At 41.8% G+C, this 144179-nt stretch overlaps 5 protein-coding genes and 1 long non-coding RNA gene across 13 annotated transcripts in view; all 6 read right to left on the bottom strand.

The window, feature by feature from the left end:
• Positions 1-9773, bottom strand: part of LOC139387501 (3',5'-cyclic-AMP phosphodiesterase 4C-like) — a 57321-nt gene extending 47548 nt beyond the window's left edge. For 2 of the 6 annotated variants that reach the window (XM_071133753.1, XM_071133756.1), the window contains exon 1: positions 9006-9386. In XM_071133753.1, coding sequence (XP_070989854.1) covers positions 9006-9247 — 242 coding nt within the window. In that variant the 5' untranslated portion in view covers positions 9248-9386. Of the gene's footprint in view, positions 1-1758; positions 2789-9005 lie in introns of those variants that run through there. The other 4 variants (XM_071133755.1, XM_071133757.1, XM_071133762.1 and 1 more) reach the window with 4 other exon arrangements.
• Positions 9774-19520: 9747 nt separating this feature from the next.
• On the bottom strand, positions 19521-22720 carry LOC139387452 (mpv17-like protein 2). The gene is made up of 5 exons (XM_071133634.1): positions 22332-22720; positions 21851-22012; positions 21609-21685; positions 21350-21476; positions 19521-21246 (listed from the first exon to the last, which is right to left on the bottom strand). Exons 1-5 carry the CDS (start codon positions 22519-22521, stop codon positions 21146-21148), a joined length of 657 nt encoding a protein of 218 aa, XP_070989735.1. The 5' UTR covers positions 22522-22720; the 3' UTR covers positions 19521-21145.
• A 1866-nt stretch (positions 22721-24586) lies between these two features.
• LOC139387465 (gamma-interferon-inducible lysosomal thiol reductase-like) lies at positions 24587-27505 on the bottom strand. The gene is made up of 7 exons (XM_071133656.1): positions 27260-27505; positions 26671-26859; positions 26445-26519; positions 26022-26111; positions 25549-25701; positions 25345-25413; positions 24587-24935 (listed from the first exon to the last, which is right to left on the bottom strand). The coding sequence occupies exons 1-7, from the start codon at positions 27374-27376 to the stop codon at positions 24867-24869; spliced, it is 762 nt and encodes a 253-aa protein (XP_070989757.1). The 5' UTR covers positions 27377-27505; the 3' UTR covers positions 24587-24866.
• A 10830-nt stretch (positions 27506-38335) lies between these two features.
• LOC139387463 (phosphatidylinositol 3-kinase regulatory subunit gamma-like) lies at positions 38336-85659 on the bottom strand. The gene is made up of 16 exons (XM_071133655.1): positions 85433-85659; positions 76985-77743; positions 52215-52307; positions 50209-50286; positions 49695-49826; positions 49132-49339; positions 48266-48351; positions 47839-47938; positions 45263-45361; positions 44783-44963; positions 44277-44402; positions 43681-43823; positions 43287-43463; positions 42892-42963; positions 39050-39223; positions 38336-38666 (listed from the first exon to the last, which is right to left on the bottom strand). Exons 2-16 carry the CDS (start codon positions 77289-77291, stop codon positions 38465-38467), a joined length of 2178 nt encoding a protein of 725 aa, XP_070989756.1. The 5' UTR covers positions 77292-77743; positions 85433-85659; the 3' UTR covers positions 38336-38464.
• Positions 85660-90022: 4363 nt separating this feature from the next.
• On the bottom strand, positions 90023-140363 carry LOC139386812 (microtubule-associated serine/threonine-protein kinase 3-like). 3 transcript variants are annotated; one of them, XM_071132623.1, is made up of 28 exons: positions 140224-140363; positions 139093-139124; positions 129437-129522; positions 128557-128629; positions 126092-126112; positions 125856-125934; positions 123188-123345; positions 116266-116341; positions 115829-116038; positions 110939-111040; positions 110483-110615; positions 110069-110139; positions 109715-109800; positions 108131-108339; positions 107560-107698; positions 107206-107338; positions 106857-107022; positions 106340-106441; positions 105930-106052; positions 105586-105698; positions 105101-105282; positions 104657-104802; positions 104253-104444; positions 103671-103885; positions 99901-100023; positions 95420-95553; positions 93740-93927; positions 90023-93444 (listed from the first exon to the last, which is right to left on the bottom strand). In XM_071132623.1, the coding sequence occupies exons 1-28, from the start codon at positions 140260-140262 to the stop codon at positions 92642-92644; spliced, it is 4134 nt and encodes a 1377-aa protein (XP_070988724.1). In that variant the 5' UTR covers positions 140263-140363; the 3' UTR covers positions 90023-92641. The 3 variants fall into 3 exon arrangements, with proteins under 3 accessions (XP_070988724.1, XP_070988723.1, XP_070988725.1); XM_071132622.1 differs by lacking the exons at positions 139093-139124; positions 140224-140363 and adding an exon at positions 133179-133390; XM_071132624.1 differs by lacking the exons at positions 139093-139124; positions 140224-140363 and adding an exon at positions 133179-133390 and having other exon boundaries at positions 104657-104778.
• A 1483-nt stretch (positions 140364-141846) lies between these two features.
• Positions 141847-143682, bottom strand: LOC139387313 (uncharacterized). Its single transcript, XR_011629151.1, has 3 exons — positions 143091-143682; positions 142848-142955; positions 141847-142489 (listed from the first exon to the last, which is right to left on the bottom strand). It is a non-coding gene; the product is annotated as an uncharacterized lncRNA (long non-coding RNA).
• Between the last annotated feature and the right edge of the window lie 497 nt (positions 143683-144179).

Here is a 144179-nt window from a genome sequence, read left to right as displayed (position 1 = left end):
TCCTCATATGGGATCATGGCGTGTCTGATCATCGTGACTCTGCTTGGCTGCGGCCCATTGCCCCCCCAAGGAAAGACATCAATGGACACTGGCTGTGCCATCGATACCCCGGTCCCAGCGCCCTCAGGGTGGGACACCCAGAACAACAAAACGCACCACAGCCAAACTACAAAACGCGCCATAGTGAAACTATAAAACGCACCATAGCAAAAACGCACCAAAGCCAAACTACAAAACGCACCATAGTGAAACTACAAAACTGACCATAGCGAAAACGCACCACAGCCAGACTACAGTGCCATCACAAAATGCTCTAGAACATAACAAAATGCTCAACACTCCAAAACGCTCCATAAAAACATTGAAAACACACCACAGAAAACTGCTGAAACTAAACAACGAATAGCAACACCACCAAATTACAGATCTTTGGCTTCAACATTGGCTTCTCTTGCCACCCACTTGAGGGTGTTTTAGCACCAACTAAAATGCTGAGTATGTTACTATAAATAACAATCCCGTGGCATATCACAACTTCCCTGAAAGGCATAGAGCACAAAGTGAGCACAAAGTGATACAACTGAAACCAAATGCAGACAAGTGCAATATGTTAGAACTGTTAGGGAGAGCACTTCTTTCTGTACAGCAGTGGAACTTTGTTAACAGATACAATGATTTGGAGGGGAGTCTACTTCTCCATAATATTCCTTGATGAGAACCTTATGAAGGTTTACGATCCACTACATAAGAAACCCTTTTGTATCACCAACCAACAGGTGAAAAAAAAGAGGCAACGCATAACAAATCATTATTAAGGATTAATTCATGATCATTATCCTTATTTAATGGGGATTAATTATGTCTTACTGGTTACAGGGAGAAAGAAAACTGTAATCATTTGTCATGCGTAAGGAATGTGAAAAACAACTTATGATAGAGAACATACAGTCCAGTATTTGTTAGTGATGGGGGGGTGATACAGTTATATACTGCGCTATAATATTTATACCATATTATATCGATACTTTGACTCCAAATATCGATTTGTAAAATGTTGTTTTGTTGGTAGGTAGCGTTAACTAGCGCTACAATATTAGAAAAGAGGGTTCCATAATAGTTATTTGGCTGTCCCCATGGGATAAGTCTTTTTGGTTCCATGTAGAAGCCTATTGGGTTCCATTCAGAACCCTCTGTGGAAAGGGTCCTAAATGGAACCAAAAAGTGTTCTACCTGGACCCGAATAGGGTTCGTCAAAGGGTTCTCCTATGGGGACAGCCAAAAAAACATTTTAGGTTCTAGATAGCACCCTTTTTTCTAAGAGCGCAATTGGCGGTACCTGCGCCAAAACTCCAGTATTTTTCATCCTACAGCTTGTTCTCCATCTTCATCTTAAATAGTGAGCCAACATGTTTTCAGGACTTTTATTTCCATGACTGATCAAAACTTATTTTCTCATGCTCTCTCTTGTCTCTCTGCAGCAGACATACAGTGAGCCAAATGTTTGGAGCATCAAATCGTGGTATCGAATTGCAATACATAATAGAATCGCAAGAATTGTGAGAATCGCAATACATATTGTATCGGCACCTAAGTATTGTGATATATCGTATCTTGAGGTAATATCGTATCTTGAGGTCCCTGGCAATTTCCAGCCCTAGTATTTGTACAGTACACACACACACACACACACACACAGTACAGTTGTGTCAGCAAGTAACTCATCACAACAAACAGCTTACACCACAGGACTGTACCTACCCAATGCATGAGTGCCTTCGAGAGGAGGTGTTGCTATGCACAGCTTTCCTGGGGAAGCGAGAGTCTTTGTTCATCATTGTGCCGGCTACTTCAAAGAGCCAAAGGTATCGGTGGAATTCAGAGATGCAACAGCCTTCAGATGACAGGGGATGAACAGAATGGACCGCAACATTTATGTGGCCTGTCCTGGTTGAATGTGAATGTCCAATGTCTATTGGTACTGTTCAGTTACAAACTAAACATGGTACACCTTGTGAGAACAATCGGTCCACAAAAGCAGAACCAAGTTACACCTACTGCATCTAGCAGAGACACAAGAGGGATTAATTCAAGTTCTGCACGGTCAATAACAGGTTTTCACGCAAATGTTAGGGCTGGTTTGTGTCCATGCAATTCCTGAGAAGAAGAACATGTTATGATAAAGTAGTGCCTTCATTGAAAAGCAGAAAGCTCAACTGAGCTACCAAAGTTCTACAGGATCTGGTCCCTGCAGTGGGGATATGTCCTTTTTTTTTTACTGATAAAGTTCACCTAACTCTGTGTTAACACACCTAAAAAGGCAGAATGATGCCTGTTAGGAGCCCATCTCAGAAAGCATATGAGTTTACCAACGGGCCAAATAAAATCAATTTAAATTGTGGCTCATATCAGCTGTCAGCACAGGTCTGGAGCTAATTCCCTGCTTGTTTTCCGTTCTGCTCACCAGCAAGAAGCTGAGATAAACTTTTCACTTTTACTCCTCGCATTCCTAAATAGGTTAACAGCAAACTCAATCTTCCCAATAGCCAGAGGACTGACAGGGGAGGGGTGCGAGAGTCCTCCAAATAGGGTCCAAAAGTCGCCTTAAAACAAATACTGCGCTGTTCTAGAGCCCAGAAGCTGCTTCTTTCTTTGTTCAAATACAACCTTGAAGAAATTTATAAAAATCGAGTCAGAGAGAAAATAATCCCAAAAATGCTCCCAGGAGTGTGTGGCCCCTCAACCGTTTATATCAGACTCTCCTCTCTTCTCTTCTGAAACTACTGGGACTAAACTCTGGCCTGAAACAAGAAACAACAACACTTACTCCGCCTTGGAATAACAGACAACAACACTAACTCTGCCGAGAGAGAGAGAGAGAGAGAGAGAGAGAGAGAGAGAGAGAGAGAGAGAGAGAGAGAGAGAGAGAGAGGAAAGAAAAGATAGAGAGAGGGTCATAAGATGAGAAGTTGGAGCAGTCTGAATGGTGCTAGGGGCCAGTTTGTACTGCTGAAGCCTACCAGGACTCTGCTAGTGAAGGGGGGAGGCAGGAGGAGAGAGGTATTTTCTAAACCCAGATGCAAGGTTCCATTGCGGTCCTCTACGGATGCCTCGTCCAGTTCCCTACAGCTCCGCTACAAGCCGCACTCATAGGACTGACCTGCTTCCAAATGAGGCAGCAGCAACTCACCCCAGTAGCTCAATAAAACTGTGTTTTTTAAAAATCCAATAGATAATGGGAGGGGGAGGTGTCATGGACATGGAGTTCTGTCTGAGTGCTTAAACTATGGAGCGGCTGCGGATCAGACTTTTTTTACGTGCACTAGTCCAGAAGCTTCTGCGCATGTGTTTATTCTATATGTATAGTCTGAGCACAGGCTACTCTGGCAAATGCTGCTTGTTTAACCCTTTACACTCATGGGAATTGGCCTATATGGATAGGGTTTAAAATACATGTTTCTTACAGAAGAAATATGAAACGCATGTGCATAACCATGGTAGCAATTGAAAGGGAGCAGGTTGTCATGCTGAAACAGCAAAGGGCCTTCCCCAAATTGTTGCCACAAAGTTGGAAGCACAGAATCGTTTAGAATGTCAATGTATGCTGTAGCATTACAATTTCCATTCACTGGAACTAAGGGGCCTAGTCCGAACCATGAAAAACAGCCCTAGACCATTATTCCTCCTCCACCAAACTTTACAGTTAGCACTATGCATTCGGGCAGGAAGTGTTCTCCTGGCATCCGCCAAACTCAGATTTGTCATGCCAGATGGTGAAGCTTGATTTATCACTCCAGAGAACGCGTTTCCACTGCTCCAGACTCCAATGGCAGTGAGTTTTACATCACTCTAGACGCTTGGCATCTTAGGCTTGTGTGCAGCTGCTCGGCCATGGAAACCTATTTCATGAAGCTCCTGACAAACAGTTCTTGTGCTTACATTTCTTCCAGAGGCAGTTTGGAACTCAGTAGTGAGTGTTGCAACTGAGGACAGAAGATTTTTACATTCTACACGCTACAGCTCCTAGACATTTCCACTTCACAATAACAGCACCTACAGCACGAGCAGGGCAGAAATTTGACAAACTGACTTGTTGGAAAGGTGGCATCCTATGACGGTGCCACGTTGAAAGTCACTGAGCTCTTCAGTAAGGCCATTCTACTGCCAATGTTTGTCTATGGAGATTGCATGGCCGTGTGCTCACTATTATACACCTGTCAGCAACGGGTGTGGCAGAAATTGCCAAATCCACTAATCTGAAGGGGTGTCCACATACTTTTGTATATATAGTGGATGTCACCTGTTAAATCCACTTCAATCAGTGTAGATGAAATGGAGGAGACAGGTGAAATAATCATTTTTAAGCCGCGAGACAATTGAGACATGGATTGTGTATGTGTGCCATTCAGAGGGTGAATGGGCAAGACAAAAGATTAAGTTGGGGGGGGTGCAACTCAATTTTAGGAAGGTCTGTTTAGTAAACTCAGCGTAAATGCATAATCATCTTTCCCCTCTTCATATGTCCTTGAATGTGCCCTTGGTTATGAGTCCTCAAGTTATTCACATGAAAACAGACTCATATTGTTTATGGTCATGCTTCCTCTGCAGCAGTAAGATCATTTTTACATGAAACAAATATCTCCTGCTGCTGGTTTGCATCAAAGGAGGGCAGGCATGTTGTACGGTATGTTGCATGAGGCTCCAGAGTGACTACGACATGGGTGGGCAACATACGGGATTACTGTCAAGGAAACACATCAATCCAACAGTCTGAGCATAAACCCAGAGGCAAAAATATGTATCTACAATACATAATATAGCAGCCTCTGGTGGAAATTAGAGGCATTACATTGTTTAATTGTTTGTCCAATTTCAAAAAGCGAGGGACAATTTGGATCCATAACATGATTCAAACATTGGCCCTGATGTCGTTTTTAGCGGAACACTGTGCAACGCCTTGTAAAACCAGACCCAGAGCCTTGTAAAACCAGACCCAGAGCCTTGTAAAACCAGACCCAGAGCCTTGTAAAACCAGACCCAGAGCCTTGTAAAACCACACCCAGAGCCTTGTAAAACCACACCCAGAGCCTTGCTTTACTATAAACAGGCTACTGTTGTGTTCAAGACAACTGTCTGGTGACCTAGACAGAGAACGAAAAACCGTACCCCAAAACAAAAGGATTAACCTGAGCACAATCAGTGTAAAAGGACAAGGATGTGGGTTTTTGCACTATGTCATGTCATACAGAGGGTAAAGCAACTGCAAGGAGAGTTGAACCACCTGGAGGCACTTGAAAGTGAATGCCGTTGGGGTCAGGCCTTGATACTTTACGCCTGCTAACGCCGGGCAGCACTTAACAATCCTCAAGACCAGACAAAACAACAGGACTGAACAACATACAGTAAGTAGCATATGATTGAATTGTGTTGCTAATGAAACAAGCATCAATACTATGAAAAAAAAAGAATGCCTCACCTGACTTTGACCCAGTCAAAGGTATTTTTCTAACAATCAACTAAAAACCAGTTTGAGGTGCAGTACTTTCATTCATCGCTCAGAAATTACTTTTTTTTAAAACATTTTTTATACTGTGACTCACTTTTATTAGGGAAGTGCCTGTCAGTCCAGCCGTTTTTCTAAGGCAATCAACAAAAAGCACAATGCTTGACAACAAAACATCACATTACACCGGAAGGAACTACTGTGGTTTCCTCCAACATGGTCTCCAACATTTCCCTCAAACTTAAACATTTATCGTCTCCTGCCCTGATAAACTTAAGCTGCCTGTCTGTACGTTTTTCCAAAAGACTGCTAGTTTGTTTAATTTGTCCCCTTATCCAGCCATCCTGCTATAACTCATCTCCAACAGCTTGTTTCGTTCTCATTGTTAGGGGCACTGTACATTCTCAGGGGCTCAAGTCCTTTATAAAGCTCTGTCCCTACAGGATGGTCCCTCGTTCTAATTATAGTTTTAAAAAGTCAAAATTTCCATGAGATGGACAGATCTGAGATAAACCATAAAGATGGAGTGCCTTTCTTGGTTATTATCACACGCTCACAGGCAGGACCATTAGGAGTAATGCTTAAATGCCCGAGCAAAATGATCCCACCAATAAAATGTAATAAAGATGTATGAACCCGTAAAAAAAAACATATGTTTATTTATATGCGAATTAGAGGCTAACCTCCACATAGGTGACAAGGTTTTGTACCATGTCAACAGTCTCAGGGTTTTTACGTTTTTCATGGTTGCTGAAATACGTTACCTTGCTTACAACAATTCAGAGACACCTCTTTAACAGTCCTGTGTGCTTACTTCTTACTTCTTGTGAAGATGTGTGATGTTGATGAGTGCAATTTTCTCCATTCTCCTAAACTGCACTTTGCACAAGCAACACATGGTGTATAAACTGGAAACACCCATCCCTCTGAGGCAGACACTGTCACAAACATATGAGAAAAAAACCTGGTGAGTGTTTTGCTGTTTGAAAAAATATGTCCTACCCAACAAAATGTTTATTTCGCTCCTAAGCAAATAAGGTCAAGTGCTCTTTAATCGGCCCGGCTGCTTCGTCTCTTCAACACAAACACAGTAAATATTTGATTTGCATCAATATCATGGGTTATGACTTGTGGGAATGGCGTAACAGGTTCATTAAACGAATCCTACCAATAGGCTTAGTGTAACAGTATAAATTTAAACCGTCCCCTCGCCCATACCCGGGCGCGAACCAGGGACTTTCTGCACACATCAACAGTCACCCTCGAAGCATCGTTACCCATCGCTCCACAAAAGCCGCGGCCCTTGCAGAGCAAGGGGAACTACTACTTCAAGGTCTCAGAGCAAGTGACGTCACTGATTGAAACGCTATTTAGCGCCCACGCTAGCCGTTACACTCACCCCCCTTTTGACATTCCTCCTTTTTCTTCCGCAGCAACCAGTAATCCGGGTCAACAGCATCAATGTAACAGTATAAGTTTAAACCGTCCCCTCGCCCATACCCGGGCGCGAACCAGGGACTTTCTGCACACATCAACAGTCACCCTCGAAGCATCGTTACCCATCGCTCCACAAAAGCCGTGGCCCTTGCAGAGCAAGGGGAACTACTACTTCAAGGTCTCAGAGCAAGTGACGTCACTGATTGAAACGCTATTTAGCGCCCACGCTAACTAAGCTAGCCGTTTCACATCCGTTACACTAGTCAGAAAAGGGCTTGAAAAGCGTCCCTATCAGGCAGCTGTCCTCATTAAGTCCTACTAGAATGAGCGTGGCTCTGCCTTTTCAGGGGACGTCACGCATCACGTTGCTTTCTAGTTTCCGAGCAGAAAAGTTGACGAATCGCTGCGTATGACAAAAAGCCACCTAGTCAAGAAACACATCTGTACTTGACAACGCAGAAGAACTTGAGTATACTGTATGACTCCACTTCAAAGAGAGTCTTAAACTTAGGCCTGACCACGTTATTGGAGGGGAGATTGACTTCATCACTACTTGTTTTTGTAAGAAGTGTTGACATGCTGAATGTACCGAGATGTCCGTTTAAACTACTAGCACACAGCTCAGATACCCATGCATACCCCGCAAGACATGCCACCAGAGGTCTCTTCACAGTCCCCAAGTCAAGAACAGACGATGGGAGGCGAACAGTACTACATAGAGCCATAACTACATAGAACTCTGTTCCTCATCAGGTAACTGATGCAAGCAGTAGAATCAGATTGAAAAAACGGATGAAAATACACCTTATGGAACAGCTGGGACTGTGAAGAGACACACACAGGTATAGACACACATACGCACTCTACACACATGTACACATGGATTTGTATTGTAGGTATGTGTTATTAGAGTAGTGGACTGAAGGAACACAATGTGTTTGGTAAAGTGTTGTGAAATGTAATGTCATGTAATATTTGAAATTGTATATAACTGCCTTAATAACTGCCAAATACAAATAAAAATGAAATATGGCAAGTTTGTCATTAGTGAGCCCATGTTCAAGGACTGTATATTGAACTACAAATAAAACTCAGGTCACACAATTGTAACACTTCTTCAGTAAATGTATATAGTATGTTGTAGGCTTAATGCAAATGTACATAATTGTCCTATATTTTTTCCACCTCAGCAGAGCACCCAACGAATAAGTATTTGGCAGACCAACCAAAAACGGACTAAATGCAAATTTACATGGGAGTTGTTTTTTTTAAAACCTTTATTTAACTAGGCAAGTCAGTTAAGAACACATTCTTATTTACAATGACAGCGTAACCCGGCCAAACCCTAACCCGGACGACGCTGGGCCAATTGTGCACCGCCCTTTTGGTCTACCAATCACTGCCGGTTGTGACACCAGGGTCTGTCATGACGTCTCTAGCACTGAGATGCAGTACCTTCGACTGATGCGCCACTCAGGAGTCCTACTTGAAGAATATCGTGGTCACCTAATCTAATTTGTTTTGTCAGTCCACAAGAAAAACAAAGACACGTGTGCAGATTAAAGAGGGGATGAGATTTTTTTTTAAATTAAACAAGCAAAATCCAGAGAACAAATATTTTATACTCCATAATATTGAGTGTAAATCTGTTTATTACAACAACTCTAGTGTATGAAGAGGACCTTGTAAAACCATTTCATAAAAGCTCCTAACTTTAAAGAATCCATAATATTTTTTCAAATCAACAGTTACTATGTGCAAAACACAACAAAGAAACAAGGCTCCGACTAATTTAGACCACCTCGGGCCAGAGGAAATTCTGCTCATACACAACAAAGGCATCTATTCAAGCACAGCACAAGTCAGTACTTTCAAAAGTAATTGTTAGCTGCAGTATAAAAAACCCTCACTGCTGACTTAAACTTCATATCACCTTTAGAAAGGGTCTCGAAGATTTTTCTTCTACCACCTTTGAAAGTTTGCTCTCGAAACACAACAGGGTAGTCACACAACCCTGAGGGACCCCAAGCTCAGATAAAACAGGCATGGAACACAAGGAGGTCTCTACCTGGGAGTGTGGGCCAGAGTGAAGCGTCTCTGTAGACTAATGCTCCGGTTCATCAGCAGCTTCCTGAAGAGCAGCGGGGAGTTTCGGGGTGACCCACGCGGGGAGTCACGGGGGGACATCTTGGGGGATGTGCCTGGCGATCTGGGCTTGAGTTGGATGACCGGAAGCCTGCTGACCGACACCTCCTCAGACTGTTCTTCGGACCGCTCCTCCTCAGAGCTCTCAGAGCATGCTTCACTCATGGCGTCAGCCGTTTTCACTCAGTTGTTTGATCCTGGTTCCCCCTGTCCCTTCGTCCTGGGGGTGGCAGGTAGCCTAGAGATTAAGCGTTGGGCCAAAAGGTTACTGGTTCAAATCCCTGAGCTGACTCAGTGAAAAATCTGTCAATGTGCCCTTGAGCAAGGTACTTAACACAAATTGCTCCTGTAAATTGTTCTGGATAAAAATGTCTGCTAAATTACTAAAAAGCAAAAAATGTAAATGTCCTGGCTTGGTTGTGCTGTCCTGGTGAATCTGATCAACCTTGAAGCTTGGCTGTTCTAATCCTCCTCTCACAAAACTGACTGGTCAGCGCAGAGGCCAGTAAAACCTGGATTTATCGCTCCATTAGTCAGGGATACAACTAAAACTGACTCTAGAAAGTGCTCTGATAAGAGCACCTGAAAAAGCTAGACAGCGCTCTATCTGACCCTGTCCTTTATTTGAAAACAGCCCTGTCTCTCTCCAAAGATCATAGTCGTGGTTAATGGACTCAAACATTAGCGCAGTGCAATCCCTCCCCTGCCTGCCCAGGCTTTTGTTTACATAACTGCTAGGCCTTCCCTCCCTCCCTCCCTCCCTCCCGACTAAATATGGACGTCTGATTTACAGTGAACGAGAGGCATGACAGATCACCCCCTCCCCCTCCCCTTGCCAGAGCATAGCACTGGTCCACTTCAAACTATGCTCCATAATAACTTCCTCTCTCAATTTCTCTGAGTATAAACATTAACCCTGCTCAACTTAACATTACTCTGGTCTAAGTCCTAGCGCTATTGCTATCCATTTTGCCTTTCACATGCTCACAAGTCTACCAGGAAAAGTCACATGAAGGGCCCGCGACTATAAAAAAGTCAGGGTAGATAGAATTATAAAGAGCATGGGCCCTGTCACGATGGCTCTCTCTATCTGTGACTAGGGTACTCGCTTCCCTGGGGGCTTTGTTTATCAGGAGGAAAAGAGAAAAGGTTTTCCTGCGATCTTACGACTTGCAGCTGAGCACCGCGCTCCCCAGAATAACCTAGGAGTCAGAACATCTGACGCAGGAGGAACCTATGACAGCCAGCCGGGTAGAGGCTAAGACAGTGTTGCCTTTTAAAAACAGGCTCTTTTGGTTTTCTCGCAACTGTCAATGAGTGTCCTTATTAAAGAACACCAATCTTTAACAATGGGACAGTGGTGAAAAGAGCTAATTGACCCCTTTAGGAGAGACCGACACACCACTTTCTAACAGCCACAGACAACCATCTCAGGGTAAATGATTAAATGTCTGAACCAACCTGCTGTTCTAAAGTTAATTCGTAAACAAGAGTAACGCTTCAAATTAGCCTTCAATAGATCACCAAGGTTTGTTTTAAGAAAGTATTGAATACAGCTCAATTGAAATACTTTTGTTGCGTGAAAATAATTTTTACATTTTTTTAGCTGAAGTTGATTTTGGCTTGCAATTCAGACAATGCTAAAGTGGGCACAAATTACCCCAATTTTTGGGGAGGATAATCAACGCTAATATTAGCCAGTGAAAGCATCATTTTGGGTTGCAGTCACCCCTGGCCCCTGGACTACTTCCAAGAAAATATAATAACAATGTTATATTTGGGCAAACTATCCCTTTAAACACAGCTGGTTTTCAGTGTTAACCAGACCAAAATGACCTGACCATATACAGGGATATTAGCAGGACACGCATGATGGCATATTTTTGCTTTCGATAGAATGCTAATGCTTCCCATGAGAACAAGCATGAGGACGATGACTGGAGATCTCAGCAGTTAGGTCAACATAAAGGCTATACATAGCCACAATCCATACAGTTAAGAGAAATGCACAGTGCCAACTGTTAAGAGTACTACACTCTTAACGCCCAGTTCTAAAGGTTTGACGTTAACAGGATTGATCAAGTTTTGTTTAGATTCCATTGAACTACATACTAGTTTGAGAGTGTATCGTAGCTTCCAACCCAGTCACTTCAATTCCCCTGGCACTGCATCAAAACTGCACTCGCAACTTAACATGCAAGCACATGGCCGTCTCACCAGACAATATGGTCACAGTGAGAAGCATATAAAGACTGTGAGGCATTGTTGTCAATGCTGAGTGTTTTTAATGTTTTGTATACTCAGTGTATATTATTTTTTTTATTTTTTGGGGGGGGCTTTGGTGGCCTCCTAGTGGCCTGGGGCCCTAAGTGACCACCTATGTAGCCTATACCTGGAGCTGGCCCTGTAATTTACATTTAATTTCTGTAGTTGCAGTTGCAGAGTTGTCATAGATCATTATTGGGAAAATGGCGTTCCATTGAATGAGGAAGTCATGTCAAGAATGAAGTTGATATTTCTATAGCTTGTTCATACCAGACCTTCAACAGAGCCAAGCAATGTCCTTAATTATTCAGTAGGGCTCTTTCCTGTGCATATTGCATCCAATAATATGCTATCGGGAGTCAGCAAGGACTTGTATTAGGACCATTTTACTATTTCAAAGTATCAAAATATTGTAATTAATTTTTTAGGTTGAGGCAAGCATAGCACGAAAGATATAGAAAGCACTACTCCAACTAAGAGGAACTAAACATCTAAATATAGCCCCCCCCCCTTCATCTGCTACCTTTCCCACTCACTCTGCACCACACCACAGGGAGAAGAGGGTTGGAAAGCCCCAGCATTCCAAACAAATAACCAGACTACGAAAGACCTATGAGGAAAGAGGTATAAATTGGTTTGGAATTGGGCCCAAGAGCAAAAAAACCCAACAACATTTCACTTACTGAGAGCCCTGGAAAAGCTGCCGGTGATGGTTTCCAGGCTCCTAGTGAACTGGAGGCCGAGCGAGGAGGACTTGGAGACGGGCTGTGCTTGTTCTGCCCTCTTTCTGACGTCCTGGGGGGAGTGTCAGCGGGACAGAAGGGGGAGTTGCAGTCTCCCAGAGAAGAGGCTTTTGACAGTACAGGGGAGGTCAGGCTTGAGTATGGGTTCCATGGAGTCCTCCTCTGAATGTTCTTCATGCAGGTAAAGCATTTTCCCACTGGCCCTGGATGAGAGTGAAAAACACATTAGAACACTAGCAGTGGCCACCTAAGGCCTGAGATTGCAACTCTGTGGACAAAACTTATATCTGACTGTTTGTTAACATTTTTGGGGTTGTTTGGTGTTTGTCCACCCGTCAAGCTCAATATGCCTACATCACAATGCCAACATTTAATATACGTTTCCTCAATGTAAAATATGACCGTCTCAGAAACTCAAATGAAATCTCTTAATTAAACGGTTTTCCATTTTCAAACGGTGCCACAACATAACAATAACAAAAAATATAAAATGTTTTATATACCAAAATACCTTAAAACCAAATGTATTCCTTTACTCCGCTATTTGGAAATAAACCTAACAAATCTATAGAATCAAACACAAGACATTAAATGTCTGTATGTTGTACTTAATTTGAAGACTGGGAGAACGATGACAATAGTAGATAAAAAAAACTCTAAATTGGTCTACAAAGACTTTGGTGTTTTCATGAGACTGTTGGAAATGTGATGAAATCTTCAAATCTTCAAAGCCATCTAAGCTCTGTTTCTTGGAAATAGGCTCTGTTCCTTTGCCTGGCTACCTGCCAACCTGCCAACCTGGTCTCAGAGCATTTAGTATAATTCTGTATGTAAATTCGCAGTCCCTCCATTGCGTGTGATATGTTACAAATTACAATTCTTATGATATGTTACGAATTTGCAAAACCAAATATGTTACGAATTTGCGAAAATCATGATATGTTACAAATTCCAATTTGTTGTGGCTAACAATAACTAGGTGACTATTTGGCTAATGCTAACGTTAGCTAGCTGGCTAGCGTTAGCTAGGCTAGGAGTTAGGGGTTAGGACCCCAAGGGGTGCATGTTTTGTTTTTTGCCCTAATACTACACAGCTGATTCAAATGATCAAAGCTTGATGATTAATTGATTATTTTAATCAGCTGTGCAAAAAAACTAAAACGTGCACCCCTTGGGGTCCCGAGGACTGTTTGGGAAACCCTGGGTTATGGTTAAGGTTAGGGTTAATGTTAGGAGTTAGGTTACATGGTTAAATGGTTAAGGTTAGGGTTAGGGTTAACTGAAAGGGTTACAGTTTGGGTTAGGGTTAGGTTTAGGAGAAGGGTTAGCTTACATGCTAAGTAGTTGCAAAGTTGCTGATCAGCTAAAATGCTCAAGTTGTCCGACCAACCACTTTCGTTTTTGTCTTAAGTAAGCTACTGTCTTATGTAACCATACCAAACGTGACATATCATACTAATTAGAAAGTACCGAATGTACATGTATTATGTTACGTCTTGTCTGTGAGACCAGGCTGCAAACACCCAGACTCCTTGTTATGGCACGACCACTGACAGCAATGGAAGAATACATGCCGCGTTCAAAACAATTGGATACTCGGAACTCGGAACTGGGAAATCTCCTACTTCCGACTTCAGTGAGTTCACGTCAACTGGGAACTCTGAAAAAACGAGCTCTGACTAAAAAAAAATGTTTTGAACAGTAATCCAACTGAAGCACCGACTTTTCAACCTGACGATCACTGACGTCATGATTTGATCTCAGGTTTTTTTTCAGAGTTCCCAGTTGTCTTGAAAGCACCATTAGTGTGAGTCATCTGGCTGTTCCTGGGACTGTATCACCTTTAGCACAATTTTCCAGGTCACTGTTTTGAAACTAGGTCTGTCTTTCAGACCATCTCTTAATAAAGCTTCAGAGGGTTGAAGCAAACAAAACCCCTTCAATCCCATGACTTCATTTTCCATCTATAACAGAATGTTACCTTGCCATAAACAATAACAACAATAGCAGGAAAGCTATCTATGCTAATACACTCACTATTGTCATATTTATAAGACCACTGAATACATTGCCATAAAATACCTGAAATGTTGTACTCTTGTACAAGATAAATTGTATTAAAGTGAATATACACTGAGTGTACAAAACATTACAAAACACCTGCTCTTTCCATGACATAGGCTGACCAGGAGAATCCAGGGGAAAGCTATGATCCCTTAATGATGTCACTTGTTAAGTCCACTTAAATCAGTGTAGATGAAGGGGAGGAGACAGGTTAAAGAAGGATTTTTAAGTCTTAAGACAATTAAGATATGGATTGTGTATGTGTGCCATTCAGAGAGTGAATGGGCAAGACAAAAGATTTAAGTGCCTTTGAACAGTGTATGGTAGTAGATGCCAAGTGCACCGGTTTGAGTCAAGAACTGCAACACTGCTGAGTTTTTCATGCTCGACAGTTTCCTGTGCGTTTGAAAAATAGTCCACCACCCAAAGGGCATCCAGCAAACTTGACACAACTGTGGGAAGCATTGGAGTCAACATGGGCCCGCATCCCTATGGAAAGCTTACGACCTAGTAGAGTTCATGCCTCGACGAATTGAGGCTGTTCTGAGGGCAAAATCAGGTGTGCCTCAATATTGGGTCGGCAGGGTAGCCTAGTGGTTAGAGCATTGGGCTAGTAACCGAAAGGTTGCAAGTTAAAATCCCTGAGCTGACAAGGCAGTTAACCCACTGTTCCTAGGCTGTCATTGAAAATAAGAATTTGTTCTTAACTGACTTGCCTAGTAAAATGTAAAATATTAGGAAGGTGTTTCTAATGTTTTATACACTCAGTGAACTGTATATTATTTCACTACAGAGTTTAACATAAACACATTTCCATCCTCAATTAAGTATTGATCTTAGTACAGTATGCACATTTTATTTGAACCCGTCTATAGCACTCAGTATGACATCATTTCCTCCTACCCACCTAACACAACGTTGTGGAAAAAAATGACTGTGCCCTCCGTCCAATCTAAGTTCGGTTTTGGTTGAAAGTTGAAAAGACAACTTTTTCAGGTCATTGAAAATACATATTTCTCAGGTCGTGGAAAATATGTATATTTCATATCGCTGAAAAGACGACTTTACAAGGATGTCCGTTTACATTCGGTTTTGGTTGAAAATGAAAGTTGAAAATACGTATTTTTTTGGCCATTTTTTCAACGACTTGAAAACAACTTCATTTCAATGAACTTACTTCCTATACACATGGACGCAGTATACAGAATTTGTCTATGAACAATTTTATTAGCAATCATACATCACTCCAGTATTTACACACAGTATTTCTTTACAACAAGTGCTTATTGTCTTTATTCCACAGTAATTGGACAATGCAGTCTTGTAATAACCCACTGGGCAAAAACTGATTGAATGAACATTGTTTTCACGAAATTTCAACAAAATAAATCTATGTGATGAAGTTGAATCAACGTGGAACACTGACTGGATTTGCAAAAAGTCATCAAAGTAAGGGAATTCCGTATTTATTTCACTCAACTTTTCACCTAAATCCTATATCATGGTGAAATGTTTTGTTGAATTCACCGTTAGTTGACAAACTCAACCAAATATAAATCAAAACGTGACGTTGAACTGTCGTCTGTGCCCAGTGGGAACTGACTCAGTAGATGTCATTTAAAGGTATAACAATCCAATGGGAATCTCTGTTGTTAAACTGAAAAACCTTGATGAAGAGTCTTTCTTCATGCTTACCACAGGTCCTACACGATGAGCCAAGCTGTGAAACAGTCCCACAGAAATGATTTGAGTACCATGATGTCATAGATCTTTTATAATATCCATAAAGACATTGGCCTGAACTGGCCTTTTGCACTCCATTGCAACCGGTCTGTGTTCGTTCACTCTCCTTCACAAAAAGATGATTCAGAGCTCGAAATATGCATGTCAACCTGTGATGTGGCCAATAATCGGATTTGAAGTGTACAAAGGGAAGAGTTCAGAGAGCATTCCAGTTCAACTGCAGAGCAAGAGATCAGAATAGAGATGCTGGTTTGAAATAGATACTTGTCTATCTCCACAATCCCCAGCTAGACCTACTAGTTTGGCAGGCCTGGGAGGGTTAGAATTCATACGTCACATGATATTATCCACTGATTATCCACTGAGCAGATGAACTGATGAAATGTTGATGAACTGTTGACCGCATCTGAATTTGACTTTGAAAGGCTTCCAATACTGTAATAAGAAGCAGTTTGTTCCGAAAAAGCTAAGAAATGACCCTCGCCAATGTTAAAAATCACCAGGTCTGCCTGCAGGATAGGCTATCCTTATGCCTATGCCAGTAGGTAGCTCAGGTTACATGTGCTACACTTTGAGGCCTTCTAAAAAAGGCTGGAAAATAATGGCATCTTGAGGATAGAACATTTTCTTCATGCAGGTTAAACATTTGCAATACTCGGTGTGCACAGTAACTGTCCAGCCTTTCCAGTTTTCTGTGAAATATACTTAATTGCAATATGAGTGGAATAGTTTTCCTTCCAAAAAATGGTAATTAGGGTGCAACTCCACCCTTAAGGAAAACATATTTTTTTCTGAGAACAAAAAAAAGCTACGTTTGGTAAGATTTAGATGTGTGCATACTGGCTATCCTTAGGAAGAAAAAAGTTCAGTGACTAAGAGGGCAGAATGAATCGTTTTTTGTTGTTCAATAAAAACTGAAACCGCTATTGGGACAAACCCCCCCCCCCCCCCCCCCCCCCCATGGGGCAAAATTAAGAATAGTGATTTTTTTTTGTGATTTTTTGGAGTAATTGACATAAAAGCTAAAGTCCGGGTACCTTATTTTAATTAAATAAATCAAATAACGAAATAAAATCACATGCACAATTAAAATAAAATAAAAATTGTCTTTCAATTATGACTGAGCACATCTCACTCGGTCCCTCTTCATTTTTACGCTTCCTGTTCAAACCATCCTAAAGTATCTCAACAGTGATAATGTAACTCAAGGAAGTTACTTGTAGATTATTCGGACATGATTTGGAAAATGTTTATATAGGTACCATTGACTTGGATTGGATTGCCCTGGGGCATTTAGCTTTTTGCCCCAAATTTACTCAAAAGAACATACTCAATCCACCTTTAAATTGTTTTGTTGGACTGACTTAAAAAGTTGAGATGAGACAGATTACATTTTTAGTTGAGCAAGAGAAGTGGCAGCCAGGGAAAGTGTTGAAAAAAATGTGGTGTCAGAGTGGTTTCTGTGCGAATTACAGGCAGGAGTTGTGTTTAACCCAGGGAGGCAGGGGGCGTTTAAACCCAAGCCACCCTACAAATTGATTACTTCTTGAAAAGTGTCTGTGCAAAGCATGTGCTATAGAAATACAAAATGTTTGTGGAATCATTTTGACTCACCTGTATGCCTAGTTGCGTGTCTTCTCTTCGTCATCCATAGTTCTCACACATATGAGAATTTTACCACAAACTAAATTAATTGGACCATATTTAGGCAGGCATTCTACTGTAGTCTCTTCCCGAAAATAGTCTCAGAATGCCTAACTCTCCCACTGAATGAAGTGCTTGCAGATGACAGGAGAACTGGAGAAGTGAAAATGCTATGGACAAATCCACATCAAATGTATGTCGTAGCGGTGTCATGCCCATAGGGGGTACATTGACATGTGCCCCCTCAGATTTGTCCTGTTTTCATTTTTTTTGCTAAACTATTATTTCTTCACATTTTAAGTGCAGTAATGTGCACACGGCGGTAGGTGTAATAATACACTGCTCAAAAAAATAAAGGGAACACTTAAACAACACAATGTAACTCCAAGTCAATCACACTTCTGTGAAATCAAACTGTCCACTTAGGAAGCAACACTGATTTGACAATAAATTTCACATGCTGTTGTGCAAATGGAATAGACAACAGTTGGAAATTATAGGCAATTAGCAAGACACCCACAATAAAGGAGTGGTTCTGCAGGGGGTGACCACAGACAGCTTCTCAGTTTCTATGCTTCCTGGCTGATGTTTTGGTCACTTTTGAATGCTGGCGGTGCTTTCACTCTAGTGGTAGCATGAGACGGAGTCTACTACCCACACAAGTGGCTCAGGTAGTGCAGCTCATCCAGGATGGCACATCAATGCGAGCTGTGGCAAGAAGGTTTGCTGTGTCTGTCAGCGTAGTGTCCAGAGCATGGAGGCGCTACCAGGAGACAGGCCAGTACATCAGGAGACGTGGAGGAGGCTGTAGGAGGGCAACAACCCAGCAGCAGGACCGCTACCTCCGCTTTTGTGCAAGGAGGAGCAGGAGGAGCACTGCCAGAGCCCTGCAAAATGACCTCCAGCAGGCCACAAATGTGCATGTGTCTGCTCAAACGGTCAGATACAGACTCCATGAGGGTGGTATGAGGGCCCGACGTCCACAGGTGGGGGTTGTGCTTACAGCCCAACACCGTGCAGGACGTTTGGCATTTGCCAGAGAACACCAAGATTGGCAAATTCGCCACTGTGCTCTTTACAGATGAAAGCAGGTTCACACTGAGCACGTGACAGACGTGACAGAGTCTGAAGACGCCGTGGAGAACGTTCTGCTGCCTGCAACATCCTCCAGCATGACCGGTTTGGCGGTGGGTCAGTCATGGTGTGGGGTGGCATTTCTTTGGGGGGGCCGCACAGCCCTCCATGTGCTCGCCAGAGGTAGCCTGACTGCCATTAGGTACTGAGATGAGATCCTCAGACCCCTTGTGAGACCATATGCTGGTGCGGTTGGCCCTGGATTCCTCCTAATGCAAGACAATGCTAGACCTCATGTGGCTGGAGTGTGTCAGCAGTTCCTGCAAAAGGAAGGCATTGATGCTATGGACTGGCCCGCCCGTTCCCCAGACCTGAATCCAATTGAGCACATCTGGGACATCATGTCTCGCTCCATCCACCAACGCCACACCACAGACTGTCCAGGAGTTGGCGGATGCTTTAATCCAGGTCTGGGAGGAGATCCCTCAGGAGACCATCTGCCACCTCATCAGGAGCATGCCCAGGCGTTGTAGGGATGTCATACAGGCACGTGGAGGCCACACGCACTACTGAGCCTCATTTTGACTTGTTTTAAGGACATTACATCAAAGTTGTATTAGCCTGTAGTGTGGTTTTCCACTTTAATTTTGAGTGCGACTCCAAATCCAGACCTCCATGGGTTGATAAATTTGATTTCCATTGGTAATTTTTGTGTGATTTTGTTGTCAGCACATTCAACTATGTAAAGAAAAAAGTATTTAATAAAAATATTTTGTTCATTCAGATCTAGGATGTGTTATTTTAATGTTCCCTTTATTTTTTTGAGCAGTGTATATATATATATTTTTTTAAATATATAGATATACTGTCTATATACAGTACCAGTCAAAAGTTTGGACACCTACTCTTTCCAGGGTTTTTCTTTATTTTTACAATTTTCTACATTATAGAATAATAGTGAAGACATCAAAACTATGAAATAACACATATGGAATCATGTAGTAACCAAAAAAGTGTTAAACAACAAAATATATGTTATATTTGAGATACTTCAAAGTAGCAACCCTTTGCCTTTATGACAGCTTTGCACATTCTTTAGCATTGGGTTAAATCTGGGTCACACAGAGTGTTTCTTGGTAGTCTTAAACAAATCTACTTTGAAACAAAAGTATACACCTCACACACATGGTTATGAGCTTAAACAAAAGACGACACCTGTACCATGTCAGATATAGAGTTCAAATGTATTTCATTTGGAGTTTGCATCCCAATATTAAACTTAATATACATGACAGATAACTGAAATGGAACAAATCCGTTTGACATAGAAACACAATTTAAAATAAATACATTTGAAATAATTATAAAAAATATGAATGACATTCCACCTATGAGGCCACAAGAGGGCAATTTGCCCAGTGACTGCAGAAAAGGGCTACACGTGTTCAATTGCTTTCATTAGCTTATTCTCTTACTGCCCAGAGTTTTAGACAAAGGTTTAGCCATCTTGAAATTGAGAACATTTCCGAGAACAAATCCAATAACTTTATTTTCAATAATCAAATTTCTTCTTAACTTTGTGCTTAAGGAGAAACATAAGAAATAACGCAATAACATTTCAAATAACCTTTTTGAGAAAATAGCAACTTTGCTTTAGGAAATAAATGGCAGTTAAGACATTTCTTCTGAAGAAAGTTTTGTGAATCTGGGCCCTGGAGTTTATGTTGTTACAATGCAATTATAAACATACATTTTGTTTGGAGATTAACATTATCTTTGATCAGTTGCAGCTACAGTATTGGATTGACTCATTTGACATACTGTATTATAAGGCATTTATTCAACCTCAATATAAACCTAAGAAATCTACAGGCATATTAAAAATAATATTCGATATTAATACATTCAAACCATACCAGTAAAGAAATCGGTTGATATCAAAAGACATCATATAAATAAAAGATTATCAAGATTGTATAACTATTTTTAGATGCTCGAAAAAGCTATTCCTATAAATAAATTATAGGATCGTTAAATATCACCAGGGGAGTAGTTCATGTCACTTACTAGACATATATTAGCCTATGCCTATTACACAAGAATGATATGTGTAACTTTCTGCACATCAGTCATTACTTAAACAGGTTTGACTGGGTAAACAACATAGATTACATTATAGTAGTAGAAGTAAACTGTGGCACACCTGAAACAAGTCTCACTCTCATTAATAGGTTGGTAGATTAGCAACTGAGATGATGACCGGGACATTGCCTTCGTATACTAATCAACTAGACACTAAATACAACAACAACCAGACAACGCTTTAGGCTATAGTGGAAAATGCATGCACTATACAGTACATGTGGTATGCATTGTCTGGGCGCAACATTTTTCACCATAGTTTAGTATAAAACTGTTGAAATAGGTAGTGCTTTTAAGGCACACATAAGGAATGTTGCCATGGTCATGGTCAGTGACATTGACAACGAATTCAAGTCCGGCGATGCTCTCAAATGACATCAATCCAATGTTAGAGCTTCTCTTTCAACTGTTTGGTTGCTGACCCTGACACTTCCAGTTCTGGCTCATTCAACTCAGTGACATATGCAGTGTTTCCTTCAACATTGTCTCCTGGAACAACAGAGACGGTACTATTACTGTTAAAGAACATCTGAATCATTGGCGGTGTAATGTTGAATAGACAAAAACAAAATGGCGTCAGAGCAGCTCTTACGGTGTTTGAGGTAGGAGAGGTAGGTGTCCCACCCCAGGGTGATGACATTGACATAGAGGACACGGAACTTAGGAGGCAAGAAGTAGAAGTTGATCATCTGTGCCGCGGGCCAAACACACCAGTCCGCCTTGAATGAAAAGGAGCACAAACAAACTCTGAGAACTAGGAGCATCAACCGGGACAGCAATATTCAGTACAATAGGCTTGGGTTTCTTAATCAAACTGTTTCTCATACTCTTAGCCAAACTGTTCCACTAACCTTGTAGAACTCCCAGAACTTTTCTTTGAATTCCTCTAACCCCTCAGATAGACTTTGGCCCTCCATCTTTCCCATACCTGGAGAAAGAAAGTGACAATAAAGACGAAATACATAAAGAAAAACACTTTATTTTTTATTTTTTTTGCCCCGAAAATTCCTGTTCTCTGCAAACTGTCCAAGTACACATTGATTTCAGTATACTGAAATGCTGACTTCTTGAAAAAAAAACATCAATATCTCACCAATGAAATACCATGCTCCCATGGTCGGTGATGCAATCAGCTGATCAGTGAGGACTTTCTTGGTGACAGCAGGTAAAGCGTTGCCGAGAAAGAACTTATCCAGCCACTGGTACCAGTAGTGCATGAAGGGCCCCATTGAGCATCCCACTGCAAACATGCAACCTGCAGAGGGCAGCAGTAACACAGCTAAATGAAACGTTCTTTGCAGTTAAGTGAAACCCATAACTACTGTATAGGATGTTGGAAAACATAATAAGCAAAAATCATGTCCACATAAAGCATATCATTATACCTACGGTTTGGAATATTATAGTTGAAGTTCATTGTGTATGCTTTGCATTTTTATTTCGGCTAGGCTACTTTATGACTATGATTGGCTCTCTTGCCCCTAGCACATGGTTCATTTCGCTTCAGAACTTATTTCATACCAAGGTGGAAACCGGGCTTCTTATCGGCTGCTGTCCTTGGTCGTGGACCTTACCTGTTCGCGTCCAGTCACGTGCCTTCTCCGGGACCCTCCGTGTCTCTCTGGTTTGCTGAATGATGTCGCCGGCGGCAAGCATACACCCACAGCTCACAGTATTGGTTACAATTAGAAACCTGCCTTTGAAAAGCGGCTTCCAGTAACCAGCAATCTTGAAGAGAAATGCTCTGCTCGACTGAGGAATCATGATTCTTATTCCAACGACGTAAATCCAATTCAACTGGTCCCCTACGGCACTATAAAAGGTTCAATATCGTATATATATATTTTTTTGCAGTACTATCGAAGACTGCTGCTATCCATACTTATATAGGCTGCTATATCAGTTTATTTCATCAGGTCCCCTGACTAAGCCTACCTGCCCTTGCCAAGCGCAATTTGGTTATGTGTCAAATGCGTAACAGGGAGGAGTTTGAGGACATCATACTCGCTAAAGCTGCGCAACAACAACAAAAAACAACTGAAGCGCGAATTCGGATTTCTCAAAAAAATGTACGTTAAATTAAACATCAAATAATTTGTATGATAAAAAATACTTGACAAATTAAATCCATAAATAGACCAACATTTAACTGTTTTGACATAACTTTCTATGCCTAGCCTACTATAAAACACACCAGAAACAATGCATAGAAAATGAACAAAGGTCATATGTCTGCTTTGATTAGAAAGACATTGAGTAAGCAGAAATCCATACTTCACAGTTTTGTCACTGATTCACTAGGGATCCTAATCCGTATTGTGTAAAGGTGGTTTGTTTTAAACAACCAAATGTCTCAATAAAAATGGTGCATCCATCTAAAACTAGCTAGGGCCTACGCAACACAAGCATCTCCAGCTTTAGATCAGTGTGTAAGGCCTGTGAGTATGCTACTCAGCTTTAGATCAGTGTGTAAGGCCTGTGAGTATGCTACTCATTCTTGAACAGGTAAAATCTGATGTTTGACTTGTCAATAACTCAGCCATCTTTGGACCAATCCCTGAGCTTTTCTCAAACAAAAGTTAAGCCATTAAAATGGGCCTACATTCCAAATTTGTGTCATTTGGTCCTATGGTTCATGAGAAGAAGATTTTTGAAGTTCTTTTGCATATTGTAGCATATTAGCCTATGTCCTAATATGCATCTATTAGTAAAGTGTGGCCGTCTTTCAATGCATCAATATTATTTTCTCAAACTCTTCAGACTATTGTGATTAGTCCAAATAACACATTTGGAGTGAATCTGACTTTTAGTCCATGAGAACAAGATTTTTTTAATGGATTATTTTAAGCATTAGCGTTACATAGTCAAAATGTGAATTGTTAATACTGTAGGTTCCTTTGTCTTAAATATATGAATGCCAAACTTAAAATGGTCCATCATGGTAATGGCTGATGTCCCTACAGAGTTTCAAGATGATAGGAAGTGTATTAACAGAATATTTAATTGGACATGTAAAATCTGATTGATCAATAACTCAGTCATCCCTTAACTAATCCTTTAGTTTGACAAAAGCTAAGATGCACAAACCAAGAGATGCACCATGGGCCTAACAAACATATGAAGTTTTTCAAAAGGTTTTTCCAAAATGTCCAAGATGGAGGAAAATCTATCCAGACGAACCTTATGGGTCCTCGAGGAAAATGTGTTCAGCATTAGGAAAGACGTCAAAAGATTGGCACTGATTGGCCTAGAAGTGGCACTGTTATAAGTAGTCTCACTTAAACCCTCCTATCCGCTGCCCTGTTTGACCCAGAGACCTTGTATGTAGGTGTCTTTCCTAACAGTCAAATAATTTCACTGTGAACCCCTACTACCAACCGAAGAATAATCGAAAAGCCTGAAATCTTGTAGCCATCATACCTTTAATCTCATCTTGCATTTTTCTTTCTTACCAGTATACATTTTTTAAATTGTGCTCCAATAGACAAACCAAATGATCTTGAAGGACACAACCCTTTATCTCATAATCAGCATTATATAGAAGAACATGGCTCTTTAACACTACTGAATGCAGCACAGGCAGTTCTATTAAACCACCAGGGAAGAGGCTTGTTATCAATGGTTTGACTGCGGTCTCTCCTACGCAAGACTGAGGCCATGCAGAACCACGACAACCACGTCAAAGCCTTTCTACTGTTAGAGCCCTCACTCAATGAGGTATTCATCTCCATTACACCACAGCACTTGTCAAAAAACGAAAGAACTGCTCTCATAGGCTAAACACCTGTCACATGCAACATAAAATGCAGATTAAGTGAAGACAGAGTCATTTTAAAATAGTTAGCTTTAATTTCGTCCCTTCATTAAAAATAGATGACTGAGAGTTTATTTCACACAGCTCATTCCACAGAAGGCTCATTCACGGAGCAATGTGACACAATACACAACGTCCCTTTTCTTGAATATCGGAAGAACTATGTGATACCGACAGTCAGACCAGTTTAAAACATTATTGATAGTGTGTCAAAAAAGTTCAGATTTACCATCCCCATTTGGCAATTGAAGTTGAACACAAAGGCATACGGCGGTATTGGTAAGATGACGATTATTTACTCGTCATGGCAGTAACTTCTGTGTCGTTTCATTGGAGCTGCACCGCAGGCTTCAGGCTTGGGCCCCTAAAGGATAGTATGACATAGTATACTTCAGAAATCAAAGGATGGCACGCTTCTCTTTCTTTTTCCTCACAGCACACTCTAGTGGAGAAAGGCGTCAACAAACTTCAGAGGGTGACTGAATGACCTATTTTCTTTTAGTACAGTATCTGCAAAGGCTAGTCTATACTCATACTAATCATGTGATCTTAGTCAGTGGTTTTTAATAGACAGGAAAACTACGTACAGTGCATTCATGAAAGTATTCAGACCTCTTGACTTTTCCCACAGTAACGTTAAAAAAAAGTGGAAATGGGAAGGGGTCTGAATACTTTCCGAATACACTGTATAGAAACAAGGAAGGAAGAAAGGACAAGATGGATAGGACATAACACTTAAAACTGGAATGGTAATTATGTTCGCCAAAACCTACCTTCCACATGCTACAGATCAGAGTGAAGAGTGAAGACGTTGCTTTCTTCTGAAGGTCATCGGTGTGTTCCTGAAAGAAGATTCCGGATATTACAAATCGAGGCAATAAACTTTGTCGAATGTGACAGACTTTACTAGAAGCCATCAGCAATACAGTAAACTTGCTGACACATACAACAAAAATATTTCGCCTCAGTGAACTAACCCCATTTATGACAATCCAAGGCACATAGTCGTGGGCTGGCTTTAAGGCACCAGTCTTCACTGCGTTCTGATGCATCAGCTGATTCCCCTGGTCTCCCTTCACACAGGTCATGATGCTGTCCCACTTGGTGTTCGGGTCATAGAGTGTCACACACTGCCAAGGGTGGTCGGAAACATTATTATTGTCAATATTTCCAAGTATCATATTTACAATGCCATCTGGTCATATCTTGTCTTGCCCTCCAGCCATACCCTATAGACTACCACATGAGAGCAGAACTCATCATTAATCACCAAGCACGAAAAAGTGATTCGGCATTATACACTTTTGGATTTAATTTCAGCCTCTTTTTTCGTATTTCTCAGGAGCATTTGAATAAAAAAAATAAGGGGGTTGCTGTATATTGTTTGAGGAGTGGTCTTTTCATGGTCTTGTATTGAGAGAAAGAAGGTAAGAGGTAATATGTCACTCACCTTCTCCCCCGCTTTAATAACATCAGTGGAGGCCTCCATGCAGTAGACAATCTGGAATGCTTTGCTTCCTGTAGCATTCAATATGCAGGTCTGGAGAGAGAAGGAAAGATACTTATTTATTTTTTAAACGGTGTAAAACAATGTCGCCCCCCCCCCCCCCCTGGAACGCTTCTTGTTACAGCCCGGTTTAAGCCGGTACTTACCTGCTATTAACTAGGAAGCTATGTGGTGACACTGGATACTTTTCTGGTACTTACATCAAACAATTCAGCTTACAAAGTGAAGCTTGTGTCCATGAATCGCAGAGAAACAAAAGTGTTATCACTATGCAATTATTAGAGAAGTACAGTTTTAAATCAGTCATTTACAAGTAACTACCTGGTAAACAGTGGGCTGTCAAATAAAGTGTTACCAAAATCTCACCTCGATCATGTTGCCGAGACACTCCTCCTCACCGTGCTGGCAGGTGAACTGATACTGCTTCCCATCAAAAGACTCCTGTAGTGAGACAAACAAAAATTATTTCAAACTAAACACAGAATTCCTCAACGCCAATCACTGCTAACTACGTTGTCTAAGCGATATCCAATAAAGTGTCATAATACATGAGACGAGCGTCATAATTTCTAGCCTACTGTATAAGACCTACGTGTGCATTTCCGTAGGGCACCAGTGTGACACTCATGATGTCCTGCAACATGGTCCATGTGGGAAAGAGCTGTAAGGTAAGGAATAACCGGCATCCTGGGCACAGACTTTCAAAATACAACTCCACCTGCACGGGCTGCACCTGTGTGTTGGGCTTGGTGGCATTGGCTTCCAGGCACTGCTTCAGAACCTGCCACAAGAAAAGTAAAACGACACACACACACAGAATGAGTTAGGTTGAATGTTTAGTAGTCCTAAATGTGATATGTCAATCAGGACCTACGGAAGAGAAAAAGTTGATGGGTGTTGATGTTATATTTTAATATTATTTTTCCATGTACAAAAAGATTCACCACAAGTTCCTCATTCTCTCAGTCCATTCTCTATTAAAGCAGCAATCAGGAGTTGAAACGCACCCGTTTCAGGAAAAAGCTGAGGGATGTGGCTGGAGAAATTAAACCACACTCAAATTAATAGACATAGCTATGGACGCAAGTACTGACGATCCATGTAATCAAAATGAAAGTTTTAATGCAGTGTTACCAAAACATCCATTTAATCCCGAGAAGAAACTCGTGAATGTATCTTACCCCACATTCGATGGCTGAGTCCACAGAGGTACACCACTGCGATGGAGAATATGAACACGGCGTACAATCTACATTTGACCAGATGGTCAAAAGTGTGAGCAGAATAATACCGTTCATCTTTCCTCCAGCACAAGATGACAAACTCTGCCGCCACCCACAAAAAACTAACAAATATCTAAAGTCATTTAAATTGCGTCGCTTGCCCTCTTCCTTGTTAAAAAGATGTTCGCTTATGTGATTGGCTCTCTAAGTCACGTGACCATCAACGTCACTAAGCACCGGCAAAGTAGCTCTATAAAAAAAAACAACGGTGGCGTAACATTGTAGCCCGGAAAAAAACAGACTATCGGGACCATTTGAAAACACAGATATCTAGAGACGAGTAACATTGTGCCACATCACGAGTTGGGAATTGTCTTGAAAATGCTTACGTTGTCACGAGTTGTTATTCACCTGGAGATAATTTTGGAGCTTTGTTTCATGCAACTCTTATTGCTGTTCACAGAGATTCATTACCGTGTTGTAAAACGAGCATAACTTAACTGTTTATAATGTATTATAATAATGTCATCGTTATCCTGACTAAATATTGATACCATACCTTTTATAGCCTACTACTTATACCTAACATTCTGAGCCAGTTGAAAAGTTGATACATAGACAAAACATTTTCTAAGCCTTATAATACATATTATAATGAACTTAACATTAAAGGCTCATACATGTACACAATTATTACAAGTTAAGCATCATACCTGCAAGCTTTACCCAGATACATATACAGTTTACATACAAGTCGGAAGTTTGCATACACCTTAGCCAAATACATTTAAACTCTGTTTTTCACAATTCCTGACATTTAGTCCTAGTAAAGATTCCCTGTCTTAGGATCACCACTTTATTTTAAGAATGTGAAATGTCAGACTAGCAGAGAGAATAATTTCTTTTAGCTTTTATTTCTTTCATCACATTCCCAGTGGGTCAGAAGTTTACATACACTCAATTATTATTTGGTAGCATTGCCTTTAAATTGTTTAACTTAGGTCAAACGTTTCGGGTAGCCTTCCACAAGCTTCCCACAATAAGTTGGGTGAATTTTGGCCCATTCCTCCTGACAGAGCTGGTGTAACTGAGTCAGGTTTGTAGGCCTCCTTGCTCACACACGTTTTTTCATTTCTTCCCGCAAATGTTCTATAGGTTTGAGGTCAGGGCTTTGTGATGGCCACTCCAATACCTTGACTTTGTTGTCCTTAAGCCATTTTGTCACAACTTTGGAAGTATGCTTGGGGTCATTGTCCATCTGGAAGACCAATTAGCGACCAAGCGTTAACTTCCTGACTGATGTCTTGAGATGTTGCTTCAATATATCCACATGATACCATCTATTTTGTAAAGTGGACCAGTCCCTCCTGTAGCAAAGCACCCCCACAATATGATGCTGCCACCCCCATGCATCACAGTTGGGATGGTGTTCTTTAGCTTGCAAGCCTCCCCCTTTTCCTCCAAACATAACGATGGTCATTATGATCAAACAGTTCTATTTTTGTTTCATCAGACCAGACGACTTTTCGGCAAAAAGTACAATCTTTGTCCCCATGTGCAGTTACAAACCGTAGTCCTGCTTGTTTATTGCCGTTTTGGAACAGTGGCTTCTTCCTTGCTGAGCGGCCTTTCAGGTTGTGTCGATATAGGACTCGTTTTACTGTGGATATAGATACTTTTGTACCCGTTTCCTCCAGCATCTTCACAAGGTCCTTTGCCGTTGTTCTGGGATTGATTTGCACTGCATCAAAGTATGTTCATCTCTAGGAGACAGAACGCGTCTCCTTCCTGAGCGGTATGATTGCTGCGTGGTCCCATGATGTTTATACTTGCATACTATTGTTTGTACAGATGAACGTGGTACCTTCAGGCGTTTGGAAATTGCTCCCAAGGATGAACCAGACTTGTGGAGTTAAAAAAAAAAAAAAGATCTGAGGTCTTGGCTTATTTCTTTTGATTGTCCTATGATGTCAAGCAAAGAGGCACTGAGTTTGAAGGTAAGCCTTGAAATACATCCACAGGTACACCTCCACTTGACTCAAATTATGTAAATTAGCCTATTAGAAGCTTCTAAAGCCATGACATAATTTTCTGGAATTTTCCAAGCTGTTTAAAGGCAGTCAATTTAGTGTATGTAAACTTCTGACCCACTGGAATGGTGATATAGTGAATTAAGTGAAATAAATCTGTCTGTAAACAATTGTTGGACAAATGACTTGTGTCATGCACAAAGTAGATGTCCTAACCGACTTGGCAAAACTATAGTTTGTTAACAAGAAATTTGTGGAGTGGTTGAAAAATGAGTTTTAATGACTCCAATCTAAGTGTATGTAAACTTCCGACTTCAACTGTATATTGTTCTAGATATTCACATCAAGGCATGCTTTACATTGCTACATCACTGTAACAGGTTGATGTGGAAAGTGAGCTGTAACAGGGGTTTGATCCACCCACCGATCCTGCGATGCAGAGGCAAGAGCACTACTCCTCTGAGCCTGTCGGATCCATGGATTACAACTCACTCTTTCCAAATCAGCCTGTTACATTACTGCAGTCTTCTATAGCTTTAAGGGCCTATTATTGACTGTGTGGAGCACTGACGTCTTGCAATGAACTAAGTGTCCTTTACGAAGCAAGTTTCTCACATAGCCTTAACTACTTCTAATCAGAATGAGGCAATATGAGGTTTATGTCAACATGTTCGTAGTAGTGTTGGGTTGCACAATCAGTCTATCAGTGGCAGTATTCAATTGTAACTTCCAACCAATCATGCCACTGTTGAGTCAGTGTTGTCTTTGCTCAAAGATCTTGGAAGTTCCTCCTTTATGATTAGAAACCCTGCTACTGTTCCTCGTACCACCTGACTGTTCTTACTCAAGAGTCATGGCCTCATGGGCAATGCACACCACAGCAAAAAAAACACTCATTTACTGTTAAAGATTAACCTAGTGTCATGGGATCCTTTTAGGGCCGTCTCATAATCTTCAGTGCAGAGACAAACAGGACAGGAGGATGACTTTATGAGGATGCTGTGACAGTTGACTGTTTACGACTGGACTACTCTTCTGTACAGTCGGTTCTCCTCTAAGGATCGATTGTTGCCTCAGTCTGTCTCTGCTCTCTTGCAAACTCCTTATGGAATAGTCTACTTAAAACCCCAGGAAACGCATGTTTCAATGTAACCCAAACAGAGTCCCCCCCCACCGCAATTGAACATATAGTAATAACAAATATGCTTTTCGTTGAACATAAGTGATTCTTCTGAAATTTGGCTCAAATACAGTCACAGGTTTGATTGATTCCAACCCTTAATGTGTGTGTAGGCCCACACATGTTTAAATTCATCCAGAAAATGGCACCCTCCTGTGGTTTAAATTCAATACCAACTGCGTCACACATCTACCATAGCCTTCAACTGACAGGGATTCAAGAAGGAATTGACCCAAACTATCCTCAGAGTAGGAAAGGCTCCCACTCTCTGAATTATTCCCATTTATTCTTGTCGCAGGTTTGACTGAAACGTACTGACAAAAATACACAAGACCTTTTCTTTCTTTTTCTTACATCTTTTATAGATTTTTTAAAATCATTTCATCAACCTTAGGAAATAACAGTACAGAAGTAAGAGTACCTGTTTGAGACAAACAACTCCAAAGCAAGCTGTACACAGAAAACAAAAGAAATAAAATGTTGCATCTGAATTAAGACAGATTGGGGAAAGAAGAGAGAATAATCATTTTACGTACATAAGGATTGTGCACATCACAACCAGTAGACTCCCACTGGTTCACAGACAGTGCTCCCTCTGAGTTCAATTGCACTTTGGTGTAGAGTAGCTTTATCAGACTGTCCCGTTAATTTCCAGTCACCGTTTTGAAAACGGGGAAAACTTCACACCACATCTCAGAACAATAAGAATCATATCATACTGTACTTTGTTTTCTCCAAAGAAAGGTTTGTCAAAATGTACTGTACCGGACCTGCATTCTAATGACAGTCACATGATCACATACACAGCCACTTAGGATGAACTCTACATAGAAGGCAGTGTTGGCCAGATAACTTAAAATGTAATCAGTTATGGATTACAGTTACATGAAAAATGATCAGTAATCAGATTACATTACTCATTTTGAGTAATCAGATGACTTAGTTTAAGAAATATATTTTAACACCCAGATGTTTTTTTTTTAAAATGTTTAAAGTGCACCTAGTTGGTAGAGCATGGCGCTTGGATAAAAGCGGCTGCTAAATAGCATACATTATTAAATTAGCAACATGACTATTTCCAAATTGGGGACCGTAATTCACAAGTTCTATATTCTAATGTATTAGAGCAGAGTCTATGGTTTTAGTTGGGGCACCCACCTATGATTTGGTCACACAAGAGAGAGAATGTGTAGCCTAATTAACTTAGTCATTCAAAATGCTTAATTAAAAAGGAGGTGTATTAGTATGATTCAAGAAATACATTTATTTAATCTAACATGTCCAAGCAGGAATGCATGATTCCAGATATTTTGATGTGCAATCTAAACCAGTCATTGTGGTGAATTTTGAGTTTGACAATTAGGCAATTGTTATTAGTTTACTGTCACAATAGGGTTCCCGAATCTTCATATTTTTTTTTTTGTTCAATAGAGATTACATTTGTATACATCATTTTGGGCACTTTAGGCTAAATCATTTGGGGCTCATTCAACACCCGATGACGTGGTTATAGCTAGTTGCTAAATCTACATTCTAATTATACCTGTGTAATTAATTATTAAATCAGTAAATTAATGAATAATTATAATGATGAGTAAGCCTACGCAATCACCTTGGAATTGAATCGCCGACGTGAGTGCCCTTTGTTCAATATTAAGAGTAGATCAATAAAAGTAAACCTACAGAAAGCTGGGACCCTCTTCTCGTCTAGAGTAACAACAGTGGTTGCTTTCAAGACTGTGTTTTTTTGTTTATTGCCCAGACAGCTATCAGAGAGCATTTCTCTCTCCCGCTAGGAGCACACAAAGCCAAAGTGCACTGCTACAAAGCAGCACGTGGGAACACTGTTGAGTCCAGACGACTGTCTGATTGACCAGAAAGCTAGGTGGAAAATCTTTTGGAAGCCTTACCTAGTCACTAAACCCGTTTGAATGCAAAAGAAGCCACCCTTGATGGGCGATCAGCAGAACAATAGCATATTTGAGAGCATGGGAGAAGTCTTGAGGGTGTGCTAAATGATAGCAATGCTGACAAAGCTTTATCCTTTTCTTTCTCTTGATATTAGATGAAGTAATCCCAAATGTAAATCAGATGTTTTTAATAATGTAACTGTAATCTGATTACATTATTATTGTTAAAAAAAATGTAATCCGGGCTGATTACAGTTAGGCCTAATTCATATATTTGTAATTTAATTGCGCAATGCCCGTTACATGTAATCCGTTACTACCCAACCCTGATTGAAGGGTTACATAGATTAGATCAACTTTTAGAAGTGAATGAAAGCATACTTTTAAATGGAGTCAACCCATTTTACAAATAAGACTGAACAAATAAAAAAACGTTTTGAATGACAGAGAGCAAGTCACGGAACGTCTTTATCTTAGAGTGTAGTGAGACGAGAATGACTTAGTGCAAAATCGAAATACATGCCTCTTCACTTTCACACATTTCCAAATTAATTTAATAGTTGACTCAACCCAAGACTGTAGACATACATTTTTCACCAAGTAGTGTGTACCTCCCTCTCTTTCAAACTTGAAAAGCCTGAAAACGAAATCCTCCCAAATCATCTAGGGTGCAATCTACGGCCAAATCCTAACTGAGATCTGCAAGAGCAACTCAAAATGTCCCATTGACATCAAAAAACGCAAAGTTAAGCCTTTATCTAAAGTTAAGATTCAGCCGTGGATACACAAGGCTCAGTCTAAGATGAAGTAGTCGGCAGTACAGAAAGTAAAGGAACAGAGATCAAGGATTTTAAGCCACTCAGGGAAGAGGGCCCATTGCAGACCATTCTGCCCGGGGGCCATTCAAAAAATGATTTAGTCGATTCTGTTCTAAGCAGAAGACGGTAACAATTCTTTTTTTTTTAGAGGGAGCACTGTTTGACAAGTACAAAAATAATCAAAAACAAAAGAACAAGCAGTCATAACATTTTCAAGTTTAAAATGACAAAGGAAAAAAAGAAATCAAATCAATCTATCGGAGTCCCTTTTCGGGACAGCCAGATTGACTCTCAAACGCATACTTGCTATTTGGTTAATTAGATATCGTAAACATTTGTACTTTTCTGTATGAAGGAAAATATTCAAGCTAGCTTATTTTATAGATTTTGTAAGGTTATCATTAACAAAGATAAAACAAACAAACAAACAAACACTTGGACAAACAAATCAATTTGCTTAAAAAAAAGATCTAATTAAAAACAAACCCTAGGCACCATAAAGGAACACTTTCCAATGACATCATTGTTCCATCTACAAAGGTTGGTTATTCACTGAAGGAGTGTTTCTGAACTGTTGAAATTTGTTCCTTAACTTGTTGGCAACGTTTGGCCGGTATGAAGTATCATGAGTTGTCTAGTGCATTTGGGGGAATTTTATCCGATTATTAAAATGCCCCTCTCTTCGAATCATACATTATTTTCATACCTCAAACACTCCCCTGGTATCACTTTCAAACTGCCTCCTCTCGCAATATAAAAAAACAGAACCAGAATCTCCAAGCTGAGAATATATTTTCATGTAATTTTGCCAACATGATTTCAAATAAATGAAGGAGAAAAAAAAAGTGCTTTCCCCATCCCTATGGATAAAGCATATCTGTATAGGAATCTATTTTCTGCTCAGATAATACATTTTATAATCTTAAAATATACAGGCTGTAGTCTAGACACCAGTCAGTCCCAGTATTGGTCAACTCTGTCGTCACCGTCCTTGGTAGGGTAGCAACAATGGAGCTTTGCTGAAAGACTCTTGTGTCAAGACTATTGATAATCTCTACTCAAATTTGACAGAGACACTTCTGTGTGAGTAGGTGAATGGGGCCAAGGTTACCCAATCAGTATGTCATCATGGACAACTAGGTTCAGCGCTGCATTTTAAGACGTAGATGAGCCTGCCTCCTCTTCCTCAATCATTGCGGGTCAATTAAAACCAATAAAAGAAAGGAACGCTTGCTGGTGATAATGATAAAGCTTAGCTTATTACTTACACATCAGGGCGTTAACATGAAAACTAGAAATGACTTGGCCCACTGATGCAAAGCTGCTGTGGCACTTGTCAATAGACGCGTTTCACATCTAAGCTCATTTAGTCAGCGTCCGTTTCGGATCCATTTCCAGCATAATTAAAATCAGAATATATAACCCAAAACAATACGTCAAGATATATTTCAATATATTTCTTTCAAATATGCTTCAAACCTAAATATTCAAACGTAATAAATGTGAATTACTTGTATTCGGTAACTGATATGGTAGAAGTATGACACCACTATTTACAGGTGTTTTGTACCAAAGATAAGCAATAGTAATGGTCTGGATAATTCACCTGAACATTTGAGGGTGCTATAACACGTGGTTTCACGATAACAGGTTAAAAGGACAACTCAAAGCTAACCCTGCTCCAAGTCATCTCATTGGGCACAACCGCCGAAACACTATCACTGCACATGTGTTATTAATGTTAATGCAAGTGACGTTAATGTGACGCGATGACACCCATACCGTTGGAGCGTTGAGGACCGACCAAATATGTCGATTGCATATTGTCTAGCTTCCCTTTCATTTGGTTTGAAACGAGTCACCCATTTTCGAATGGGAAATGAGTGGGCCTGGCACAATCAAAACCAAACACAGATTTATAACACAGTTAAACAATTAAAATCATGAAAAACAGCAATAAATGGACATTTATCCTACTTGCCCCAATACTGGCTTACAATTTCAGAGTTCGTGAAGCCTCCACCAAATGTATCGAGTAAGGGGAACACTGAATGTTTTTTTCCCCCCCACACACTGTTTCACAAAGAAAGTCCGATTAAAACATCCCTGACATGACACTTAATAAAACAAACAATACTATCATGGCCTACTGAGCTTCACTAATGCAGTTTAGAATGAACTCATTTTGGAGACTCAATTAAAGAAAAACTCCACCCAAAAACTCTCTTTTGGTATTTGTTTTAGTCCCCTGTTGAAGTTTTATATATCTAAAAAATATATATAGGACTAACTTGTGATATAGTCCTACATTTCTTTCCATGTCAGCAATCCAGTTTTCGAGATGGATGACTTTCAAAACACAAAAAAACAACAACCGGGTATGAGGCATTTTGCATCAGATGATGCTACATTTTGCATCATAAGCAAATAGCAAAATAACATTTTGGGTGGAATTTTCTTTAAGGAAAAAGTGCATTTGCAAAATGTTGGTCCGATGGACTGAGTAAATACATGAGTCAGTAGATGGGTAAACAGGATATGAATTCACAGGGAATTGCCATGAAAACACCGTGAGAAGTACTGCATGCATTCACTTAAGAGCTTATTGAATGAGATTCGGCTTATTAAAAAGGACAAACGCTACGTGTTGGGCTACGACTGTGTATTCACATTTCTATCCACTCTAGGTGTGACTCAATAAACTATACAACAAAACCCCAAAGGAAACTGCCTCGCTCACTGAAGAGCACCAAGCTATAGCCCGTCACAAAAAAATACTTATTAAAAACGATGTAACAAAAGAGAAGCATAACTAAACTAACACAATCTCCATAACTCGGACCTCGCACACTACAAGAGAGACTACAACTACGCGCATTTGCCAGCTCTCTTCAAGGGGTTTGACATTAGATCATTGGCAAATGCTTTTTAAACAAAGCATACAGTATGCAGTAGCACGGTCTGTAGGAGAGAAGTTCCTCCAACAATGACAAGAGAAGAGCTAAGGCACTTCTTAACTTTGTGAATCACTCTTTTATAGGCCTCTCACTACTGCCACTTCTAGGCTATTCTTCTGGCCAGGAACTGTGCAAAACACTACTATACAGTACCAAGCTATTTTTCCTTTAGATCATTATTTTTCTTCTACTAATATTTGTACCAAAAATACATTTTGAACACAAAATGCTCTTGCCAATATGCAACTTCCAATTAAAATGTGACAATTACAAACCAAATTACTCCCAATTTCCTCCAACTAGTTAACCAATCCAATAGCATGACTATTCAGTTGCAGTATCCATGTATCGTACTTAAACCAATATGGGAAAAATACATCTGCTCTGAGCAAATTATCATGTTTAAAACGACCCAAAAGGAGGGCCCACCGTGAGACATGTTTTTATGCACATTCTACAAAAAAAATAACAAAACTCCTTTTCTCTGGGAAGTTTCCGCTTTCTCAAGAAATCTAAAAAGCGCCACCACGTTTAAAATCCTCAATATCCTCGGTTTCATTACATGAGGCTTCTTTTAGTAACGAATCAACGGTAGAAATTTGTCTGAAGTGTCTTCACGCGAACAAAGTCTGTGCTACGCAAAAGGGATAGAAAGAGTCGGCAAGAGGAAGTCCTTTAAGCCGCACGACAAATGTACAGCTCAGTACCCGCGGAGGGAATTCACCTCGACAGTGTGTCTGTAAATCTATATGTATTCTTATTCACTTACTATTGTTTGTGCATTATACAGGTCTAGTACACAAGACGTATGCACTTAAAACAGCACAAGTACTAGAGCAAGTTGTCTAGGTACTAAACAAAAGAAGGATTTTCATGCATATGGTACTTATGGAAAATCCCCCGGACCTCCGTGGTCATGCTTACTGTCAAAAAGGATCCAATCTTTTTTTTTGCTACATGACAAGACATCCTTCATTTGGGATCACGTTTAGCTGGATACTATGTGTCCTCCAGCGGGGGGGGGGGGGGCGGGCGACGACACACACACACACAGTTGATAAGAAAACCATTCAATACTTTCTGTTTGACAGTCGCACTGCCTGTTACTGTCGGTAGATATATGGATCATATAAACGACAATATATATTTTTTTCATTTTGTACAACAACGTTCTACAGCTCTGTGAATCAAGCTCGTGTCAAATAAAAACAACAGTCAAGCTCAAAAGAGGAAGTACCGTGAGTAGTAGTGACGCTGCGACATAAAAGCAAGCGCTTGTGAAAAGAACACTGCATAGGCTTCCTAGAGACTAAGCCATTCACTACTGAGAGTTAAGATCTGATAGGTCGATGATCTGCGAGTGTATTAGCATAGAAATGAGAACATCTCAAGAATACTAACAGTAATACCTTAGTCCATCATGGCTATAGGCTACAGTATAAAAGAAAGCACTTGAAGAGAACATTTGAAATAAGAAACGAGCTTGCAGGGATTTCTCCACTACCCATGATTAAATGGAAACGGAATATATATATATATATATTGATCTATTGTGAATATCTATCTATTCACAATACAACAAATATACCATGTCTATTTTTATAAAGAATGTTGATCTTACAACAAACTGGAGGAGACGAGTAAATTGAACTTTTAAAAATATATTTTTCTAAAGCTTTCCGTCATGCCCCCCTCTCCCTACCCCAGCATCCCACCCTACATAGTTCCCCTCTTTCCCAACACAGGCTTGTGGTCAATCAAGGCTCTTTCTATGGTACTTAAGCAAGCTTTTAATAGAAAGTAACTGGCTTGTCCAGCCACTTCACCCCGCCTTTCCAGGACCATGTATCTGAATGCTGGATTGCCCCCCCCCCCCGTCTCTTAGATCTCGTTGTTGTGAAGTGCAGTGTGGTGAGCAGCCAGGTTAGCCAAGTCCTTACTGGGGATGACAGCTCAGGCCTTTGCCTAGAAGGGTAAGTGGGTGCCAAGGCAAAAAAAATAAAAAAAGCTGAGCTCCATCCAGTATCTTTAACCTCCAGTTCCCCGACTCTCTCCCTTCTACTCTCACTCCTTCTTGCTCTTCTAACTATGGTCTGAAAGCTTCCATCATAACGGTGTGCTTATGTTGTTTTCAGTCTACAAACAGGGTTTTCGTCTCATGTTTACTGTGGCTGGTACTGTGGTACGTAATGAGTGTGCTCCCCCCCCCCCCCCCATATGCTTTGGAAGTGCTGGTCACCGTTGGGGGTCGTTGTGTCACACTGCCCTTCATCTAGGGTGCTGCTGCAGGGTCTGGGTGAGGACTGGGTAGGCCAGGGTTACATTCAGCTGGTCGTTGTGTTGGACCAGGGACTCTTGCTTGTAGTGGAGCACCAGGTCCTTCAGGGAGCCGTACAGGTTGTAAGGTTCGGCGAAGCCGTAGCCTTTATCCGTCTTGTAGATGACGCAGTGTTTGGCGTCGCCGTCCACACTGGAGGAGACAGCACAACCTCATTTAATGTTTTACAGAAACAAAGTAAATGTAAAAATGTTTTCACTAATAGACATTTCATTTATAATTAAACACTAAAAACAACATTTTAAGTGAGATGTTAGGGCTGGTCTGAAGCCCCAACACTGCCAAGGTTTTCCAGCACACAGCTTTGACCTCCCCAGAAGCTATTTTGGTCTCCCCCCTTTGGAATCCTCTTTATTAAATGGCACAGTGTACAATGGTCATTTGGGGGAAGGCCAACAACAGGTGGGAAGTAAAACCGCATACATTTTCTTTGCCCGTTTTAAAATAGTTCAACCCATCATAGAATAATCTTAGCCCTTTTGACTGACATGTAACACACTGAAATAAACACTCACACCACGGAGCAGGCGTAGGAGCCCTTCTGCGTCTGGCTCTCTCGGATGAGGAAGGTGCCGTCACACTTGTCCCTAAGCAGCTCCTCTGCCTGGGTGCGCTTGATGTCGCCCACGTACCATGTGCACTCGTCGTGGTGGGGCGAGCCCTCATCCTCCTCCACCAGCGAGTATGAGCTGTAGGAGGGAGAGAGGGTGTTAATGACTCATCTTTATAAAGGTGTTAGGATTACTTTTGGGTAGCTGGTGCAGAGTTTAAAGGCATTGCAGCTTTTACGGAAAGGCAACCTGGTTATTCTCAGTGGGCAGAATTGGTTCCAAGGCCATAATTGTCATTGTGTAAATGTCTTTTTACAACAAGAATATGGACACACATGCTTTGTTTAATGACAGTTGCAGGTCATTGGTAAAAATAGAAAAGAGTAGAGGGTCTAGAGAGCTTCCCTGCAGTACACCACACTGTTTTAATTAATATTTTATTATTTAAAACATACAATATACTTGTTTACAATAACCTTCAAGTTGCATACTGGACCCTATTCCAACTAAACTACTGAAAGAGCTGCTGCTTGGCCCTCCTATTTTGAACATAATAAAAAGGCTCTCTATCCACCGGATGTGTACCAAACTCACTAAAAGTGGCAGTAATAAAGCCTCTCTTGAAAAAGGCAAACCTTGACCCAGAAAATATTTAAAAAACTAAAAACGGCCTATATCGAATCTTCCATTCCTCTCAAAAATGTTAGAAAAAGCTGTTGCGCAGCAACTCACTGCCTTCCTGAAGACAAACAATGTATACGAAATCCTTCAGTCTGGTTTTAGACCCCATCACAGCACTGAGACTGCACTTGTGAAGGTGGTAAATGACCTTTTAATGGCGTCAGACAGAGGCTCTGCATCTGTCCTCGTGCTCCTAGACCTTAGTGCTGCTTTTGATACCATCATATCACCACATTCTTTTGGAGAGATTGGAAACCCAAATTGGTCTACACAGACAAGTTCTGGCCTGGTTTAGATCTTATCTGTCGGAAAGATATCAGTTTGTCTCTGTGAATGGTTTGTCCTCTGACAAATCAAATGTAAAGTTCGGAGTTCCTCAAATGTTACGTTTTAGAACCACTATTGTTTCCACTATATATTTTACCTCTTGGGGATGTCATTCGAAAACATAATGTTAACTTTCACTGCTATGCGGATGACACACAGCTGTACATTTCAATGAAACATGGTGAAGCCCCAAAATTGCCCTCGTTAGAAGCCTGTGTTTCAGACATAAGGAAGTGGATGGCTGCAAACTTGCTACTTATAAACTAGGACAAAACAGAGATGCTTGTTTTAGGTCCCAAGAAACAAAGAGATCTTCTGTTGAATCTGACAATTCACCTTGATGGTTGTACAGTCGTCTCAAATAAAACTGAAGGACCTCGGCGTTACTCTGGACCCTCATCTTTTGACGAACATATCAAGACTGTTTCAAGGACAGCTTTTTTTCCATCTACGAAACATTGCAAAAATCAGAAACTTTCTGTCCAAAAATGATGCAGAAAAATGAATCCATGCTTTTGTTACTTCTATGTTAGACTACTGCAATGCTTTACTTTCCGGCTACCCGGATAAAGCACTAAATAAACTTCAGTTAGTGCTAGAATCCTGACTAGAACCAAACAATTTGATCATATTACCCCAGTGCTAGCCTCCCTACACTGGCTTCCTGTTAAGGCAAGGGCTGATTTCAAGGTTTTACTGCTAACCTGCAAAGCATTACATGGGCTTGTTCCTACTTATCTTTCTGATTTGGTCCTGCCGTACATACCTACACGCACACTACGGTCACAAGACACAGGTCTCCTAATTGTTCCTAGAATTTCTAAGCAAACAGCTGGAGGCAGGGCTTTCTCGTCTAGAGCTCAATTTTTATGAAATGGTCTGCCTACCCATGTGAGAGACGCAGACTCGGTCTCAACCTTTAAGTCTTTACTGAAGACTCGTCTCTTCAGTGGGTAATATGATTGAGTGTAGTTTGGCCCAGGAGTGTGAAGGTGAACGGAAAGACTCTGGAGCAACGAACCGCCCTTCCTGTCTCTGCCTGGCCGGTTCCCCTCTCTCCACTGGGATTCTCTGCCTCTAACCCTATTACAGGGGCTGAGTCACTGGCTTACTGGTGCTCTTTCATGCCGTCCCTTGGAGGGGTGCGTCACTTGAGTGGGTTGAGTCACTGACGTGATCTTCCTGTCTGGGTTGGCGCCCCCCTTGGGTTGTGCCGTGGCAGAGATTTATGTGGGCTATACTCGGCCTTGTCTCAGGATGGTAAGTTGGTAGTTGAAGATACCCCTCTAGTGGTGTGGGGGCTGTGGGTGGTGTGGGTGGTGTTATATCCTTCCTGTTTGGCCCGGTCCGGGGGTATCATCGGATGGGGCCACAGTGTCTCCTGACCCCTCCTGTCTCAGCCTCCAGTATTTATGCTGCAGTAGTTTGTGTCAGGGGGCTAGGGTCAGTTTGTTATATCTGGAGTACGTCTCCTGTCTTATCCGGTGTCCTGTGTGAATTTAAGTATGCTCTCTAATTCTCTATTTCTCTCTCCCGGAGCACCGGAGCCCTAGGACCATGCCTCAGGACTACCTGGCATGATGACTCTTTGCTGTCCACAGTCCACCTGGTCGTGCTGCTGCTCCAGTTTCAACTGTTCTGCCTGCGGCTATGGAACCCTGACCCGTTCACCGGACGTGCTACCTGTCCCAGACCTGCTGTTTTCAACTCTTTAGAGACAGCAGGAGAGGTAGTGATACTCTTAATGATCGGCTATGAAAAGCCAACTGACAGTTACTCTTGAGGTGCTGACTTGCTGCACCCTCGACAACTACTTTGATTATTATTATTTGACCATGCTGGTCATTTATGAACATTTGAACATCTTGGCCATGTTCTGTTATAATCTCCACCCGGCACAGCCAGAAGAGGAATGGCCACCCCTCATAGCCTGGTTCCTCTCTAGGTTTCTTCCTAGGTTTTGGCCTTTCTAGGGAGTTTTTCCTAGCCACCGTGCTTCTACACCTGTATTGCTTGCTGTTTGGGGTTTTAGGCTGGGTTACTGTACAGCACTTTGAGATATCAGCTGATGTACGAAGGGCTATATAAATGAATTTGATTTGATTTACTTGCAGTGAAACCGCTCAATAACTACATCATACCAGTCATCCAACAGATTCCCATTCAGAGCGACACACAGTAGCAACCAGGGTCAATGACCTGCTCAAGGGCATGTTGACCGATCTACCACCAGGCCAAAAAACGTGAACCCGAACCCTGAAAAGATCCCCCCACAGTTCCCCAATAGCTGTCTCTCAACCATTCGAGACCCCTCCCACACCCCCCAGTACACGTTTGACATAAGAGAAGCTTCCATTAAAGAAAACCCCCGAGTTCTCTCAAATTTATCAAATGAATAGCAAACCTGGTTTAAAAAAAACAGCTAAAGCACTACCTCACGGCACAACGCCTTCTCCCCTATTTGGCCTAGATAGTTTGTGTATGTATGTATGTATGTATTTTTTAGGCTACGTGTGCCTTTTTAAAAATGTATGAAGTTCTGTCCTTGAGCTGTTCTTGTCTATTAATGTTCTGTATTATGTCATGTTTCGTGTGGACCCCAGGAAGACTAGCTGCTGCTTTCGCAACAGCTAATGGCGATCCTAATAAAATACCTCCCCCGAAAATACATCAATATGACGTCCATACAAAATACAAGGCAACAGTTTCAAATTCACATTTTACAGACGTACCCAACAGGTATAGCTTTATAACATGCAATCTAAACACTTGCCAAATGTTGCAACTTTGTCACTTACTCTTCTGCCTCGTTCTTTATGCCCAGCCACTCATTTATACTCTTCTGCCTCGTCCCCTTCTGTGTCAACCATCTGCAAGACCAAAGAAACAGAATAGCACACAAGTCCACTTCAATTCAGTCAACAAATAGTAATATATATAATATATATATATATATATATATACCTATATATATTTATATTATTTATATAAATTTATATAATTTATATATATAAATAAATATAAATAAATATAAATATAAATATAAATATATATATATATATATATATATATATATATATATATATATATATATATATATATATATATATATATATATTTATATTTATATATATATTTATTTATATTTATATATATTACAAAAAAATGTCTCTATAGTATTGCGTTCTCTTACACCAGGTACTGGTCCCTGATCTTCCTTAGCTGAATGAGGTCCGGCTTCAGGCTGTTCATCCTCTTGTCAATCTCTCGGTTGTCAGTGGCCTGCTGCTTCAGATCCTGCTCCAGCTTTCTCTTGCTGTCGTGGATCTCCGTCACCCTAGACTTCAGACGCTCTGAGTTGCTCTGGATCCTGAAGTGAGAGGGGGGGGGGGGGGGGGGGGGGGGAAGCCCCATAACAAATCACCTCTGGGGTTCATTGGTAGTGGTCTGGTTTGACTGTTCTTTACAATACATTGACTGATGTTTTAAATAGTCTTAAAATACAGCCTACGTACATACAGAGGTACTAGTTTAACACAAGTTGTGGTTGAAATACCCATGTCACTATGGACAGGCAAAATGCTTACTTCTGGATCTCCTTGTCGTTGCCTTCGCGTAGGAACTTCTCGATGGACTCTTTGCTGTAGCGCTCCTGGGTCTCACACTGCTCCTCGAAGATCTTGATGGTCTCGCCAAAGGCCTCGATAGCCGTGCGCTTCATCTGGAGCTCCTGACAGAGACACACAGGGGAACACAAGTCAGCATGGCGCATGATGGGACCAATGCAATCCTCCTGTTTGTTTCCTCTCCTTTTGTGACCACTTACAGTCATGCGTGCGTACATTTTACGTATGGGTGGTCCCAGTGGGAATCGAACCCACATCCCTTGGCATTGCAAGCGCCATGCTCTACCAACTAAACCACACAGGACTTTGAAATACTTTGAAATGGAGTCATATCTTCTTCGCTTTTCCACTCATGGCAATGGCAGTTAGGAGGGATGTGAATTTCCACCATTTTCTTTTCACCTGTCCTCTCAGATCATTGGTTAGAGAGCAAGGATAAAAGAAGGATACAAGAAAAATATCTAATTTCAGAGTATTGGGACAGAGCCTGAGACAGAGGTGTTTTCCAGAAGTATGGACCCAGTACGCCCTTTACAGTACAGGAAGCAGTATAGTACCTGTGAGGTGCGTGTGTACTCCTCGTAGAGCACGTCGTACTCCCGGCTCTTCTCCTGGTACTGCTCGTGGTACACCTTCAGCTGCTCGCCCACCGCCTCAATGCTGTCCTCTTTCACCAGCTGCTCCTGAGGAAAGCAACGTTATACAACGGTCAGTGACAATATTCACAAAGCAGCCAATCAAGCGGGAGGACAATGATGCTGCAATACAAATTGAGCAGGAATCAAACCGTTCCGTGAAAATGTCCTTCTAACTTGCACTCTAACCGGCAATGTTTTGGAATTCGAGGAGTGGAGAGAAAAAAAAAGAAAAAAAAACTGAATGTATACATCTCAAGAGTTGGCTGAAATATGCATCTGTGGTCCTGGCATAGACTACAGAAGATTGTGGCGGTAGTGGTAATCCTAAGGTTAGAAAGGCAGGCCAGCAATAGGACAAAGTTCAATTTCGATGCACAGTAAAGATGTCTGTCGTTGTCAATGTACATGTAGTGTAAAGTAGGTACCTGTTGGTATTTGGAGACGGGGTAGAGGAGCCGGGTGTCTAGCTTAGCGTTGTACTGGGCCAGGGAATCGTGACGGTAGTGGTTGATGAGCTCCACCACCGTGGTGAAGGTGAGCGGCTCGGAGAAGCCATAGCGACCGCCCCGGTGGCAGATCTTTATCAGCTTGTTGTTGCCTCCTTTCCTGTGGTGGAGAAACGGTGAGACATCAATGTCAATGGCGAGAAATACATTTGAAATCTCGGTGAATGTGACGTTGCTTTCATTAAGATTCATTCTGTAGATCCTTTTGAACCATTTGCTCTTTTTCCAAACGTGAACCCAAGACCCAAGTATCGCAATAGCAAACTTACATTCCACATTCTAAAAGGAGATCAAGAATCACTCATTTACAGATGTTTAGTAAATGTGTAATGTTGACCGTCCTCCACTCTTTACATAAGACATATACTATATTACTTGATACTAGGAGTAGCCTCTCACCTGAGGGTCAGTGTGTACTCTCCTTCCAGTTTGCTGGAGGCGTCGCGGACCATGAACGTCCCGTCAGGGGTGTCTCTCATCTTCTCGTTCACCTCCTCCCTGGAAACAATGGCACAGTTGAAGGGGATTGTGAATTCATGAAAGCACCACATCCTTCACAATATAATCTTCCGTGGGCAGATTCTACTCGTAGACCAAAGAATCTTCCGGGACTAAATGGAATGCGTGAGACAACTCAGATTTTGGGGTTTTCGTCACTGGTTATTCGGACATATTAGGATTTGGCGAAGGAGGTGCTTAAAACTGCCTCGACTCTGGCAGAGAGTTTCCTTTTGAGAGGGTGGAAACTTTTGCCGGAACTCTCAATTTCTAACACGAATGAACAAAGCAGTTAATCACGCAGCTGACCAAATTACACAAGATTTTTTACTTTAACACACAATACAACTTAACGACTAGCACATGACGACAATAGGCTGTTTCATGAGAGCTGATTATCGTATACCATAATCTACAAATAGTTTTTTTTACTATAATCCAGTTTTAATCCACACAAAAATGTGGTTACTGGATAAATAAATACTATAGGCCAGGGATCATCAACTACATTCAGCCACGGGACGATTTTGTCTTGAGCGGATAGTCAGGTGTCCGGAACATAATTCCAAATAATAGATTGCAAATTGACCGCAAGAAACCCAAATAGATATAATATTTGATTAAAACATAACCACTTCAGGCCTTGCTTACATTTGAATATGATCACATACAGGGCCTTCGGAAAGTATTCAGACCCTTTGACTTTTTCCACATTTTGTTACGTTACAGCCTAATTTTACAATGTATTAAATAGAAACCCTCAGCAATATACACACAATACCCCATTATGACAAAGCAAAAACAGGTTAATAGACATTTTTACAAATGTATTAAAAAAAATGGAAACATTAATACATAAGCATTCAGACTCTTTGCTATGAGACTCAAAATTGAGCTCAGATGTTTCTACAACTTGAATGGAGTCCACCTGTGGTAAATTCAATTGATTGGACATGATTAGGAAAGGCACACGCCTGTCTATATAAGGTCCCACAGTTGACAGTGCATGTCAGAGCAAAAACCAAGCCATGAGGTCGAAGGAATTGTCCGTAGCGCTCCAAGATAGGATTGTGTTGTGGCACAGATCTGGGGAAGGTGTACCAAAACATTTCTGCAGCATTGAAGGTCCCCAAGAACACAGTGGCCTCCATCATTCTTAAATGGAAGAAGTTTAGAACCACCAAGAATCTTCCTAGAGCTGGCCGGCCAAACTGAGCAATCGGGGGAGAAGTGCCTTGGTCAGGGAGGTGACCAAGAACCCGATGGTCACTCTGACAAAGCTCTAGAGTTCCTCTGTTGATGGAAGAAACTTCCAGAAGGACAACCATCTCTGCAACACTCCACCAATCAGGCCTTTATGGTAGAGGGGCCAGACAGAAGCCACTCCTCAGTAAAAGGCAAACGACAGCCCACTTGGAGTTTGCCAAAAGGCACCTAAAGACTCAGACCATGAGAAACAAGATTATCTGGTCTGATGAAACCAAGATTGAACTGTTTGGCTTGAATACCAAGCGTCACATCTGGAGGAAATCTGGCACCATCCCTACTGTGAAGCATGGTGGTGGCAGAATCATGCTGTGAGGATGTTTTTCAGTGGCAGGGACTTGGTGACTAGTCAGGATCAAGGCAAAGATGAACGGTGCAAAGTACAGAGAGATCCTTGATGAAAACCTGCTCCAGAGCACTCAGGACCTCAGACTGGGGCGAAGGTTCACCTTCCAACAGGAAAACGACACTAAGCACAAACCCAAGACAAGGCAGGAGTGGCTTCGGGATAAGTCTCTGAATGTCCTTGAGTGGCCCAGCTAGATCCCGGACTTAAACCTGATCGAACATCTCTGGAGAGACCTGAAAATAGCTGGGCAGCGACACTCCCCATCCAACCTGACAGAGCTTGAGAGGATCTGCAGAGAAGAAATGGGTGAAACTCCCCAAATACAGGTGTGTCAAGCTTGTAGCGTCATACCCAAGAAGACTCGAGGCTGTAATCGCTGCCAAAGATGCTTCAACAAAGTACTGAGTAAAGGGTCTGAATACTTATGTAAATATAATAGTTCAGTTGGAAACCGGATGCACCCGAGCTCATTTTCGGGTCTCATAGCATATGGTCTGAATACTTATGTAACTAAGGTATCTGTTTTTATTTTTAATACATTTGCAAGCATTTCTAAAAACCTGTTTTTGCTTTGTCATTATGGGGTATTGTGTGTAGATTGATGAGGGAAAAAACTATTTTAGAAGGCTGTAACCTAACAAAACGTGGAAAAAGTCAAGGGGTCTGAATAATTTCCGAAGGCAATCTGTAATTAAAATCACTTGGAGCTGATTTGCTGGTGTTTTAACACCGTTTAACAATAAAAAAGAAAGTGTTTTTTTTCCCCCCTCAGAAAACTTGGGGGCCAAAACTATTTTGTTGATGTAGTAAATTATTTAATTGAGGATTTAGAAATGTTATTGATACACGAGTGGCTCTTTACCTGGAGATTTCCCCCCAGTACCACTCGGAATCACTCAGTATGCGAGTCTCAGTCATGGCTGGAGTCGTGGTTTTGGCCTTCATTGGCTTGACTGGTAGAGCTATACAAAACACACGGATACAACCGAAAACCCCATTAGATTAGAATGTTTTGGACAAGCAAACATCACAAGAGATTTTCAATAGAAAAAGTCTCATTTACACATACAGATCCTGACACACAAGCCAAATCATCTTTAGTTGGGGATGTTTCGTGTGTGCTTATTGGTCTGTACAAATCAGCACTAAGTTATGCACAGTAAATAGTACAATCCATTATTCTGTGCAACCATTCAAAAAACAAAAAAACTATTTCCATCCAGTCCAGGTTCTATATTAATTTCTATTGAGCCCTCCAAATTTAGAGCACTGTATCTACCCATCCATACCAGGGGGCAGGACTTCCTGTCCCATGGCCCTCTCCATCAGCAGCCTCTCCAGCGCTAGTGCAGGGAACTTCTCCCCCACCTCCCACCTGTCAATCAACAACAGCAGGGAGTAAGACACAGTCATAAGATGTTCAGTCAGCGGCAGGTCATTCAAACACATGGTGCTGAGGAGGCAGGGGAAAAGTACTCAGCTGCAGTCTGTAATAACAGCTTTTAGCGTTAGGGATTTCCTCTTGAGTCACACGAGGGAGAGAGCACTAACAATCACATGTTCTTCCACTAAACCAGTGCCATTGGAGCCCTCACTTGTCCATCTCAAGAGGATATCACTAGCTATGTGGTAGGATATTCACCAGCTGTGTGGTAACTACGCAATCCACACAAAATGGCTGCTGTGCATCACAAGGGTGGGGTTTGAGTTTAGTTACTCCAATGTGAAGCAATTTGAGAACTAGTGAAAAGCAACGGTTTATACAGTATGAATTTAATCCATTATGATGTTTGCACACTGCTAACACAATACTCCCATTCCTGACACCAAATGCTGATTGAACATGCCGAATTGGACAAAATATTACCAAACAAAATGGCAACCAACACAGACGAGCGGCGTACACTGACCCAACTCTGTTGTTTGTTGGCATATGTCTGGGTGGTGTGAATGTGGCGTTAGAACATTGTAAAAACAACAACAACCAACAAAGACTGACTTCTTGTTTTTTTTTTATAAGAAACAGTAATGTGTTGGAAATTCCAAATTGCTGTAATTGCTGCCCAAAGGTAATTCTACAAATTATTGACTCAGGGGTGTGAATACTTAGCTCATTTTTATCCTTAGATGTTAGATCATGTATTCTCCTACTCACCCAGTAGCAGAGCTGGGCCGGATCAGCAGCGGCCCAAAGACCAGGCCCAGGGTGTGAGGGTCCAGGCCGTTGAGCTGGGAGCCCTGGCCCACCTTGCCCAGGTGTGTGAGTAGGTACTGCAGAGTGAGGCGATGGTGCAGGGGCACACTAGTGGCCCTCTCCAGGACCAGGCTCAGCTCCCTGCCTCCGCTGCTGCTTGCCACCAAGTCTGTGAGAAGAGGCAGACCACATGTTACCACAGACCCTTACTCACACAAGCAAGTGTGAACACAACAAGGAACTCGCTCTCAGCACACATACACACAAAGTCCCTGGCATCCCCAGGGACCAGGGTAGCTTTATAAGTTAAAATATTTTTGGGATGCTCATCCCCAGCACTCCACTACTGGCTTATTCTCACAGGCAGGAGGGGGGCACGCGATTAACATGCCACACAATCAGCTTCATGTGATTCTGTGACTTTCTATAGCCTAAGTCTGTATCGTCTGGGATAGGGATGGGTTGGTGTGGGGGGGGGCCGGACAGTTGTGCACAAGCAGGGGTCAGTGAAATGTGGCATGTACCCGCGGTGCCGTGCTGCAGCGCAGCCTGCAGGTCTGGGTAAACACCGGGGGGGATGACGGGGGACGGCAGCTCCCTCAGGTAGCGGACCACACACTCCGACAAGGCGCCCACGTCACTACCCGACTCCACCTCTGGGGGGAGAGAGACAGTCAGTGGGTTTGGCCAGCTGCATTTCATTCAGCCAGGTTTGCCACACGGAAAAAAGCATTGGGAGCATTTTGAATGCATTACGTGCATGATATACCTACATTTATATGCTAATAGTGTAGCAAGTCTTATCATGCACTATGGGGTTGAGAAAAGGTATACATGTATTATTTAGAGGTTGTACAAAGTAAGTGTTGTTAGCCCAAATTGGATATAAAATGGCCTACTACAGTGGAAGTCTAATAAGATAAATACGTGGGGGGTGAGTTAACACTCACTCATTCAAAACAGATCACTTCACTTCGAGCATTACTATACTAATTCTAACAGAACAAATACAGCTGGAGCGTGACAGGAGTAACTCACCACCATTCCAGCTCTGTGTTGGGCTCTCCGAATTGGAGGATGCCACAGGTGTCCTGTACAGTGTCTTGCAGTCCAGACCTGCAGACGAATCGAGACAATAGCTCCATCAGCCTTCTATAGTATGCATGACTGCCTGACTTGGCATGACAGACGCAGACAGATGGTCACATTAAAATGTAAAGACCCTAGGGATTAGGGCCTGGCATTTGAACTTTTTTGACAGTTGGAGTGTGTGCATTTATCTATATGCAAACAGTACCTAATTATGATAATGTAGCTGCTATTTACAGAGCCTTATTACAATCAAGACACCTATTTTATAGTAAAAAAAACAAACAAACAAGTCAAATAAAATAAAAAGGGTAAAGTGGGATTCGCATCTCGTGTCTGGAAGTTATTCTCAACGAGTGCTCATTTGAAACGTGGCTCAATTTGGCAGTTGAAAGATATTTTTCAGGGTCACAAAACACAAATCGGTGTTCTTTTCGATATACAGACGTTCCTTGGAATTTTTCTACATTTAACACGGCATGGAGAAGAACTATGGCCAGGATTCTGATGAAAACACGCTCTGTCTTCATCAAACTAATGTTGTTGCCTATTTTCAGTGTGGAACCAGTCTGTGTTTACCGGGGTAATAGCCGAGTCGTACCAATTCAAAATGTCACTAGCAGCTCGCAAAGTACGGTCGTCACTAACGTTAGTTACCACAGCTACAAAATCATAAACCCTGGACTGTTTCTCCAATTTCTTAAAATCCGGTTTTAAACCTAACCGTTAACCCTAACCTTAATCACACCGGTCACCTTATGCCTAGCCCCTACCTTCAATTTAGACCAAAATGCAAATGTTGGTTTTCATGAATTTTTACGATATAGCCAATTTTGACTTTGAGGCTGGGGTAACCAGTGTCAACAGCAAAGTAGGAAAATGACAATTATTCCAAAACTGCAAGTCATTGATGGAACACATATTTCCCTACTTTAGTCAACCAGTCTATTTAGAATTTGTTTAAAAACTGTCGTTATTTGGTAAGGAATATAGCGTGTGTATCCTATCAGTAAGATACGTTTTTATAGGCATTTATTTCTGTAGTCGCACTCAGCACGAGTGTGTAGAAGGAGCGGTCAGAACGCAATTGAGTGAGACACGAAAGAGAATTTAAGGAGCCCGCAAATGCACATGTACAAATGGAACACCAGAGTCAAAGCAAATTAACTTTGTCTTAAAGACAACATTTCGACCAAATAGTTTTACAATATTAGATTTTTATTTTTTATTTAAATCTCTGGTAAAGATTGAGTTTTGACATCAGTTCGAGGACTTGATTACTCATGCCCATCCCTACTAGGGATGTGATTATGAATACACTCAGGGGAAGCTATGATGCAGGATAGAGGAAGAGACCAATCTGTGCAACCTGTGTGGGAAAAAATGTTAGAGGAATTATTTCAGTCTGCATACCACAAGGCACCCTTTTCCTTATATAGTGCACTACTTTTGACCAGAGCCCAATGTAGGGCTGAATGTGTTCTCGAAAGAGTGGAATTGTTGAATGTACGATGTAAATGAAAATGTGTCATTTACACTATGGCCCGAACCGTGAAATTGACACGTCTGTCTAAAATATGTATATTTCACACAATGTTGTGAAATTGGTTAGAGTGGGAGGAAGTGTGTGTGTGTGTGTGTGTGTGTGCGTTGAATGTGTGAAAGAGAGAAACTGTGAATGAAGACCTCCATAATGCAGTGTGAATGTAGCCCCCTGTCCTGTAACACTGCATGGCACTATCAGCGCACAGGTGAGAATAAATCTGTCAGCGACAAATAAACACAACAGTGTAACGGTGCAGTGCAGTCTGTGGAGGTATGAGACCGTGTTCCATTACTCCAAAACCTAGGAGTAATTTATTGCATTCCCATAGTATCTCTCCTTTGAATGGCCACTACCATTTATGTTTACTGTGTATGCATGTTTATGGTGCTGTGTGTTGGTTGGTGTGTACCTTTCTTCTCAATGGCCTCCACTAGGTTCACCAGGGTGTGGGGAGCAGTTTCTGGCGGTGTGAACTGCTCGGTCAAATCCAGAAGAGAAACATCTGAAACAACACAAATGATGGTTACATTTTCTGACAAGACCTTAAAAACGGGACTCCAGGAGGCCTCCATTGACATAGGAGCACGACCAGACTATTTCTTATCCTTTACAATGCATGTGCTTTTCATTTCATATTTGCACAAAAAAAGACCACATAGCCCATAAACAGCAGTTGGAGGCAGCCCACAAGACTATTGTCTTATACATTACTTTTACAGTGTTCAAAATACAAATACTCAGAGAAGCAATTTGCCATTGAGACAAAGGGGAAGAAAGACAACACAAAACCAGAGTTGTCGACTTTTCACCCTCACCACACAGTAAACCAAATATGTTTTCAGTCACAGCGGGAGAAAGAGAGGGGGAGATAGAGCGAGAGGGAAAGGAGAGAGGGAGGGATACAGGGAAAGGAGAGAGGGTGGGATACAGGGAAAGGAGAGAGGGTGGGATAGATGGAAAGGAGAGAGGGAGGGATAGAGGGGGTTAGAGGGAAAGGAGATGGGGATAAATTAAGACCTCTCCTTTCCCTCTATCCTTGACTTGCCTAGTTTAAGGTTAAATATGTATTTTTTTTACAAATATATAAAAAATAAAAGGTAAAGGAGAGAGGTAGGGAAGAGAGAAAGAGAGGGAAGGGCAACAGAGCAAGGCAAAAGAAAGAAAAAAAGGATCCCATTTCCCTTTTTATTTTCCCCTCTCCTTTTTCCATCCCTCCAGTCATTTCTCTGTGTTTGTTTCGCCTTGGCCCTTTGCCTGAGTGGAGCACAATAAAGGATTGAATCAAAAATCCTGAACAAGCAAAAGCTCTGTGGCCGGCTGCCAGGGCCTCCTTTTCGGGCCCACCGCTCGCGAGGCCAGAGCTTGGCAGCCTTCTGCTCCTGGCAGTGCACGGCTAAACCGCACTGATTATTAATTTGGGGTGTTAAGACAAAAAAACAATGCGTCAGCACATTCCGCCCCTCTCGCTCGCTCTATCCGTTGCACATTAAACATGGAAACTTTGCCTGCTTTTCGGAGGGTGAATGGTGAGCGTTAGCCTGCGCTAGCACGCAGCAGCGCGCATTTTCGGTGGGTTGATTTTCGATTGTCAGTTCTCCCTCCCTCACCTCTCGATAATGGGCAAGCGCATGCAGTAAGTACACGAAAGCTCTTCCTCTACTCGCTCTAACATATGCAAATTTAAAAACACCCTCAAAGAATTTGACACACACATGCACGCATCCACAAGTCATGGTTGCAGGAGCAGACTTAGAGATTGTGTTTGTGTGCGCATATGTGAAAGCGAGAGAGGGAAAGAGAAAGGGGGCATGTACATACTTCATGCGTGTGCCCGATAAAGATATGAGGGAGGGAGAACTGACATTCAGAAATCAACACACCCCCAAAAAAATTATTAAAAAAGGGCAATCCGGCACGTTTCAATATACGTTGAGGGGAGCCTCCCCACCCTCAGAAAGGGACATTTTCCCACTGACATTACCTGCTGACTGATTCAAAATATCCCACAATTTAAAATATATAAACACACACACACACACACACACACACACACACAGTGAGGAGAACAAGAATTTGATAACCTGCTAAATCGGCAGGTTTTCCTACTTACAAAGCATGTAGAGGGCGGTAATTTTTATCATAGGTACACTTATACTGTGAGAGACGGAATCTAAAACAAAAATCCAGAAAATCACACTGTATGATTTCTAAGTAATTGATTTGCATTTTATTGCATGACATAAGTATTTGATCACCTACCAACCAGTAAGAATTCCAGCTCTCACAGACCTGTTAGTTTTTCTTTAAGAAGCCCTCCTGGTCTCCACTCATTAACTGCACCTGTTTGAACTCGTTACCTGTATAAAAGACACCTGTCCACACACTCAAACAGACTCCAACCTCTCCACAATGGCCAAGACCAGAGAGCTGTGTAAGGACATCAGGGACCTGTACAAGGCTGGGATGGGCTACAGGACAATAGGCAAGCAGCTTGGTGAGAAGGCAACAACTGTTGGCACAATTATTAGAAAATGGAAGAAGTTCAAGGTGACGTCAATCACCCTCCGTCTGGGGCTCCATGCAAGATCTCACCTAGTGGGGCATCAATGATCATGAGGAAGGTGAGGGATCAGCCCAGAACTACACGGCAGGACCTGGTCAATGACCTGAAGAGAGCTGGGACCACAGTCTCAAAAAAAACATTAGTAACACACTACGCCGTCATGGATTAAAATCCTGCTGCGCATGCAAGGTCCCCCTGATCAAGCCAGCGCATGTCCAGGCCCGTCTGAAGTTTGCCAATGACCATCTGGATGATCCAGAGGAGGAATGGGAGAAGGTCATGTGGTCTGATGAGACAAAAATATAGCTTTTTGGTCTAAACTCCACTCGCCGTGTTTGGAGGAAGAAGGATGAGTACAACCCCAAGAACACCATCCCAACCGTGAAGCATGGAGGTGGAAACATCATTCTTTGGGGATGCTTTTCTGCAAAGGGGACAGGACGACTGCACCGTATTGAGGGGAGGATGGATGGGGCCATCTATCGCAAGATCTTGGCCAACAACCTCCTTCCCTCAGTAAGAGCATTGAAGATGGGTCGTGGCTGAGTCTTCCAGCATGACAACGACCCGAAACACACAGCCAGGGAAACTAAGGAATGGCTACATAATAAGCATCTCAAGGTCCTGGAGTGGCCTAGCCAGTCTCCAGACCTGAACCCAATAGAAAATCTTTGGAGGGAGCTGAAAGTCCGTATTGCCCAGTGACAGCCCCGAAACCTGAAGGATCTGGAGAAGGTCTGTATGGAGGAGTGGGCCAAAATCCCTGCTGCAGTGTGTGGAAACCTGGTCAAGAACTACAGGAAACGTATGATCTCTGTAATTGCAAACAAAGGTTTCTGTACCAAATATTAGGTTCTGCTTTTCTGATGTATCAAATACTTATGTCATGCAATAAAATGCAAATTAATTACTTAAAAATCATACAATGTGATTTTCTGGATTTTTGTTTTAGATTCCGTCTCACAGTTGAAGTGTACCTATGATAAATATTACAGACCTCTACATGATTTGTAAGTAGGAACACCTGCAAAATCGGCAGTGTATCAAATACTTGTTCTCCCCACTGTATATCCACATATACATACATACACAGAATAATACATATAAAACACAACATGTAAAGTGTTGGTCCCATGTTTAACTAGCTGAAATAAAGATCCCATAAATGTTCCATGCGCACAAAAAGCTTATTTCTCTCAAATTCCGTGCACAAATTTGTGAGCATTTCTCCTTCGCCAAGATAATCCATCCCTTGACAGGTGCAGCATATCAAGAAGCTGATTAAACAGCATGAACATTACACAGGTGCACCGTGCTAGGGAAAATAAAAAAGGCCACTCACTCTAAAATGTACAGTTTTGTCACAACACTACAGATGTCTCAAGTTGAGGGAGCACGCAATTGGCATGCGGACTGCAGGAATGTCCACCAGAGCTGTTGCCAGAGAATGTAACGTTCACTTCTCTACCATAAGCGGCCTCATCGGTGTGCTCGTTATCCTCACCAGGGCTTTGACCTGACTGCAGTTCGGCGTCGTCACCGACTTCAGTGGGCAAATGCTCACCTTTGATGGCCACTGGCACGCTGGAGAAGTGTGGTCTTCATGGATGAATCCCGATTTCAACTGTATCAGGCAGATAGTGTGTATGGTGTCATGTGGGCGAGTGGTTTGCTGACGTAACAGAGTGCCCCATGGGGGTGGTGGGGTTATGATATGGGAAGGCATAAGCTACGTACAATGAACACAATTGCATTTTATCAATGGTCATTTAAATGCACAGATATACCGTGATGAGATTCTGAGGCCCATTGTCGTACTATTCATCCGTTGCCATCACTTTCTGTCAGCATGATATTACATGACCCCACGTCGCAAGGACCTGTACACAATGTATCCCAGGTCTTCTATGGCCTGCATACTCAGACATGTCACCCATTGAGCATGTTTAGGATGCTCTGGATCAACGCGTATGACAGCATGTTCCAGTTCCCGCCAATATCCAGCACGTTCGCGAAGCCATTGAAGAGGAGTGGGACAACATTCTGCAGGTCACATTCAACAACCTGATCAACTCTATGCGAAGGAGATACTGACCAGTTCTGATCCACGCCCCTACCCTTTTTATATCAAAAAAAGGTACACTACATGACACCTGTTCATCAAACGAAGGGTGGCTACCTTGAAGAATCTAAAATATATTTGGATTTGTTTAAGACTTTTTTTTGGTTACTACATGATTCCATGTGTGTTATTTCATAGTTATGGAGTCTTCACTATTATTCTACAATGTAGAAAATAGTACAAATAAAATAAAAACCCTAGGTGTGTCCAAGCTTTTGACTGGTATTGTGTATACAATATATATGTTTTTATTAGGTCTGACCACCCTTGACTGGTCAATTGTTTGGTTGATAGGCTGTTTGGTCAACAAAAGTGTCTGTAGTTGATTCGTCTCAAAACAAAATAAATTATAATAATGAATGGTGCACAAGACACCTGTCACTGGGATTGCACAGTCCATCACGCTAAAACATGCGATACTGAAATTGTATATCGTTATATGACGTACAAATAGTGGTGCAACACTAATAAATCAAATACTACTTTATAACAAATGCACTCTCCCACGTTGGATATGGTCGCTGTCCATGGTTCTGAAACAATCTTCAGTGCGCCGTATAATTGGTGCCTTTCCCTATGTTATTAGCCTATAGCAAGCTAATAATTAGCTGTACAGTAGCCACAGTTGGCTACCTAGCTGACTATGTATCAAGCTAGCCGGTGCAGTTAGCTACACACTGTAGATAATTCTGCAGCTCTGATGGCTTGCAGCGCCAGCAGCAATTTGTTATACTAGCTAGCTAAAAAAACAAATAGGTGAACAAAGTTGCCTGTTTGTTATCCATTCTTTCATTGCTCACACCCTGCACTTTTTTCCAACAGGGAACCCTCATCTCTGGAATCCTCGAGATGACTACAAGTCGAGATGAGGACTACAAAAACAGGGACAAGTGGCTCAAATGCCTGCACAGGCTGAGCACAGAGGTGCCCTTCTCAGGTATGTAAACTGAATGTGATGATAGTTCCTAATTAGTCATGGGATATCAATTGTGGGCTCCCACTTTTCTGATCTAGGAAGTGGGTTATGTATACTGATGCAAAGTATCTAGTTAATTCAATTCATACAACAAAATGAATTTCAATTCCCATGTATAGTGTTTTGGTTGCATTTTTACCAACACAGATATACAGCTCGCATGGTAATACATTCTTTGCGTTTGCAGTGGAAGAGCTGAAAGAACTACAAGCACAAGATGGTCTGTGCCAAGTGATCTGGATCAGGAGCAGATGTGTATAATTCCAAGTGGAAATATTACAGTCAGCTCATGTTTCGACGGGACTCTATAGAAACCAGTGTGAGTACTGACAACCCTGGTGCCAAACTTTCCCTGGCAACCCCTTCAACCCTCCAAGTCAACCCAGCAGGAAGCGAGCCAAACCGGAAGAGCGTGCAGCAGAGGCCATGGAATGTGCACACATGACGGGTAAGGGTTAGAGACCTGGGGAAGAGGTGCAGCGCACATGGTGCATTGGTGATGGTCACCACTTTGACCGGCTTATTAAGCGGAATGGGCTACCTGAAGACCCTAAACCGGTGTGCCAGAACTCCAAAGACATTCTCCACACACCTCCTCACTCTGGAGAGGCGGTAGTTGTCGATCTCCGTTTCCTCATCCAGCTGTGTCCAAGGATAAAGGCTGCATGATGTAGGGCTTCAGGACAAACGCCTCACCTGCCACCACAACACAGGACACAGGGACCTCTCTTACTGACAGACTTCTTGGAGGTGGCATGTGCACTGTATTTTCCGCCAGTGTGCCGATCAGGCCGCACCTGTTCCAGACACCTCCATCGCCGACCCTGCCATCGGTACCAACATCTATATGAATGAACCGCAGATCGGCATCTGCTTGTGCCATAGGCACAATGGAGTTGGGTCCCTTTGTAATTATAATAAATGGGAACCACCATTAGGTGGTGATGTGTTTGCCGTTTAGGGCACCAAGACACAGTGGGTAGTTCCAGCTTTCCCCAAACTTCCTTGGAATGGCCTCCCACTCCTCCACTGTCGTCAGCACTTTCATGTATTCCTGCCTGAAGATCTCACACAGGGCGTTGCAGGTCTAAATAACAACTTAAAATACTGTGTTGACTCACACGGAAGGTCTATTCTAAAGCGGAGAAAGTAAACCTAGTAGCCAGGTATCTCAGGGTTACTATTAGGCGCTCCCCTGCAGGAATAGTCTCGCAGACTTGTGCGTCTCTACCTCTGGTCTGTGGCTCCACCATCCTCAACAGGAAATTGAAGGCATCCTTGTCCATCCTCAACCAGCTTCTATCAGCGGGAGAGTCCTCTTCATCCAGTTCTCTCAGCAGCTGGCTGTAGCACCTCCCCTGTCACTGTAGCAACAACAACCTGGTCCATGTCCTCTATTTTTTCAGCAACATTCCCTTTTCTCGTCTTTGCAAGGAAACATGTATAAAATGATTTTAACATTGTATCAGTCACATGGATAATGATTTGGTAGAGATAATTGCAAGTAGAAGTAATACAAGTAATAATATTTACCTTAGTAAAATGAAAGCTGAAACAAGCACAAAGGGTTTCAGCATCCATCTTCACTGTCTCTGCCAACTGAATTTACTGTAGACTATGCTCCGATTGGCAGATATTAAAGATCATCCAAGATTCCATTTCAGTTGACAACACTGATGACTGCACCAGTGTCTCATCCCATTGCTGGCAACATCCCGCTGCCAGTAATATTGCCCCCCCACTTATGTATTTTTTGCCAGTGTATCAAGGCCCTTCAGATAAAAAAATAAATGGCAGAGCTAAGCAAAATCCTAGAGGGAAACCTGGTTCAGTCTGCTTTCCAACAGACACTGGGAGACAAATATACACTGGAGTTGCTTACCAAGACGACATTGAATGTTCCTGAGTGACCTAGTTACAGTTGACTTAAAATTGGCTTAAATCTATGGCAAAACTTGAAAATGGCTGCCTAGCAATGGTCATCAACCAACTTGACAGCAGTTGAAGGATTTTGAAACGATGAAATGAATCCAGAGCTGTATTCAAATACTCATCCTAACCGCACTAACCATACTATTTGTGATGTAAATTTGGTATGTAGTATGCTTATTGGTCATAGTATGGATAGAGTTCGTATGCCGAAGGTTCGCAGATGTCTTACTACATTCGCCTAAATTAAAGTTAGGGCCCATAATAAAATTAGAGGGAAATGGTGGAAAATATGCAGCAGAAGTCCGACGAGAGCGGATACAAATTCATTGCTTTATCTAATTAATGACAAATGTTAAGAAAATGGGCAGCAATGTAATAAAGTAATGACTTTTCAAATAAGTTACGCTACACATTATGTTGGCTGACAATTTGTTGGCTATGCTATCCTTACAAACCACATATCATTAGAGCAGTAGGTACCGGTATGGTAGCTAGCTACCTAACGTTAGTTGGCTACTAATACATCGAACTTACCAGTATATTAACTATATGATACCTAACTACCCAACCTCTGACTTGATTATTCACGCCATTCTTAGCTAAGTGCTATACTCCTTGTGCGTTCTCAATGGACATAAATTCACTCTTAACTATCTACTCCGATTTCAGAGCACTCTCGTCTGAGTGTGCCAGAGCGCAGAATAACGGATGAATTTACAAACACTCATCACCTGTTGAATATGGCCGGTGTCAGTAAACCTCGGCCAAAAAGCATAATTCATTTTACCAGGCCTCCCGAGTGGCGCAGTGGTCTAAGGCACTGCATCACAGTGCTAGCTGTGCCACTAGAGATCCTTGTTCAAGTCCAGGCTCTGTCGCAGCCGGCTGCGACCGGGAGACGCACAATTGGTTCAGCGTCATCCGGGTTAGGGGAGGGTTTGGCCGGCAGGGAAGTTCTTGTCCCATCGCGCACTAGCAACTCCTGTGGCGGGCCGGGTGCAATGCAACGCTGACACGGTCTCCAGGTGCACGGTGTCTTCTCCTCCGACACATTGGTGCGGCTGACTTCCTGGGTTAAGCGGGTATTGTGTCAAAAAGCAGTGCGGCTTGGCTGGGTTGTGTTTCAGAAGACGCACAGCTCTCGACCTTGGCGTCTCCAAAGTCCGAACGGGAGTTGCAGTGATGGGACAGGACTGTAACTACCAACTGAATACCACAAAATTGGGGAGACAAAAAAACTTTTTTTTTTTGCACAGTTATTCACCAATGCACTGGATAACATTAGAACAGCCTAACCAACTCTGCTAGGGCGAGTAAAATGGTCAGAGTGAGGCGTTCTCTCATTTGTGTCTGGGAGTAGCTATCCAGTTAGCTTGTGTGCTTGACTGCAGTTGTGATGGTCAGAACACTCGGATCAACCCTACTCCTCTCGGCCAGAGTGTGTGCTCTTAACGCTCCGAGAGGGAAACGCTCAGAATTTCCGAATGGACAATCGGACAACGTTCTGAATTTACAAAAACGTCCAGCGCGCAGACTCTGGGTGTGTTTGTAAATTCAATCTGGAGAGCTAGAGTGGTAAAATGTCTAGCTAGTAACGTAAACTCACTCCATACAAATACGCACAACTGTGACATTCAAACGAGGCTGCAAAGAAAACGAATGGGACTGTAGCGACTGTGTTGACTTCAAAAATCGGGGGTGTGAACTACATTTCTATTCAAGCGTTGATCGTCATGGTAACGACTATAGTATTGGAGAAAAGTTGAAAAAAAACGTACAGCACGCATAAAGCAACTATTTCCATCTTACAATCTCTCTCCACCAGGTGTAGCACTTCTCTCATCGTTTAAAAACAAGAAATGGACAGTGACGGCGGTAAGAGGGGGATACCTAGTCATTTTTTTGAGTCATCACTGCAAGCATCATGACTCTCAAAGTCGCTGTTTACTTCTGAAGATCACTTTAGCACCGCACTAAAAACCCAATTCAAATTCGACACAAACCTTCAAATAGGTATGTAATGACACATTACTCTTTTTAGTGTTTTATTTACATTTTAGAGGCGATAAGGTGAAAAGTTGGATAGATCGAGTGAAGAAAATACGTTTTCCCACACAATATCTGTCCTTCTCACTAGTTTCGCTTCCCCACCCGCCATTTTTAAAAAGACCCGACGGAGCTCATTGCCTTGTTGAATTATGCAGAAACAGGCAGCGTGGAGCTCATGTCATTGATTTTGTTGGAAAGGGGAGAAATTGTGCTTTACAATGGTATTAACATTACAGTTGATCTGGAAGTATTACGTTTTTGGGGGCGATAAAATAAGGTCAATTGTACGGACCAAGGCGATGTACAAAAGTCAGTGAGTTTACGTTAATATATTATGTTAACAAGCTAGCGAGAGGTTGCAACAGCATCAACTTCCGGTAGACAGGCATAGCGTTAGTATGCACAACTGAAAGGATACCGTTAGTTTACAGTATACTAAAATGAACTAATAATATGCCGTATATACTGTACACTCATTATGTAGTACACAGTATGTTAGTATGGGTATTCTAACACAGCCAAGGTGTTTGTATGTATTCATTCATTTAACACACACACACCAAAAATATAAAACGCAACAATTTCAAAGATTTTACTGAGTTACAGTTCATATAAGTAAAATCAGTCAATTGAAATTGTCTGCGGTTGTGAGTCCGGTTGAATGTACTGCCAAATTCTCTAAAACGACATTGAAGGCAGTTTATGGTAGAGAAGTGAACATTCAGTTCTCTGGAAACAGCTCTAGTGGACATTCCTGCAATTAATTAGCTTGGCAATTGCATGCACCCTCAAAAAACTTGAGACATCTGTGGCATTGTGTTGTCTGACAAAACTGCACATCTGGCCTTTTATTGTTCCCAGAACAAGGTGCACCTGTGTAATGATCATTCTGTTTTAATCAGCTTCTTGATATGCCACACCTGTCAGGTGGATGGATTATCTTGGCAAAGGAGAAACGCTCACTAACAGGGATGTAAATATGTTTGTGCACAACATTTGAGAGAAACACTCTTTTTGTGCATATGAAACATTTCTGGGATTTTTTTCCCCCAATTTCAGCTCATGAAACATAGGACCACTTTTCATGTTGTGTTTATATTTTTGTTTAATGTGGGGTTGTGTGTTATAATTTTTCTTCCACTGAGATTAAAATGGTATTTTGTTTAGCCCGTTGACAGAAAATTAAATCCATTTGAATCTCACTTTGTAACAACAAAATGTGGATAAAGTCAAGGGGTGTGAGTACCATCTGAAGGCACTGTATACAGTTTCTTCCAAATGACTTTCTATGGATTACATTTAATGTTTTTGGTTTAGTTTCGTGAGGAATCACCATATACTCCTCCAGAATGATACCTCTCTTCCAACTCTCCCTCACGCTTGGGTTTGTGTAGATTTAATAAAATAAAAATCAAATGATTATCTTCTTTTTGATAAACAGCTGTGGCCCTGGAGTTTCTCTTTGAGATTTTGGTGAGAGCACGCAGACTGCCAACAGCTTTATTCACGCTGGAATCGGTAGGCTGTGTAGAAGTTTAAAAGGTCTGTTCACAGGCTCACCAGCCGAGCCTCTCCGGCTAGCGCCTATTTTTAGACTTCTACACCAAATAAAAATCATATTGACATTCAGCCATGTTCACTTAACTACGAGATTATCAAGTGTAAAAATGTTGCATTTGCTTACCATCTTCTCACAGTGGTTTTGTGGAAAGCAGGCAGTGGCACGGCCGACGCAGATTGGATAAGGCCTTGCTATTTGAAGCAAAAAATATCTGCGCTATCCCCTCCATCAGTGTGGTTATGTAAGACATGGCTAGTTCTCCCACATTCATTCCCTCCCTCCCTTTTCTGTGTCCCTCTCTTTACTCATGAGGGCTTTAGAGCCATTCAGCCGAGGATATTTCATGCAGAGAAATGGAGATTAAATTCTTAAAAAGATGGAATACGAAGTAGGGGAAAACGATACCACTGGCCGCCCCCAACACCGTTCATTTTTCTGGGGCTTATCTGACGGCTGTCATGCAGCATGATCAAACAATTTCAGTACATATTGTGCTCTAATCGCGTGTGCTTGTTTGCAGTGACTTCTTTGTTGTTGTAATATGCCAAACGGACTTGGCCGTTTCGTCGATAAGGATTCCAGCTTTAAGATCGCATTAGTCAGGTTAAACCTTTGACAAAAATATATTTTTTAGGGACTCAAGTCGGGCCTACTTACTGTTGAGAGTTAGATCAATGAATACACAAGGTGCAATTTAGAAATTTGGTTGTGCATCAGTAGTCACTCAATAAGCCCATGTCAGCTAAAAATGTTTAGATTGCTAAATTGGTCTAGCAGACCAGGGTGGGGCACATTGATCACCATGGCCCCTCATGATGAGTTCTGTTTTTTGTGGCCCCCCATCCCTGCTCTAGATAGAACACTATATAGGTGGAGCCATGAAATATGCCTGGTATGAACCGCTGTCATTGTGACAGCAATGTATTACCTTGGCCTATTCCCCCATTCTCTTGGCCAGAGCAGTATTGAGTATTGAGTCAGTTTACTATACAAATTATCTTTATTTGTCTGGGCCACTGTCATCGGGACAGGACTTAGTCTGTACACTAGGAGTGACGGCAACCTATTGGGCTTCCGAGTGGCGCAGGGGTATAAGGCACTGCATCTTGGTGCAAGAGGCATCACTACAGTCCCTGGTTCAAATCAAGGCTGAATCACATCCGGCTGTGATAGGGAGTTCCATAGGGCGGCGCACAATTGGCCCAGTGTCGTCCGGGGTAGGCCGTCATTGTAAATAAGAATTTGTTCTTAACAGACTTGCCTAGTTAAATAAATAACATATTTGACTTTTATTACCTAGCTAGAACACCAACATGCAGTACCGGCAGCAGGTAGCCTAGTGGTTAGAGCGTTGGACTAGTAACCAAACGGTTGCTGGATCGAATCCCCGAACTGACAAGGTAAAAATCTCTCATTCTGCCCCTGAACAAGGCAGTTAACCCACTGCCCCCCGGGCGCCAAAGACGTGGATGTCGATTATGGCAGCCCCCCGCACCTCTCTGATTCAGAGGGGTTGGGTTAAATGCAGAAGACACGTTTCAGTTGAATGCATTCAACTGACTAGGTATCTTTCCCCTTGACACAATTCGTTGTGTTACAGCCGGAATTTAAAATGAATTAAATTTAAATTATGGGATATTGTGTGACACACAATGTCAAAGTGGAATTGTTTTTTAGAAATGTTTACAAATGATTTAGAAATGAAAAAGATGAAACGTCTTCAGTAAATAAGTATTCAACCCCTTTGTTATGGCAAGCCTATATGGGTCAAATTTAAAGAGTCAAAAATTGAATATCCCTTTGAGTGTGGTGAGGTTTTTTTATTTGACTTTGGTTTGGTCTGCTAAGATACTACAGGCATCCTTCATAATTCAGTTGCTGGTGTGTAATGAAGCCGCTCAATGATGTCATAATGGTGACTTTAAAACAGAGTTTAATGGCTGTGACAGAAGAAAAAAGAATGGATCAACAACATTGTAGTTACTCCACAATACTAACCAAAATGGCAAAGTGAAAAGAAGACCGATTGTACAGAATAACAATATTCCAAAACATGCATCCTGTTTCCAATAAGGCATTAAAGTAATACCGCAAAAAATCTGACAAAGAAATAAACTTCCTGTCCTGAATACAAAGCGTTATGTTTGGGGCAAATGTACCATTCTTGATATTTTCAAGCATAGTGGTATCTGAATCATGTTATGGGTATGCTTGTCATCTGCAAGGATTGGAAGTTTTTTGGGATAAAAATAAATGGTATAGAGCTAAGCATAGAAAAAAAAAATCCTAGAGGAAAACTTGGTTCAGGTCTGCTTTCAAAACAGACACTAAGAGACAAATTCACCAGGACAATAACCTAAAACAAGGCCAAATATACACTGGAGTTGCTTACCAAGAAGACAGTGAATGTTCCTGAGTGACAGAACTTTCAAGCGGATTTAAGTAAAAACTATATGTCAAGACCTGAAAATGGTTGTCTAGCAACAAACAAATTGACAGAGCTTGAATAATTTTGAAAATAATACTGGGCAAATGTTGCACAATCCAGGTGGTTGTGAGGCCAGTTGGACGTACTGACAAATTCTCTAAAACGACGTTGGAGGAGGCTTATGGTAGAGAAATGAACAGTCAATTCCCTGGCAACAGCTCTGGTGGACATACCTGCAATCAGCATGCCAGTTGCACGCTCCCTCAACTTGAGACATCTGTGGCTATTGTATTGTATTGTAAAAAAAAATAACAAATAAATCACAATTTTGAGTGGCCTTTTAGTCTCCAGGACAAGGTGCACCTGTGTAATGATCATACTGTTAGTCAACTTCTTGATATGCCACATCTATTAGGTGGATGGATTATCTTGGCAAAAGAGAAAACGCTGACTAATAGGAATGTAAACAAATTTGTGCAAAACATTTGAGAGAAATAAGCTTTTTGTGTGTAAGGAACATTTCAGGGATCTTTTATTTCAGCTCATGAAACATGTGACCAACACTTTACGTTGCGTTTATATTTTGTTCAGTGTATATTCACAAAGCAATATAAAGCCTGCAAATAAAAGTGAGCACAGTTCCAGCTGGTCCCTACATCTGCTGCCTAGGACTGGATTGGCATAGCATCCCCTTCCCTTCCCTTCGTTGGGTTATTTGAAAGCGGGTTCCTGGTAAGGAGAATAGAGCAGAGTAGAGAAAGGCCTCTCCTTTCTGAGAACTGGGGCGGGTGGATAGTTTATAGCTGCCTGGAGACAGTATCAGACGTGTATGTGAACCAGGGAGATGAGGAGGAGGAGTTTGCAAAAATGCCAAGCCATGGTTCACTTCAGCAGGCAGTAAAAAAAGTGAGGCCAGGGAGAGGAAGGAGGAGAAAACCCTCCTCGTTCGCAGAATTATTTTTGCAACACGAGAAACGATTCATTTAAAAAAAATGTCAAAAAAAGCACAACAGTGGGGCCTTCAGTCTGATTTTGATTTCAAATCTGATGTAATTCCCAAAGTGCCTGTGTTTCTCTGGCAAATAACACATTTATGTGAATGGACATATCTGTAAAAACTATCTGAAAAGAAAAGGCCTAGGCATACTCGTTTCTTAAAACAGTCAGGACCAAAGTTGAGCGAATTTGAAAAGCATTGAGTCAAAGGATTCTTTCATTTGGCCATTTTATTCAAAGTCACGTTTCCCTGTGAAAGGTGAGGAAGAAACTAGAGTGTACTCGTAACATATGCCTAGACTGTGCATTCTAGAATACAAAACCAAGTCATCTTGAAATGCATGAAGAATTCAGCCCATACAAAATAAGCCCATCATATAAAGGTTCTGTTTTAACAATGCAACTAAACATTAAATCAAGGCTAAATGCTGAATCTCTAAAAGAAAAGAAGGTACAGTGCCTTAAAACGTATACGTACCCCTCGACTTAATCCACGTTTTTGTGTAACAGCCTGAATTCAAAATTGATTCTCACCCATCTATACAAAATACCCCATAATCAGAAAGTGAAAATACGTTTTTTGGAAATGTTTGCAAATGTATTGAAAATTAAATACAGAAATATCTATTTATATAAGTATTCACACCACTGAGGCAATACATGTTAGAATCACCTTTGGCTGTGATTTCAGCTGTGAGTCTTTCTGGGTAAATCAATAAGAGCTTTCCACACCTAGATTGTACAACATTTGCACATGATTATTTTTTACAAAATTTTACAATTCTTCAAAATCTGTCAAATTGGTTGTTGATCATTTCTAGACAGCCATTTAAGTCTTGCTATAGATTTTCAAGATTATTTCAGTCAAAACTGTAACTAGGCATTCAAGAACATTCAACGTCATCTTGATAAGCAACTCCATGTATAGGCATGTGTTTTAGGTTATAGTCCTGCTAAAAGGTGAATTTGTCTCAGAGTTTACAGTGCATTCGGAAAGTATTCAGACCCCTTCTCTTTTTCCAAATTGTGTTACATTACAGCCTTATTCTAAAATTGATTAAATAAAACATTTTCCACATCAATCTACACACAATACCCCATAGTGACAACGCAAAAACAGGTTTAGAAATACCTTATTTACATAAGTATTCAGACCATTTGCTATGAGAACTGAAAATGAGCTCAGGTGCATCCTGTTTTTCCATTGAACATCTTTGAGATGTTTCTACAACTTGATTGGAGTCCACCTGGTAAATTCAATTGATTGGACATGATTTGGAAAATAACACACCTGTCTATAGAAGGTCCCACAGTTGACAGTGCATGTCAGAGCAAAAACCAAGCCATGAGGTCAAAGGAATTGTCAGTATTGCGCTGAGACAGAATTGTGTCGCGGTACAGCTCTGGGGAAGGGTACCAAAATAATTATACAGCATTCAAGGTCCCCAAGAACACCGTGGCCTCCATCATTCTTAAATGGAAGAAGTTTGGGACCACCAAGACTCTTCCTAGAAATGCCCGGCCAAACAGAAATTAGGGGAAAAGGGCCTTGGTCAGGGAAGTGACCAAGAACCCGACGGTCACTCCGAGAGCTCCAGAGTACCTCTGTGGAGATGGGTGAACCTTCCAGAAAGACAACTGTCTCTGCAGCACTCCACCAATCAGGCCTTTATGGTAGAGTGGCCAGATGGAAGCCACTCAGTAAAAGGCACATGACAGTCCTTTTGGAGTTTGCCAAAGGGCACCTAAAGGACTCTAAACAAGATTATCTGGTCTGATGATAAACAAGATTGAACTCTTTGGCCTGAATGCCAAGCGTCATGTCTGGAGGAAACCTGGCACCGTCCCTACGAAGAAGCATGGTGGCAGCAACATGCTGCGGGGATGTTTTTCAGCGGCAGGGACCGGGAGACTAGTAAGAATCGAGGGAAAGATGAATGGAGCAAAGTACTGAGAGATCCTTAATTCAAACCTGCTCCAGAGCGCAGACTGGACCTCAGACTGGGGTAAAGGTTCACCTTCCAACAGGACAACAACCCTAAGCACATAGCCAAGACAATGCAGGAGTGACTTTAGGACAAGTCTCTGAATCTCCGTGAGTGGCCAAGCCAGAGCCTGGACTTGAACATCTCTGGAGAGAATTGAAAATAGCTGTGCAGCGATGCTCCCCATCCAACCTGACAGAGCTTGAGATGGTCTGCTGAAAAGAATGGAAGAAACTACCCAAATACAGGTGTGCCACGCTTGAAGCGTCGTACCCAGGAAGACTAGTGGCTGTAATCGCTGCCAAAGTTGCTTCCACAAAGTACTGAGTAAAGGGTCTGAATTAGGGATGCACAATATCGGAATCAGCCGATATTAGCTAAAAATGCTAACATCGGCATTGGCTCTATGTATAGTTTAACGACCGATGTGCAAAACCGATGTGCATACCTGTATAACGTTGGTAGATGAAGTAATGACACGACAAAAAAAAAAAAAAAAAACAGCGCTACACGTGCAACAGGGTATTCCTAACCTCGCCCACAATGTCTGCTGTGTGAATCTATTTTGAAGTTTCAAAGCAAGATAACAGAAAGGCCATATGCAACGTTTGTGCTGCCATTATTTCCCAAGGGGGAGAAAGTGAAACCTTTCAATACCACAAACCTAATTACTCATTTGAAAGTGCATCACCCCCAGACGTTCAGCGACTACTTAGAACAAAAAGCAGAAAACTAAGTGCACACTTCCAACAACTAAACAAGTTCAAGTAGTCCTTTGAAAGAGTAAGAACATTTCAGCGAGACAACTCAGAAGGCGAAATCCATTAACACCAAGATAATTGCATTGCCCTTGACAATAAACATTTCTGTCGTGGATGATGTTGGCTTTCGCCGACTGGTCGAGCACCTGGAAACCCTGTACACTACCAAGTAGGCGCTATTTGTCAGTTGTTGCCCTACCAGAGTTACACAGATTTGTTGAAACGCACATCCATAAGCTATGGGCGTTACTGCTGCTAGCGTCACGACTGACATTTGGATCAGCGATGTCACAAGCATGCCGTGTCTGACAGCACAGTGGGTCGACGAGGATGTTGTACTGAGGAAAGCAGTACTGCATGCTCAAGAATGTGCAGGTTCTCATACCGCTGCTGCCATTTCAATGGCATTTGAGAACATGTTTGAAACATGAACACACTCCTCGCTCCATTCGAACAACTGACTCGAGAAATAAGCTCATCAATTGCGTTTGCAGCAGACGTAATACACTCTGTCATGGCATTGAAACGCCTGCTCAACAAAACTGCTGACACAGACCGTGGGGTTAAAACTTGCAAAAGTACTCGAGGCTGGGTGACATTCTCTCTGAGGCTCTTTACTGTGTCGCCACCATGCTCGATGCTAGGTAAAAGGACCGCTACTTTGACGCAGACAAGAAACAGGGTTTACGTGAAATGTTACAGACAAAACTGGACAAGACGGAAACAGACAATGCGCACTGAGGAAGATGACTCACGATAGAGGCGGCCACGGACCGACATAGTTGAAACTTCACTGTTCGACATATATGATGAAATCAGCTTCATTAAATAGTTCCCGCAAAACACCAGTCTCAATGTCAACAGTGAAGAGGCGACTCCGGGATGCTGGCCTTCTAGGCAGAGTTGCAAAGAAAAAGCCAGATCTCAGACTGGCCAATAAAAATAAAAGATTAAGATGGGCAAAAGAACACACACACTGGACACAGGAACTGCCTAGAAGGCCAGCATCCCAGAGTCGCCTCTTCACTGTTGACATTGAGACTAGTGTTTTGCGGGAACCATTTAAATGAAGCTGCCAGTGGAAGACTTGAGAGGTCTCGGTTTCTCAAACTAGACACTAATGTACTTGTTTTCTCTTACTCAGTTGTGCACCGGGGCCTCCCACTCTTTCCATTCTGGTTAGAGCCAGCTTGTGCTGTTCTGTGAAAGGAGTAGTACAAGATCTTCAGTTTCTTGGCAATTTCCCGCATGGAATAGCCTTAATTTCTCAAAACAAGAATAGACTGACGAGTTGCATAAGAAAGTTATTTGTTTCTGGCCATTTTGAGACTGTTAAATCGAACCCACAAATGCTGATGTTCCAGATACTCAACTAGTCTAAAAGCCAGTTGTATTGCTTCTTTAATTAGTACAACAGTCTTCAGCTGTGCTAACAAAAGGGTTTTCTAATGATCAATTAGCCTTTTAAATGATAAACTTGGATTAGCTAACACAACGTGCCATTGGAACACAGGAGTGATGGTTGCTGAAAATGGGCCTCTGTACGCCTATGTAGATATTCCATTAAAAAAAACTGCAGTTTCCAGCCACAATAGTCAATTATAACAATAATATAATGTCTACACTGTATTTCTGATCAATTTGATGTTATTTGAATGGACAAAAAAAATAAGTGCTTTTCTTTTCTTTCAAAAACAAGGACATTTCTAGGTGACCCCAAACGTTTGAGCAGTAGTGTGTACACACACACGGGGTAGACATTTAAAAAAAATAATAATAATACACTATTGCACACAGTGAGTCGATGTAACCGATGACTTTTTCAAGCACATTTTATTTAGGCTTGCCATAAGAAAAGTGTTTAACACTTATTGACAAGACATTTCAGCTTTTCACTTTTAATTAAATTTGTAAACATGTGTGAAGTCAAGGGGTATGAATACTTTCTGAAGGCCCTGTACACATCGGTCAATCTATTCACACAACAACTAGGGCCTCCATTTCTTGAGGAAGATAAAGATTATATCTGTAAAAATGTGAACCTACCCATTCCTAATCTACAATGCATTGTTGGTGCTGTGCCAAGCCCTACTCCCTCTCTTCTGGCTCCACTGTCTCTGTTGGCAGAGCATTTGGCATGTTTCCCCAGCTCTACCCAAATCAGAGAAATCTCTGCTGCCCAACTGGTTTCTCTCACCGATCATCAACTCTGAGAAGGACCTCTCCCGACAACCCAGTCTGGCCTAGGCCTATACGTTTACAAGGATTGGGAAATGCCAGGGATCTCACAGTGCGATATTATCGGGATACTTATGTATTGTGATTCCCACGATTCTATATTCAATGTGATTGATACTGCGATTTTTTTGCAATTTGATGTTCCAAACATATGGCTCACTATGCTGCCCTGCCAAGCAAAAAGGGAGTAACTGCTCATAGTGTGGAACTGAGAAAAATGGGTTTTATTTACCTTGGTTTCACAGTAACTTTATGCAGTTACTGCTAACATGACCCCCAATTTCTTCAAAACACAATAGAGGCAGGATACTTGTCCACATGATTAAGCATGTATTTAATGTAACAAAAATGACTAACTCTTTTTCAACCAAATGAGAAGTTACTGCCTTTTTGCTTGGTAGGGCAGGACCGGTCTGCTGTAGAGAGTCGAGAGAGCACGAGAAAATTAGTTTTGATCAGTCATTGAAATAAAAGTGCTGAAAACATGTTAGCTCAGCATTTAGAAAAAGATAAAGAATAAGCTCAAGGATGAAAAAAAATACTGGATTTATGGCACAAGAATGGCTGACTAGCCCTAGATAACGCCACCTAGCAACAACAAAAAAAGTATCCAAAATGATTGACTCCCTTGATAAAGATGAGCAACAAAAAAACAGTACAAAATAAACACTAAGCTATATTCTATGAAAAAAACAAAAACAGGCAAATTATATTATACTAATACAATTACTCAGAGAATTATAAACTTTTTTACAAATTACTTCACATATCTTCATTATAAAGGGTTTTAACACTGTTTCCCATGCATAAACAATTAATGAACATGCACCTGTGGAAACGGTCGTTAAGACACTAACTGCTTACAGACGGTAGGCAATTAAGGTCACAGTCATGAAACCTTAGGACACTAAAGAGGCCTTTCTACTGACTCTGAAAAACACCAAAAGAAAGATGCCCAGGGTCCCTGCTCACCTGCGTGAACATGCCTTAGGCATGCTGCAAGGAGGCATGAGGACTGCAGATGTGGCCAGGGCAATAGATTGCAATGTCCATACTGTGAGACGCCTAAGACAGCGCTACAGGGAGACAGAATGGACAGCTAATCATCCTCGCAGTGGCAGACCACGTGTAACAACACCTGCACAGGATCGGTACATCTGAACATCACACCTGCGGGACAGGTACAGGATGGCAACAACAACTGCCCGAGTAACACCAGGAACGCACAATCCCTCCATCAGTGCTCAGACTGTCTGCAATAGGCTGAGAGAGGCTGGACTGAGGGCTTGTAGGCCTGTTGTAAGGCAGGTCCTTACCAGACATCACCGGCAACATCACCTATGGGCACAAACCCACAGTCGCTGGACCAGACAGAACTGGCAAAAAGTGCTCTTCACTGACGAGTCGCGGTTTTGTCTCACCGGGGGTGATGGTCGATTTGCGTTCATCGTCGAAGGAATGAGCGTTACACTAAGGCCTGTACTCTGGAGCGGGATCGACTTGGAGGTGGAGGGTCCGTCATGGTCTGGGGCGGTGTGTCACAGCATCATCGGACTGAGCTTGTTGTCATTGCAGGCAATCTCAACGCTGTGCGTTACAGGGAAGACATCCTCCTCCCTCATGTGGTACCCTTCCTGCAGGCTCATCCTGACATGACTCTCCAGCATGACAATGCCACCAGCCATACTGCTCGTTCTGTGCCTGATTTCCTGGAAGACAGGAATGTCAGTGTTCTGCCATGGCCAGCGAAGAGCCCGGATCTCAATCTCATTGAGCACGTCTGGGACCTGTTGGATTGGAGGGTGAGGGCTAGGGCCATTCCCCCCAGAAATATCTGGGAACTTGCAGGTGCCTCGGTGGAAGAGTGGGGTAACATCTCACAGCAAGAACTGGCAAATCTGGTGCAGTCCATGAGGAGGAGATGCACTGCAGTACTTAATGCAGCTGGTGGCCACACCAGATACTGACTGTTACTTTTGTTTTTGACCCCCCCTCCCCCTTTGTTCAGGGACACATCATTCAATTTGTTAGTCACATGTCTGCGGAACTTGTTCAGTTTATGTCTCATTTGTTGATTCTTATGTTCATACAAATATTTACACATGTTAAGTTTGATGAAAAGAAACTCAGTTTACTGTGAGAAGACGTTTCTTTTTTTGCTGAGTTTATATTTAGTTTAAACGAGTAATACAAAATAAAAAAAATATTTGTGCATTATTCCCACCCCTGTTTCCAATATGTGCAGCCAAGTTTCATACTCCTGGCAGAAGCAACCAGGTTTCTGGCTAAAATGTCCAGGTACTTGGTGAAGTTCATGATGCCGCTGGCTTTAACAAGGCCCCGGGGGACCCAGTGGAATCAAAATAGCCCGATAACAAAAGATCCACCACCAGTAAGTATGAGGTACTTTTTCTGCATAAAGCCTCTGTTTTTCTTCCCCAACACACCAATGGGGTGCGTGGCATTAGAGCTCTAATTTCATGTCATCTGACCATAGCACCAGTTTCAATCCAGGTGACAATGCCGTTAAGCGTACTTTACCAAGTACCAGGACATTTTGGCCAGAAAACCTGGTTGCCTCTGCCAGGAGGCTGAAACCTGGCTGATCTTTCAGCAAGACAATGCACACATCAAAAACCACAAAGAAATGGTTCAATTGACCACAAATCTAACATTTTGATACAGTGATCGCAGTCTCCGGACTTGAAACTCATTTAAAACCTGTGGTTTGAATTGATCCCTCTTAAATATGTGTTCTCCAATCTCATAAAGCGTTTGAGAAAAAGTGACAATTTTGACCCCTAACTTTGAAGAAAAAAAGTATTACTATTATTATGTATGTATGTATGTGCTGAACAAAAATATAAAAACGCAACAGTTTTACTGAGTTACAGTTCATATAAGGAAATCAGTCAATTGAAATAAAGAAATTAGGCCCTAATCTATGGATTTCACATGACTGGCACAGCCATGGGTGGGCATAGGCACATTTCAAGATCTTTGAAGGTTTCAAGTGGAGTCGCAAAAACCATCAGGCACTCACTGATGAAACTGGCTCTCATGAGGACCGCCACAGGAAAGGAAGACCCAGAGTTACCTCTGCTGCCGAGGATGTTCATTAGATTTACCAGCCTCAGAAATTGCAGCCCAAATAAATGCTTCAGAGAGTTCAAGTAACAGAAACACGAGCAACGGACATTAGACCGGTGGAAATCTGTCCTTTGGTCTGATGAGTCCATATTTGAGATTTTTGGCTACAACACCATGTCTTTGTGACAGAGTAGGTGAATGGATGATCTCCGCATGTGTGGTGCCCACCATGAAGCATGGAGGAGGTGTGATGGTGCTTTGCTGGTGACACGATCTGATGTATTTACAATTCAAGGCACACTTAACAAGCAGAATACTGTGGTACGCCATCCCATCTGGTTTGAGCTTAGTGGGACTATAATTTGTTTTTCAACAGGACAATGACCCAACACACCTCCAGGCTGTGTAAGGGCTATTTGACCAAGAAGGAGAGTGATGGAGTGCTGCATCAGATGACCTGGCCTCCACAAACACCTGACCTCAACCCAATTGAGATGGTTTGGGATGAGTTGGACTGCAGAGTGAAGGAAAAGCAGCCAACAAGTGCTCAGCATATGTGGGAAATCCTTCACAGTTGGAAAAGCATTCCAGATGAAGCTGGATGAGAGAATGCCAAGTGTGCAAAGCTGTCATCAAGGCAAAGGGTAGCTACTTTAACAAACTCAAATATAAATATATATTTTGATTTGTTTAACACTTTTTTTGGTTACTAAATGATTCCTTGTGTGTTATTTCATAGTTGTGATGCCTTCACTATTTTTCTACAATGTAGAACATAGACAAAATAAAGAAAAAACCTTGAATGAGTAGGTGTCCAAACATTTGACTGGTACTGTGTATATATAACAAATCGATACTTGGAGTCAAAGTATCAATATAATATCGTCCAAAATTATACCCCCCCGACCCCTCACTAACGTTCACTCCAGCTTATCCTGAAGCTCTACCATTGCTTCTTTCCAGGTAAAACATTCACCATGTTCCTTTCCAGGTAGCATAATAAACGCCTGCAGAATTCCAGTTAAAATGTCATGCAAGACAGATGAGTTTGCAACAGGCCTGTACTTGGGCTAAATAGGCCTGCACTGGCATGCTTACCAAATGAGTGAACATGAATTACAAATGAGTCACTGTACAGCCTAAGCGATGAAAACCTAAATCGCCAAAACTACAGGCAATTCAAAGTTCATTATGTGTTGGGAGATGGTGCTAAGAGCATCTTTCACTAAAGGGCAGAAGGGAGCTTTGGGGAAATATTCCTTTTGACAGAGAAGGAATGTGTATTTTCATCCAGACACAAATCACATAATTGGCCAGATATCATTTTTTTTAAATTCATTTTGGCCCAATGAACCGCTGGCATTCCTAATAAAGAATGAATGCGAGGGAGTGAGAGAGAAAACTAGGAGTGGAGAAGAACTAGTAAATGCATAAGTTGGCCTTGCCGAGGAAGGGCCAAAGCCAAGGGTATATTTGAGTTGGCCAGCACCTCAGTAAAAAAAATACTTCATGAATTTATATTAAATCATCCATATATTTACGCAGTAATATAGTAGTTCAGAGATTAAATGGCCGGAGAGTTTTTCGCTTGGTGAAACAATGTGATATTATGTTCCCTGACAATTTGGCTTATTCATAATAAATTAAACTGGAACATTCCTCTACTCAGGAGCAGCCCGTTAGAAATGCAAACTGAGTTCCTAAATTACTTAATAACCTCTCATATGTGTATAGGGAGTTTAGTCAAATCAGTGTAATGGGTATATAAAAAGTTTGCGTAGCACCATAGAGCTAGGGTTGGTGGATATAGTTAGTTGAAAAATGTTGACCATTATTGAACATCGACATCATACTATCCAAATAAAGTCAGTAATAGGCTCTGGGTCACAACACGGTTGACTGCAACTCAATCCTGTCCTTCGCAGGAGAGTTGAATGAAGGGTCAAGGCAAAATATACAAGACAGTCTGAAGAAAACTTGACCAAGAGAGTCAGGTCAGTAACTGGATTAGGTTCAAATGAGAATTTGTTAGTTGTATTTGGAATGAGGGAAAGGCCTATGACAGCTCTTTAGGGTAGATTAGAAGGGTCAGTGTGCGGTCAGAGTAAAATGTGAAAGCTTTCGACAACTCCCAAAACAATAAGCTAAGAGCAGGGCAAACCAACACTTCCTTCCAGACAAATATCATTAGTAGCAAATATTAACATTTCCTAACAAATATGGGCTTTGCATTCAATGATTTATGTTCCCTTACAATCTCCAGCATTGTTTTTTGAAACAACTTCGAGAGGAATGCACAACTCTCCATGACGTTGAAGGGCAACCTCATTGGAGTATCAATCAACATCTCAAAAATATTTTTTGGGACAGAAAATATTAATACAAACTAAAATGCTGGTCACATATCTCTGAAGAAACAATGAATCAATAAAACAGAATATGAAAAATCCAGTGAAATATGTTGGCTTCAGGCTTTACCTTGTTGTGGCTCAGGCCCCGGGGCTGCTGGGAAGGGTCTTTGGGAGCGAGGCTGACTGGGCGGCGGTGCCATCCTCACAGGGCCCACAAACTGGACATATGTCCCCGGGAAGTCCCCCCTCTGCTTAGTGCGTTCGTTGAAGCCCAGCAGCCAGCCCAGGAGCTCGGGACGCTCCTCATCCCACTCCTTGAAGCCCAGGGAGGCCTTGCTGACGGTCAGAATGTCCCCGGGCTGCAGGTCAATGTCCTCCTCCAAGTCCTTGGTGTAGATGTAGAGGGCACGATACTGGAAACCATCGACCGCCATTTTAAGAAACCGATAAAAGCTGCCGAAGACGCCGAGAGGATGCGAAAATTGGCCCAATGCTACGGCAACCAGGAAACGATGATGATGATTTTGCTTGGAGTAGTGGTTGTTTAGGGCCAAATAACTATCAACTGAAGCTTAGAAGCATTGCTGAAATGGCCGAGTCTATACAGCAAGGTAGGTAGGGTGCTCCTGTCTTAGAGCTGGCCGGTGTTGGCGCAGTGGAGCACTTTCCTCAGCTTGATACCCCGGTTTAACCAAATGATGGAGCAGAGGGACAGCGTTGGCAACATGCTCCTTCAAGCAGCAAAAACAAGCTAGACAGCTCGAAACCTAACTGAGGCCCAGTGTTGGTCTCTTCAGTCAACCTCGTCTGTGGGGGTGGAGGCAAAGTAGGACAGTCCAACAGTTGTTGATTTTCTCAGGCTCCTCACATTCTGGACAGTGACAACCTGCAGTGCACAGAGAGAAAAAAATATACAAAAAGTGGGCTTCTAGGGGAAAATGCATTGATAATGTAAAAAATAACTTTATCACATTACAGTATGTATTCTACAGACACGCAGTAGCCTACAATAAGCAAAGCATCCCTGTGTCACCGCCGCAAAGCACAAAGCATGAAAACGCAGAGCAACGCGTTTGTGCAATCCTGTTTGGGATGGAAGGATCGGATGATGCTACTGCGTCATAACTTTCCACAGACCCCCCCAAATCAGATTGCATCACATTTCCGAATCTCAATTTGAAACAACTACTTTGAAATAAGTCACATCACTATACCGCAGCGCTCTCAATAAAATCGGTGATGCTCTGAAGAGGATCATATGGATAAATACGTGTGCAATAGCAAACGTTAGAGTCAGGAAATATGACGAGCCTTACAGTTTTAAAGCATCAAAATCAAAGAAAGCAGTTTCACTTGCAACCGTTTTTAGATAGGGGAAAGTGGGCTATTATGACCCACTTAAGACCGTTCTGCTGCCTAAGAAATATTTTGTCAGCCTTCTCGAAAAGTTGCCTAATCGTGCCAAAACCCTTCAACGCAACAAGAGTGAAACAAAGACCTTTCGATGCAAGACGCGCCTTTCTCTTATAATCTGATATAATCCGTTGCAGAAAAACATATTTCCCATGCATTCATTCATACTTGCTTCATTCCAGTCAATATGGTAAATAAGGTCCTCAACGGCTATGTAGACCCACCATTACATCACGGTTTTTCAGGTCTCACCTAGGCCTAATAAATTATTCAAGACTAGTTAAGTGTCAAAATCTTACATTTGATCAGTTAATTCAGAGCCACAGTAGGAAAATCCCATCTTAAAACATGAAGACCTACATGACTCTATCCACAGTCAAAGACAAATGGTCAATTACCTTTGTTTATGCGTACTGTAGCTTCAGCAAGAGTGAAGCAAAAATATTTTTTTAAAGTGACCAAGTCAAAAACGGCAACTGTGCCTCAGAGAGACATTCGGCTTTCAGTTTCCCCCCTGGATGAATTGATGACAAAAAGAAAATCCAAAGACAGGAGGGGGTGTAATGGAGGGGTTGGGCTTGTGACTCAGGAAATAAGAGCTCAGCAGCCCCCAGAGTTTTTGGGGCATCTCTCGAAAACGTCCAAATAAACTACTCTTTTTGAAGCCCAGTTTAGAGCAGTAAAGTATGTTTTGAGTGGATATGATAGGTTGCGGCTAAAACCTAAATAACAGGAAAAATTCAAACTGTACACCGCTCTCTTCATATCCGGGGGTACGCGCACTTCAACCCTCAGACAAACTTCCCATTTGATATGCAAGCAAACATTCTCGTAATAGTCTGTCCTAATGTCACCGCTATAAAACATGAAACAGTTATCATGATTACAGGACGTACCGTTGGGCAACACTACTCACCCCACTTTTGGGCAGAGAGAAACTGGAGAGACTTACCAAGGCTCTGTCTGACATCCCCGGTGTCAAAAAAAAGTCGCCAGGGTAGACAAGTGGCACTGGCATACCCAACCACAGCCGGCAATCCCCCTCCCCTTGCGTCCCCCCCCCCTCTCCCCTTGCGTCCCCCCCCCCCCCCCCCCCCCTCCCCTTGCGTCTCCCCCCTGCCAAAAAAAATCCATTCCTCTGCCATTTTGTTTATTTATATTCACATATCTTGTAGAAGACAACTGCAATCATCCCGCACTCCGTGGTGGTCCACGTCAGCATTTTATTCCACAGCAACAAAAAAAAGGTGCTACAGCTAATACCAGTTGAATGGAGAATCATCTCTGTTACAATCCTACACATGGAGTGCAGCCCACATTTCAAGGCAGCAGCTGGCAGGCTGGTCGTCACTGGATCCATCCCTTCCCCCCCCCCCTCACTTTTATTCAGTCAAGAGATGACACTGCTATCAGGAGAGCCCAAACGGCTGAGGGAGACCACAGAAAATAATGAACTAATAAAAAAAAAGGCAATAAACTCACTGTTGCTAGAGAGAGGGAAACTAAGCCTGGCCTCATTGGCTGCTGTTTGGCCATGTGCTCCGGAGTCAGAGAAGCTCAGGCAAATCAAGGAAATGTTCTAATATTAGAAAATGTATCTAGGCAGTGATCAAGCTCCTGACCCAAACAACTTCACCTTTTTTACACTGCACTATTTTTTGCATCCTCAGACACTCGGTCATTTGATGAAAATATATGCAGTATGATCAAATATATATCAATGATTGTTTTTTATTATACAGACAATTATTGTCTGGTGCTGCAATATAATGTAAGCTATATTTTACCATTACCAGTAAAGGACCACCAAAATTAACAGACAGGTTATTCTGGGGAAGTAGATAAAAGGGCTTCACTCCCAAAATCCAGAAGTATCCCTTCGCACTTACACATTTGTAACATATTGTACAAATTGGAATTCGTAACGTTTCATAACAATTAGTGTTTAATTCGAATTAGTGTTGATACCAAAATGATTTCACGGCACACAAAAAAAGGCGTATTAGCCAAAGTCACAAAATGGCAATTGAGCCGGACAGATATTTTGAGTTCAATATCATTACATTGGACATTTTTGAACGCAATCAGCTTTATAAATCAGCAATATTTTGCATTATGTTAGCATATTATCACAAACAAGGTACTAGGGTCGTGAATTGATGCTGGCTTCAGCTGTAAGCTAGCAAGGAAAGTTAGCCTGCAATGCTGAAAGCTACCGGACTTGCATTGTAGTGCTCTAGTCTGCACTGGACATTGTTTTGGGAGCAGTAATTAGCCGTCTCAATATTGCTACATGCCGTGTTGCATTGTTCAAGTGTGTTAACTTCTGTGCAGCATAAGTGGTGATGCAGCCCACACTCCCAGTGAGTTCAATGGTTCCTCAAGGCGGGCTAAAGCTAGCAATGGGTAAGTGGAGCAGGCACAGTGCTCTCACGCTATGGGGACATCGGCTACGCTGACAGACAGACTTGATCCTCTCTCAAATCAGTAGATGGCATGATACACATGACACTTATTAAAAATTCTAGTACTGAACCGTTTTTCATGTTCTAGTATCGAAAAAGTACAGAAGTTTTGGTATACCGTGCAACACCAATAAGAATTGCAACATGTTTGCAGGATGTAACATATCATACGAAATGGATGTGCACAATTTTCGGGACCCATTTTGGCTTGGGCACTACTTTCAAAACTACTGGCTTAAATGAAACAAAAGCTCTGGGACGTCAGAGGAGCTGCAAGCCAATATATTTTGGTACATATTCATTGCTACTTCTGAGCAATTTTTAAACAGTTTTCCCAAAATAAGAAAACAGTAAAACATAATACCACCGTAAAGTATGGATGAGCGTTTGAAATAATTCACTATTCGAATATCAGTTTGTTGTTGTTGATTTATTTGCTTGTAAATGTATATTTGTAAAATATATTTGTAACTTTGCTACGTCAAAGACTAGTTAACTCGTAGCAGCCACTGTCATTTAGAATCCCATATAACAGTGCCTGTCTTGACTGGAGTAGCCTAGAGATGCTAGCTATCTATATCTAGCTAGGTTAACCCATAAACCATAACCCATAAACCTTAAAAATGCAATATGCTGAAATCGCTCTGCCATTTCCTGATTGGTAAAATTGGAATAGTTCACCTAATTTCAGTTTGTGACAATGCAAGCAGTCATTGCGTAGAGAATCATTGAACCATCTAAACTGCTGTATAATATATTTTCCATAACCAAAAATATAGGATTTTCAACTGGTGTACAAAACCAAAAGTAAGACAAAAACTAAATTTAAGAACGGGAAGCATAGAACATATCTACCGCTTAGACTTTGAATGAGAATTACAAATCTATAACTCACATGCGCATTTGGTCAGCTTGTCCAAAAAGTTACATATTGTAGTTTTAACCCTTAGTTTAACAATTTAAAATGTCAACTTCAAATTGGGTCGAGACGTATCCCAGCAACATTCAGATTAAACAGCCTACCTTCAGTGGCGCTCTTCCTTTTTAGGGGAAAGGGAAGAGAGCTTGTGACGTGACCTCTGCTTTTGGTCGTGCGCCCCGCTGTTTTACAGTCCCCGGTGAAATACAAAGCAGATGCCTATACCTAGTGCCAGTCTTTCTTCCAGATGAAGTTCTTGACAAAGTCGACAGACACCACATACCAATTTTGTTGGTGACAACTTTTGTCGCCATCTAATATCTGTCTAGCAGCTAGCTACAGCACGTGCTAGCTTGCTCTGAAATGGTTTCCATCCGGAATATAAACAAAATCGACACTTCATCTTAACTCCTCCTCCAAATTTACTTGATTGGTTGAACAGTGCAGAAGAGAACCTCCTGACAATTATTTTCTCTTGTCATGACCAGAATGTGGGGCATCCCGCTCAGGCGTTTCTTTCATGCCTGCTACGTTAGTTTAGTTGGTTGCGTGTAATAGCCTAGTCTTTTTCATTTATCTACCTTTTAATTCCATTTTGCATTAGTGAACTCTCACTTTACTGCTACACATGGAACCGGTTTGACTGTAGTGCCGCTTTGGTTGGCCAACAAAAACAACAAACTACACGTGTAAAGGCTAACATGCTTCATGAGGCGCACGTCAGAAAAAATATATTCAAAGGTAACATTTTTTTAAATGAATTATGAATTTGAAGTGTCATGGTATATCCTTATATGTAACAATGTCACATGGATATTTTAATTCAATTTAGAAAAAGGCCCCTTTTCACTGTTAAAAATAGGTCTATAATTTCTCTCTCAATAATTGAATACTAACATCCATTCGGATATTCTAATAATCGTGCCCTTCCCATATGTAAAGTGGTCCTGAATTGATCAAATACGGGTTGCTTTGGCTCCAGCTGACTGTTTACAGTTCCCGTTAGTACTCAGCTTAACCTCAATGCTACCTCCCAGTCCCCACTCAGGCTGCTGTACAGGACCGTTACTGGGGGTGAAAAGAGACCCTTATCACAGGGCCATGACATAATATTAAGCTATGATATATTAAAGATGTTATTGACATAAACATCAGTAACAAATGGGTGCAACATCTTGCATAATATTTTATAATTACATTTCATAAAGCAAAATATCTTTGTAGCTATTCCCTTAATGTGTTTTTACTGTAAAACAATACAGACAAGGGGAAATCACAAATAGGCCTACTTAACATTAACATGCTTCATATTTCATAAAAGAAAAATACACATCTCAGTGGTGTGATGTTTTAATTTCTGATCTGGAGTGTGACCATTCATTTCATACACAGTGTACAAAACATTAGGAACACTTCCTAATATTGAGTTGCACCCCTTTTTGCCCTGAGAACAGCCTCAAATTTGTCGGGGCATGGACTCCAAAAGTTGTCGAAAGCATTCCACAGGGACGCTGGCCCATGATGACGCCAATGCTTCCCACAGTTTTTGTGAAGTTGGCTGGATGTCTGATACACACGGGAAACAGTTGAGTGATAAACCCAGCAGCGTTGCAGTTCTTGACACACTTAAACTTCCTGGCACCTACTACCATACCCCAATCAAAGGCACTTAGATTTTTTGTCTTGCCCATTCATCCTCTGAATGGCACACACACACAATCCATGTCTCAATTGTCTCGAGACCTAAAAATCCTTCTTTAACCCGTCTCCTCCCCTTTATCTACACTGATTGAAGAGAATTTAACAGGTGACATCAATAGGGGATCATAGCTTCCACCTGGTCAGTCTATTTCATGGAAAGAGTTGGTGGTCCTAATGTTCTGTACACTCAGTGTAGATGGAAATGCACTAATACTGCAATACAGTCAGACACATTCATCTTTGCATAGGGATGACGACAGACAGACAAACTGCAGTAATACTTTCCTAAAAATTACACATCAAAGCCTGAACCAACTTTCAGTGCAGGAGACAAGTTCTGTTTGTTCATCATTGATTTATCATTGATTTTCATAATGGACATTCACCCAATTCTTTGAGTGAAAATTATCATTCTGGAGACAGCCATTTCAGTGTAAGTATTTTAAAATGTCAGCCAATGCTGCAACTAATATTTAAATGCACATCTGAGCCCCAAAATGCAGCTAGTATGTAGGCCTAAACTAAAATTGACATACATTAACCTTGTGGCCATCTGTCCGCCGGTGGACACCATATGCTAGTTGTGAATGCCAACAGTCTACAACATGATATAGCCTAGTAATATCGCATAAGCATTTCTGAAATCTAATCCATGTTATATTGTAGCAACATAAGGAACAGCACTAGGCCTATATGTTGCATAAGACGATTGCAGAAAACCGGCCTCTATAGCTAAATGCAGCAACAAAAGATCTGCACATTGTAAGGTAGGCCTACATAGAGCGGCGGTGCTTGCTAAGAGACCGTTGCCCTTAGGTGCACATCAGGGATCAGCTTACCTAACCCAGATCTGTAACTGTTTGTAGGTAGAATGCAAAATTGGCGTGAGCAGCAGCATTTTGGGTGCTTTTTTAATACCCTGGTTGAGAAAGGGCTTGGCCCTATCAGGGCACATATATAATGTATAACAAAAAAAAGGGGGGAAATATTTGCATAACTGGAATGCCATCAACTTGCTGTAATGGAGGAAGCTAATGATTGTTTTGACCAGTTTTTCCAGTCAAAATGAAAAAGCGACTTGGGGCTTCAGGGACTTTTCGATAATGAGTGTAAGTAGCTCCATTAAGCTGAAAAAACACGGACATGCCATAACACCTCAAGGGGTTCCTATATTTTCTTTAAAAACGAGAGACGTTAGAGGATGTCCTAACTGGAACTATTCAAAATATGTCGTTATATGTAGGCTAGTTATTTCTTTATTTGTAAGTGTAATAGTTACCCATTGTTACTGTACATTAGTAACCTTTACCTTGCCCCAAGTACAGTGTAGCAATGAGTTAATACAAAACTTACATTACTGTATTTTAGCAACTATCAATTATACAGTAATACGGTCACTTTAATGTAAAGTTTGACGGACATTTGTCCAAAACTGAATAGGCATTGTTGCCACAGACATGGCTGATCTTGCAAATTCTGGAATGAATCCAAGAGAAATCTGGTGATGATTTGGCATAGAGACCTAAAAACAACACAAATGTGCAAAACAAACTACACTTTCAACAAAAAACACCAACTATGTGAATTAACAAATAATAGAACGGTCCAAAATATAGGGTGCTGTCAGTTAGAGTAGATATTTTTTCTCGCAACAACGTAGCAAGTAAAACTAGCACATGAAACACTTTAGCTTCCAGCGATAGCTGTCGTGTTCGAGAAATTCGCAGCTGTAGCCATGTTTCGATACTGCATTAAAAAAAATGTAGCCAACAAAATAATGCAACATTCATGCACCATATGGGAACTCTGGAAAATATGGTTACAGTAGCTCGACTTGCTAGATTGAGATGTCAATAGAGGCACACTAGATGCCAATAGAGATGTCAATAGAGGCTATTATTTTAACATTTAGCGTGCTATAAAATACAGAAAACGACTTGTTGCAGTGTTCTTTGACAAGTTTATAAACATGTGCAAGTTCGTACTGCGTTGTGTGCGTAGTGCACTTCACGCTCTTCCACCATTTTCCTGTTCAGTGGCCAGCACTGGAAATGTGCAAGAACTTGGAAAAACTCACCCGCAGATATTTCTTCCAAATCTCGCTGTTGCGGCACTTTAACTGTTCAACACGTCGAAATGTAGACAGCTGATTTCCTTATCTTTCACCGTTTCTTTCCCTCAATGCTTTAAAGTCTTCCACTTGCCCGGTTCACTCCTGATCCGCTTTCTTTCTTTCTCCCTTTCTTTCTTTTGCCGCACATAACTCTCAGCTCCCTACACAGCCATTTCCAGCACAGCACCGCGCATGAAACAGGAGAATGCGTGGGAACTAATATGAACAGCTCGAAAATAAACGAACCCAGACGGAAAAGCACGAATCCCTGCAGGACAAGACGCATATGCTCATTATACATATTTCGAGATTCCTAAAATCACGCCCCTTCGATACAGACCACGACTTTTTTTCGTAGCGGGTTAGGAGAATTTGCGCAGCAGATTGGGAGAATTAACGTAGCAGGTTAGGATAATTAGGTCAATGTTAGGAAAAGGGTTAGTATTAGCAAAAATGCCCTCCTTACCTGTTACAAAGTCACTTGTATCTTGGTGGCGTTTTTTAGGGAGTCCCAAATAGTTCACCTCTCCTGAATTGAAGAATTTCAGTTATCCTAAAAATGCATCTTGACAGTACAGCCTGATCATGCTTGTTCACAACTGTGTTTTATTATAATTGTAAAATACACTGTGTGCAAAACATTAGGAACACCTCTTTCTATGACAGACTGACCAGGTGAAAGCTATGATCCGTTATTGATGTCACCTGTTAAATCCACTTCAATCAGTTTAGATGATGGGGAGACAGGTTATTTTTAAGCCTTGGTACATGGATTGTCCCATGTTGTTGGGGATCGGAAGTGTCCGGTGCGAGAGAGGCAGGTTGAGGTGGCCAGAGTAGTGCAGAAGCTGAGGAAGATGAGGAGGAGTAGTAGTAATGCAGAAGCTGAGGAAGATGAGGAGGAGGAGTAGTAGTAATGCAGAAGCTGAGGAAGATGAGGAGGAGGAGTAGTAATGCAGAAGCTGAGGAAGATGAGGAGGAGGAGTAGTAATGCAGAAGCTGAGGAAGATGAGGAGGAGGAGTAGTAGTAATGCAGAAGCTGAGACAGTAAAGAAAGTAGAGTAGGATGGGTGAGGGATTCTGAGAACACTGAGGTCAACGAGTGATACTTGTATAATGTATGCTTCAGTAAGGTTGGCTTCTTCGCGTTCATAGCAATGGTGTCCTGTAATCTCAGGGCATTGGCATGGTGCAGGAGCAGATGGGATCAAAGTAGTGTAACAGGTTAGTAGGTTTTTAATGAGTGTAAGGTTGGTTGGAAGGGTGTTATTTAAAAAAAAATGGTATCACAGTATAATGGATTTATACTATAGTCCAGTTGGAGATGGTAATGCTTGCATTAAATAACACCCTTCCAACTAACCTCCAATATGGATGCCAACTGCCGTTAAACCCCACAGAAGAAGAAATGGAATGTGTACTGTATGTGTGCCATTGAGGGTGAATGGGCAAGACAAAAGAGCCTTTGAATAGGATATGGTAGTAGGTGCCAGGCGCACCGGTGTGTGTGTCAAGAACTGCAACGCTGCTGGCTTTTTCATGCTCAACAGTTTCCCGTCTGTATCAAGCATTTCACTACACCCGCAATAACATCTGCTAAACATGTATACGAGACCATTAAAACTAGATTTTGAACGGTCCACCCGCTAATGGACATCCAGTCAACTTGACACAACTGTGGAAAGCATTGGCATCACCATGGGCCAGCATCCCTGTGGAATGCTTTCGACCATAGCCGCAGGAAGCACTGCCTGAAAAATCTGAATGAAAGAAAATGTATTTTTATTACTAAATTAGTGCACTGGGCCTTTACTAGTCCTAGATCACACACACACCCCGGGGATGAAATTCGCAGCGCCCCCACTCCAGACATCTTCCAGCAGTTAACTCAATATTAGGAAGGTGTTCCTAATGTTTTGTACACTGTTTTAGAAAGGGCCAATAACTAGGCTACTCTAAAATTAGCAGTTTTGTCATACAACACAATGCCAGATGTTTTGAGTGTGCAATTGGCATGTTGACTGCAGGGATGTCCACCAGAACTGTTGCCAGAGAATTGGTTAATTTCTCTACCATAAGCCACCTCCGTCATTTTAGAGAATTTAGCAGTACAGTACATCCAACCAGCCTCACAACCGCAGACCACGTGTAACCACACCAGCCCAGAACTTCTACATCAGGCTTAGTCAACAGCTGATGAAACTGGATGCTGCATGCTTGTCATCCTTACCAGGGTCTTGACCTGACTGCAGTTTGGCGTCATAGCCGACTTCAGTGGGAAAACGCTCACCTTCTATGGCTAGTGGCACTCTGGAGAAATATGCTCTTCACGGATAAATCCCAGTTTTAACTGTAGCGGGCAGATGGCAGACATAGCGTGGGCAAGCGGTTTGCTGATGTCAACGTTGTGAACAGAGTGCCCACTGGTAGAGGTGGGGTTATGGTATGGGCAGGCATGAGCTATGGACAACAAACAATTGCATTTTATCAATGGCAATTTGAATGCAGAGATACCGTGACGAGATCCTGATGCCCATTGTCGTGCCATTCATCCGCCGCCGTCACCTCATGTTTCAGCATGAGAATGCACAGCCCCATATCGCAATGATCTGTACACAATTCCTGGAAGCTGTAAATGTCCCAGTTCTTCCACGGCCTGCATACTCACCAGACACGTCACCCATTGAGCATATTTGGAATGCTCTGGATCAACAGTGTTCCAGTTTTCTGATCCATATGTATTGCCAGTCATGTGAAATACATAGATTAGGGCCTAATTAACTTTTTAAAATTGACCGATTTATTTATGTGAACTGTAATTCAGTAAGATATTTGAAAACTTTCCATGTTGCATTTATATTTTTGTTCAACGTACAGTGGGGAGAACAAGTATTTGATAACCTGCAAAATCGGCAGTGTTTCCTACTTAAAGCATGTAGAGGTCTGTATTTTTTATCATAGGTACACTTCAACTGTGAGAGACGGAATCTAAAACAAAAATCCAGAAAATCACATTGTATGATTTTTAAGTAATTAATTTGCATTTTATTGCATGACATAAGTATTTGATCACCTACCAACCAGTAAGAATTCCGGCTCTCACAGACCTGTTCGTTTTTCTTTAAGAAGCCCTCCTGTTCTCCACTCGTTACCTGTATAAAAGACACCTGTCCACACACTCAAACAGACTCCAACCTCTCCACAATGGCCAAGACCAGAGAGCTGTGTAAGGACATCAGGGTTAAATTGCAGAACTGTACAAGGCTAGGATGGGCTACAGGACAATTGGCAAGCAGCTTGGTGAGAAGGCAACAACTGTTGGCACAATTATTAGAAAATGGAAGAAGTTCAAGATGACGGTTAATCACCCTCGGTCTGACGCTCCATGCAAGATCTCACCTCGTGGGGCATCAATGATCATGAGGAAGGTGAGGGATCAGCCCAGAACTACACGGCAGGACCTGGTCAATGACCTGAAGAGAGCTGGGACCACAGTCAAAGAAAACCATTAGTAACACACTACGCCGTCATGGATTAAAATCCTGCTGCGCATGCAAGGTCCCCTTGCTCAAGCCAGCGCATGTCCAGGCCCGTCTGAAGTTTTCCAATGACCATCTGGATGATCCAGAGGAGGAATGGGAGAAGGTCATGTGGTCTGATGAGACAAAAATAGAGCTTTTTGGTCTAAACTCCACTCACCGTGTTTGGAGGAAGAAGGATGAGTACAACCCCAAGAGCACCATCCAAACCGTGAAGCATGGAGGTGGAAACATTCTTTGGGGATGCTTTTCTGCAACAGGGACAGGACGACTGCACCGTATTGAGGTGAGGATGGATGGGGCCATGTATCGTGAGATCTTGGCCAACAACCTCCTTCCCTCAGTAAGAGCATTGAAGATGGGTCGTGGCTGGGTCTTCCAGCATGACATCGACCCGAAACACACAGCCAGGGCAACTAAGGAGTGGCTCTGTAAGAAGCATCTCAAGGTCCTGGAGTGACCTAGCCAGTCTCCAGACCTGAACCCAATAGAAAATCTTTGGAGGGAGCTGAAAGTCCGTATTGCCCAGTGACAGCCCTGAAACCTGAAGGATCTGGAGAAGGTCTGTATGGAGGACTGGGCCAAAATCCCTGCTGCAGTGTGTGGAAACCTGGTCAAGAACTACAGGAAACGTATGATCTCTGTAATTGCAAACAAAGGTTTCTGTACCAAATATTAAGTTCTGCTTTTCTGGTGTATCAAATACTTATGTCATGCAATAAAATGCAAATGAATTACTTAAATCATACAATGTGATTTTCTGGATTTTTGTTTTAGATTCCGTCTCTCACAGTTGAAGTGTACCGGTACCTATGATAAAAATTACAGACCTACATGCTTTGTGTAGGAAAACCTGCAAAATCGGCAGTGTATCAAACTTGTTCCCCCCACTGTATAGAATTGTTTTGAATGGAAAAACTATGCATTGGATCACAATGAGCCTTGAGTAGTTAGTGTTGTGAATGTGTTTATCAAAATTGTAGTTCATAAGTCCCAAAATAAATGGTCCACTTCATATTAGTCTTCTGCCATTAATTTATTTCAAAATGCTGTTAGAGCGTATAAAGCAATGGATTTCACACCAACTTTCACCAGAAACCAGTTTGAGAAATATGAAATGAAGTTGTTCGAGGGCCACCAAGGTAAAAGACAGAACAAAAAAATGTGAATTATCTATATGAATTACAATTGACCACCCGTGTGACAAAATCAACATTACAGATGTCCCCTTTTCCATATACAGTATCAGGAAAAATGTGAGAAAGTATCATCAGCTGGTTGTATACCGTGTGCACCTCCTACTTTACCCCCTTTATTCTTAAGTGTTATTGAAGTCGAATTGGAAAAGAAAATGGGAAAAAAAATGAATACAATTCAGTGACTTAAACAATGTACACGAACGAATTTGGGTGCCAGTGTTTTTTTTGTGTAACATTGAACAGTGTAGAAATGCAGAATGGTTGTTCACAATCGTGGTCAGCTTAGCCATACTGTAAGAATCAGACAAATTCTCTAGCAAGCTAGACCATGGAAACATCTGACAAATTGAACATGTAGTTATTCAGTAAAAATGTCTAGTATGATTACACCGTAGCAAGATGCAGTATTTCCAACAAACGGACCACATTTTGACAATCAAGATCTGGGAAATCCATTGTGAATTGAATTACTTATTTGATTATATCCTCAAGAAACACATGTTTCAAGTACTAATTAAGTAAACAATGTTGGGTAATAAAACAAGTAGATAAGTTTTAGATTTGACCTTGCGCTATCCTATCTCGTTCCAGTTGTTCAAGTATTAGTTGGTGCTAAATTATTATTTTAACTCTTGTCAATATTCCCACCGTGAAACACGTGTTCCTAACATCTGACAGAGTATGACAGTTCATCCTGATATTACAGCTCATTTGAAATAAGCGAGAGTGGAAGCATTTGTTGTTAATTCCATAGTTGCAGAAGAAAACAATGTGCCAATGAGAGTATACAAAGTTCAGAGCAAAACCATATTCAAATCTCTCACCAAACCACTGTCATTCTATCAAGTCTGCTGTTCACCCCCCCAAAGTCACTTTTTAAATCATTGCCAACTGCCGTTTAGATTAGTTACGGTGTGTGTGTGAATAGCATAGGCGAATCAGCAATACAACAAGACTGCTTCCATGTCAAAATATACACACACAAAAAACATTTCAATTTGTCCCTCAGGGCTTCTGTTGGAATCCTGCCGTTTACCGTCATTCGTTGTAATAATTTAACAGCCGATGGAAAAACTTCAAATACAGTACACTTGACCCCAAAAAATGTAAACATTCATATAACATGGTTAAAAACCGCAAAGAGAGCCAGTTCCTACATACACTGTACGATTCTTAAACCAGGGTTCTGAAAAATAACGAGAACTGCGTTAAGAGGAAATGCCTAACCTGTACAAACGCTCTCCTGCTAAATTAGATTGTAGGGTAGCTTGCTTCAACAAGCAGGTAAGTACGGCATTGCAGGATCGCCAACAATCTAGTATCAAAAAGGTAGTAAAGGCAGAACTTAATTTATTTTGTCAATCATTTTGTGATTTAAACCAATGAGAGAATTGGTGGAATCCATTTGATGATTTCACTGGATGATTGACAGGGCATGGCAGCAGGGCCCCATTCCTAAAGCCTCCTATGTACACTACCTCTTCTTTTTTTAGAAGGGTTCCTATGAGAAATCCCCGCTTTGGCATGGGGGCACCATTTCAAAGCATACTGAATGTAGATACCTTTCATACTTGTGCCAAGGTCTTTTAAAACGTGACACACTTTCCCTGATTCTCTTGGATCCAGTCCAGATAGTGACTACAAATCATTACCAAACACATTGTTCTAGTGTGTTAAAAGACAGCACTGAATTAAAAAGGGCTTGGACACAGTAAGTACATAAACATTAAACATATGTTTGAAAGGCCATATTTGATCAGACAAAAATCAGCAGCCATTTTCCAAGAAATTAAACACTTTTGGAATACTAAAATGTTACCCAACTTAAAATCTAAAGAGATAATGGACAAAGAAATTGCTTCATCCTCTGTCTCCATCTAGAAACCACATCTAAAACATTTGTTCTTAATTTAGTTTCCTCAAGTCCCTATCAATTCACACAACAGAATGGCTGCACCTCATTCGTGCGATTTACACAAATAGGGCCAATAATACATGACGTCATATTCAGCCCTGAAATAAAAACAAATGAACATTAAAAAGCCATGAATAGGTTATTTCAGTTAAAAAAAGAACAAAAAATGTAAAACATATTTACAAAGTACAAACATGTTACAGGTGCTACAGTGAACCTAAAACCAAAGGGTGAAGGAGGGGGAAACCAAAAATAGGATGTAAACCAATTTTGGCACTCAAAAGTTTGTTTAGTGTGGTAGGATGCATACTGTAACGTTAATTCGACTATGTAACAACTTTATTTTTGTTCTTCTCTCCCTCCGGTTGCCTCGATTGGCACAACTTGAGTATATACTTGCGGATAAACATGCAAGCCCTTCAAATACTGTACAGTAGTCGATAAGAGTATGTAACCTTAGTCTAGAGTCTTGCTGTCTTGAGAAAGACTCTACCTTTCACCTTTTTGGAGCAACGCTAGGCTAAAACCCCTCCCTCTCTTTTGGTTTGGATTTCTGTGCTGCTGTACCCTGTGCTCCTCTCCCCGCAGCCTCCAGGCTCCAGTCGGACTGAGCCAAGTTAATCCACGATGCCTTAAACCGCGGCTGCCTGACGGGGAGGGTGGCTCTTGGCTCCTTCTCATTTGGGTCATCAAAGCTCACCTCCTGCACCGCCTTCTGCTTCTTAAAGGAGTCCCTCCTCTCGGACAGGGCCAGTTTCCTCATCACCAACTCCTTGGAGCAGTGGTCACTGCGGTGGTCGCTGCTTGTCGACTCCCTGTGGATTCTCTGACCGCCCAGATACAGGCCCTGGCGGCCATGTTGTTCCCCCACACAGACAAACCCTCTGGCCGTATCCAGGTCCTCTAGCCCCTCCCCCTCCGACAGAGGTACCTCCATGGTGTGTCGGCGGGTGGCGTAGCCCTTCTTGTCACCGTGGTACGCCCCGGAGAGCTTCTCAGCCGACTGCACCCTCTTGAGGAGGGGAGAGCGGGGCGGCTCGGCGCTGCGCGGGCGGACAGAGTGGCGGGTAACGGTGGGAGGGGACAGGGTCTTGCCGTGGAGGCCCTTGGACAGGCCAGGGAGGGAGGACGGAGAGCACTGGGAGGAAAGGGGCTGCGGAGGGGGGATACAGGCCAGCGGGGAGGGGGGGATGCTGCTGGTGGACTTGCAGCGGCCTGCCTTGGTGTAGCGGCCTAGGACCTGGAGGGAGCTGGGACGGGCCTGGGGGACGGGGGAGTTGGGAGAGCTGGAGCAGGGAGAGGAGCTCTGGGGGGAGTTGGAGTCTGAGAAGAGATAGAACATGCTGTAGATAAGCCTTTGATTTCTTCAGTGACAAAGAAAGAATTCTCGCTGTCGTGCTGTTAAATGGTTTGATAATAATGAGTATATGAGTATGTACCATGAAAACCAAGAGCTTTTACATAACCCAGGTATCTTCTATTCCGATACCAATTGACTTGGTATATCATAACGGTTGAAACATGGTCACACACCCACCTTATTACATTAAAATATGTACATCACAAAATGGCTGACTATCGAACCACAGTTTCCATCCAATAGAGGCTAGCTACTCACCTCCAGACTGGTCGGGGGCGGGGGAGGGGCAGGGTGTGCTGGGTCCAGGCGAGAGGCTCTGGGTGGGGGAGCCAGACAAGCTGTCACTGGAGGATACAGAATGCTGGAAGCCGGAGGAGAAACTGCGACTGCTCTGCATGGGAGGAGGGGTGTGCTTGGCCATCTTCCTCAAGACGCTACGTCGTCTACTACAGGAGAGAAATGGGATTCAATTTAAGTGGATATTTTCAGCAATCCTTTTCATGTGACGTGATAATACACCAAATTCTGTGGCTATAAAAGACAGCAATATTAGCATTAGGCGGCACAGAATTCTATATTTTTCCTTGTTCTTATATACCATAGAAGTTGCTCAAATGACCCAATGCATTATTTACAATTCCTTTCCATTGGACATCTGGAATACAACCAAAATAAACTGCAAATGCATCCAACAACTTTGTAGTCACATGCTTAATGCAGTGATTGTGTGCTAGGAATATGGGTCCAAATACTACACTGAACAAAAAATGTAAGCAACACGCCACAATTCTTAAGACTTTACTGAGTTACAGTTCATAGAAGTAAATTAGCCAATTTAAATAAATGCATTAGGCCCTAAGACGGATTTCACATGACTGGGAATACAGAAATGCATCGTTTGGTCACAGATACCTTTATAAAAAAATTAAGAAAATAAAGTAGTGGTGTCAGAAAACCAGTCAGTATCTTGTGTGATCACATCTTGCCTCATGCAGTGCGACATGTCCTTCGCATAGAGTTAGTCAGGCTGTTGATTGTGGCCTGTGGAATGTTGTCCCACTCTTCAATGGCTGTGCGAAGCTGCTGGATATTGTCAGGAACTGCAACATGCTGTCGAGCCAGAGCATCCCAAACATGCTCGACGGGTGACACGTTTGGTGAGTATGAAGGCCATGGCAGAACTGGGACATTTTCAGCTTCCAGGAATTCTATACAGATCCTTGCAACATGGTGCTGTGTATTATCATGCTGAAACATTAAGTGATGGCGGCAGATGAATGACACGACAATGGGCCTCAGGATCTCGTCACGGTAACTCAGTTTATTAAAATGCCATTGATAAAATCAGGATGGCTGGTCTAAGACAATATCGCATGTGAAGTAGCCGGATGTGGAATCCCTGGGTTTGTGTGGTTACACGTGGTCGGCAGTTGTGAGGCCGGTTGGACATACTGCAAAATCCTTTAAAACGATGTTGGAGGTGGGTTATGGTAGAGAAATTAACATTCAATGCTCTGGCAACAGCTCTGGTGGACATTCCTCCAGTTACCATGTAAATTTCACTACCTCAACTTGAGACATCTGTGGCATTGTGTGACCAAACTCTACATTTTAGTGGCATTTTCTCTCGAGCACAAGGTACACCTGTGTAATGATCATGCTGTTTATCAGCTTCTTGATATGCCACACTCAGGTGGATAGATTATCTTGGCAAAGGAGAAATGCTCAAACCAAATTTTCGAGAAATATTCTCTGTAGATATGGAACATTTTGTTCAGTATACTTTAAATACACATAAGTGAGCATCACTTCGGTTCCCTTTAATCTAATTGGTCATTGTATGGGTCGCCTCACTGTAGGTGCTACACATTGGTCGTTGTGACTGGAGTTACTGCTCCTCATATAATGGAGAGCCTTGTAAAATGTTCTGCTCTTTACCTGTCCTGGTCATCCTTCCTCTTCTTCTTGCTGCGTCGGGCCATCTTGCTCTTGTTGCTGGTCTTCCTGGCTGGGCCCACCTTGATGGAGGTGTTCTCCAGGGCTGTGGTCTGCAGCATCACCTTGCTGCCACTCTGTGAATAGAAGGGCTATTGGTTTACTGGTCTTCAAATACAGGACAAGTGAAACTATGGTATAATTTGGCCACTTGTCAGTTTCGTGATCATATTTTGGAAGGTGGCAAGTGATAAAAGGCAACAACAAAGAAAGGCCAGAGCGAGAGAGCGAAGGAACAACCGACAGAAGGAAATTAGTGTTTTTTTTATTAACCCAATCCACCATGTCTTCTTCAGAAGAAAAATATGTTTAAAAGCTTTTCTGCTACATAAAGACATGGTACTTTTATATAAAAGGAGTCACATTGCCAAATATAAGCTCTTTAACCCTCAGCCACTCCCAGCCCACCTATCATCAAAGACCACCCTCGTCTGGTTTCCATGTGCCATATATTTTTCAATGTTTTACATAATTTTTTTAACCTTTCTAAAATCATATAATATCCACAGATTGTGAGCTCAAGATAAACACTTTTCCTACGAGTATTATTCCATTTTTTATTGACTATGGCTTTCCAAAATCGCCCAACACTGCTATTTGTAAGGTACATTTTAAGTGCATGTTGTGATTTTTTTAACCATTCCTGAATCTGTGACCAGAAACAAGCTACATTGGGGAAATACCAGAATATATTGATTCTGTCTCTTCGTAGCAAACTCTTCAGCGCTAAGATTGTTGTATGCAATTTTTATTTATTTATATATCTATCTATATCTATATCTATATCTCACATACACACACAGTTAGTGGCAAGAATTGTATAATCTCAATTGATAAACTAAGTGTTGAATTAAATGTCGTTTTTTTAACCAGTTCATAAACCATGTGCCATGGAATCGGTACGTCGATAATCTCTCCCCATTATTTTGCAACCTGTATAGCGCAGCGGTCAACATTTTTGTCCTCAAATGAAACTGGTATATTTTTCTATTTATGCCAATTCCTTTCAGCCAATTTGTATCTTTAATATATGGCAGTCAAACAACTTCCCTACCTTCTGCCTTTTCCACTTGCCTCCATTTTTGTGGAAATGCTGCAATCAGTTGGTTGTAAATCTGGATTGAGCAGCTATTCCCATATATTTTCGATAGCTGCAAATGTGACATAACTCCTCCGTTTCTATTCATAATGTCAATAATAAATATAATACAATTCTAAAAAAAATAATCCATAAAGAATGTTTTATTTTATTACTCAGTATATTTGCGTTTAACCATTACATTTGTTATATCTTTTCTGGAGGATAAAACTGAAATTGTAACCAGCTTTGTATGAAAATGTTATTATCAATTAGTCGGAAAGGAGAAGTTGTAATCTGTATAAAGGCAAAAAAGCCATTTTTGAACAAAGGATGAGCTTTTCTTAATATTCTACTGGAGAACCATTTTGGGTTTAACTATTACTTATGAGTGAAGCTTTTAGTGAGGTCTAAAGCTTTAATATTTCATTTTAGCCCCCAAACTCACAAATAGGCACACTTAATTTTGTCTGGCTTTGTATTCCAAATAATTTAATATTTTTTGCACATATGATTAAAAAAAAGAAGTAGTAGTCTGAAGTGAGTGAACTGTGATAGGACCAAGGTGTTAATCAATGTCATTTTTCCATAAAGACAAGTATTTACCTCTATGGTTGCAGAATCTTATCTATTTTTGCTAACTTTCTATTGAAATTGTGGTAAGTTCAATTATATTTATTGAGATGTGAATACCAAGTATGTCTACTTCACCATCCACCCATTTTATCAGTAAACTACAAGGTAGTGTAAACACTAACGGTCCAATACATAATATTGTACACTTGTCATAATTACATTTCAGTCCAGAGAGGCTAGAAAAGTGATCAAGCTCTTCAAATGAAACTGTGCAGGGATCCAGATTGCGGACTTAAGGAAAAAAAAAATTGTCATCGGCATACTTTTGTACTTTAATCAAACGCCTTTTCAAAATCTGCCACGAAGACCAGGCCTGGTATCTTGGATGTTTCATAATGTTCAAATTGTTTCAAGTAATTGTATATTATCTCCAATATATCGTCCATGTAAAAAAAACCTGTCTGATCAGGATGAACAATATCTAGTAAAACCTTTTTAAATTCCATGTGCTATGCATTTTGCCAGGATTTTCATATCACAACATTGGTGTAAGAGGCCTCTATTTTTAAATGGACAGGATATTTATACTTACCACCTGGGTCCTGTTTTAGTAGTATTGAAATCAGAACTTGAGTACCTGAAAGTCAGCCATTTTTATAGGAGTAATTAAAACATGCTAATAATGGATCTTTGAGTACATCAAAAAAAAGGTCTGATTTACCATGAAGCCGCGGTGTTTTTCCAGACTGAAAAGATATATTGCCTCAGAAAGTTCCTCTTCTGTAAGTTGAGCTTCACAGGTCTTTTTGTAAATTTGATCATTTTATATTATTTGGGGGGGGAAATTCCTTACAGTTAACATCATTCCGTGGAAATGGAGACTGAAAAGAAAACATTTGGTGAATAATTTATGACTCCATAATTTAACTATTTCTGTAAATTCTAAGAGAGCATTTGTATGAAAAAAGGTTGTAAATTTCAAAATTTTCGGTCCAAGTCGCTTTATTTTTGTGATACACTACACGTGATTGTTCTTGAATAAGTACCTCCATTTCTTTTGGTTTTTCCTCTAACCTATTTTGTGCCTGTATAGTAGTTTCCATTACCATCTACCTGCACTGTCACTTTCCTTAATTAAACTAATCTCTTTTCACCTAAACTTATTGTTTTAATGATGAGTATTGTATTGAATGGCCTCTAAAAGTACATTTAAAAGTGTCCCATACAATAAGGGGATCTGCTGTACCTATGATGTGCAAAAAAAGTCCATTATGAATTATTTTGTCTTCGTTAAGAACAAATTGCCATCCAATAGGCTGATTCAGTTTTAAATATCCCCGTTCGCGTGGAAATTCTGTAAGAGTTATATGGTGGTCCGATCGCATTCGGTCTCCTATTAACACTTTTTATTTTATGTTTTACTTTTGATGCCAGCAAGAATGAGACTAGGAAGTAATCAAGACGGCTAGCTTGATGAAGCCTCCATGTTTTTCTTACTAGGTCAGGGTTTTTTCAGCCTCCATATACCCACTATTTCTAATGTATCCATGATCTTTGTGATCTCCTTAAGTGCTCGAGGGTGATAGTGTGATTTCCTTTACGATCCATTGAGGTACTTAAAACCGTATTATAATCTCCCACCATAATAATAGATTATTTTGTTGCTTGTGTATATATTTATTTATTTATTTCTTCCTTCGTGGATCATCATTATTTGGCCCATATTTGGCCCCCTTTGACCATGACAAAAGTATATTTCTCCCTCCCAGTCCTTTTTACACCCAACCTCATCTATATTTGTGGAATGAGTTTCCTGTAAAAATTGATCTTTTTTTTTTATGATCTGCTAAGCCATTACAATTATAACCGGCTATACTTACCATAATGACAACCAAGTTTCAATTATACTTACCACAACCAATGTTCGTAAACTTACCATGATGATTAAGTGTCCTCATAGCCTCCAATTGTCCTAATATTTCACCCCCCCCCCCTCACCCTCACCAAGACCATCATACCATCTTCCTGACTCATGACACACCTTTGCATCCTAAGGCAAACCCTTGGCCGCCAATTGGCGTAGGCCAGAGGGAAATATGGGCCGTCCCATGGTAACATAAATATCTCTGAGTGTGCTTAAGAGAACTAACCAAATAACATAACATGGAAAACAGACTGAACATTTTTTTTAGTGACAATAATAGATAATATTTATAGAAATAACAGCAGTCTTATAAATGCATACTCATAATTTAGAAAGTCCCAGCAAGGCTATAAGCATGTCAGCCCAACCTGCTCAGTTCATTGGATTCAGTTGTTCGATAAAAATAAAATAAAAACAGATAAAGAACTGGTTTTGCTATTTATGTCCATTAGACGCAAGACATATTTCATTTTGTCATTATATCCTGTTTTACTCAACAGGAAGATGACTACAAATAAAGATTGGTCTTAGGCATCACACTACCCATGGGTATTCCTTTCAAGTTTAACTAACAATCAAATGACAGACATGGAACGATAGCCAAGAATACACGCTGTACTGATAATCCAGAGGGAGTAAACCTGTGAAACCAACCCTCTTCACCCACACTTTGCTTTTAATTCCATGGTCGTTGGTCTATCACCTCAGCTGTTTTACACCTAGGCCTATATCATTAGGCTCAAGAATATTACAGGTAGCGTAATTAGCAGAGATGGAGAGAGAGAATCAAAGACCAATGGAAGGGAATGAGGAGTATTAAGACAGTCTTCTTTCAGTGGGTCTCACCTTGAGCAGCAGCGCCACCACCTCAGTGTGCACGAGCCCCTGGACCGACTCGCCATTCACGTGGGTGATGAGGTCACCGGCTCTCAGCCCTGCCTCATGAGCCGGGGTGTCCTCCTCCACACACTACAGGAAAACATGAATAAGAGCCAATAAGAACGTAACCCTAACTGCTTTGGCATTTATTATGGATCCCATTAGCTGCTGCCTCTTCCTGGGGTCCAGAAAAATGTATGCAGTTTATTCAATTTTAACATTACATTCACAGATTTTACAACACACTGTGTGCCCTCAGGCCCCTACTACCACATATCTACAGTACTAAATCCATGTGTATAGTGCGTGTGTGTGTGCATGCATCTGTGCCTATGTTTGTGTTGCTTCACAGTCCGCTCTGTTCCATAATATGCTTTTTTATTTTACTGCTTGCTTCAGTTACTTGATGTGGAATAGAGTTACATAGAGCCATGACTACATGTAGTGCTGTGCACCTCCCATAGACTGTTCTGGACTTGGGGACTGTGAAGAGACCTCGTGGCATGTCTTGTGGGCTATGCATGGGTTTCCGAGCTGTGTGCCAGTTGTTCAGACAGACAGATCGGTGCATTCAACTGTCAATACCTCTCAAAAAGTCACTCTCCTCCACTTTGAGCCAGGAGAGATTAACATGCATATTATTAATATTAGCTCTCTATGTACATCCAAGGGCAAGCCGTGCTGCCCTGTTCTGAGCCAACTGCAATTTTTTTAAGTCCTTTTTGTGGCACCTGACCACACAAACAGTAGTCAAGGTGCCACAAAACTAGGGCCTGTAGAACCTGCCTTGTTGATAGTGTTGTCAAGGCAGAGCAGTGCTTTATTATGGACATACTTCTCATTCTTAGCTACTGTTGTATCAATATGTTTTGACCATGACAGTTTACAATACAGGGTTACTCCAAGCAGTTTAGTCAATCTTTTTTGCTAATCAGTTGAGCTGCCAGACTTACTTGCTATACCTTTTGCCTCGTCCTTTCAACCATACAATGTTTCAATTCCTCATCAATCCACAGGGATTTAAGAGTTTTTACAGGAATTTTATTAATGGGTGCATGCTTATTAGTAACTGGAATAAGCAGTTTCATAAATGTGTGAAATGCAGTGACTGGTTGCTCCTCATTACAGACCAGACCAGCAAATATTTCTTTACATCATCAACATATTAATCACTACAAAACTTAACGTATGACACACTAACACTATACTATGCCCAGCCTTTGGAACTTTGGTTTTCCTCGATATGGCTATTATATTGTGATCACTACAGCCTATGGATTTGGATACTGCTTTAAAGCACATTTCTGCAGCATTAGTAAAGATGTGAACAATACATCTTGATTTAATTCCTATGCCGTTTGTAACTACCCTGGTAGGTCGACTGACAACTTGAACCAGGTTGCAGGCACTTTTTTGAGTGGGCAGCTTGATGAGCCAGTCAATATTTAAATCACCCAGAAAATATACTTCTCTTATCACATACATTATCAAGCATTTCACACATATTATCCTGATACTGACTGTTTGCACTTGGTCGATAGCAGCTTCCCACAAGAATAGGCTTTAGGTGAGGCTGTAGCCATTTTGCTTCAACAGTATTTAACATTAGATCGTCTAAACTTTACTGGAGTGTGGTTCTTTATATAGACCGCAACACCATCCATGTCTTTTCGGTAGATGTTATAACCATGTATCACTGTATCAAAAGGTATTATCTAAATGCGTTTCAGAGATAGTCAGAACATGAATGTCATCTGTTATTGACTTCATGGATCTTGTTTCTCAGGCTGCATATGTTAATACGAGCTGTTTTTAATCACTTTTCTGGGTTGCTTGATTGTTTTTAACGCTTTACTGGGAAGCTTATCAGAAGTAGACTTGCTCATGTTATTTATATTGGAGCTGATAGTGCAGGGTGAGCGGCACAAAGTGGTCTTCCCAATAGGGCAAACCGCCTCAGTGCCAACAGTGGTGTAACTCCTGTTCATTGGCTCATGATTACTACATACAATATCTGTAGGATAAACAAAAGGTATACGGTGCAATTAGGGGCACATCAATTAAGTTAATTACAGTGCCTGGCAAAAGTATTCATCCCCCTTGGCGTTTTTCCTATTTTGTTGCATTACAACCTGTAATTTAAATGGATTATTATTTGGATTTCATGTAATTGACATACACAAAATAGTCCAGACTGGTGAGGCTTTTTTTTTTAAAGGAACAGTGGTGCGTTAAGTATTCACCCCCTTTGCTATGACGCCCCTAAATAAGATATGGTGCGCCAAATTACCTTCAGAAGTCAGATAATTAGTTAAATAAAGGACCACCTTAAGCCATACATTCCAGAGCTGGGCTTTACGATAGAGTGGCCAGAAAAAAAGCCATTGCTTAAAGAAATAAAATAAGCAAACATGTTTGGTATTCGCCAAAAGGCATGTGGGAGACTCCCCAAACATATGGAAGGTACTCTGGTAAAATGACTAAAAATGTGCTTTTTGACCATCAAGAAAAACGCTATGTCTGGCGCAAACCCAACACCTCTCATCACCCCAAGAACACAATCCCCATAGTGAAGCATTGTGGTGGCAGCATCATGCTGTGGGGATCTTTTTCATCGGTAGGGACTGGGAAACTGGTCAGAATTTTAGGAATGATGGATGGTGCTAAAAACAGGAAAATTCTTGAGGGAACCCTGTTTCAGTCTTCAAGAGATTTTACACTGGGACGGAGGTTCACCTTCCAGCAGGACAATGACCCTAAGCATACACTTGAGTGGTTTAAGGGGAAACATTTAAATGTCTTGGAATGGCCTCGTGAAAGCAAAGACCTCAATCCAATTGAGAATCTGTGGTGTGACTTAAAGATTACTATACGCCAGCGGAACCCATTCAACTTGAAGGAGCTGGAGCAGTTTTGCCTTGAAGAATGGGCAAAAAATCCCAGTGGCTAGATGTGCCAAGCTTATAGAGGACATACCCCAAGAGACTTGCAGCTGTAGTTGCTGCAAACGGTGGCTCTACAAAGTATTGACATTAGGGAGGTGAATAGTAATGCATGCTCAAGTTCTGTTTTTTTGTCTAATTTCTTGTCTTACAATAAAAAATATTTTGCATCTTCAAAGTGGTAGGCATGTTGTGTATATCAAATGATATAAACCCCCAAATATTCAATTTTATTTCCAGGTTGTAAGGCAAGAAAATAGGAAAAATGCCAAGGGGTGAATACTTTCGCAAGTCACTGTACATTGTGTTCGCCAATGTCCCTTGGATCAGGTACATTTGATGCAGCATTATTTTATTTAACTACGCAAGTCAGTTAAGAACAAATTCTTATTTTCAATGATGGCCTAGGAACAGTGGGTTAACTGCCTGTTCAGGGACAGAAAGACAGATTTGTACCTTGTCAGCTCAGGGATTTGAACTTGCAACCTTTCGGTTACAAGTCCAACACTAACCACTAGGCTACCCTGCCGCCCCAATACTGATGACTCATTGTCACAATGGTAGGGATTAACTGAGTGGTCTTGGATCATTGAAAAGTCATTGTTTCAACGCAGCCTTGAAATACGTAACTAAATGTACAACAAGACAAAATAACATGTTGGCTTAAGTAGAAACTGTAAGACTAAGATTGAATAGCCCGATTTCCCTGACCAAGATGGCCGTCCTGTAGTTAAGTTGCCGGGGTGCCAAAGACCATTCTAGTGTTCTATTTCATTCTGTGGTAGGGACACTTACCCAGACCATGTGGTGCACAGTGTAGACGTCGGAGTCACCCATGTAGACACGAATGGCTCGCAGGGCAAAGCCGAACCTCTTCCCAGAGCTGTGGATGACCACGGGGGGGCGCAGGCTACTGAGGGACAGGTCCCCTCGGCTGGGGGACGAGTCCCGGGACGAGGGGTTGGAGGACAGGGATGACTTGGGGCTGGCGGGGGCACCGTCCGCAGTGTCTGGGGGGTATGGAGAGGTATGCTAGGACTGAGGAATTTCTTGAGGAATTTAGCAAAGTAGTCTGTTTATGAAGCTGTAACAAGCATATCAAATCACACAGGCTTGCAGGGCATATATACAGTACAATACTAGGTGTGTTGTTGTTGCTAGCATTATGCTAACCTAGAGACAGTGGCTACATCGCAAATGAATGGCCCATATAAAAATGCTACTTTTAGTCATAGCTCTGGACAAAAGCAATTGACAGAAATAGAATTCTATGAAGCGACACATGCACCAGGAATAAGGTACCATTTGAGACCAGACACTCTCTTAATGGTGTCAGTGGGCTAGTGCACGATAGCTAGCTCCAGTTGGTTTACCAACCTGGGGTGATGATGAGGGACAGGCCAGAGACGGAGGCAGACTTGGGGACCATGCAGCCCGCTGGTGCCCTAGGCTTCTCGGGGGTGTCCAGCTGGTGCCCAAAGCGGCGGGACCCCCCGCGCCTGTAGGAGGGCCGCGTACCCGTGCTGTTACTACGAAGACGGATACGCCGCAAGTTGGACACTACGCCATCTGAGAGAGAAAGAGGGGGGGTGGTGGGGGTTAAGTTAATGTGCTGGCTGGAGTGTGCAATCTTGTCTTTTAGAAATGTAAGCACAGTAAAAATATCCTGTGTATACACATACACAAAATACCTGTGTGTATGTTTACTTTATGACAGTGTGTCTATGTCTCTAAGTATGCGTGTGTAGCCCTAAACACATTTGTGTGTAGTCTCAACTCACCCTCTTCCTCAGTTGAGATGGCGAAGCGTGGCATGGTGTCCAGGCTCTGGGTGCTGTTCATAACCAGCGGACTGGCACTCCTCTCTGACTGGGACGAACCGGAGGAGGCCCTGGGACGCAGGCTAGAGCACATGAGGGGAGGGGGACTGAATGGAAGGATACACTTAGAGAGGGGGCAGTTGCGATCTGGTTATGCTAAAATTGATGGAAGAATATAAAACCTGCTGCCCACCAATTCATATTTAACTTTAAAATGTGCATGTTTTCAATAGTTATTTGGAGTTGAATACGATATCTCCCTTATAACCATAGAAAAAGGCAAATAACGCTGTTTAGTGAATTTTGCCGCTGTTCCAACTAAAGCTAGACTACGCTCACAACGTCACACAAAACATAGTGTAGTCTGAGTGCTGTGTTATTATACCAAGGGCCTTCATCGCTCACCTTCCTCGGTGTCCCTCAATCCTCCGGTCCCCGCTGGCCCCCTGTTTGTGTCCCTCTTCTGGGGATAGGAAACTCCTCCCCTCCCACCTCCCCACCTTCTCCTCACTGTGGCTGCGCTCTGACGACGACAGGCTATGATTGGATGGCGTGGAGGTGGACAGGTGCTCCGTGCTGCTGTACACCTGGGGGGCACAAAGAGGTCAGAGGTCAAAAAACAAGCATGACCTAATTAAAAATAATAATAATGCTTATTAACAAAAATCACACGTTATTTCAGTAGAGCTGTTTGAAGGGGAAGTCATTACAGTGAGACTTTTGCACGAAGTGAAGAGTTACTTTCCAGTTTACAAATATCTTTTGTATTTCGTCCCGACAAACTAAAACATGATGATTTTACAAGGGGCAGTGTTGCAGTGTTGAGTAAAATATTTATTCGGCATACTCTAAATCTAAGCGATATGAACAAACATTGGGTCATATACCACCTTGCTAAAGCGATGTGCCACAGAGGAGAACTGCTTGAGCTCCAGGGACGTGTCTTCATCACAGGTCTCGTCATCATCATCTGAGCCCAGGTGACTGTACCGCTCAGATCGGGCTGGAGAGCAACACAGACATACATTACAGTAGTCAGTAGCCCACACACTCATCGAGCGCAGAGAAGGTTTATGTACACCGCCCTTATGACCAAGATTAGGCTGGGGGAGGGGGGGGGGGGGGGGGGGGGTAAGGATCATAGAGCCGTGTTTACAGGCAACTTCTACCTTCACGGTATTACACAACAACATTTAAATACTCCCAAATGAGAGTGGTAAAGGTCGCCACCTACTGTCAAAGTAGCTGGTGTCGTCCTCAGTCTCCAGTTGAGGTATAAACTCAGCTTTCTGTCGTAACAGTCCGTTCCAGTCCAGACCCACAAAGAACATGTGCATCTTGACCTCTGGTGTCCCCCCTGGGAGTACCATAGGGATAAATGATTTAAATCAAACCAAGTAATCAATATGGCCAATATAGTCAGACCCACATCACGTTAGGTGGTGCTTTTTTGATGAATCTCAGCAAACCATCTCTAATAAAAACAACAATCATGACATTGAAATTCATTTCAGTGAAAAATACAATGATTTGTATGCATCCACGGTGACGTAAAAATGCTCTCGAAACATATTCCTAAATCTTATTTACAATAAACGTGACTCCAAAATGACAAATGAAGGCGGCAATAAAGAGGCCACCCACCAGTCCCGAGGCGGTCCAGAGGGCTTTGCCTCAGCAGCCTGGTGATCAGGTCCTGGGCATCAGCAGGCAGGGCGTCCTCCCCCTCAGGCCAGATGATGTCATCTGTGAAACACACACATTTCCTGAATACCATAATCATCTGAATTACACACAATACAACATGAAACATTTGACAATGATTCAAAACGGACTGGTAGGTGGGAACTGTGATATTGATAACGGGAACTTCATCTTGACATTGGTGACAAGATGTTTGAAAGACATCTGCCTATCCCAGAGTAAGAACAATTAGAGGGTGTGTTTGGATCACAGTCTTTTTGCACCACGCAACAGAGGCAATCCATGGCAAAAGACAGGAGGTGCTTGTAGAGCCTATTCATTGAATTAACTTGACCAGTCAGAGCCATGTTACCTTAGCCTGGATAAACCAGAGCGAACGATTAAAAAACAACAGTAACCATAGCATTCAGTCTAATTTAACCAGGCTAACGTTTCCCCCATTCAGGAGATGACTCACCATTGACCACCTGTCCGAAGAGCTGTTCGGGTGTGTCTCCGAAGAAAGGCACGCAGCCCACCAGGAACTCATAGAGGATGATGCCCATAGCCCACCAGTCCACCGGCTTCCCATAGCCTTGCCTCAGGATCACCTCTGGAGCAATGTACTCCGGTGTGCCACACACCTGGGACAGAGAACCGGAAGGGAGGATTTAAGAATGGACAAGAGAGAGAGTATAAGTCAGGTAGCTAAACCGAATAAGAAGCTATGAGACTGACAGAGACAGACAAGACAGTTGTAGAGGACATTAGAAACCAATTAAGACAAACATTTAGAGAAAGAGGACAGAGAAAAATGGAGAGCTCACCTGCTTGTCTATAAACTCCCTTGTGTCCTTTTCAATGTGTTCCTCATACAGGTTGGTGGTCATGTTCATCAGGCCAATCTTGGACAGACCAAAGTCAGTCAGCTTGATGTGGCCCATGGATGTGATCAGCAAACTACACAGGAAGAAAATGCATTAGAAAACAATAGTTTACAAAATGAACAAACAGAAGTTGATGCTGGATAGTGAACAATGCAGAACGAAGCCTTGGTGTAAAACCATTTTTTTTTTTTAAATACAGAATGTATGTTATACACATGAACACAAAGTAGAATACACACTGCCATTAATGTATAATATGAGCAGGACACCTGGCTAGTCAGGTTCCAGACTCACTTGTCAGGTTTCAGGTCTCTGTGTACGATGCCGTAGTTGTGGAGGTACTCCAGTGCCAAGACAGTCTCTGCAAAGTACATCCTGGTCATGTCCACTGGCAGCGGGCCAATGTTTTTCAACAGGTTGGCACAGTCCCCACCTGAGGAGGTAGACGGCACGCCAACAGACTGTGTAAAAGGCTGGCAAGCAACGACCATGGGAACCTGATTTGATGTGTGCTGCCGAGACTTGAATTTGAACTGCAAGGCAGCAGAGTTACAGCTGCTATAACAGTTTGTGGTCTGACAATCATTTCTGCCTTGGGCTTCTTCGACACCCAAAAGAGTGAATTTGGAGTCATTACGTTTAGAATATGTGGGTCGAGGGAGGGTAAGGTGGTGTTCTGACGTACAGTCATGCTCCAGAACCATAAAGTAGTACCGTCTCTAAATCAATATGTTTCATCTGAGTGTGTAAAAATCAGTGTGTGTGACCGTGTGCATCTTGTATGTCATTCCAGTGGATCCTACCCTTCCATATACATTATGTCTGTGTGAGTCTGCAGGGGTGTACATCTACATTAAGAACCTACCTTCTACATACTCCATGACCATACAGAGGTGTCTGCGCGTCTCGAAGGAGCAGAACATGGAGACGACGAACGGGTTCTCGGCGAAGGTCAGGATGTCCCGCTCCACAAATACCTGCTGGATCTGGTTCCTCAGCATCAGATTCTGACGGTTGATCTTCTTCATGGCAAAACGCTGCCGGGTCTCCCTGTGCCTCACCAGGAACACGGCACTGCGGCCGTGGAAAAGGAGAGCGAAGGGGAGACCGAGAGAGAAAGAAAATGACAAGAAAAAAAAAGTCAGTTACTTCCGTGCTTCTTATAACAGTCTTAAATGACTTCTGCACTGATGTGAGAGTACGACCAGTAAGCATCAATCGTATTGCTTTTGCCATATTGTGTAGTGGAGATGAAAGATCAAGCAGTCTTCTGTAAAACTATTAAGAGACACAGGCCCTTTTCAGAAACAGCTGTGTAGTGGAGATGAAAGATCAAGCAGTCTTCTGTAAAACTATTAAGAGACACAGGCCCTTTTCAGAAACAGCCCCTGGTCACTTTTGGAGATCTGAGAGGATTGGACAAACAATGGTAAGCAATGCAGGGTGTACACTACACGACTTTCTAAATCCTAACGTCGCTGAGCCTCTCACATTAAAACGACTGTCTTTCCGGTCGTTTGTTGTTTTTTTTGTCTCGCCAACGTAGCGGTGCGCACACTCAACGATGTGGCACAGACGGCGTCAGACGCCACAAGATTCCTCACTTGAGCGTGAGGATTGTCAATGCCGCGCGGTCTCGCGAAAAACAATCGAATCACATCATTAAATGCAGCTAGAACGAGCGGTGGCTCGAAGCGGCCTCAAAACGTTTTCAGTCAGACATTCACGCTCGCCATACAGAGTAAACGTTTCTAGCTAATATTTCTTATTGAATAACATTTGCTTGTGAACATCAGAGCTATAACGATTTGACACTTTGGCAAAAGGCAAGTGCAGACGCATACTAGTTATAGTCGTCGCTCCCGTGTCTACGCATTCTGGGAGACGCGAAACAATATCATCATCATTTCACTGGTGAGCTCTCATTGCTATTGCTGATCACCGTTCTCAAAACTTGTCGTTGCACATCTCACCCTACAAGAACATTGCGGACTTTGTGCCGATAAATCAAACGCGTTTGAAAAGAAACGTCGGGAAGTCCGGGACTGCTCAAAGACGAGATTGGTAGCCCTCAGATTGGGTCTCTGACCCGCTCACAATAAACGAGCGTCTGTGACGGCCGCATGCCTCAAGTAAGCAACGACATGGGTATTTTGTCTCCGATCTCAAAAACTTGTCTGGGATAGCTAAATCAGGGCCAAAATCGTAGTGTACACCCAGCTTAATATGGCGCAGTTGGTCCACTGTCAACATATTTGAACAGGCATTTGGCCAGTTGGTCATAAACATTGGCGTGGTATTTGTTGAAGAAATGTCATTCTGGCATTTTAGCCAACTGTATGGCAGCACACGCATTCAAGATATCCTCTTTCTGTTTCACTTCTGCGTTCTGCACACTCAGATTTCCTCAAAAAAGACAGACCGCTACAAACGAAGGGCTCGTACTCACCCATAGGCCCCGTTACTGATGAGCTTGAGGGTGTCAAAGTCGCTCTCAACTGGTTTCCTGCGAGAAGGAGCGCAGGCTGCCCGGTTCTGAGACACAAAATTGAAGAACAAAGCAATTTCTCCTGAACACATTTGCCAGGTCCAAACGATTAAACATGCCGTGTAATTGCCAGAGTATGTGTTATATAATTTTTCTTTTAAAGAACTTTAACTGTCTTCTATGCATCTCATCTAAAGCCAAGCTAATTCTATAATGCGCGCGTTCATGCTATAGGCCTACACAGTACACGCTACACTACGCTAATACATAGCTTAGCGGAACTTATCCTGCAGTGAAAGTGTTTGGTTGCCTTACCTCCCCAGTGTCGTCAGAGTCTCTGCAGGCCGCTCCGTGACCAGGGCAGGTCTGCTCCAGATGGACCATGTCTACAGTACAACATTGGGAGAGAGAGAATGGTCAGGCACCAAACAAAAGGAAACAAGACTGAAACCTGTTGAGGTTACCTGGACAATGCGAAAAACTCCTTTACTATAGCAAATGTTTTAAAACGTTTTATCGTGCATGCCCAGATGAACATGACCCATGCCATCCTCACAAATGTCACCCTTCCGCAACTCTGTGCGATCACAAGTTGATCTATTGCACATTATATTCAGAGACAACATGGGAGAATCAAAAACAGGTATCCACTTGGCTAGGTTTTAAAATAACCCTAAAGTGCTTCATATTAAAAGAGATGGTGGAAGAGGAAGCCCCACGGTACTGTACCTTCCAGAGGGTCCCTGGTGAGGCCCAGCTGGCTGATGATGTAGCGGGGGATGTCTGTCTTGATGACCTGGCCCACCTTGGCATGGTCCTCTGCTGCCTCCAGACGGTGCAAGAACTCCTCTGGGTTAAACTCCTATTGGTGGTGTAAAGACCATAGGAATATTGGCTGTTACGATTCACATTACATAGGTCGATGTACACCAGGGTTTTTAGCGTTATAACCCTGTAACAAGCTAGTGAGTACACTTAGTGGTGGAGTACTTAAGTCTAGCGCTCAATGTACTTAACCTACGAAAAATGTATTAACATCAGAGGCTGGACAAAAACGCATCGTGGATGTTACGCATCATATTAGTTGTGTTGGTTAGCAACTACTTTAGGAGCGCCACTTCCTGAAATGGGAGAGAAAAAAAAAAAAAAAAAAAAAATAATTTTTTATGATTGTTGGAATCTTACCAGACACTCCAGTAGCCTGGCTGGCCTGGAGATAATGATGAGAATCTTCTTCACTAGCTTGATGATGACGGTCACTTCCTCACTGTCTGACCGCTCATACGCCTGATGACCATGACAAGAACAATACAGAACCTTATATGCCTGGTATATGCCATAGGCAGCAGGAATATCAATTCAAACTATATTTGTCACATGTAGACCTGACCATGAAACTTACAAGCCCTTAACCAACAGTGGAGATCAAGAAAGAGTTAAGAAAATATTTACCAAATAAAAAAAGTGAAACAATTATTAAAAAGTAGCCTAGCGGTTAGAGCGTTGAGCCAATGGTCACTAGTTCGAATCCCTGAGAAGACGAGGTGAAAATCTGTCCCCTTGAGCAAGATACTTAACCCTAAATGCTCCAGGGTCACTGTTGATAATGTCTGACCCTGGCAGCATCCCCACTATGAGGGTGTTGGGATATGCAAAAAAAAAAAACATAACAATTGACACATGCGTATAATACAAACTTGTCATAATAACCTATTATTATGTTTTGCTGGGTGCTTATGTACCACTGCGATACATTGGTATGGAACTCCATAGAAGCGTTACAAAATAATCTGTTATAAATGTCAGTGGCTTAGTCTGTATAGTAACGATCATCAAATAGAACACTTACAGTATAACTCATTCTTTCATAATCAAATAACCAGACTGTTCTCACTTTAAAAAAAAGGGTCAAGCTGCAATTGCTACATTCATTTCTTGACTTATAAATTAACGATATATATCCATCGATTCTCGAAGACTAACTTGTGAATGCCTCATGAGCTTAGTTCAACTGTTGCACCCCATCAGAACCCAAAATCTAAGTTTGTAATTGTCTTTTCTTTAAATGATGTAATTGTAAACAAACACTGTATAGCATCAAAACATATTGAAAACAATTGTGAGGTCATGGCAACCATCGCTCCGTTTATGAATTTTAAAGTGGTTACATTTCTCCAGCCCCATTCCTGATCTTCGTTATTGTTTGAACCGCAGATTGACCCTTTAAATATTTGGGTCAACAAGGTTTTTTAACTGCTCCTTATTAGTAAAATCGGTTGGTAGTTGGCTTAGTATTCACCGTTTCAAGTTATTACAAATGTGGCAGAAATAGCTCTGAATCATGTGTAAGGCATGAGACCGGCAATCATCTTTCTGAAAAATCTAAGTTACAAAGTTGTAGTCGATGCTTTGACAAATGGTGATTGTGATAGGGGATACTGAGGAGCCTGCAACACCGTCTAACGAGAAAGTACAACAACGTGTACGAACAATGACAGGGTTGCATAATACTGTAATTCCGTCTAGGATGTGACGTTTTTTTTTTTTTTTAAGAGAGGGTACATCCTTGGTCTTGGGACAAAAACAAACCATAAAGAGGAGTGAATGAACTCTGATGCGTCCTATATTTGAAAAATGTATGACATACAAGGGAAAACTCTGCCAAAAAACTAACATAGCAGAAAATAAAAGCAAGCCATTGTATGGACAGCAATGATTATTATGGAAAGTTAGGCAATGAGCCCTACTTACGCAATTACATCTAAGACTGGAGAGATCCATTTGGCAGGCGCCAACTAATGGTCTAGAATCAAAGCACAGCGAGAACCTACAGTATCAAATGACCAATTCCAAGCTATTGTTCTCAATACACAGGAGGCTTTAAAAAAGTGTAAATCAATAACCAGGATTCGAGGCAACTTTTTAATGCGCATAAAGTACATACATTTGGAAAGTATTCAGAACCCTTGACTCTTATTCAAAAATTTGATTTTTTAAAAACCCATCTACACAAAATAGCCCATAATGACATTGTGAACAGGTTCAGAAATGTTGTTTGCAAATGTATTAAAAACTTTAAAAAAGAAATAACTTCGTTAAATACGTATTGGAGTCCACCTGTCATAAATTCAATTGATTGGACATGATTTGGAAAGGCACACACCTGTCTATATAAAAGGTCCCACGGTTGCTGGTATTTTGGCCCATTCCTCCATGCAGATCTCCTCTAGAGCAGTGATGTTTTGGGGCTGTTGCTGGGCAACACAGACTTTCAACTCCCTCCAGATCTCAACCCCATAGAAAATCTTTGGAGACTGGCTAGGCCACTCCAGGACCTTGAAATGCTTCTTACGAAGCCACTCCTTCGTTGCCCGGGCGATGTGTTTGGGATCATTGTCATGCTGAAAGACCCAACCACGTTTCATCTTCAATGCCCTTGCTGATGGAAGGAGGTTTTCACTCAAAATCTCACGATACATGGCCCCATTCATTCTTTCCTTTACACGTATCAGTCGTCCTGGTCCCTTTGCAGAAAAACATCCCAAAGCATGATGTTTCCACCCCCATGCTTCACAGTAGGTATGGTGTTCTTTGGATGCAACTCAGCATTCTTTGTCCTCCAAAACACGACGAGTTTTACCAAAAAGTTATATTTTGGTTTCATCTGACCATATGACATTCTCCCAATCTTCTTCTGGATCATCCAAATGCTCTCTAGCAAACTTCAGACGGGCCTGGACATGTACTGGCTTAAGCAGGGGGACACGTCTGGCACTGCAGGATTTGAGGCCCTAGCGGCGTAGTGTGTTACTGATGGTAGGCTTTGTTACTTTGGTTCCAGCTCTCTGCAGGTCATTCACTAGGTCCCCCCGTGTGGTTCTGGGATTTTTGCTCACTGTTCTTGTGATCATTTTGACCCCACGGGGTGAGATCTTGCATGGAGCCCCAGATCGAGGGAGATTATCAGTGGTCTTGTATGTCTTCCATTTCTTAATAATTGCTCCCACAGTTGATTTCTTCAAACCAAGCTGCTTACCTATTGCAGATTCAGTCTTCCCAGCCTGGTGCAGGTCTACAATTTTGTTTCTGGTGTCCTTTGACAGCTCTTTGGTCTTGATCATAGTGGAGTTTGGCGTGTGACTGTTTGAGGTTGTGGACAGGTGTCTTTTATACTGATAACAAGTTCAAACAGGTGCCATTAATACAGGTAACGAGTGGAGGACAGAGGAGCCTCTTAAAGAAGTTACAGGTCTGTGGGAGCCAGAAATCTTGCTTGTTTGTAGGTGACCAAATACTTATTTTCCACCATAATTTGCAAATAAATTCATTAAAAATCCAACAATGTGATTTTCTGGATTTTTCTTCTCATTTTGTCTGTCATAGTTGAAGTGTACCTATGATGAAAATTACAGGCCTCATCTTTTTAAGTGGGAGAACTTGCACAATTGGTGGCTGACTAAATACTTTTGCCCCACTGTACACCTTGGCCAAATATATTTAAACTCAGTTTGACAATTCCTGACATTTAATCCTAGTAAAAACTCCCTGTCCTAGGTCAGTTAGGATCACCACTTTATTTTAAGAAAGTGAAATGTCAGAATAATAGTAGATGATTCATTTCAGCTTTTATTTCTTTCATCACATTCCCAGTGGGTCAGACGTTTACATACACTCAATTAGTATTTGGTAGCATTGCCTTTAAATTGTTTAACTTGGTTCAAATGTTTAGGGTAGCTTTCCACAAGCTTCCCACAATAAGTTGGGTGAATTTTGGCCTATTCCTCCTGACCGAGCTGGTGTAACTGAGTCAGGTTTGTAGGCCTCCTTGCTCGCACATGCTTTTTCAGTTATGCCCACACGTTTTCTATAGGATTGAGGTCAGGGCTTTGTAATGGCCACTCCAATACCCTGACTTTGCTGTCCTCAAGCCATTTTGCCACAACTTTGGAAGTATGCTTTTGGAAGACACATTTGCAACAAAGCTTTAACTTCCTGACTGATGGCTTGATGTTTCAAAATGTTTCAATATATCCACAATTTTCCTCCATGATGGCATCTATTTTGTGAAGTGCGCCAGTCCCTCCTGCAACAAAGCACCCCCACAACATGATGCTGCCACCCGCGTGATTTACGGTCGGGATGGTGTTTGGCTTGCAAGCCTCCCCCTTTTCCTCCAAACATAACGATGGTCATGGCCTAACAGTTCCATTTTTGTTTCATCAGACCAGAGGATATTTTTCAAAAAAGTAAAATCTTTGTTCCCATGTGCAGTTGCAAACCGTAGTCTGGCTTGTTTATTGCCGTTTTGGAGCAGTGGCTTCTACCTTGCTGAGCGGCCTTTCAGGTTGTGTCGATATTGGACTCGTTTTACTGTGGATATACTTTTGTACCCATTTCCTCCAGCATCTTCACAAGGTCCTTTGCTTTGGTTCTGGGATTGATTTGCACTTTTCGCACCAAAGTACGTTCATCTGTAGAAGACAGAACGCGTCTCCTTCCTGAGAGGTATGACGGCTGCGTGGTCCCATGGTGTTTATACTTGCATACTATTGTTTGTACAGATGAACGTGGTACCTTCAGGCATTTGGAAATTGCTCCCAAGGATGATCCAGACTTGGAGGTCTACAATTTTTGTTCTGATGTCTTGGCTGATTTCTTTTGATTTTCCCATGATGTCAAGCAAAGAGGCACTGAGTTTGAAGGTAGGCCTTGAAATACATCCACAGGCACAGTCAACTTAGTGTATGTAAACTGAGCCTGAGTCCCATAGGCTAAACATATCCTCCATGCAACTGAATGTTGAAAGAACAGGCATTGAAGTTAATTTCTTAAAACGTGCATATCCAAAAAGGTACCCGTTTCATGGAACAGCCCACATACTACATCAGAGTTAACTGACTAATTCAGGAGAAAGCCAATAGAAATGAGAGCAGCTCTTCAGACCACAGCAATTTGACAGTGCTAAAAAGCTCCATCCCCGAATACACTCATGTTAATCTATTTCTATGAGAGAGCCTACCTGATGCAGACATATTGCATTAGACTTTTGCCAAGTCGTTCTGGAGAGAACCTCACCTCATGCAGTAGTTTCTCCAGTTTCTCCTGCAGCTCCATGAAGTAGCGAGAGGTGACCTGCCCCATCTGGGACTTGTCCAGGCAGTCTCTGGCCAGCTCCACTAGCTGGTGCTGAATGAAGCCCAACACGCCGTCAGCCAGAGGCAGGGTGCTGTCTGGGGAGCAGTCGGCGAGGACGTCCAGCAGACGCCCCTCCATCTGAGCTGTGGCCTGGAGATCACAGCAACTGTTACGATAAACTTTAAAGTGTGCACCATAAACAACAACGCACATCATAGACGATTGAAAGAGAAGATCGTAAAAATGGCAAATAAAAAGCAGTTAAAAGCTACATATAAAAAAGTGGACGATGAAGGTATTTTGTGAGGAGGATGAATCTATTGATGTGCTAGGAAAAAAAGGGGGGGGGGGCTTAGTCAGAAAATAATAATACCTACCTTGGGAAAGCGCTCTTTGTAAACGTGATTCATCATTACAATCTCATTATCAAAGCTGCCGCATGTCCGACCAGGGCTGGAGGAAGAAGACATTTAATAAAAAATATTTTACATTACATTTTAAAACTCATTTTCTTCATTATAGGACGATTATAAACTGACTAGTAGTTCAACGGGAAGCAGAGAAAACACATAAAACGTATCAAATGACACTTATGACAACATTGCCGTCTTGGCTTGGACTCGATTACATGGGTGTCCAGAAGTGTGGGGCTCACAGCACCAACCTAACATCAACATACTGTGTTTAAAATGGCACGTTTCTATGTTTTGAGGTAAAAAAGATAACGATACAAGTGTTCCCAATGACATCAACCAAATCAGTAGACAATGCCTACTTCCATTTGGTCAAAAATCACGACGCACACTGGTGTCATTAGAAACACTTATATTCCATCCAGGCTGTATCAAAACAAGCTGTGATTGGGAGTCCCATAGGGCGGCGCACAATTGGCCCAGCATCGCCCGGGTTTGGTCCGTGTCAGCCTTTCATTGTAAATAAGAATTTGTTCTTAACTGAATTGCCTAGTTCAATTTTTTTTAAAGGTTAAAAACATTTACTATTCTACTTTACTACTACACATAGAAACGCACCATTTTCACATACAGTGCATTCATTAAGTATTCAGACCACTTCCCTTTTTCTAAATACATAAAAATCCTTAATCTACACACAGTAACCCATAATGATCATGCGAAAACAGGTTTAGACATTTTGGATAAAAAAAAGTAAATAAGTTTTTTTTATTTAAGTATTTAGACACTATGATATGAGATTCAAAATTGAGCTCATGTGCATCCTGTTTCCATTGATCATCCTTGAGATGTTTCTACAACTTGATTGGAGTCCACCTGTGGTAAATTCAATTGATTGGACATGATTTGGAAAGGCACACAGCTGTCTATATAAAAAGGTCCCACAGTTGACAGTGCATGTCAGAGCAAAAACCAAGCCACGAGGTCGAAGGAATTGTCCGTATAGCTCCAAGACAGGATTGTGTCGAGGCACAGATCTGGGGAAGGGTACCAAAAAATGTCTGCAAGCATTGAAGGTCCCCAATAATACAGGGGCCGCCATCATTCTTAAAAATGGAAGAAGTTTGGAACCACCAAGACTCTACCTAGAGCTAGCCACCTGGCTAAACTGAGCAATCAGGGGAGAAGAGCCTTTTGTCAGGGAGGTGACCCAATGGGCATTCTGACAGAGCTCTAGAGTTCCTCTGTGGAGATGGGAGAACCTTTCAGAAGGACAACCATCTCTGCAGCACTCCACCAAACAGGCCTCTATGGCAGAGGCTATCTGGAAGCCACTCTTCAGTAAAAAGGCACATAACAACTTGCTTAGAGTTTGCCAAAAGGCACCTAAAGTCTCTCAGACCACGAGAAACAAGATTCTCTGGTCTGACTAAACCAAGATTGAACTCTTTGGCCTGAATGCCAAGCAACACGTCTGGAGGAAACCTGGCACCATCCCAGGGTGAAGCATGGTTGTGGTAGCATCATGTTGTGGGGATGTTTTTGCAGCAGCAGGGACTGGGAGACTAGAGATCCTTGATGAAAACCTGCTCCAGAGCACTCAAGGAAATCAGACTGGGGCTAAGGTACACCTAACAGGACAACAACCACAAGCACACAGCCAAGACAACACAGGAGTGGCTTTGGGACAAGTCTCTGAATGTCCTTGAGAGGCCCAGCCAGAGCCTGGACCTGAACCCGTTGGAACATCTCTGGAGAGATTTAAAAATAGCTGTGCGGCGACACATCCCATCAAACCTGACAGAGCTTGAGAGGATCTGCAGAGAAGAATGGGAGAAACTCCCAAAATATAAGGTGTGCCAAGCTCGTAGAGTCATACCCAAGAAGACTCGAGGCTGTAATCGCTGGCAAAGGTGCTTAACTGAGTACTTTATTGAAGGGTCTGAATACTTATATAAATGTGATTTTGTTTTTCTATTTTTTATAAATTTGCTAAAACTTGGAAAAACCTTTTTTGCTTTGTCATTATGGGGGGTATTGAGAGTAGATTATTTTTAAACTCAATTTCATTCATTTTAGAATAAGACTATAATGTAACAATGTGGAAAAAGTCAAGGGGTCTGAATGGTTTCCGAAGGCGCTGTATGTTGATGTGGTGCTGGAGATGATGAATATGGAGTAGAGTTTTCCCTTTAATAAACCAAGAAAGTCACATCAGTTAAAAATAGTAAGGTTAGTATAGTAGTAGTAATAGTAACCCATCTGGACAAGAGGAATACCTATGTGAGAATGCTGTTCATCGACTACAGCTCGGCATTCAACACCATAGTACCCTCCAAGCTCGTCATCAAGCTCGAGACCCTGGGTCTCGACCCCGCCCTGTGCAACTGGGTACTGGACTTCCTGACGGGCCGCCCCCAGGTGGTGAGGGTAGGCAACAACATCTCCTCCCCGCTGATCCTCAACACTGGGGCCCCACAAGGTTGCGTTCTGAGCCCTCTCCTGTACTCCCTGTTCACCCACGACTGCGTGGCCACGCACGCCTCCAACTCAATCATCAAGTTTGCGGACGACACAACAGTGGTAGGCTTGATTACCAACAACGATGAGACGGCCTTCAGGGAGGAGGTGAGGGCCCTCGGAGTGTGGTGTCAGGAAAACAACCTCACACTCAACGTCAACAAAACTAAGGAGATGATTGTGGACTTCAGGAAACAGCAGAGGGAACACCCCCCTATCCACATCGATGGAACAGTAGTGGAGAGGGTAGCAAGTTTTAAGTTCCTCGGCATACACATCACAGACAAACTGAATTGGTCCACTCACACAGACAGCATCGTGAAGAAGGCGCAGCAGCGCCTCTTCAACCTCAGGAGGCTGAAGAAATTCGGCTTGTCACCAAAAGCACTCACAAACTTCTACAGATGCACAATCGAGAGCATCCTGGCGGGCTGTATCACCGCCTGGTATGGCAACTGCACCGCCCTCAACCGTAAGGCTCTCCAGAGGGTAGTGAGGTCTGCACAACGCATCACCGGGGGCAAACTACCTGCCCTCCAGGACACCTACACCACCCGATGTCACAGGAAGGCCATAAAGATCATCAAGGACATCAACCACCCGAGCCACTGCCTGTTCACCCCGCTATCATCCAGAAGGCGAGGTCAGTACAGGTGCATCAAAGCTGGGACCGAGAGACTGAATAACAGCTTCTATCTCAAGGCCATCAGACTGTTAAACAGCCACCACTAACACTGAGTGGCTGCTGCCAACACACTGACACTGACTCAACTCCAGCCACTTTAATAATGGGAATTGATGGGAAATGATGTAAATATATCACTAGCCACTTTAAACAATGCTACCTTATATAAATGTTACTTACCCTACATTATTCATCTCATACGCATACGTATATACTGTACTCTATATCATCGACGGTATCCTTATGTAATACATGTATCACTAGCCACTTTATACTATACTATGCCACTTTGTTTACATACTCATCTCATTTGTACATACTGTACCCGATACCATCTACTGTATCTTGCCTATGCTGCTCTGTACCATCACTCATTCATATATCCTTATGTACATATTCTTTATCCCCTTACACTGTGTACAAGACAGTAGTTTTGGAATTGTTAGTTAGATTACTTGTTATTACTGCACTGTCGGAACTAGAAGCACAAGCATTTCGCTACACTCGCATTAACATCTGCTAACCATGTGTATGTGACAAATAAAATTTGATTTTTTTTTGATTTGAGGTTGTGGGGATCCATAACCGTTAAAAATAAACATTTGTCCAGAACACCATTTCAGAATTGCAGCTGACTGACACGTTTTGCTTTTTCAAAATCAAACTTTGTCACATGCGCCGAATACAACAAGTGCAGACTTTACTGTGAAACGCTTACTTACAAGCCCTCAACCAACAGTGCAGTTCAAGAAGAGTTAAGAAAATATTTACCAAGTCGACTAAAATAAAAAGTAATAATAAAAAGTAACGAGGCTATATGCAGGGGGGCACCAGTACCGAGTCAGTGTGGAGGCTATATACAGGGGGGCACCAGTACCGAGTCAGTGTGCGGGGGTACAGGTTAGTTGAGGTAATTTGTACATGTAGGTGGGGGTGAAGTGACCATGTATAGATAATAAAACACGAGTAGCAACAGTGTACAAAAAGGGCTGGGGGGGGGTCAAACGTTTTTGTAAATTGATGCAGGCAGAAACTTGTGACTACATCCAGCCATCCAATCTCAGTCGTCAATAGCTTTATGCATAGCAGATGCAAAAGCCTTCACCCCTGTGCATAGACACAAACCTAAACCTATGTGGAAGAATTGAGAGTGAGAAGCAAGTCACTAAGCAAATCATGACAATCTCAGTAACCCAAAAGTAAAATGATGTTGTGAAAGTCTGTCTTTTCTCGTTTTACGTCTTGGGGAGAATGCCGTGAACAATTGTGATGACCTTTTTGCAAAGGAAAGAAGCAAAGTCTCCTCCCTTGCAAACAGAAACTCTCAGCCAATCCCCTCCCTTCACTATATTTCACACGTGTTTATCATGGCCAAAAGCACATCGTTTTCATACATTTTTTACGATACAGCCAATTTTGACTTTGTGGCTGTGGAATCTAGTGGAAACCATTTATCATCCACACATGGGTTTGAAAATCACTGCACCAGTATAAGCACCGCCTTTGCTCAATCTTGAGTCGTCCAAATAAATAACAAAAACCCCAAACCAGAAACGACTGCTGCTCGTAATCACATAATTCTATGTGAGCCTTGACAGGATCTCGCCGTTTCGTCAGTCCACGAGAGATTAATCATAACATGAATGCCATCCATTTTCCAGTATGTTTTCCCTCAGTAAAAAAACGAAGGCTTATCGAAAAAGTGGATATCTATTTGCAAGGGCTGGGAATTGCCAGGGACCTCACAATACAATATTATAGCAATACTGATCTAAGTATTGCGATTTCTCATGATTCTAGATCACACGCACAACTTTGGCCGACGTATCAAATTGCGTGGGGAATGTGGCAATTGGAGAGGGTTGGCACCTTGGGAAGACGTCAGTGAGACAGAATAGAGTTGTGATGTCTGGCCAACGTACAGTATAAACAATGTAGAACTTAGAATGTTGGAATTCTACATACATCTGCAAGACATCTTGAACAAACGCCGTCTAAACTGCATCTTCTCAATGAATCCTGTAGACATCGTGTCTACGTTGGGCAGATGTGTGCTATCTGGGAACATATTGCTCACTGCATGTCTGCTGCCACTCAAATTTGCATACCACCACCACAGATGATGCGATCTCTATTGCACTCCACACTGCCCTTTCCCACCAGGACAAAAGGACCACCTACGTGAGAATGCTGTTCATTGACTACAGCTCGGCGTTCAACACCATAGTGCCCTCAAAGCGCATCCCTAAACTAAGGACCCTGGGACTAAACACCTCCCTCTGCAACTGGATCCTGGACTTCCTGACGTGCCACCCCCAGGGGGTACGGGTAGGTAACAACATCTGCCATGCTGAATCTCAACACGGGGCCCCCTCAGGGGTGCGTGCTTAGTCCCCAGTCCCCTCCTGTACCCCCTGTTTACTCATGACTGCACGGCCAGGCATGGCTCAAACACCATCATTAAGTTTGCCGATAACAAAGTTGAGACCTCCCTATTGGCTGAGGTCAGAGACGCTACAGAGGGTAGTGCATACAGCCCAATACATCACTGGGGTCAAGCCCCAAGCCATAAGACTGCTGAAAAGCTAATCAAATGGCTACCCAGACTAGTTCGGTTGACAGCTCCCCCCCCATTTTATTTTTGACATATTACCACATTGACTAGGTACCCCCTGTATATAGCCTCATTGTTACTCTTTTATTTAGTAAATATGTTCTTAACACTTTCTTAAAACTGCATTGTTGGTTAAGGGCTTGTAGCAAGCATTTCACGGTAAGGTCTACACCGGTTGTTTTCGGCGCATGGGACAAATAAAATTAGATTTGCAGAGAAACAAGCGAAAGCATGAGAAAATGAGTCATGAAAATAAAAGTGCAGAAAACATGTGGCTAACTATTTAAAAATATGTTGTCGAGCAAGCTATAGGATGAACAATGCCAGAGTTTTGGCACAGGTACAGCCGGACTAGCGCAAGCTCACAGTACCTCGCAAAAAAAACACAAATTCCTATCATTTACAGTAAAAAATAACATATGAGAGAACAATACTTTTGGTGAACAAATGTTTCATTTTGTAGTTATAATAAACGTTGGTAGCAACGTGAAAATCGTAGCTCAACTCCACTACAAAACCAACAATGCAATGCTCTCTTTAGGCTGGCGAGCTAGCAAGCAAACGTAGCTACACACAACAATACCAAAGTCAACATCAGCATGTGAAGTAGCTAGTTATATGATCAAGGGCTCATTCGAGAGAAGACAACCTTCTGCGTTATGACATTGGACAGTACTGAAATTTTAAATGCATGATAGACGTTTTCGATCTGAAAGTAGTATTCCTATTCATTTCCAGTGTAGTTTATCGCAACGCTACATCATACCAGATGGATTTCTGGCTGCTTGAATGGCAATGGCTCAGATACAAATGAAAACATTAAATGAGAGATGCGCAAAAACAATATAACATTCAAAATAGGTGACTTCAAGTAAGCATTTCACAGCAAAGTATACACCCGTTGTATTTGGCGCATGGGACCAATACAATTTTATTTTGAAACTTTCTTTTAACACTTCAACTGTTGTGCAGATTCATAAATGCATTAGGAACATCTGAAAAACTTTTAACTGGGGGGCGAAGGGTTCCTTTAAATGTGTTGGTGGTCTGATTGGTGGCGTGCCTACCTAAGACTTCGGGAGCGGAGCCTCACAAGGGATGAGGGCTGCCCTTCCTCGTCCGCCAAACTCTCGGTGCTCCGGAAGTGTTTAAACAGGAAATTAAGCTCATCTGCCGTGGGCTGGAAGGGCAGCTGGTGCAAGAGCTCCTGGGAGGAGGAGGAGGACTGGGGGAGGAGAGCGAGAAAGAAGGAGAGAAAGATCGAGTAAAAGAAGGAAAGGAAAGAAAGAGGTGTGAACAAGACAGCTCAGTATGTGTTTTGACAGTTGTTTTGTTTTTTCATAAGATGGGGCCCCGAGGCCTTGATACACCAACAACCAACAATATGTGTACATGCAATCAAAGCAACGCCCTTTGTGAACTCATTATCTGAGTTGATTTTTTTTTTTTAAGTGCTGAAAAAAGTTCCGGTGAACTCGCGCTGAAGATAAATGAGATTTGGCTGAAAAGATTTCCCTTTCCATAAGCAAGCTATAACATCGCCGTGCCACGTATTATAAGACAATGGATAATGCTTAGCTTAGTAGCTGAATTGTCTTGGATGTTTCTATAGAGCCAACTAAATGTCTACGCTAAATTAGATGTTGTGGGACTGCCAATGACATCCTGCATCCAGTTTGGTCTTCAAAAAGGATTCCGTGAGCTTTCAGTGTGTCACCAGAACCAGCATTTGTTTCCACAGTAGCCCGAGGCACAGATGACTGTGTATTTTCATTTAAAACCAAAAATGCGCAACACGCAGACAGTGGAATTTATTAGCGTCCAAAAGCTTGTGTTTCCCTGAAGGAGGATCATCTGACCTTTTCTCCGAGGAGGGAACCGGAGCACTACATAATGAGTTAACTGACACCGGGCAGTGAATGGGGTATTGTGTGGGAGGGGAGGGACTGACCTCACTGCCTAAGCCATGCATTTAGCCATAGAATCACAGCCCAGACATAGCGGCCTGAATAGAATGGGCCTCGTTTGTCCGCCGGCTGGGGTGTCTTTCGACAACTCCAAAAGAAGAAAACAATGCCACAAGACCTAGAGACAGACACAGCTGACATATTTAGTTGCCCTCGGTTTAACTTCCTGTATACAGTGCAGTACGAGGAAATGTGCTACGTCATCCGGTACTTGTCTGGCTGGTGATGTACTGTTTTTCCACAGGTCTAGGGTTTATTGTTAACCTGGGTTTAACCAATAGGTGACAAATTATCTTAGGCTGGGGGGGATATATAGCTAGGGGAAAAAAGGGTTCCGACACACTGAAATGGTGCTGGGAGACAAGGCTAATCCAAAACTAGGCAAGAAAAAACTATTTAGTAACTGAAATAAAATAAGAAACCTGTTCGGAAAAACGAAAACTATAATCTTGGACTCCAAAACGAATTAAAATAAAAACCAATTTTAGATTTTTTTCTAAACTTCAGGGGGGGGGGTTGGTAAGTGCAACCAGGAAATGGCCTCAAGCTTTTCACACCTAGCTTGTGCATCACTATCATCAGGTATCTAACTTGATTCTTCTTACATGTACCATTAAAATTCTAAAGGATTAGATTGATATAAACATGGATGAGATGTACCTTCCACCATATTTTTTTAACTTGTCTCGGCACTCTCCCTACTAAAGACACATCGAGATTGACTTTATAAATTGTAATAATACATTGACTAAGAGACATATATATATATATATATATATATAGCTAAAACGGATTAAACTAGCAAATCAGGTCTGAAAACTAAAAATAAAATGATTTGCTAATTTTAGAAAACAAATGGGATTAAAAACAAATATAAAAATACCAAACTATAACAACCTTACAGAAATAACGTTAAGCAGTGCAAAGCAAACCACCAATGCCCCGAGCAACTGAAACAATAAGTGAGGATTTCACTTCAAATTAGGTTATTTTGGGCTTTTAATCATGGGGGTTAATGAATAAATCATTGTACAAAAACGACAAAGTAGTCATTTTCCTAAGTTCCACTCTACCATATCTCCCTCAAGCCAAAACACTGACAAAAAGCTTCAGACGGTGGAGTCGGGCTTGCGAGGAGTTATCAGTATTACGGTTCTCCCGTCAGGTAACTCACGAGTCCTGCTCTTACGGCTGTCCCACAGCTGGTTTACATAATTCACAGATGTGCTGAAAAGGCAGTGTCCCCTATAAACAGCGGAGTGTCCAACAGACAATATAGAGATGAACATTAAACCCATTCTGTGGTGAACCATTAGTCACGTCAAGGCCAGGAGACTTAAATCCCAGAATAAGGACAAGGCACACACACAGAATATCCCGGACAAGCACCTAAAACAGAATATGCAACCCAAGCCCCAAAAGGACAGAGAATATCCCAGACGAGTCCCCCCCAAAAAAACGTTTTTTTTTTTTAAACACGTGCCTCATCTTCTCTGGTTCCTGTTTCGCGGTCATCTACTGTATAAAATGTGTTACCTTACTTTCTATTATTAACCTTAAAATACTGAATTTAACAGCCACACGTTCTATGGGTTTACTGTACAAGGTGGTGTTGCTAGATAGACATTTGATTGACAGCTATATTGAGTACTGACGACAAGCCCAACAAATGTTTTTATTTATTTATTTATTTTTATAAACACTCCCTTGCTGGTCTTCGAGGAAGAAGGGCTTAAATATTTAAATGAGGAAGAGAGGGACCACTTACAGACACTGAGGAGCTGGGGGGGTTGGTGCCATAGCCAGACGAGGGGACGGAGGCCACAGACCATCTCCGCCCATCCGCTCTGGAAAGACATGGCGCTTGTGAGCGTTTCAATCTTACACTCAAGAGGATGTTAATCACGAAGCACTACCAAAAGTTGTTTAACGTGTTTAAATGAAGTATCATTTAAAAAACTGACATAAGAAGGGGGAGGGGGAAGGAGACAAATGTTTTCCTACCTTTCAGTGCGGGCCAGGTGACTGGTTCATCACATTACGACAGACAGAGAGACAGACAAAAACAAACAGTCAGTGAGACGGTGAAGCAGTCAGAAGCTCAGACTGGAGTCAAGGTTCTGAACATCAGGCAACATCTGAACAGCTGATATCAGGCAACAATGCTATTAACACATTGGCACCTGCCTAATGAGTCATTTCACACACACACACACACACACACACACACAGCCCCTTCAGCTCAATCACTTCGGTTTACCTCCTAGCCAAATCTCGCACCTCACCACAACTCCCTGAAACTTAATTTACAAAATGTGACACACCATGTTGATAGACATGTAACTTTGGGGCCCATTTCCCCTCCCCATTTCCCTGACCGGTTTAAGGATGGAGTCAATCCATAATGGTATGTGTGCCACAATATTCCTCATGCGTCAGGTTAGCGCCCTGTACAACCAGCTTGACTGACATGTCGACAAATCAGGTCTGACTTAATGAGATTGGGGTTTCTGTGGGTATCGGGGCAAGGATTCGTCGGCTGGAATTACATCCCTCTCACTACATATCTCACACGGGTACACGGGTTGAAAATGGCTGATTTTGTCATTGATAAGCACCTAAATTGGAACGCAGTGGCTATACATGAAGTCAGAACTCAAGTTATCCACTTCACAGTGCTGTATGGGTTTTGACTGACAGACGTTAAACTTGAGCACCGCTTGCAACAAAAAGGTGCATTGAAATCACTTAGGAACTTTGCACAGTTTGATGAGGTGTGTAGCCACACTATTACTCAAACCCCCGTAATGTTTCTTTCTGACCTTATTCTCTCCCCACTATCTCCAAAGTGTTCCCTTTCAATTGCTACCATAGTCATGCGTATGCTTTTTATAATCGTGTTGGAAACATCTCAATTCGGCTCTATTGATATTGGCCAATTTCCACAAGCGTAAGGGGTTAATAGTAATATTATTTAAAATTAAGGTACCATACCGCTGGAGAGGAATGGAAAAGGAGGCTGTTTTGAAGTGCTCATTATTATTTTTTTTAAATCAATACCCATGTACAGAGGTTTCCGGGTAAGCCAAAACAAATGGGAGAATTATGTAATTCGATTTTAAAATTTTAAATAACTAGGCAAGCCAGTTAAGTACAAATTCTTCTTTACAATGACAGCCTAGTGTACAGTTGAGAGTCCCTTCTTGTTTCACACGGTTAAACATTTGCTTTAGTACATTAAATCAAAAAACACACTTGGTTGCAGCACCTGGAAAATGTGGACATAACCTTAGGAGCTTTCCACCATAAAAGTCCCAGTAACAGCTTTGATTGACAGATACCCATGGCAGCCATTTTATTGTGTGGCAGTATTACTCGCATGGTGTTCTTCACGTGGCCCAAATAATTGCATGCACAACAGACTGCAACCTATGAGGACGACAACAACTATCCCAGCCCAACACCTTACATAGTGCAGCCACCAGCATCTGTCCACGTCGGCATCTCGGAAACCTCAGTAAATTTATCGGTGTCATGCACGTTAACACAAACTTGCGCGCGGCTAAAACGTGCCGTGTGATTTCCCCCACGTATCTTTAAGGCTTATGGTACAGTGATACCATACCATACAAGGCTCTACCTCACCGTCCTCAAGCCTGACTGGGTTGCACTGTTAACCACTGAAGTGGATGATTGACTGTGAGCAAGCCCACCACTGGATACAATGTGACGCATGAGACTCGACACGAGGCTCTGCTTGTAACATATCATAATGGCAGCCACGAATAATGAGCATGGGCACTCTCCCTTTAAAATTGCACTGATAAATAACAAGTCCCATGTCCCGCGAGTGCCCCTAGAGCCAGTCGGCTGGCTTCGTTCTAAAGCACTGTCCTCGTTAATAGGAGGTTTTTGATGCATTGGCTGTGGTCATGGGATGGATGGAGGTTACCTACTAAACCAAACCATCTTGTTCCTATGCAATTATGGGAGGATCTATCCTTTTTGACACTATATGATTTGCCATTTATTTCTATTGGCCACCAAATAATCTGAAACAACCAAAACAAACAGCAAATGAATCCAAGAAATGTGTAGAGTCAGAAGCTTGATGTAGTCATTGCATGCTGGGAACATGGGACCAAATACTTAACTTTGTACTACTTCAATACACATAAGTGAATTTGTCCTATATACCTTCGGTCCCCTAAAATGGGAGGACTATGTACAAAACGTGCTGTACTTTCTAAACGGTTCACCCGATATAATACCCTCAAATTAAAGATGACAGTCTGCACTTTAACCTCAGTCATTATATCATTTCCAATCCAAAGTGCTGGAGTACAGAGCCAAAACAACAAACCATGTGTCACGGACCCAATACTTTCAGAACTTCAATAACACAGCCAAATTAAACTAAATTGCCTCTATTAAACTGAATTTATTGAAAGGAAGATAGGACTTCTTACCTGCGCGCAAACTGGGAGTTTGCAGAGGCACTGGCAGAGACATTTCTGGGGCTTTCTTGGGGACTACTTCCAGCTGAAACACAACAATCAGACTGTCAGAGTTTTATCACTGGGACACGTTTTTTTTTAATTCTGAAGAAATAAGACATGTTGCTATAACTGTAGTCCGCTGTCATTCTTGGGAGCTGATGACGCACAAGTAAAGGACACAAATCGGTCTCAGGTGGAACTGAATTCAATGAAACTCTAGACATATTTACGACCGTGTGGTCTGGAGAGGACAGGGTTTTTTGTGACGTTCCTAACTCACGCTCACTTGATAAGTCGCAACTCCATCCGTAGCATTGAACTTTTATTAACCGTCTGGCCATCCGGATTTGCTGGGATGCAAATAAGCTTGACTGTCCCGCTTGTTACAATGGAAGAGGATAACAAGTCTCAGATTGACTAAGTCCTCCACTGGCTCACAACCAATAACAATGAATGAAGCCTTTCTTTCATATGAAGTATATTTCATGTCCCCTAAAGCGATTACAAATACACCACACACACACACACACCCCCCCCCCCCAGATCGTGATCTGTACGTGAACGTCTTCTGTAACTTCAGCTTCAAAACAGAAGCCAAACAGTAACTTGAACTTCGTCAGCTCAGCTGCTGCGTTTTCATTTGTCTGTCTGAGGATACTCTGAACACGTATCATGTGGTTAGCTGTGCCTGTGTGCATTGTGCTCTGCTGGCACAATGCACTGGAAAGGCCTGATTGGTCTGCTGTCTCTAATGTCACATGTTGATTGGTTTGCTATGTGTTTATCGCATGCTGGTCTGGTATCTCTATCGCGTACATAGTGCAGTGCAGAGACGGCTCACAACGCCTACCTGTGGCAAGGGGGAGAGGTGAGAGTGGTCGGGAGAGTGAGGGCGAGGGGGTCCCGACCGCCAGACCCCTTTTGTTGTTACGGCAACTGTGTGGGGAAAAAAAGGGAGAGAATTGCTTTTTGACACATTAAAGTAGTGGAACATAAACAGTTGTGTTATTGGGGCTTGAATGCAACATGCAGGTGTAATGAATATTTTTCCTGTATGATACAGTACATACTTTCACCACAAGTTGAGAACTCATGATACAGCAGATTTACCATTCAAATTGTGTTGGAAAATAATTGGGACCTTCTGTTTTTGCCTTATAGTTCCCCATCACAATCTAGGCAGGGCAGTAACAACCATCTAATTTGGTTGAATTGAACAATTTAGATAAACCCAAATTAGTGAGCTCAGCAGTCCATTGGTTAAAAACCGTCTCTGTTATTAGAGGACTACAGTGCCTGCAGGGTGTGGTAGATTTACAGAATGGAAGGAACTCATTTTCAGTTTGTTTGTTTTCAGAGATGACGGATCCCCAGCCCCCATTGTTGACGTTGGTATTGATATTACAGTGGCAGCCCATCTCGCTGACAGTGAGCTAAAATAATTGAGGAGCTCAGACGACAACGGAGTCTGACATTTCTGGGTTGGCATGGAGATCGGATTACAAAAGATGCCCCTTGTAATAAAATGAATTTCATGAATCTATTAAGTCATCAAACTTTGTGGAAATCAAATCACAACCAAAACACTTCGAGGCAATGGAAATTATTTCTGTCTCAATTTATCACCCAGTTCCATGCATAAGGAAGCGAAGTTAAAATTCAAATTTAAAAAAAAATGGTATAAAAAAAATTAGGCGGGTGAATGCTTGGCTGTTGACACTGCTGCTATTAGCGGTCAGGCACACCTTGAGGTTTTTCCCCATCCACCGGCAGGATTCTAAAACAAAACGTAGTAGGCTATGGTCAAACATGTCTGTTACAGACATTTACTGAATCGCCAATGTAAGCTACTGTAGTACAAAATGTTACAAAAATTATATACTAAAATGTTTAAGGACATTTTGAGTGCCAATACATATTTCAGTGCCAACCCTGCTTTTTCTATTAAGTTCATGTCACTAAATAGAGAACTCATGTGAATAGCATAGGACTTCAATGAATAGCCAGGGTGTTTTTTTGCTTAAAAGATGGACTCACTATGCAGAAATTGCTCTGCTTCTCCGGGATGCTAAAATTTGAATAGTTCGCCTAATTTCAGATTATGGAGACAAAACAAGCAAGTATAGCTAAGAGAATCATTGTTTTTTTTGAACCTTCAAAATATATTCTCCATAACCAATGATATTGCATTTTCAGCTGGTGTACAAAACAGAAAGTTAGAGACAAAAAAAGAAACTTAAGCACAGGAAGCGTAGAAATGTCACACAGAACAGATCTGTGAACTGACCTCAAAAAAGGCACTAAATCAGTCAGATCTACCGCTTCTTAGACTTGCTTTCAATGAGAATGACATGTCTATAACTCACATTTCTGTGAATTTGGTCAGGTCGCACCAAAAGTTACATATTGCAGCTTTAATGCACACAGCTTTTGCTCATTTGCGTAGCGAATTGTTTAATGGAACAAATTAAACCTCAAATCATGGTAACCTCGTAAACAATTTATTTAGACCTGGCGTTTATTTGTTGAAATGTGTGCCCTTGCCCAGCTATTAAAAGGTCAATTATACAGTTTTGCTTTATACTTCAGCCTGGTCTCAAACACTAGACGTAACATAAATGAGAATCTAGGAAATTAGTATGATATGGTTACGTAAGACAGAAGGTTACTTAAGGCAACAAAAAAAAAGTTGGGTGGGTGGGCGTTTATCACAAACGTCTAGCAATGCAAAGGTTGTGTTTGAATCTCCTCATGGATATCTTTACCCTTTTAGCAACTACTTAACATGTTAGCTAACCCTTAAGCTAACTCTAACCACTAGCCTAGTTAACGTTAGCCACCAAGCCAACTTTAGCCACAACAAATTTGGATTCGTAACATATCATACAGTACGTATCAAAAATTCATATCATATTTTAAACATTTTACCTTTATTTAACTAGGCAAGTCAGTTCAGAACAAATTCTTATTTTCAATGACGGCTTAGGAACAATGGGTTAACTGCCTTGTTCAGGGGCAGCTCGGGGATTTGAACTTGCAACCTTTCAGTTACTAGTCCAACGCTCTAACCACTAGGCTACACTGCCGCCCGAAATGGATGATGAACGTCCAAATTCTTAACATTCCATACAAAATAGATGATGTCGACAAATTAATACATACCATACCAAACTTTAACATAGAGGGGTTTGGTTAAATGTGAAAGACATTTCAGTTGAACACATTCAGTTGTACAACTGACTAGGTATCCCCCTTTCCTTTCCCTTTGTGCTGAGGTCAGTTCAGTTTACTTTTTTTTTTTTTTTTAATTATCCATTTTCCCTTTCGCAATTTATTTTGAAACATTAAATGCACTATGCATTGTAGGATGAATGCTGTAACACTGAATAAAACATGACTGCCCATTACTGCTTATTATCCATCATTTATTCACATTACTTTAATAAAATCTTCATTTAATTTGGTGATTATATGATTTCATTCCAGGTCATCATCTCTATAGAGCTGTTGCCTACGCAGTCTGACAAAATCATTTTAGTCGTTCAGTATAAGGCAATAAGGCATACTTTTATGACGACTGAATACCAACTATCAAATCACTTAGATCATGTATTTTCAGGCTCACGAAGCAACTGTTTTCTATCCCTCTAGATCTTGCGTTCTCTAATTCTGTGTCTGCGCCGCACAGAACGGCAAGTTTAAGGGGGCACGCAATGGATTATGGTCATTGTAGTTAATTACCATGTTCTGTGCTAAACTACATAGAATATTTGCCTGTTGGAAACTACAACTCCCTACTACATCACACAACTCAGGCTTGATCTGATTTCTCTCTACAGAAATGGCATTCAAATAATTGATCTAAAGTTGGTCAATTAACCAAAAAAATTAATGTTGGTTGATCGCTCAGCACTACATATACTAATTTGAGTATCCCGTATTTCCATTTACTATGTTACATCTACCCCTGAGTCCAGGTTGCATTTTTAGCTCGACTATAGTATAACCTATACCAGTTGCACTCAACTCCTACCCTCAGCTGTCTGCTGGTTTTCTGTTCTACCTGATAATTGCACCCACCTTGTGTCCCAGGTCTAAAATCTGTAGAGGGGAACAATTTGAAAAAAGCAGTGGAGCTGGCTTCGATGTCAAGATTTGAGTTTGTGGGGCCTATACTGTAATGAACAAGTTGTGAGCCTTCTGCATGAACAACACAGCTGCTGCTTCTATAAGACAATACATAGGCAACATTAACCGCATAGTCTACAATGGCCACGTTTCTCTATCGGAAAAACAACACTAGGGCGGATGTAAACCGACAAATACGGTAGTTGAGACCATAACGCGAAACCATAGTGAACAACATGAAAGCAAAGACCAATGTGTTCTATTGTCGTGAATGGGGAAAGTTATTATTAGAGAAAATCTTCACCATTTTTTTTTTTAAATAAGCGACATCATTTTGGTCTGCATTTCAATTGTCTTAGTCAAAGCAATAAGCTAAACTGCGCGGGTCCCATTTTAAGTCCTACACTACCACTGATTTAAATAGTTTAACAAATCAGATGATAATTTAAAAAAAATCAGATTACCTTCTCGATCTTTTCATCATGGCCCCAGTCACAAAACTTGTTTTGTAGCTGGGCAAGACTGTCCAGTAGTGATTCTGATCAGACATGATGAATTAAAGCGATACAAAGTGATACTTTGAATAAAATGTCCACTATCTCTTGAGAAACATATTTGTTATTTCCTCGGAAAGCACTCGGAGTCCGTAACCAAAAACTCCGACAATGGTTAGCACTATCTGACTGCATACCCGTGGCAGTTCAGGCAAGAAAGCAACCGTAAATGATGCCGTCATCGCTTTATTTCTTCCCTGTGAATTTTCGCGCATTACATTACAAGACTTTCGTGCACATCATCAATACTTCCAAATCACCAAAACGCGTAAACTGATTTTTTTTTAAAAACTTCCCAGAAACAGCTAATAATTGTACAGATAATTGTGTCAGCCCATCGGTTGGAGGAGGGATTGCCGCCGATGGGAGGAAGTTGTCATTTGGGGATTGTTGCGCTCACATGAAAGTTTGATCATGGGTTTTACATCGATTTGAATGTCATGGACCACGTTTACATCTATACCAATATCCAGTTATTACTCGGGATACTAAAGTATTATGTTTGAGTTGACGCATATAAAACATCTTATCCCGTTTACAATAACCCGAAACAATCTTGAATCCCGTTTGAGAAACCCGGATAAGATGCCCGGCATAAGCTGATTTTAGACGGGATACTGTGACATGTCGACACCTTATCCCGTTTACTGTTGTTTTTCACGGTCTGCGCAGGCTCAGTTTCGCATATCATGGGTGTGGTGTGATGAGTTGTCATCGGATTGTCAAACAAATCACAAAAAAAAAGTAGGCTATACATGCCGCAGTTTGATCCGCCATAATAATGTATTTTCTGATACACCGTACAGCCTACTAGCTTAGATAAGGGGTGAAAGTAGCCTAAATTTCCACTTATAATTTCCAACATTAGGTAGTCCATTTGTTTGTCAACTAGGCTATAGTTAAATACATGCAGCTTCTCTTCTGTTATAAATTGTTGTCCCAGAAGACTAAATAAAGTAGTGTTCACCAGAATAATGTCTTATATCGGTCCAGAAAGGCTTCTTAACAGCTTCTATCCTCAAGCAGTAAGACTCCTGAACAGCTAATCAAATGGCTACCCAGACTACTTGCATTGTCCCTCCTCCCCTCTTTTTTACGCTGCTGCTACTCCGTTTATTATCTATGCATAGTCACTTTAATAACTCTACTTACATGTACATAGTACCTCAATTACCTCGACTAACCTGTGTCCCCGCACATTGTACCGGTACCCCCCTGTATATGGCCTCGCTACTGTTATTTTACCTCTGCTCTTTAATTGTTTCTTATTTATTTTTTACTTAACTCATTTTTCTTAAAACTGCATTGTTGGTTAAGGGCTTGTAAGTAACTATTTCACTGTTGTTTTCGGCAAATGTGACAAATACAATTTGATTTGAAAATATGATTTGATCAGTAAACCCAACGAAGTGTTGTCCCATGTTTCATGAACTGAAATGTTTGATTCCCAAGAAAAGATTGTGCACAAAATATGAGTAACAAATTGGTTTACATCCCTGTTAATGTGATCATTTCTCCTTTGCCAAGATAATAATCCACCTGACAGGTGTGGCATATCAATAAACTAATTAAAAAGCATGAGCATTACACAGGTGAAACTTGTGCTGTGGACAATAAAAGGCCACTGTAAAATGTGTATTTTTGTCATACAACAATGCCACAGATGTCTCAAGTTTGAGGGAGTGTACAATTGGCATACTGACTGCAGGAATGTCCACCACAGCTGTTACCAGAGAATTGAATGTTCTACCACGTCGTTTTAGAGAATTTGGCAGAAGGATTCAACCGGCCTCACAACCTCAAACCACATGTAACCACACCAGCCCAGGGCCTCCACATCTGGCTTCTTCACCTCCGGGATCGTCTAAGACCAGCCACCCGGACAGTTGATGAAACTGTGGGTTTGCACAACCAAAACATTTCTGCACAAACTGTCTGAAACCGTCCCGGGGAAGCTCATCTGCGTTGCTTGTCATCCTCACCATGGTCTTGCACTGGCTGCAGTTCGGCGTCGTGACAGACTTCAGTGGGCAAATGCTCACCTTCAATGGCCACTGGCACGCTGGAAAAGTGGGCTCTTCATGAATTAATCCCGGTATTGTTCCAGGTAGATGGCAGACAGCATGCATGGTGTCATGTGGGAGAGCAGTTTGCCGATGTCAACGCTGTGAACAGAGTGTTGTGGTAATGGTATGGGCAGGCATAAGCTACAGACAACGAACACAATAGCATTTAATTGATAGCATTTTCAATGCACAGACGTCCCGTGACGAGATCCTGAAGCCCATTGTTGTGTAATTCATCCACTGCTATTACCTCATGTTTCAGCACGTTAATGAACGGCCCCATGTCGCAAGGACTTGTACACAATTCCTGGAAGTTGAACATGTCCCAGTGCTGCCATGGCCTGCATACTCACCCGACATGTCACCCATTGAGCAAGTTTGGGATGCTCTGGATCGACATGTACAACAGCGTGTTCCAGTTCCTGCCAATATGCTAACAAAGCATTACATGGGCTTGCTCCTACCCATCTTTCCGATTTGGTCCTGCTGTACATACCTACACGTACGCTACGGTCACAAGACGCAGGCCTCCTAATTGTCCCTAGAATTTCTAAGCAAACAGATGGAGGCAGGGCTTTCTCCTATAGAGCTCCCTTTTTATGGAATGGTCTGCCTACCCATGTGAGAGATGCAGACTCGGTCTCAACCTTTAAGTCTTTACTGAAGACTCATCTCTTCAGTGGGTCATATGATTGAGTGTAGTCTGGCCCAGGAGTGTGAAGGTGAACCTGGCATGATGACTCCTTGCTGTCCCCAGGCCACCTGGCCGTGCTGCTGCACCAGTTCCAACTGTTCTGCCCGAGGCTATGGAACCCTGACCCGTTCACCGGACGTGCTACCTGTCCCAGACCTGCTGTTTTCAACTCTCTAGAGACAGCAGGAGCGGTAGAGATACTCTTAATGATCGGCTATGGAAAGCCAACTGACAGTTACTCCTGAGGTGCTGACTTGTTGCACCCTCGACAACTACTGTGATTATTATTATTTGACCATGCTGGTCATCTATGAACATTTTGGCCATGTTCTGTTATAATCTCCACCCGGCACAGCCAGAAGAGGACTGGCCACCCCTCATAGCCTGGTTCCTCTCTAGGTTTTGGCCTTTCTAGGGAGTTTTTCCTAGCCACCGTGCTTCTACACCTGTATTGCTTGCTGTTCAGGGTTTTTGGCTAGGTTTCTGTACAGCACTTTGAGATATCAGCTGACGTAAGAAGGGCTATATTTGATTTTAATATATATATATATATATATAGCTACATTTGATTTTAAAAAATTATAATAATAATAATAATAATATCCAGCAACTTCGCACAGCCATTGAAGAGGAGTGGGACAACTTTTCACAGGCCACAATCAACAGCCTGATCAACTCGCGCTGCATGAGGGAAGTGGTCACACCAGATACTGACTTTTTTTGATCCATGCCCCTCTTTTTTTTTTAATTATCTGTATTCCCAGTCATGTGAAATCCATGGATTAGGGCCTAATGTATTTATTTGGCAGATTTCCTTATTAAACTGTAATTTAGTAAAATCTTTTTATTTTATTTTTATTTTATTGTTGCATGTTGCGTTTATATTTTTGTTCAGTGTAGGTAAGTTCGTTTCATTTAGGGCCCGTGAGAAGATGCAATAACTCCAAAACAGTGGAATGATTGGTCCTGTCAACAGTTTGACTTTGTTTTTTTTAAGGAAATGAAAAGCTGAGAAAACGATTGAACACATTTCTGATAATACGTCTGTTCGTCTTGGGTGCCTATTTTATGTGGTTGAAGTACTGTCTGCTTGCATAAGTGACAAAGATAACACATTACATGCCCATTCCCATTTTCTCAAGAAAATATATTTTTATATGTACACATTTCTCCACGACCTGTTCAAGACAAAATTAACATTTGTTGTATCCTTTTACTGCAAGAAATGCATCATTCTGCAGTAGTTAATATATTACGCTACATAAGCCTACAGTCAGTGTTCAGATTTCAGTCTTCTCATGTCAGTCAGTCACTGACAGTCACTCAATTAGCCATTTACCAATTTTAGATTGGTAAATTAGTCTAGCCAGCTATCATGGCCGAATACAGACCAGACACGTACCCAAGGGCCCAAGGACACGTACCCAAGTTTAAAACTCTCTCCACCCCCCATGGCAAAATCTCATTCAGGGCCCTCAAAAGGCTGGAGCCGGCCCTGATGACACCTGTTACTGTCCGACTAAGTCAATAAGAAGCCCACAACAGAACAATATCTGTCTTATTGCACACCAATGGAATATGCCAGAGCTTCATCTTGGAACTCTGCAATAGGCAATGACAGGGTCACTAGGGAAATACACAAATTCTGACTGACATGTCATTAGGAATTCAATGGAATTCATTAGGAATTCAATGCATGATATGTGAAATTATTTATTTTGAATCACACATACAGATTTTATTTCCATACTAATTGACAAGACCTCAAAGCATTGGATGTGCATGCACGCATACTATAAACATACGTACAGTCCTTTCATAAAATGCGTGGGTGTACGTTTGATTAGATGTATCTATACACAGAGTGTATAAAACATTAGGAACACCTACCTAATATTGAGTTGCACTCCCTTTTGCCCCCAGAACAGTCTCAATTTGACAGGGCATGGAATCGACAAGATGTAGAAAGTATTCCACAGGGATGCTGCCCATGTTGTGTCAAGGAGCCTGGATGTCCTTTGGGTGGTGGACCATTCTTGATACACATGGGAGACTGTTGAGCGTGGAAAAACCCAGCAGCGTTACAGTTGACACTAAAACCGATGCACCTGGAACCTACTACCATACCCCATTCAAAGGCACTTAAATATAATGATCTCAATATCCAAATTAGTAGTTACAGTCTTGTCCCATCACTGCAACTCCTGTACGTACTCAGGAGCGGCGAAGGCCGAGAGCCATGCATCCTCCGAAACACAACCTTGCCAAGCCGCACTGCTTCTTGACACACTGCTCGCTTAAGTCAGCCACACCAACGTGTCAGAGGAAACGCCGTACAACTGGCGACCGTGTTAACGTGCATGCGCCTGGCCCGCCACAGAAGTCACTAGAGCACGATGGGACAAGGACATCCCGGCCGGCCAAACCCTCCCCTAACTCGGAAGATGCTGGGCCAATTGTGCGACGCCTTGTAACCCGCCTCGAACTCATCTTTAGTGATGCCTCGAGAAATGCGATGCAGTGCCTTAGACCGCTGCGCCACTCAGGAGGCCCCAGCACTTAAATCTTTTGTCTTGTCCATTCACCCTCAACGGCACACACACACACACACACACATTGTCTCAAGGCTTAAAAATCCTTATTTAACCTGTCTCCTCCCCTTCATCAACACTGATTGAAGTGGATTTAACAAGTGACATCAATTAAGGATCATAGCTTTCACCTGGCCAGTCTGTCGCGGAAAGAGCAGGTGTTCCTAATGTTTGTACACTCAGGTTTATATTCTCATTCAATCTACCACTGTTTGTTAACATGTCCAAATATATTACTAACGTAAGGCCTATCTGCCACCTCAAGGCACTACCACTCGCAAAACTGGTTTGGGGTGTGAAACCACATTTGCCTACAAGACAATTCACAAGCGGCTTTTTAAGAGGTGTTGCCTCCTGGAAGTTCCAAGTAAATGTCAGCTACGACAAACAACACCTCGTGACACCCTTTGGTTTTGTATCAAACGGTGTAACGAGAGCAGAGATAACCAGTGCTGATCTTTAGTGATACTTACATGTTCCCCCTTCGTGGAAGGCTCAGCTCTTTCTGGAATTGAGAGAGTGGCTCATTAAAATGGTGACAATGACAGTAAAGATAGTCTTGCAAAAGGCAAAGGCTGTTTGATTATGAACTTAGTCTATGACAGCTATGTCCCCTGTTGTTCATTTCCCGTGCTATATGTAAAGATAGTATAGCTCTGGCCTAGTTCTGTAGGTCTTAAATTGGTTCTCTCATTCATAGTCATTTTGTAGTAATAATGTACATTATCATGCACATTCTACAGACAGAGCATACGCATCCCGAAAATGATGTGCCTCAGTGCGCTGTATTTTCAAAGATAAAAGCAGGTCGTTTCACAACCATAATCACATTCTCATTACAGGCTCATGTAAGATGAATCAATATAATAAAATGAAAACACTTATTTTGGGTATGGGGGGCAAGCACATTCACACCAACATCTTTTAGAATAGGTTTAGAGCTAACAATGCTGAAGGGATTTTAACAGCAAAGCCGCCATCTGAGTAATTGGTTGGAATTGAAAACAAGGACAAGATTGAGTCATCTATACTGGATACAAGACAGATAGGTTAACATAAAAAAGGGATGTTTACCAATCATCCACCCCTAAATGTAATTGACCTCAACGCCCATATCACCACAGAAACCTAGTGTTGACAATAATAAGACAATCTGTAGAAAACTGTCTGTCTGTAGAAACAAACGATGTATTAACTACACCTTCGCATCCACAAGCTTGCCCTTGAGTGCCAACGCACGCAGCATTCATGTGTGTAGAATGGATCGATACGGTAACCTATCCATGACCATTGCAAAACAAGGTGGCACAATACAAGGGAAGCGAAATTGCTTTGAGATTTCCAGAATTTGTGATCACAAGAACTGGCCATAAAACTGGGCCCAATGTAAACAGATTATTATTTTGTTTAGTAAAACAGCAATTGACAATCACAAAATATACCCTAGAGAAAGAGAGAAATGCATGTTTGCCCTAACGTGGGTCAACAATTGTTTGTGTTGGCCCATCATTATATGTTCTAATGCCAGAACACAACTGCAAAGCATTATCATTTCAATCTTCAATAGCTATGCTGATGTTTTGTTTTATTGTTGAGTTTCTTACCTGCAGCCCACGACGTCTGAGAATGTTTGGCTCGTCCATTGTAGTATAAATTATGACTACACCGCTGACTCCCTTTTTCCAATTTCATTCAACCCATACTGCGTCCTCCTGTATTATACGCTTCACTGCGAGTGGATGTCACGGACGCGAATAGCTTCATCCCAAAACGGAGAATTTTGTTTAATTGCCAGCCGCCCGGTGACCTGCCCAGCCGTGAGAATTGGGAATGAATGTGCAGGGAGGTACTTCTGACAAATCGCTTAAGGTGGCAGTGCGGGGACCTTATATCTCATTGATCCTACGCAACCTTTTTCCAACCCCTGTCTCACTCGTTTTTTTTCAGGTAGGATATGCACTAATATCCTATTTGCAGTTCTACAATATATTTACATTCTATTTATCTGTATATATCTACCCATGTTCTGTGTTTGTGTGACGAGAAGCAACGTTTTGCTTAAAATCCCATTCAGATGTCTTTCATGTACCCCTTATTAATGTACTAATCAATACAATATCGACTTGGAGGTTCGTTATACTCTTCATATGAGTGCACTATTGTGATACATGTTGTGTAACTTTACATCATCATTGGCCCATGCATGAAATAAAATAACTTCAGATGTCCATAAACAATGGTGCAACTCTTGACAGTCAAATGGTGAAATGACTTGATCGATGATGTCAGTCTCCAAGTGGCACCACAATGTTTTCGTACAACAATGGCTGTGTCTTGTCATGTGGTGTCATGTCCATTGATGTTAGCTGGTAGCATGAATCATACATTGTTCTGTTTTTGCAAATGCTGTGCTGAAAGAACCTTAAGGATCCGTCCTTTTTTTTCAATTTTCGCCCTAAAATGACATACCCAAATTTAACTGCCTGTAGCTCAGGACCTGAAACAAGTATGTGGATATGTGAAATGAATGTAGGAGAATATAACACATTAGATCTGGTAGAAGATGATACAAAGAAAAAAAACATGCATTTTTTTTGGAGCATCTTTGAAATGCAAGAGAAAGGCCATAATGTATTATTACAGCCCAGGCACAATTTAGATTTTGGCCACTAGATGGCAGCAGTGTATGTGCAACGTTTTAGATGGATCCAATGAATCATTGCATTTCTGCTCAAACGTTTGTATCAAGACTGCCCAAATGTGGCTAATTGGTTTAATAATAACTTTAAGTTCATAATTGTCCACTCTCCTCAAACAATTGCATGGTATTCTTTCACTGTAATAGCTACTGTAAATTGGACAGTGCAGTTAGATTAACAAGAATTGAAGTTTTCTGCCAATGTAAGATATTTCTATGTCCTGGGAAATTTTCTTGTTACTTACAACCTCATGTTAATCGCATGAGCCTACGTTAGCTCAACCGTCCCGTGGGGGAACCACCAATCCTGTAGAGGTTTTAATCCAAGGTCATCTTCCTTATGTAAACATGAATATCCCCCAAACTTTTAAGGTTGGGAATAACATACACCTACAGTATATCTTATCTACAGAGGTTCAATGTCATAGTCATCCCTTTTCCTTACACACAAAAACTATTTTAACCCAGCACTGTTGGGTTACGTGAATGACCCAACACGTTGGGTTTCTTGATTTACCACAAAATGCGATTACTTTGACCCAGCAGTCGGTTGCTTTTTACGCTTTTGCTGGGTTATTTTTATTTGTGTATTTTTGACCCAGCAGTGGGTTATTTCTTACTTTATTGCTGGGTTATTTTTCAAACTTCTCTATTACAGAATCTGTTAATTCTCTAAATGTACAAAATATGTCTAACCATAACAATCAATGTTACAACATTTCAACACTGTCTATGAAATTCTTAAAATGACACATGGCCAATCATGACAAATTGTAGATAAAATACAAAATGTGTATTTTGAATGATTCATTTCAGCTCCAAAGTGAAGTCATGCAAAAGATAAACAAATAAGGAACACACAAATAATAACTTTAGCACAATCCATCGTTTCAAAAATCACAGGAGCCCCAGCAATTAAAGCTGAGGAAAGGGGGTGAAGAAAAGTAAACACTTTACCCTTTACTCCCCCAAACCCCTACCAGGTATCCATTTTCCATAGGAATTCTTGTAAAACAGCTAAACATAATGTCCTCTGCTCCAGAGCCTGCTCAGTCATGATAGTGAATGCCATGGAGTAGGGGTGATTGTCCCACGAGAGTCAGAGCAAAGGGTTCGGTTCCTCTTGTCCTTTTGGTCGCCTGGCGAAGATATTCAGCCATATTGGTTGCAACCTGGGGATTATAAAATATGATTATAAAAAGTTGAACAATAATCAAGGCACTCATCACACTCTTGCACAAGCCCACACACTCACACATACACAAATTGTGGCCTTTCATTTTGCTCAGAATGTGCAGTACTCATATACAGTCCATTGGCATGTGACGGGTGTCAATCTGCATTGATTTGAGTCCAGCCACTTTGTGCGTGGTTTACTCAAGTAGAAGTAAAATGACTGACATTGAAAAATAGTACTTTGAAGAGCTACTCAATTACAGTAACAATAGTATTTGTAATTCGTTACTTCCCACATCCTGTTTTACAGTGTTGCATATGAAATCATATTCAGTATTCCACATGTATACTTACGGTACAATATGACTTTCAGGCCTCATCAAAGCTTGGGCGGGCAGTCTTCTTTCCAACTCGTTACTTGTGGTGGGAGAATCAGTCTCAGGATCAGGTCGTCTTTCGTATCTTGGGGACAAAGACATAAGCTTTAAAGGGGACAGACAAAATGGATAAACATTGGAGACACTACTTTGATTTCAATATGTACTCGGGAAACTGGTGGTGGGAGAAATACTTTCAGGGTCACGAGGTTGGTCGCACCTTATTTGGTAATAGTAATGGCTGGAACGGAATTAATGGAAAGGTATCGAAAAAGTGTTTGATACCATTCCATTCACTTCATTGCAGCCATTATTATGAGCTGTCCTCCCCTCAGCAGTCTCCTGAGCTTTCAGGACCATGTCGTCATTAGTATCTGGGGGACAAGAGACATAACAAGGTTTAAGGGGACAGTCAAAATGGATAAACATTTGAGAAACTATTTTAATTTCAATATGTGACATCAGCTACATGCATTTGATCCGCTGGTGGTGGGAGAAGCACTCTCAGGGTCATGCAGCTTATAGTGTCTGGGCAGTGGGGGACAAAGACATTAGCACAGTTTAAGTGGAGAGTCAAAATACATAGCCTAAACTAGGCTTGAACAATTGTGACACTCCTTTCATTTCAACATGTAGCTAGCTAGCTATAGCTACCTAAAGTAACGGTCTGCCTCTAGACAAAGCCAACTAACTACCTCGCTAACTCAGAAACAATTCAGGAAAAAAACCATACAGTAACTGAACCACCATAAAAGGAGGAGTAATACGCTTGCCAACTAGCTACAACTATGTTAAATTAACTCAGAGACAGTGAATAGGCCTAGCTAGCATATACAGTGCATTCGAAAGTCTTTCGACCCCTTAACTTTTTCCACATTTTGTTACGTTACACCCATATTCTAAAACGTATTGAATAAAACATTTCTCACCAATCTACACACAATACCCCATAATGACAAAAAACATAAATACCTTATTTACAAAAGTATTCAGACCCTTTGCTATGAGACTCGAAATTGAGCTCAGGTGCATCCTATGTCCATATATTATACCTGAACTGTTTCTACAACTTCAATGGAGTCCACCTGTAGTACATTCAATTGATTGGACGTGATTTGGAAAAGCACACACCTGTCTATATAAGGTCCCACAGTTGACAGTGCATGTCAGAGAAAACACAAAGCCATGAGGTTGAAGGAATTGTCTGTAGAGCTCCGAGACAGGATTGTGTCTGCACAGATCTGAGGAAGGGTACCAAAACATTTCTGCAGCATTGAAGGTCCCAAAGAACACAGTGGTCTCCATCATT

The sequence above is a fragment of the Oncorhynchus clarkii genome, chromosome 28, assembly GCF_045791955.1.
Source record: "Oncorhynchus clarkii lewisi isolate Uvic-CL-2024 chromosome 28, UVic_Ocla_1.0, whole genome shotgun sequence".
NCBI classification, from domain to species: Eukaryota; Metazoa; Chordata; class Actinopteri; order Salmoniformes; family Salmonidae; genus Oncorhynchus; species Oncorhynchus clarkii.
This window is presented reverse-complemented; position numbering and strand designations above follow the sequence as displayed.

Coding starts and splice junctions, on each gene's coding strand:
- LOC139387452 (XM_071133634.1), bottom strand. CDS start 22,521: ATGATTCCTCAGTCGAGCAGAGCATTTCTCTTCAAGATTGCTGGTTAC. Junction 21,686..21,850: donor GGGAGCATGGTATTTCATTG/GTGAGATATTGA, acceptor TTCTTTCTCCAG/GTATGGGAAAGATGGAGGGC. Junction 21,247..21,349: donor CCTCTCCTACCTCAAACACC/GTAAGAGCTGCT, acceptor CTGTTGTTCCAG/GAGACAATGTTGAAGGAAAC.
- LOC139387465 (XM_071133656.1), bottom strand. CDS start 27,376: ATGAACGGTATTATTCTGCTCACACTTTTGACCATCTGGTCAAATGTA. Junction 26,520..26,670: donor TGCCCTACGGAAATGCACAC/GTAGGTCTTATA, acceptor GTCTCACTACAG/GAGTCTTTTGATGGGAAGCA. Junction 26,112..26,444: donor GTCTCGGCAACATGATCGAG/GTGAGATTTTGG, acceptor TTCTCTCTCCAG/ACCTGCATATTGAATGCTAC.
- LOC139387463 (XM_071133655.1), bottom strand. CDS start 77,291: ATGGCGGTCGATGGTTTCCAGTATCGTGCCCTCTACATCTACACCAAG. Junction 50,287..52,214: donor GGAGGCCATTGAGAAGAAAG/GTACACACCAAC, acceptor ATTCGTCTGCAG/GTCTGGACTGCAAGACACTG. Junction 47,939..48,265: donor ACAGGAAGTCCTGCCCCCTG/GTATGGATGGGT, acceptor TGTTTTGTATAG/CTCTACCAGTCAAGCCAATG.
- LOC139386812 (XM_071132622.1), bottom strand. CDS start 133,264: ATGTCTGATCAGAATCACTACTGGACAGTCTTGCCCAGCTACAAAACA. Junction 128,630..129,436: donor ACCTCTCCCCCTTGCCACAG/GTAGGCGTTGTG, acceptor GTTGTGTTTCAG/CTGGAAGTAGTCCCCAAGAA. Junction 126,113..128,556: donor AACTCCCAGTTTGCGCGCAG/GTAAGAAGTCCT, acceptor GTGATGAACCAG/TCACCTGGCCCGCACTGAAA.